This window comes from Cetorhinus maximus, chromosome 21, assembly GCF_964194155.1.
Source record: "Cetorhinus maximus chromosome 21, sCetMax3.hap1.1, whole genome shotgun sequence".
Taxonomy (NCBI): Eukaryota; Metazoa; Chordata; class Chondrichthyes; order Lamniformes; family Cetorhinidae; genus Cetorhinus; species Cetorhinus maximus.
In genome coordinates this window covers 78,538,880-78,683,058 of record NC_135899.1, presented here as the reverse complement: position 1 = coordinate 78,683,058, position 144,179 = coordinate 78,538,880, and the positions used below count along the sequence as shown (strand labels likewise).

The window sequence follows — 144,179 nt, the reverse complement described above, 5'->3', positions numbered from 1 at the left end:
CAGCAGTGAAATGGCAGCTACCGTAATGGCTGCTGTAGTGAATTTAAATCAGGCCCACCTTTGTTCCTGCTGCGGCCGTTAATTGCCCTCCAAGCCTATCTACATATCAATTGGTTGGGCCCATTTCTGTTTCCCCTTGCAGGTTTAGGAACCAGAAATGGTCCCTTCTTCTGTTTCTCACCCTCGCAGCAAAAATCCAGCACCAAGAGTTTCCTCAGTGGCCCAAACCTGCGGGTGCCACAGGTATTATGGCTGTAGGCTGTTCAACATTACCCCATGCCCAACTCAAGGTTTGTGCAGGCACAGGTTCTGTTCGAACAATCTTCTGTTGGCTGAGCATGTCAGCTGGAATGGAACCATGCTCCCCATCCCCTACAACCCTCGGTTTCCATGGCATTCTCTGTGTCCATGACCCATGATCATCCTCAGTATTGCAGAATCATAGAATGATGCAGCACAGTAGGAGGCCTATGGACTCATTATGTCTATGGACGAGCTGTACAATTAGGCCTCCTCCCCCGCTCTTTCATGAAAAGCAAAATTTCCTTCACATGTATATACAATTCCCTTTTGAAAGTTAATATTGAATCTGCTTCCACCGCCCTTTCAGGCAGTGCATTCCAGATCACAGCAACTCACTGTGTAGATTTTTTTCCTCATTGTGCCTCTACGTTATTTGCCAATCAGCTTGAACCTGGGTCTTCTATTTACTGACCCACCTGCCAGTGGAAACAGTTTCTCCTTATTTTCTCTAACAAAACATTTGACAATGTTTGATTGCTTCTATTAAATCTGCTCTTAATCTTCTCTGCTCCAAGGAGAACAACCTTAGCTGTTCCATGGAGATCCTCTGTGTCTATGAACATTGTTTGTGTCCATGGTCATGGGAACTCTCTGTTCAAGTTCCCTCAATCATTGGAAATTAGAAGGCAGGTACGAAAGATACACAGCTGATGGTCAGAGAAAGACCAGCCTGTGTCTGTGACATTCAGCGGCAACCAGCAACCCCTTTCCCCCCCTCACCTCACTACCGCCCCCACAGCAGATGCTCCAGTCAATTGGTAATCAGTATTCAGTATTGAAGAGTTGAGCTGGAATCCACATCTGGCAAGGCAGGACTACATCAACCATCAATGTTCTGAATGAACAATTAAACTAAGTAGTTGAGGATAGACCGAAGCATGACCCAGACCTCCCTGTCGCTTGCCATTTCAACACTCCACCCTGCTCTCATGCCCATATGTCCGTCCTTGGCCTGCTGCAATGTTCCAGTGAAGCTCAATGCAAACTGGAGGAAAAGCACCTCATCTTCCGATTAGGCACTTTACAGCCTTCCGGATTGAATATTGAATTCAACAATTTTAGATCATGAACTCTCTCCTCCATCCCCACCCCCTTTCCGATCCCCCTTTTTTCCAATAATTTATATAGATTTTTCTTTTCCCACCTATTTCCATTATTTTTAAATGTATTTCCATCCATCGTTTTATCACTACCTTTTAGCCCATTTTGATCCCTTCCCCCCACCCCACCCCTACTAGGGCTATCTGTACCTTGCTCGTCCTGCTTTCTACCCTTAATGTCACCTATTAGCACATTCCTTAGATAATATCACCACCTTCAACGTCTCTTTGTTCTTTTGTCTATGACATCTTTTGGCTCCCTCCACCTATCACTGGCTCTCTATCCAGCTCTACTTGTCTCACCACCCCCTTAAACCAGTTTATATTTCACAACAAAAACAGAAATACCTGGAAAAACTCAGCAAGTCTGGCAGCATCGGTGGTGAAGAACATATATTTCACCTCTTTTCTATTTTTCCTTAGTTCTGTGGAAGAGTCATACGGACTCGAAACGTTAACTGTGTTCCTCTCCGCAGATGCTGTCAGACCTGCTGAGTTTTTCCAGGTATTTTTATTCTTATTTTGGATTTCCAGCATCAGCAGTTTTTTGTTTTTATTAAACCAAATAGAGGCCTGTTCAGCACTGTTGATCATTAACTTGTGAAGCATCAGCCAACCTATAAAACCCATAAAAGTTCCACACAGCAGCCTGTGGAGTAGCACAAGAGCCACAGTCAGCAACCAGCATCGTGCACGGAGTAAACTTAAGGATGAAGCCTGGCCTTAGCCTCTTTTGCCTCATTGCCATCCTGGTGTTGAAGGATATGGTATGTATCTACCGCTCAGTCTCCAATTTCACAAATCTTTTCTCAATTTTCTTTTGTTTTTTTTCTCCGTATCTCCTCTCCTTAGTTCCATTGCAAATGGTAACTCTGGTAACTCAGTCACGTAGCCATTCTTTGTGAGAGTCGGGTGAGGGACACGAAGCGTTTGTTGTTATTTGGCCATGGAGAGAATCACACCAGGCTCCACTTTCTCTCCCTTAGTTTAGTACAGCAACAGTGAGGGTGAGAGAGTGCCCCATCTTGGAGCAATTACATTGGCACAGAATGGGGGTTAAACTCTGGGCTCTTCAGGTCCAAATTGTTAAGTACCTTTCCCTTCCTACGTCCTTCTTACAGTGCTATGTGGTAGTATGATATTTAATGCTCGATGCTATGGGTAAAATACTGCACCCACTTATGCGGCAAGGATGGTTCTGTGGCTGAGGAATGCAAAGGGCTAGATTTCTGCTTGAGGGGTATTAAACATTCTAGATTTTCTATAAATTATACAAATGATATATATAGTTTTATTCCGGGGCGGTGAATTGAAAATCTATCCCAGAAGGTCTTAACACATTGAGGCACTTAATGTGTATTGGAAATGTCCATGTTTTGGCAGCATTTTCAGAGATGCCACCTCTGGAATCTCACTGTGGGTTACTCAGATACAATCACTTAACACTGTTCCTCCTATCTACTGTTTTAACTCATTTAAGATAAAGGAATTTCTGCTGCAATACCTCAGGGCTCTGATGAACCATGTGTGAGTTCTTGTTTTGCAACGATGCCTCAGGAAGAGGAGAGTCTGTGCAAACACCCATCACTTTTGGAGTAATTTTAACCTAACTCGTTCATCGGGGACTGGGGCGGGGTGGTGCAACACGGGTAGTCAATCAGATCCCATGAGTTCCTGGTAAGATTAAAATGACACTTTGCCAATTGCTGGATAATGAGTACTAATCCCTTCAAATGCAGTTGTGAATGCGCCAGTTCTGTATTGTTTACTTCCTTCCATCCTTACATTTCAGAATATCACTCCGGTATCAGGTGCCTTCGAGCGAAGCAAAGTAACAGGAGGCCAAAACGCCAAAAACATCAGTTCAACAGAAAGCCAGCTCTCCAATTCAACAGGAGGCCAAAACACCAAACCAACAGAAAGCCAGCCCTCCAAATCAACAGGAGACCAAAAAACCAAACCAACAGAAAGCCAGCCCTCCAAATCAACAGGAGACCAAAAAACCAAACCAACAGAAAGCAAGCCCTCCAAATCAACAGGAGACCAAAAAACCAAACCAACAGAAAGCAAGCCCTCCAAGTCAACAGAAGACCATTCTTCGGCAGTAACATCAGTTTCAAAGACCACAAGTTCCAGTCCGTTGTTCACATCGACCATGAGCCTGGTTCTGGGATCCATGCTGGTTTTCTGTAACATTCAGCTCTTGTAGACTTTCTCATCAATAAACGGGTCTAAGGGTCAAACTGAGGCTGCTTCACTCAAACGTGACAGAAGTTAAACATGAATGATGGGAATGTCGAGTCTTTCCATTAATTGGCCTGGGGATTTTGCTGCGAATAAAATCTAATTGGGATTAGTTTATTGTGTATCTGATCTGCACCACACGAGTTAGAGATCTTCCTATGATAAATCATTGGGTACATTTTAACACACATTGGTGAGGATTTTCTGATCTAAATAAATTGCTATTTTGAAGGAAGTCTATTCCTAACATTCAGATGAAGAGTGGCTTTTAAATTATTGCTTTATAGGTGACATCCCTCTCCGTTGATAAATAAATGCAAGTTATTGCTTGCAAGTAATCATTTCAATAGTTATTGATTTATTTACCACATTAACAAAATTAGGGTTCAGCTTAAGATAAATGGATCAGTGACTTCGCTCACAGTGCTGGAGAAGTCACCTGATTGTATCAGCCAATTCATTGCCTGTGATACACCTTCCTTTGTTGGTGTCTCTTCCAGATGTCAGGCACTGTGTTACTAGCTGAACATACATTTGAAATTCGTTTTAGTGAACATCTTTATATCAAATGAGTTGCTGCATCTCCCAGGAGCTGATGTGAGAGATATTACTATGTGTCTGTGTAACTGCACATTGATTGTTACAAATTGTTGTAATGTGTTGACATGTATTTGTCTCACTTTGATTCTATCACCTTTAGATTCTTCAACTAATAAATTTGAATCATGAATCACTTCAATTATGGGTAATATGTAATATGGGTTGTATTACGTGTCGAATAAAATGGCCTCCTTCTGTGTCATGCATCTATTCCCTGTGTGCTTTTAGAATCTGTTTTATTGTACTTCATCACACAATCACTCACTTCACCACACAATCACTTGTGAATTGCTGCAGATCTTTAACTCAATATGTTCAGTATTGCTGAAAAAAGGGACATTATGTCAAAGCTTTTCACCTTGCACTCATCAGGACAATTTACAAAAATACAAAATGTAAAGGGAACAACAATTTATACTGTATGAGAAGAAAGTGTTGATTGGTTGGCAAGTTGACTCTGATTGGTAGATGCTTTGCCATGGTGAATGCACTAGTTGATGGTGACTGACAGTTAACTGCCAAGCATTGTTTGAAATTTAACCCAGGAAGCTTGATTTTGATTGGTCAAGGCATTGCCCTGAGGAATGAACCAGCAAATGGCTGCCACTTATTTTGTTTAGCTGAAACACGACGTTCTGTCTATCACACAAATGAGCAATGTGGTATATGAATTTCAGTGTCAGTGTAATGTTAAGTATGTAGGCCATAAGTCCCATAGCCTGGTGGATCATATCAAACAGCATGTCCATTCTCCTGTTTGCAACGGGCAAGGCAAAGACCTTGCGCAACTAGCCCGTGCTTCCAAAACTCAAAACACAGAGTCTAGCATTGGATGTGATTCCGCGATTGGTCATATGCTAAATAATTCTCAGTGTGCTAAGAATTATGCTGACAACCAATTTACAATTGTCAATCATGCTCGCAGTGTGATGTACTCGTGTGTACTGGAAGCTATGTATATTAATACACAGGGCCCTGTTCTTTGCAGACAGAAAGAACATGTACACACATTGTGCCTGTTTCTGCTAAACATTCTGCATAGTGTTGAAGAGTGATGAGGAAGTAATTTCCAAGGAAGGGAGTGCAACAGAAACCTGCAATCATTGCGGAGACAATTGGACAGAGTGACTGTGGGAAAATGGAGGAGGGTGGAACGGGGAGGGGCGGAAGGGGTAGTGGCTGGTGATGTGGGGACTAAGACTCTTGTTTAAAAGGGAGATTAGGAAATGCTAGCAGATAATTTAAAAGGAAATGACTAGTACTCGTATAAGAAAATAAAAATTAAAAGAATCGTTAAAGAAAGGGTAAAAGTGCTCCAACATGAAGGCTGGCACAAAGTTATGAAGGATCATGGTGTCGGCCTTGGCTTAGTGAGGGAGTAGCACTCTTGCCTCAAGTCAGAAAGTCATGGTTTCAGACCAGACATTAAATTAAGGCCGTTTCTGTCCTCAGGTGGATGTGAAAGATCCCGGGGTACTTATTGAAGAAGAACAGTGGAGTTCTCCCTGGGGTGCTGACCAGTATTATTCCCTTAACTAAAAACAGATTATCTGGTCATCAGCACATTGCTGTACGTGGGAGCTTGCTGTGCACAATTTGGCTGCTAAATATCCCTATATTACATCAATGACTATATAGCAAATGGTACCTCATTGTTATAAAGTGCTTTGGGAGGTCACGTACTCATGACAGGTGCTATATAAATGCAAATTCATCCTTTCCTTATCTTCTAAGGATGGGGAGGTTTCCATTATGATTGAGAGAAACAAGGTTCCACTCTAACAGTGAGGGTGGCGGAGATCACACCCTTTTCAACAGCAGGTTGCAAATGTTCCTGTGCTTGCAGATTGTGAGCCGCCACATTTATTTCAGCGATGAATAAAAATTGAACAAAGAACCATTGAAGTGAATTCTGTTTTATTCAAATCTGGGATACTTTACAATGAGGAAGCTGTTGAAAGTGCAGGTGTGATCAGTTAATCATTAACTCTGATTCAATATAAGTGCCCAACATGGACCTACTCAGTTACGTGTGATGCCCAGTCATTGTATCGATGGAACACCGTCTTGGAGAGATTCTGCTTAGAACAGAGAAAATTTTCAGGGAACCAAGGGAAAACGATTGGGAAAGATGATGAGATAAATCAAGAGGAGTTAATGCCAAAGTTGCATCTCAAGTCCAAATTAGTGTTAGGTCAGTGGCCACACTCTCAGTCCCCCATTTTAATAGGAAGAAGGTTTGGCCAGGAATTGGAGCCTGAATGGAGCTTCATAGTGAGGGGCCCGACCAGCACATAACTGAAAGACTGCCTAATCCCAGAGGATCTGCTACCTGGAAGGCAAACTGGAGCAGGAATATATTGGTTCGAGGCTGCAGCGGTGGACACACAGCAACTCTCTCCAGCTGGCAGGTCAGTGGTAATGGCAGGGAGATTGCAGAAGAGATATCTGGAGTTTTCCCTGAGAAACCTGTAGGAGGCACTACTGCACATGGCCGCACCCTGGTGGGTCATCAAAGACACTGATTGAAATGAGGCCTCGGACTCCTGGGTCATTCTGCCACCCACACCTCCTCTAGACACATATTTTGATTTTTACTTGTCCCATTACCAATCCCTTTGGCCTTGCATCACCAACTCTTTTGTCATTTAACCACTCCTGCCTTCCCTTTATTCTTTTTCCACCCTCCCCTCCTTCACTTGCTTAAAATTTATTACAGGCTTGAGGGGCCAAATGGCCTACACCTGATCCTAATTCGTATGTTCGTGTGTTCTAACTTTTCTCAATTCTGTTAAAAGATCATTGGTCTGAAACGTTAACTCTGTTTCTCTCTCCACAGATGCTGCCTGACCTGCTGAGTGTTTCCAGCAATTTTTGTTTCAGTTTCAGATTTCCAGCATCTGCAGTATTTTGCTTCTTGTATCCATAGTAAAACCTCATGCTGACCCATTCCCTACAACCAATTGGAAAATGAGCAGTATCTTCATTACCTGATTGGATGATTCTTGACTGTCAGCCAAATTGTCCTTTTTCTTAACTCCAATATTTTCATAATTCATAACAAAAACATTAAAAGAAAATGAAAAAAATGTTTTTTTATGGTTCTATGATTTCTCTCCTAGGTTTTTTTGCAGCTGCATTCTGGAGATTCATCTTCAATTCCTGGAGATTCCAGGACAAGCCTGGAGGGTTGGAAACCCTAGAATATACTTAAAGTCTGTGGAATTAAAGGGACAATGACTGCATGAATAAAAAATTGGCTCTGGGACAGAAAGAAGAGAGTAGAGAGTAGGAGAGATATACTGAAGCAGTCTGTGTCCAGATGCACCAATACCTGGACAGTATTCAGACTTGTGTTGATAAGTGTCAAGTAATATTTGCGCCACACAATTGCCTGGCCATGACCATCTTCAACAAGAGGGAACCTAATCATCTCTCTTTGATTTTCAATGGCATTGCCATCACTGAATCCCCTGCCATCAACAGCCTGGAGGTTACAATTGACCAGAAACTGAACTGGACCAGTCATGTAAATGTTCGAGCGACATAATCAGGTTACAGGCTGAGAATTCTGTAGCGATGAACTCACCTCCTGACCCATCAAGCTTGTCCACCATCTAAAAGGCATAAGTTAGGAATGTGGAATATTCCCCACTTGCCTGAATGAGTGCAGCTCCAACAACACTCAAGAGGCTTGACACCATCCAAGACAAAGCAGTCCGCTTGATTGGCGCCACATCCCTCACCTTAAATGTGCATTCCCACCACCATGGGTGCACAGTGGCAGCAGTGTGTACCATCTACAAGATGCACTGCAGGAACTTGCAAAGCCACCTTTTGACAGCACCTTCCAAACACCTGACCTCCATTGCCTAGAAGAACAAAGGCAAATGGGAACACAACCACATTCTAGTTGCCCTCCAAGCCACACACCCCTCTGACTTGAAACTATATCACTGTTTTTTCCCTTGTTGCTTGGTCAAAAACCTGAAACTCCTAAAAACACTGTGGGTGTACCTACACCAGGTGGACTGCAGTGGTTCAAGAAGGCAGCTCACCACCGCCTTCTAAAGGGCAATTAGGGATGGGCAATAAATGCTGGCCTTGCCAGCGATGCTCACATCCCATGAAGGAGTAAAAAAAAGAATGGTTGTTTATCAGACTGGAGGGTGCATTACCGACAAGATTTGTGTGGTCCCTTCCATTCTGTAATCAGGATGTTTGTGTGTAAGGTGTGTATTTCCTTAACTCTAAGTGATTTTTCCTATTTTAAAATAAATTACAGCAACAGGCTTTTTACTGATTTTTAGAAGTAAAGAAGGTTATTTATTTTCACACACTTGCCCCAGATGTTTGAACACAATGTCCCAATCATTCATCTCACTCACACTATTGCACATACAAAAATTAGGTATGGATGAAGTTAAAGCTGTAATTAAAAAAATGGAATGTTTAACTCAGTCTTTACATTGATGCAGACCTGATGACTTCTTGGTTGAGTTGATACTTTAGTTGGAGTGAAGGTCTTTTAGAAACAAAAGATTCTCATGAATCTGCGAGGTCTCTTGTAGATGACTAGCCAGGATATTGGTTCTCAGGTGGACTTGGAAGCTGGAACAGATGTAATACTTTGGGTGCATTCAGCGATGAAAGTCATCTAATGATGGTTCACTCTTATCTCTGTCCCAACTTGAGCTCAAATAGTCTCCTTTGTTCAACATGGCACTCTGAGGCCAACATTCTATAGATCTCATATCCTCAAACGCTAGTTCATCCTTAGACAATGAAATGTTTAAACTTCACAGGTGGTTGCAAAGTACCCTCATTAAGGTCCCTGTTTAACTATTAGCTGCAGAATTTTACTGCCCGCAGTTTAAATGCCCCATAGTCATATGTTAAGTTGCAGCCATCTTGACAGAGTTTGCGAGCACTTTCACAAAGTACGACCTTACAGTCTGTAATATCCAGTCTCCTCATGCTTATACTGAGTTTGACAGGCAGTATACAGTGGGTATTAGGAACATAGTTCTTTTTGATATGCAGTAACGACTTGGACTTGGGTATGCAGGGATGTAATTTCAAAGTTTGTAGATGACATGAAACGTGGAGTGTAGTAAACAGTGAGGAGGATAATAACAGACTTTAGGAGGACATAGACAGACTGGTGAAATGGGCAAGCATGTGGCAGATGAAATTTAATACAGAGGGTACATTTTGGTAGGAAGAATGAGGAGAAGCAACGTGAATTAAATTGCACAATTTTAAGGAGAGTGCAGAAACAATGAAACCTGGGAGTGTACATCCACTAGTCTTTGATGGTGACAGGACAAGTTTAAAAAGCATGTGCAGACAGGGAGCAGAGTTTTGGGGTGACAGAGAGTGGAGCATTGGAGTGGGAGTGACACTGAAGCAACAGTGCGAAGCATTTGGAAGATACTCCATCATTAATGAAGGGGAAGGAATCCTGGAGCTGAGGAACAGGAAATAAGGGCGGAATCGTCCCAGATTTGCACTAAGTGCGGTGGCGGACGTGAAAATGGATGTTTCACCCGGTGGTTGCAATGGCGGCGTTTCGCCCCGTATCATCACATTCCCCGCATGTCCTGCCTCATTAATAATGCATTCCCGGGAAGCATGTCGGGTTTCTGGCAGGGTGAATTCTGATTCGCCCACCCCGCTGTGACCTCAGGCCTTCAGTAATCCGGGCGCCATGTTTAAAGGGCGCCCCTGCACAGAGCTAGCTCTCTTTAAGGCATTGGAAGCTGCTGGAAAGTCATGGCTGCAAAAGGGAGGAGACATGCAGCCCCCAAAGTTAGCAACACCTCCCTTGAGTACCTACTGGCCGCAGTGGAGGCCTGCCACAAAGTCCTCTACCTCTAGTCTGGGCAAAGACCAGCAAGCAAGGCAACTAATGCAGCATGGGAAGCAGTGGCGCTCAATGCCAGTGCCCTGCAAAAGAGGACAGCCACCCAGTGCTGAAAGAAGATGAATGATCTCCTTCGTTCCGCCAGGGTAAGTCACCCTTCTCATTGCTCTCAATTCACACACTCGCAAGCCCATCACACATCCACAGGGATCTCACTCACTGCCAGTTCAAAGGGCATCACCATTCAATCTCTCACACAGACCTTCATCTGCCCTGTGGATTGTGTCCTCATCCCATCCATGGCGCCACTCAGCACCCGCACATCAGGCATCCTTATCATCTGCCCTGGCAGGTGTCCTGCTTACACTCTCTCCATCTGTATTCATGCAGGACAAGCTGGCACACAATAACAGGGAGAGGTCGCAGACTGGTGGAGGAATGTTGACTATTGTAAATAAACTTCCAACAATGTCACCCTATCTATGGCTCCTTGTTATGATGAGCAATGTTTGTGTCAGTCTGAAGTGAAAGCTTAGTACCTGCACAAGATAAGGGCAGGTTTCTCAGTCTAGTGCCTCTTCCCTGTGCTTTGTGCAACCTTCCCAGCACACTGATGGTGCGCCTTCACTGTCACTGGACACATCAGTCATGCCTGCACCTCAATGGGGCTTATCATTGCTGCCAGAATGTCCTGGGCCGGCAGCACAGGATCCTGTCATTTTCTTTGTGTGCCCTCAGCATCTTTAAGGTGCAGCTGGCCCCCCCATTTTATCAGCACCTGTGTCCGGTGACAGTGTGGTCCTGAAGGGTTCAGCCTATGAAGGATGCCATAGGATCAGGAGAAGTTAAAGTTTCCCTTCTGCAACTCTATGATATGACCCTGTTTACAGAGCACAAGCGATCTGCCAGCTGGACAGGAGTCAGATATTCACATAAGCTTTGTGAGGATCTATGAAGTGCCAGTGCTACATGTCATCATCATCTTCCTGGAATGTAGGGACGATGGGCATCTGCTGTGTCTCCATGACAGGAGCCTTATCACAGAGGGTATGCATGCTGTCATCAGCCAGACAGGAGTCAAACGTTCACAGGTGCAATGTGAGGATCTATGGAGCCTCCTCACTGCATGTTGAGATCATTCTCCACAAACCTAGTGGCTATGAGGGCCTCCTGAGTGCACCTGTCTCATCTGGACAATGCAATGGCCTCATTGGTGTCATCCTTGCCTTCGAAGACCTCATCACCCTCGTCACTATCGACATCCTGCTCATTAGAGGAGACGTACAGCTCCCCCAATTCCTCCTCAGGCAGCTCCTCCTCCCTTTGCAGCGCCAGTTTGTGAATGGCGATGCGTGACACTTTCTGTGGGCTGTATTGCAGGGCTCCACCAGATCGATCCAAGCACTGGAACCTCATTTTCAACATCCCAATGGTTTGCTCCACCAAAGTACGAGTGGCAGCATGAATCTCATTGTACCTTCTCTCTGCTGCAGTCTGAGGCCACCGCAAGGGCATCATCAGCCATGACCTCTGCGGGTAGCTCTCGTTCCCAAGGAGCCATCCCTGCAGCCTCTGTGGACCCTGGAAGATGTCAGGGGACTGAGGCCTACTGAGAATGTAGGAGTCATGGACACTTCTTGGCAATCGTGCGCAGACCTGCAGGATGTGTTTGCTGTGGTTGCAGATCAGCTGATCATTCAGCGAGTGGAAGCCCTTGTGGCTCACGTAGTTAACTGTTTGTTGCCATGGAGATCTAAGTGCCACGTGAGTGCAGTCGATGGCATCCTGACCTGTGGAGATCTGCGCAAATCCCAGTGCTCTTGCTTCCTGGTTTGCCTGATCCCAGGTGAAATGCACAAAGTTGTGTGCCTTCACAAAGATGGCGTCCGTAACCTCCTGGATGCACTTGTGTGTGGAGGCTTGCGAGATCTCGCAGAGGTCACCCATGGAGCCCTGGAAGGAGCCACTGGTTGTTAGGACACAGCAGATGGTAAATGCTGAGCTGTTCAAATCCCAGAGGGAAACTTGAAACAACTGCCACAACTATTTTACAATTTTTATTTATTTCAGGATGCATGCCTTGAATTCAGTAGTAATAAGACCACTGAGTCTTATAGGTTTCTTACAAAACTAAATTAAACCTTTATTAATAAAACAAATGATTTTAAGCACATACTTAGGTTTACAAACTCCTAGCTCCCCTTGCTAAACTAACTCCCAGTTACACCTCCGTTAAGGCAACAGTAAAACACACAGATGTTAAAAGACCCAGGCAAAACAACACAATACCCTGAACAGTCAAATTCAAAGTGAGTTTTCTTAACCTCAGTTCTTGCAGCTTGAGGCTTAGAGGGTGGAGGCTTTTCACACTTGTTAGATCTTAGAGTTCCATCTTTTACACACAACCTCATCTCCTTTATACAGGTTTCTCCCATTGTCCCAATATATCTTTTCAATTCTTTTCTAATAATAAAAATCTTTCATAGTACCAATTTTATCAGTAAGCTTTAGAAAAAATAAACACACAGTTTGGCTTCTTCTGGCTAAGTGTAACATTTCACTAGGAAGAGTGTCCTGCAGTTAGTTCTTGTTGAAAATAACAAGAGTGACATCACAAGACAATGTGAGGGAGCGGCGGAGAGATCAGAACCAGCGCAAGTGCGGGGAAGCTTCAAAAAGTGACGTCAGCACAAAGGTGAGAGCTGATTGGTGAGTAGTGGGTAAGTGTTTTTCTCCAGTTTTTTCTCCAGTTTAAAATAGATTAAGCCAAGGAAAGGTAAGAGTTCTAGTTTTTATTTAAACTCCATAAACAATTTAACTTTTTTTTTACTGTTTTTAACTTAAAGTAAGGGTTTTTTTTCAACAAGAGGCATGGCAGGGCAGCTCAGTTCCGTGTTATGTACCACCTGCAACATGTGGGAAGTCCTAGATGCTCCTTGTGCTCTGACCGACCATGTGCAGGAAGTGCCACCAGCTGCAGCTACTTGAGCTCCGGGTTTCGGAGCTTGAGCGGCAGCTGGAGGCACTGTGGTGCATCTGCGAGGCTGAGAGTTTCGTGGATAGCACGTTTTTAGATGTGGTCACCCCACAGCTTAAGGAAGTGCAGACAGAGAGGGAATGGGTGACCATCAGTCAGAAGAAAGGTGTCAGGCAGGCAGTCAGGAAATCCCCAGGGTGCGTCTCACTCGAGAACCGTTTTTCTGTGTTGGAAAACGGTGAGAGTGACGGTTCCTCTGGACAGTGCAGCCACGCTCATGGCACTGTGAGTGGCTCAGCTGCACAGCGGGGGAGGATAAAGAGGGGAAGAGCAATAGTGGTAGAAGACTTGAGAGTAAGGGGAACAGACAGGCGTTTCTGTGGCTAAAGATTTGAGTCCAGGATGGTGTGTTACCTCCCTGGTGCCAGGGTCAAGGATGTCACTGAATGGCTGCAGGGCATTCTAAAGGGGGAGGGCAAACAGACAGAGATCATGGTACATATTGGTACCAACGACATAGGTAGAAAGAGGGATGAGGTCCTGCAAGCAGAATTTAGGGAGCTAGGAAGCAGATTAAGAAACAGGGCCTCAAAGGTAGTAATCTCTGGAATTACTTCTGGTGCCAGTTAATGAGTATAGAAATAGGAGGTTAGTCCAGATGAACGCATGGCTGGAGAGATGGTGCAGGAGAGAGGGCTTTAGATTTCTGGGACATTGGGACCTTTTCAGGTGGGATCTGTACAAGGCGGATGGGTTGCACCTGAACCAGAATGGGACCAACATCCTTGTGGGGAGGTTTGCTAGTGCTGTTGGGGAGGGTTTAAACTAACTTGGCAAAGGGGTGGGATCCTGAGAAGAGGTTCAGCAGGGGGATATACACAGCCAAAATTATAAGAGAGAGCAAGTGAGTCTGGAAGGCAGAGAAATTATAGGCCAGTTAAGGCACAAGGGAGTTTGGCAAGGTTGGATGGTATTTATTTTGATGCAAAGAGTCTGACGAATAAGGCAGATGAGTTGAGGGCACAAATTAATATATGGAAGTATGATGTCATTGCTGTCACAGAGATATGGTTGAGAGAGGGGCAGGATTGGCAGCTCAATATTCCAGGATATAAGGTCTTCAGGCAAGACAGGGAAGGAGGTAAAAGAGGAGGGGGTATCGCAATATTGATCAAGGAATCAATTACAGCAGTAAGGAGGGATGACATCTTAGAAGGCTCCTCAAATGAAACCATATGTGTAGAACTTAAAAACAAAAAAGGAGCAATCACATTGCTGGGACTGTACTGTAGCCCCCCCAAACAAACAGTCAGAAAGAAATAGAAGAGCAGATATGTAAGCAAATTTCAGAGAAGTGTAAAAATAATAGGGTAGTAATAGTGGGAGATTTCAACTTCTCCAACATTAACTGGGTTAGTCATAATGTGATAGGTTTAGGGGGAGTGGAATTCTTAAAATACATCCAGGAGAGCTTTTTAAGCCAGTACGTAGAAGATCCTACAAGAAAGGGGGTGGTCCTAGGTGGGACATTGGGACTGTTTCAGGTGGGACCTGTACAAGGCGGATGGGTTGCACCTGAACCGGAATGGGACCAACATCCTTGCGGGGAGGTTTGCTAGTGCTGTTGGGGAGGGTTTAAACTAACTTGGCAGAGGGATGGGATCCTGAGAAGAGGATTATAAAGGGATATATATAAAGGGATATGCACAGCCAAAATCCGCAGATAATTTTAGGGAATGCAGCCAGGCAAGAGATAGAGGTATCAGTGGGGGAGCATTTTGCAGATAGTGGTCATAACTCCGTTAGATTCAAGGTTGTTATGGAAAAGGACAAGAATGGGCCAGAAATCAGAGTTCTAAATTAGGGGAAGGCCAATTTTAATAAGATCAGATATGATTTGGTCAGAGTGGACTGGGAGCAGCTACTTTTAGATAAATCTGCGTCAGAGCAGTGGGACTCATTCCAGAAGGAAATAGGCAAAGTACAGGGTCAACATATTCCAGTAAAGATAAAGGGTGGGACCAATAAATCCAGGGAACCCTGGATGTCGAGGGATATACAGGATTGGATAAAGAGGAAAAGGGAGGTTCCTGGCAGATACCGAGGGCTCAAAACAGCGGAAGCCCTAGAGGAGTATAGAATGTGTAAGGGGGAACTTAAAAAGGAAATTAGGAGAGCAAAAAGGGGGCATGAAAAAACATTGGCAGGTAAAATAAAGGAAAATCCAAAGTTACTTTCCAAGTATATTAAGAGTAAGAGGATAACTGGGGAAAGAGTAGGGCCCATTAAGGACCATAGTGGTAATTTTTTTGGGGGGCTGGAAGACGTAGGTAGGGTTCTAAATGAATACTTTGTGTTGGTGTTCACAAGTGAGAGGGACGACGTGGGTATGGAAATCAGGCAGAAGGATTGTAATATAATTAAAGAAACTAGCATCGAAAGGGAGGAGGTTCTAAGTGGTCTTGGCAGGCTTAAAAGTAGATAAATCTCCAGGCCTGGATGAAATGTATCCCAGGCTGTTGAGTGAGTCAAGGGAGGAGATAGCAGGGGCGCTGGCAATAATTTTCAATACCTCTCTGGCCACAGGAGAGGTGCCAGAGGACGGGAGGACAGCCAATGTGGTACCATTATTCAAGAAGGGAGGAGGGGATAAACCAGGGAACTACAAGCCAATCAGTCTAACCTCAGTGGTGGGGAAACAATTGGAAGCAATTCTGAGGGACAGAATTAATCTACACTCGGAGAGGCAGGGATTAATCAAGGATAGTCAGCATTGGTTTTGTTAAGGGGAGGTCATGTCTGACCAATTTGATTGAATTTTTCGAAGAGGTGACCAGGTGTGTAGATGAGGGCAATGCATTTGACGTAGTCTACTTGGGCTTCAGCAAGGCTTTTGATAAGGTCCCACATGGGAGACTGATAATGAAGATAAGAGCCCATGGGATCCAAGGCAATTTGGCAAATTGGATCCAGAATTGGCTGAGTGGCAGGAAGCAGAGGGTGATGGTCGAGGGGTGTTTTTGTGACTGGATGCCTGTGTCCAATGGGGTTCCACAGGGATCGGTGTTGGGTCCCTTGCTGTTTGTGGTACATATTTAGACTTGAATGTAGGAGGGTTGATCAGTAAGTTCGCAGATGACACGAAAATTGGTGGGGAGCTAAATAATGAGCAGGATAGCCTTAGATTACAGGAGGATATGGACAGGCTGGTCAGATGGGCTGATCAGTGACAAATGGAATTTAATCCAGATAAGTGTGAGGTGATGCACTTGGGCAGGACAAACAAGGCATTGGAATACATGATGAATGGTAGGAACCTGGGAAGTACCGAGGATCAGAGGGACCTTGGTGTGCATGTCCACCGGTCCCTTAAGGTAGCGGGACAGGTAGATAAGGTGGTTAAGAATGCATATGGGATTATGCCTTTATTAGCTGAGGCATAGAATATAAGAGCAGGGAGGTTATGCTGGAACTGTATAAAACGCTGGTTAGGCCACACTAGAGTATTGCGTGCAGTTCTGGAATCTGCATTCTCAGAAGGATGCGATTGCACTAGAGAGAGTGCAGAGGAGATTTACCAGGATGTTGCCTGGGCTGGAGAGTTTTAGCTATGAGGAGAGATTGGATAGACTGGGGTCATTTTCCCTGGTGCAGAGGAGATTGAGGGGGACATGATTGAGATGTATAAAATAATGAGGGGCATAGATAGGGTAGACAGGAAGGAACTTTACCTCTTGGTGGAGAGGTCAATAACCAGGGGGCATAGATTGAAGGTAAGGTTCAGGAGGTTTAAAGCGGATGTGAGGAAGAATTTTTTCACCAAGAGTGGTGGGAATCTAGAACTCACTGCCTGAAAGGACAGTTGAGGCAGGACCCCTCATTACATTTAAGAAGTATTTGGATGTGCACTTGTGATACCATGGCATACAAGGCTAAGGGCCTAGTGCTGGAAAATGGGATTAGAATAGTTAGGTACTTGTTTGACTGGCACATACTTGAAGGGCCGAAGGGCCTTTTTCTGTGCTGTAGACCTCTATGACTCTATTCACCTCTTTTGAAATTCAAATTATTCTGGTTTATCTAAAAATGCTAACGGTCCCTTTACGCCTCACATTCTAAAACTCCAGCCATGTTTACCTAGTTAACATTTGATGCATCAAAGCCTTCAGATCAGCTGTCTTTAATGCAATTAAGTCACACGTACACACACAACATTCCTACTTTACAATAAAATCTAATAGCATTACGAAAATTATTTTATTTTCCTGTCACTGGTGTAAAAATTGAGTGCTGCGGCTACTTACATGGCCACTGGCAGTGGATGACCTCCAAGTCCCCATGGAGATAAATCCTGCAGCAGGTGGCCCATGTAACTGACCAGTTCCCTGGATATGTGCAGTCTTTGGTGAAACTGGTTCTCAGTTATCTGCAGGAATGACAAGTGTCGTCTGTCGACACTGGGTCTAGCAAAATGCCGACCTGCAATGGCTCTTTGTGGCTCTTCAGTGGCATGTGCAGGGGCCCTAGCTGCCCCTTCTTCTTGAGGCTGCTCCTCTCTCTGCCCACCCAGGCACCTTCGTCATCCTCTTCTCCTTCACCTCGGCTCCCTGTAAGCCGTGAGGCATACAGCTAGGTCACCAGGCTCCATGCTCCTGATGTACTCCTCCGGCAGGATAAAAGAGAGAGATGCGTGGTTTAGCATTGATCTCTGAAGGACCTCCTAGGGTTACATGTGCGGCTCTGGCTCTGTCTCGAGGCCCCCTTAACGCATGCCGGAGAGTGCTGGCGACCACTTGGATGGCCAGAGTTTAGTGCACTGTATGACTGCCCGAAACCCCACTCCACCTGACTGATTGGTGGTAGCTTCGCCCACTGGACTGCATGCTGTGCTCTCAGCTCAGGCGCAGGCATTCTCCTAACCCACGCTGCAAGGCAGTGCTGTTAGCTTGAACCATTGAGGAGACTGGTGCAAACCTGAATGAAGACATTGCAAGGGGCTGTGAGCGCCTCCATTAGAGACTGCTCCATGGCCGGCTTTAGCAAGGAGATTGTAGAACTTGCTGGGTTGTTCAATTGTTCTGCAGTCCTCTAAAACGCTCATTCATTTAAAGTCTGCACCCGTGGGGTGCAAAGCTCAGGAGCATTTGGTGGCACTTTCATGCCTCTGTGTTGCTTGAGTGGCAGGTAAGCTTGAGGCCCGACTCCAAACATGTCAATGTGGCTGCGCCTGAACTGTCTCAGCCGTGGAAGAATGCTCACTTTATACAAGGTTTCCCTAATGCGTGGCAGTTTCCCTCCCCCCCCTCCCATCGCATGTGCTTGTGCGCTATCGTCAGACCGTGCTGCCTTGCCCTGCCCACCTCGCCCCAACCGTAGCGCATCCCTTGTCCCGGCACCGCACTGCCAGCCAGCCGGCAAAAAGTGACTTGCCTGTGCCCTTGCCTGGATGTGTGGCACATCTTCCTTGAGGTCGAACGGGTGACCCTCGCGAGCCCTGCGCAACGTTACTGTGCACTCACGTCCGAGTTCCCCTTCAAGTTCAGCTCGCCAGGTGCACGCCTTTTAAATGATGTTGTGATTCATATCGTTCTGAAGTCACGCTGACCTGGGAGGTAAACTCAGCGCGTGGAGGGGGGGGATGATGCCGGTGGACAGGCAAGATGATGAGATGGAAATGCATTGAAATTAGGTTCCCAACGTTGGGCGGCAGGAAACCATTGACGAGTGGAGTGGTCGATCACAAACTGGTTTCACAATGATTTTTGGCCTTCTCGCCATATTGTTCACTCATGCTGGCCATGATGCCTGATGCCAAATGGGGTGGAAAATTCTGGCCTAAATGTTCAATGATTTCTTCATGCTTTAAAACCTAATTTATTAATCAATCAGTGGGCTGCTACTAAACTCATAGAGTTAATTCATAAGTGGCAATGTTCAAGGGCCACCTTCGTTTTACATAATTTACTGCAATAGGCTAAATATATTAAATGGAATAGAATTAAGTTATAGAAACATAATTGAATCCATGTGAAACTCTTAATTTAGTATTGATAGTGAATCAGAGACTATTGATAACTAAATAACGACTGTAAAGTAAGTTAAAATATAAACATCAAGTAGGTAATCGCAGCACAGCCAGTTTGTCGGGGCTGGAAAATGTGAGAGGTTGTGGATGACAAGACTGTCCAGATGACGACACCTGTGGTAAACATTTCTGCCTTGAGATACACTGTCTTCTAAGGAAAGATTGGACAGGCTAGGCTTGTATCCACTGGAGCTTAGAAGTGTAAGAGGTGACTTGATTGAAACCTTTAAGACCCTGAGGGGTCTTGACAGGGTGGATGTGGAGAGGATATTTCCTCTTGTGGGGAATCTAGAACTGGGGGAGGATTTTCTCCCCGTCGGAGGGGAGGGGGAGGGGTGGGGGTGGTTGGACGGGAGCGGCTGCGTGACGCGATTTTACACGGGCGGGCCTTCAGCGTGATGTGCATCCGGAAGCGCTGAGCACTCCCTGTGCGGGCGGGGGGAGTAGGCTGGGTCGGGGCCTGCGCTCTTTCGCGGGTGCGCGTGAAAGAACGAAGAAATCTCCCTGAGCACAGAGCTACCTCAGGGAGATTAGTTTGATTTTTGAAGAAGGAAACAAAAATTTTTTAAGACATGTCCCCTCACGTGACAGTGCTACATGGGCTGGGATATGTCAATGAATTGGTCAAATGTCGGAGACAGAGGTAATATAAATATTCCAGAAGCAGACAAGATTACAAGGAGTAATAATAAAATACCAGTCAATTAAAAGTAGGTGTGGGTGAAATTTAAAACCTTAATAGATTACATATCAGAAACCAAAGGTGATATATCACCGTTCCTTCATTGTTCTTGGATCAAAATCCTGAAACTCCTTTCCTAACAGCACTGTGGGTGCACCTACACCACATGGACTGCAGCAGTTCAAGGAGGCAGCTCCCCACCACCACCTCAAGGGCAATTAGGGATGGGCAATAAATGCTGTCCTAGCCAGCGAAGCCCACACCCTGTGAACAATTTTTAAAAATTCACATCATCAGTGGTGTGTTCTTGTTGTCCTTTGGTTCCCAGATGTTGTTAATAATCACACTTTAAGCTTGGAAAGATCAGAAACTCTTTGGGCAGAATTTTCCCCCCATCGGAGGGCAAATTGATGGGCGGGTGCGGGCGGGTGCACTTCCGATTGGCGCCCCCGATCGGAGGCGCAGCGCCATTTTATGTGGATGGGCCAATTAAGGCCCGCCCAGCGTGACGTCCGCAGGGAAGCGCTATGCGCTCCCTGTGCAGGCTGGGGGGAATCCCTAAAATCGAGAGTGTGCCCTTTTGCACATGCGCACGAAAGAGCGCACTCATCTCCCTGAGGCTAAGTGCTGCCTCAGGGAGAACGGCTCTACTTTCAAAAATATTAAAAATAGAAAAAAAAATTCCATTACATGTCCCCTCATGCGACAACGTCACACGAGTTGGGACATGTTCATAATTTCCGTAACAACTTTATTAAAATTGTGGATGAGGTTTCATGTTTTTTCTAGTTGCCGCCGGGGCTCCTGGCCTGCCCGCCAAGCTTAAGGTTGGACGGGCAGGTCTTTTAATTGCTTAATTGATCCTGTCAATGGCCTCAATTGGCCATTGACAGGTTGGCGGGCGCGCAGCTGATTTTGCTGCGCCCCCCCGCCTTCCTGAAAATTTAAATGGGGCGGGATGATGTTGGGAGTTCCGCCATTTTACGCGTTGGTGAGCTGGCCCCGCCCCCGCTTGCCGACGGTAAAATCCTGCCCTTTATGTTTAATTCTGCCATGCTGTCTGGTACAATAGAAGAACCAGACTGGACTGGTTCTGTACGCAGCACTTCAGTTCCTAGTGCACCTGTCAAATGTTGGCTCCTTGGAACAATCACACATAACACATTGGCTTCTAGCTAATTACTTCCCAGCTATTTACAGACATTTACAGATGATACAACAATATGTAACATCCCTCTTTCTTTAAAAAGTAATGCCCCCATCAATGTAGCTGTTCCAGCCATTATTTTTTATGTACTACAGAAGACTATCAATCGACTTTTGGAGATAAACTGAACCCTTTCTTACAGTCTTTTATAGTGTGTATTCTTTTCTAGATTTTAATCACAGTATTGCTTAGGTGGTCAGATGTTGTGCCTCCATCTTGTAGATTTGACTTTCGGTGCTCTTTGTGGTGAGTTGGCACACCGCACAGGTGATGTTGTGCATGTTGTCCCTGGAGTTGCAGGAATCATGCTTGCTGTTGCTAATGTTGTGTCATTTTCTGGTGATGTTATCAATGTTGTCTCCCTGGATGTTGATGTTTCCGGTGTTGTTGATGGTGTTTTCTGTTTTTCCAGCTCTGGTGTAGATCGAATATGGACTTTGTTTCTTCTCATTTGCTTACTGGTTTTGGTCTCGATTATGTATGGCCTTGGCGTCTCAGCTTCAGCAACAACTTTTGCTGGGCTCCAGGTTTTAGTGACTGGATCCTGTACATGTATGCTTTGTCCTTTCAGCAGCTCAGGTAAGGGTTTAGCATGTTTGCTGAAGTGCTGACCTCCTCTTTCCTGTGCTTCAGTGAGTTCTTGTCTCACTTCCTCCTGGTCATTTGAAGGATGTGGTACAGCAGTTTTATATCTTCTTCCTTCAGCATCTCTGCAGGTGATTCCGTGTCCGCTTTGAGAGGTGTGGATCAGAGTGACGACAAGGTAAGGTTTGGGTCTTCTTTTGTCTCGGCTTTTTGCAAGGGTTCTTTTGATCGTCTGGACGTGTCTTTCTATAAACCAATGTCCTCAAGGGTAATGTGGCGATGAGGTGATGATGTTGAACCCATACTGTTCAGCGAATTCCTTAACTTCCCTGGATGTGAACTGGGTGCCATTGTCACATATTAATCTTTCAGGAATCCTCACCCAGCAAACAGAACCCCTACTGCTGAGATGATTGTTGTGGCTCTCAAGTCTTTCATCTTTCAGATCAAAAAAAAACTTTGAGTAGTAGTCAGCGACTATGAGATACTATTCTTGATTGTGTGTGAATAAATCAGCTTTCACAGTATGTCATGGTCTGGGTGGTACTTCAGTCACTATCACCTCCTCTTTCTGCTGTGTGTTTCTGTACTTTTGGCATATATTGCATGTAGATACCATATTTTCAATGTCTTTGTATGTGCCTATCCAGTACACAGTTGATTTGGCTCTCAGCTTACAGTTCTCCATTCCCATGTGACCTTCATGTATCTTCTGGAAAAGTTCTTCCTGCATTATTTTGGGTATGATTATTCTGGTTCCAGCTAGCAGAACACCATCTTCCAGTAAGATGTCATCTCTGATAGATCAGTACTGCTGTGTTGCTGGCTGCATTTGCTGTATCTTATTGGGCTATTCCTTGATCACTTGCTGAGAGAACACTTGTAACTCTTGTCTTTGCGAGTCTCATCTCTAACTTGGCTCAGTTTTGGTGGTGTTACATTTACTAGGTGATGGATCTTTCTACCTAGATCTTCAATCTCATGTTTCTCCAGTGACAACAACTGAGATCGGGTATCTGCCAGCACCATTTCTCTTTCTGGCTTGTATTTCAGAGTGAAATTGTATCTCTGAAGCCTCAAGAGTAACCTCTGTAGTCTTGCTGATGCTTTACACAGATTCTTCTGATAGATCTGCTCCAGTGGAAGATGATCATTCTCCACTATGAGCTTTCTCTCATAGAGATATGTATAAAACTTCTCACATCCATACACAACTGCCAAAAGTTCTCTCTCTATGTTGGCATATCTGATCCCAGCTGAAGTTAGAGCTTTGGATATGAATGCTGTTTGGATTTCCTTCTTGTACTATGGCTGCCCCCAGTTCTTCTGTAGAAGCATCCAAAGCGTCCACTTGCAGAGTGCCAGGTTTCTTTCTGTTGTAATATGACAGACTTGTCTCCTGGCATATTACCTTTTTGGGTTTGTTGAAATTCCTGTTGTGTGACTCTGACCACTGATACTCTACATCTCCTTTCATCAGCTCAAGCAGGTTTGCTGTGTGTTCTGACATTTGTGGTATGAAGGACCTCACGTATTGGATCAAACCAAAGAAACTTCTCAACTCTCTCTTATCTCATGAGCCATGATTCTTTCAGTGCTCAGCTTGGCTCTGTCAGGTGTGTACTTTATTCCGAAGAACTAGCATTCCATCATCTTCACAATGCATTTGTCTGTGTTTAACTTGATCCCAGCTCTCCTGGTTCTCTCCATGGCTTCATGTAGATGGTGGTCATGATCCTTCTTGTCTACATCGTATATCTGGATATCATCTGCTATGCAGACAGCTCCTTTACATCTCCTGTATGCCTCATCTACTTTCTGCTGGAACGCATCTTGGCTCGCTTTAAGGACAAAAGGTAGCCATAGGAATTTGTACCATCCAAAGGGTGTGTTGAATGTTGTCAATAGTGAAGCTTCCATGTCTAGTTACACATTCCAGTAGCCATTTCTGGCATTGAGCTTGGTGAAAACCTTTTCCCCTGCCAGTGCTGGTGTGATCTCTTCCAGTATTGGAATGGGGGAGTGATCCCTCTTAATGATCTTTGGGATCCAGGAAAATTCTTAGTCATCCATTTGGCTTCTCTCTCAGCATGATGGAATTTACCCAATCTGAAGGCTCTGTGACTCTGGAAATTACCTTCTTTTCTCCCATCTCTGATGCTTACTTTCAAGCTTTCGTTTTTGTTCTGTTGGTACCTTACGTGGGGGATGAATGACTGGTTTCATCACTGGGTCAATAGTGATGTGACACTCAAAATCTTCAAAGCATCCAACCATCTTATTGAAACACTCTGGGTACATTTGCACCAGATCGTCTTTGCATCTGATCGGAGGGTGTTTTCAGTGGGTGTACTCTCTTCAATCCTTAGTGTCGCCTCCATTACCTCATGATATACTGAGATATTCTGCAGCTTTTCATAACTGCTCAACCCCAGGATAGCAGGACCATCTGTTTCAGTGACGTAGAGCATACAGTTAACATCTTTCCCTTTGTGTTACTCTCTGATTTGGGTTGTTCCTAGCCATGAAATCTCAGTTCCCCCATATACTGTTAGCCTGACATTGCTCCATTTCAGAACACCTTTCTTTGGATAACCATTTTCTTCCAAATTATCAAGAAAGATCTTCTGGTATAGCCTGAGCGGAATGTTGTCACTCTGTGCCCTGGTATCAATCTTCATCTTCAGTTTTATTGTTGTGGGTTTTTCTTTAACTCTCTTCCTGATCTGAATAGTTGTGTGAATCTCTTTTCTCTGGGAACTGCTGCGCCCAGCCATTTCATGCAGTCATATGGTTCCTATGTCTATTGTGTTCTCAGACTCTCCATCATCTTCCAGGGTTTAGCTGTTTTGATTTCTTTTCCAATCCATTCATCTTGTTGCTCTGGCTCTGACACTTCATCTACTGCCTTCTACCTTTGTTCTGCACATCTTTACATCAATGATTGGCCTTCCCATAAGCTCTGCAGATTGATCTAGGTGCAGGACATTTCCTCCTGTCTGTGAATTCATGTGGTCGTCCACTGCTCCTGTATGTCTTTTTCTCCGGTTGTTGTTCTTTTTTTCCTACTGTACTGCATCGACCCTGCTGCCTTTTTCTTGGATTAGCTGTTTGGGTAGTCAGTGTCTCCACCTGCCTGTTCACAGCTTTATGTGCTCTGGCAGTGTCTACAGCCTACGGTGCTGTGAGCTTGTCCTTCCTGATTAACTCTTTCTGTACTTCAGGGTGTGCAGAACCCCAAATTAGTTGAGCTATCAGCCTTTCATCTGTGTCCTTAAACTTACATTTCCTAGCTGCATTTTAAAATTTTGTCACAAAGTTATCAATCGGCTTGCCTAATTCCTACCTGAGACCTTGAAATTCATACCGGTAGATCCGATCATTTGATTTTGGCTGGAGATGGGTGCTGAATTTTTCAAAACCTTTGTCTAGGTCATTGCAGACCTCTCCCAGCTGTTAAATAAACGTACTCCTATATCTCCTGCCCACATGGCTGACCCTCTCTTCGTTGCTAGTGCCTTTTAGGAAACGACTGAATGTCAGCCGGCACTTTTGTTTAAACTTCGTAAATGCCTCTTTGACATCATCAGTTTCCCATTTCGTTGTGGGCTGTAACTGTGCATTCACTGCTGTGCCAGCTGACATTTTGATTTCGTTTCGCATGATTCTCAAAGTTTCTCTTCTGGCACTAATGTGGGTCCATTTTCCAAATCAGCACTAAATTAATTCAAAATGCTTTAGTTTACTCAGAGGCACTTGCTGCTACCATGGTTTGCATTCCTTTTGTCCTTTGGTTCCCAGATGCTGTTAATAATCACACTTTAAGCGTGGAAAGATCAGAAACTCTTTATGTTTAATATTGCCATGCTGACTGGTACAATAGAAGGACCAGATTGAACTGGTTCTGTACACATTGCTTCGGTCTCTAGTGCAGCTGTGAAATGTGGCCCCCGGAACACTTACACATAACACATTAGTTCCCGAGCTAAGTAGTTCCCAGCTATTTACACATATTTACAGATAATACAACAATATATAACAATCAGGGTATTTGGTCAGGTTGGGGACAGTTATCCAAATAAAAGTTCTGTACACAAATAAATGTAGCATTAGAAATAAAACAAGTGAACGAGAAACACAGGGCAGTATTTATTGGAGGCACGGGGCATCTTGCCCGCCATCTGGAGAACTGGTGAGAACCCGGTGTCACCTCTTTTGGGGAAGGCCCACTGCATTATGTGCTTGTCAGGCAATTAACTGGGCATGGTCAGGCCTTCCCTGGGATCAAGGGACCCCGGGAGTTGAATTCCTGCCCGCCGAGAGCTGCTGGCCAATCAGAGGCTGGCATCTCTTCATTGATTAGCAGTAACCCTGGGAGGTGGCACTGTTGCCAGTACTTCACCCACCTGAGGCCTAGGATCGCCATGGACCCAGGCACAGGTGAATGATAGAAGGAGTGGATCACAGGGGAGGGTTTGCAGCAAGATCTGGCGTATGGCTCTCAGGAGGAGAATCTTCTCGATGTTGGGTCCCCTGATCTTTTGAACCTTTGAACGAGGGACACCGCCTTCCTGATACCCAACCGGGAGCCTGCAAGCCAACATGCCAGGTTTTGCTTTTTGGGCTTCCTGCATGGCAAGTTCCCCACCTGCTGCAGGATTAATACTAATAGTGGTGGGTTGAAGCCCTTAAGTGGGTATTAATTGCCACTTAAGGGCCTCAATTGGCAGCAGGGCAGGAAGACTGTCCACAGACCTCCTCTCCAAGGACTTAATTGGGGCACAGGCAGCGACGTGGCGGTGCCTCTACCCGCCACCCTCCCACCTGATTAAATGCCCCACCAGCCACCTAACTACCCAAGGGGAAGAGCATTAAATTCCACCGATAAATTCCGATTAAAGGATATCATGTTGTAGCCATTACAGAGACTTGGCTACAAGCAGGACATGAATGGGAGCTAATTATTTAATAGAAGCACAACAGCAGAGTAATGGCAATGAATTTCTGGAATATAACAGGTCAGTTTCCAGGAGCAATGGCCCAAAAATTGCTGTCAAAATAATGGTGAAGCTAAGCTTTAGAAATATCAATAGGCGTGGTGGCTGTTAAAGCCAGAATGGTTTGTTAAAACACCAATTAATGATCTGCAGGTATCTGAATATTGTAATGGCTTACCCGATAGCCCCAAGGGAATCCTAATTGTCCACCCATGGTCCTGCAGCCCAGTTAAAGATGGTGCGGGGGTTGTGGGTGTGGGGGCCTCCTGATGCTGCTGGCCTTATCCCACAGGGCCAGCAACTCAGGAGCCTCAGTAGTGACACTGGCAGAGTCGGGCACTGCAGAGGAATGCAGGCACTTGGAGGCTCCAAGCGGTACACTAAAAAAGATAAAAACATCTTGGCGTTGAGAGTTGGCAGGCAAACCCCTCTGGGGAATTCACTGGGTCTGCAGCGGCTGCCTTCCCTGTCTCTTTGTTCCGTAAAATCTTCCACCCCAAGCGGGCAGCCACTGGGAGGCTGCCTCCATTTAGCTGGTGGCCTCCCCACACGGTGGTAGGCCTTGCCACTGTCAGTGAGATGCTGACAGCAACATAAAATAGCCCTGAGTCAGGCCTATGTTAACCGCCTGTCCACCTCCTTGGGGAGGGCAGTCTCTCCGCATCCAGGCCCGGTAAAATTCTGGGCTGAACCTCAGGTAGGATAGAATGGCCTCTGTGGGGCGTGTGAAGCACAGCTGCACCCCATTTGGGCTTTGAAAATGCAATCTTACAAAGTCATAGTCATGTGATTCCGTCATGAGGCAAGCACTGTAATGAACAAACCTGAACTGATAAGAATAGCCACACTGTTAACACTGCTTACAAGGGACTGCTACAAAGTGTACATCACCCTCAACCTAACAGATGAACAAAGAAAAAAGACAACAGAGATTTTGAACATCTTGAATGCACATTTTGAACCTCAAGTGAATGTTGCATATGAACATTATGTATTCAACACTAGAGTTCAGAGTGAAAACGTGGTGACAATGCCAGTATTGAAGCACTATGATGTCAATGATAAAGTCACCTTGCAACGTGATGCCAGACAGGTCTGGGAACAACTCTGATGCAGCAAGGACAACCAGTTGCATTAACTCAAACGGAAAGATGCAATGCTCAGATTGAGAAAGAGTGCCTGGCTTTGTTTTTGCCTGTGAGCATTTTCATCAGTACCTGCTAGGCAGAGGCGAAGCAACAGTGGAGTCTGACCACAAGCCCCTCAAAGCATTTTTCGCAAACCACTACAATCTGCTCCAAAGCGACTGTAAAGAATGTTACTTTGTTTACAAAGGTATCATCTGGACATGACATACAAGCAAGGGAAACAGTTGTACATCGCAGACATGCTGTCGAGAGAAGTACTCCTCATGAAGAAAGTTGAGGAGGCTCCCACAGAACGCGACATCTTCCAGATTCAACATGAAGCAGCAGCTAGACATAAGCTGGAAACCATCAACCCAGCAGAGATATTGAAAGTGACAGACAAGTGCCTTGCTCAAATCAAGCAAACTACTCAACAAGATGCAACTCTACAAGCGCTACAAGAAGTAGTGATGAAATGATGGCTTGAGAGCACCAAGGACACACCTGTGGTCACAATAGCATATTGGGCACGCCAAGATGAATTGACAGCCCAAGATGGCATCTCATAAAAAGGAAATAGAGTCAGCATCCCGAAGATGAGAGGAGGATGCCAAAGCATACCCATGCAAGTCATCAAGGAATTGAATCGACTCTGAGAAAGTTGAAAGATGTGCTTCACTGGTCAAACATGAGCAATGAAATGAAAGACCACATTGGCCCATGTGGTGCGTGTAATGAGAACCAAGCTAAACAAGTTAGAGAGGCATTGATGACACATGACATTCCAGACAGACCATGAAAAAGCAGGAACTGATTACCTTGTCACTGTAGACTACTATTCTGGCTACTGAGAGTCAGACCCGCTGTGTTTAGCGATGACGAGAGAAATAGTAGAATGCCTGAAATCTCACTTCAGTCGGTACAGCATTCCAGACATTGTGGTGAGTGACACTGGCCCACAGTTCACAAGTGAAGAATTCAGCCGATTCACAAAGGACTGGGAAATTCAGCATTACACATCATCTCTGCACTATCCCCAGTTGAATGGAAAGGCTGAGGCAGCAGTGAAAATCGCCAAAGGACTCGTCAAGAAATCGAGCAAATCCAGCACTGACGTATACAAAGCAATCCTTGAGTGGAAAAACACATTGACTGATGGCATGGAAAGTAGTCCTGTCCAGAGACTGATGTCACACCACATGCAAGCTACTCTTCCAACTACAATAAAACTAGCAAAACTAGAAGTAGTGACAGGCGTGAGTGAAAATATCTAGGTGAAATGACAGCCAAATTTCAGGTTGACAAGAATGCCAAACCATTACCAGAGCTAAGCATTGGAGAGCCAGTCAGGGTACAAACCTTCAAAGCTTTCTACAGGAGTCAGCCCACGTGGAAACTTGGCACATGCGTAGAGAAATTGTCACAAAACAGTTGTGGCAGCTGTTTCAAGTTTCCCTCTGTGTTATGGCAGGCGGATGGTAAATGCCAAGCTGCCCAAATCCCAGAGGGAAGCTTGAAGCCGCTGCCACCCAGCCACTTGCACTTTGTACTTATTTCGAGATGCAGGCTTTGAATTCATTAAAAAGAAGGCCACCAAGTCTAATAGGTTTCTTACAAAACTAAATTAAACCTTTATTAATAGAAGAAATTATTTTAAGCATGTACATAGATCTACAAATTACTACTATGATAACTTCTAAACCTCCATATTAATCTAAACCCTAGTTACACCTCTGTTAAAGCAACAGAGAGACACAGATTTTAAAAGACCCAGGCAAAGTAACATACAATACCCTGAACAGTCAAATTCAAAGTGAGTTTTTCTCAGCTTCAATTCCTTGTAGACACCAGCTTGAGGTTTAGGTGCTGGAGGCTTTTCATACTTGTGATAGATCTCAGAATTCCTTCCCTTGTACACAGCCTTCTCTCCTTTATACATATTTTCCCATTCGAATGCAAATTCCCATTGTTTCACTATGTCTTTGGAATTTACCTCTCTAATAATAAAAATCCATCAAAGTACCAATTTTACCAGTCTTTGGGAAAAATAAACACTGTTTCTTAACTTCTCCTGGCTAGATGAAACATTTTACTCCCCTCTTTGAATTCAAGCTAGTCTGGTTTATTCAAAAATCAAATGTTCCCTTTACACCCATGTTTACCGATTTAACATTTCAAACCTAACTTATCTTCTAATACATCAAAGTCTTCAGACCAACTGCCTTTAATTCAATTAAGCCACACACACACACACACACCCCCCAATATTACTATACTTTTACAATAAATTCCGATAACATTATGAAAATTATTATATCTTCCTGACACTCTGGGGTTTGAGCAGCTCAGCTTTTACCGTCCACAGTGCCATAACACTGACACTCTCTACTCTCCAGACAAGGAACATCACCCAGATGAACAGCCAATGTCAATTTGTATGTGTTCCATTAAGAGACCCAGACATTTTAAAGGCTATGTGTGCAATGTATGTGCAGTGTCTGACTAGTAGAAGAAACAGTTGTTAATGCAGTGAGAACAATGGGTTTATAGTGGGTAACTTGAGTAACTCACAGGCACACAGGACCATGCACACAAATGTGTCTTTTGTTTGTTAGGAAAAGGGGGATGTTTGTATCTTTTGTTTGGCATGAAAAGTGTAATGTTTGGGTTTTGAAAATGCAATTTTACTAAATGTACTCCCTAGTTTGCCATGGTCATGTGACTTTGCCATGAGTCAAGCATTGTAGGCTGCCATTTCTCCCCAATTCAATAAAGCCTGCCACAGAGACAGATACTGAAAAAGACTGCTACCTTTATACATGAAACAAACCCAAATCATACTGGGACCTTTTTAGGACTCTAAAATGGAAAGCACAACTCTTGGCCGTCTTTGAGAGTGATTCACGGGCATTTGTTTCATAAATACAGTGATTGGGGCATGCCCACTGTTGAAAGGACAAAAGCTAGACTTTTACTTAAATACTTAATTGTTTTGTTCTACCCTTTGTTTCGAGTTAACTCCAAGAGCGGAACCGAAATAACATCAGCCATTAAATAGAAGGAGCAAAAAATGTTTATTTGAATTCAGCATAAGCTTTTCCCTTGGAAACACAGGATTTAGAGACTAATTTGATTACTTGCTGGTAAGTAATTTGTCTTGGCGGAAGCACTATAGAAAATTATGTCTATAATCTGCACCTTATCTTTAGGATACTTTACAACACATGTAAAGAGTAGATGTGAAACTAGAAGCAGTTATTCTGAGAATGTTTAATTTTTTATGAGATCAAAAAAGGACCAATAAAAATAAGATTGAAGCCTGATCGCAAAAACACTTAGGCAGAAAGTGCTCATAATAACCTCATAAGTGATTTCAGGAATGTATAGATTATTCCAACTTGTGCAACAAATAATATTACTGTGGTTCCTTGTGAACAATATCAAATCTCAGGTCCTTTTGCACTAATCTGGCTGACTTTTCATTCTGGGGTTCTGATCCTGCCATTGGGATGAAATGCAGGTCAGAAACTTCCAAATGCCAATGGCGGGACCCAGAGGATGATTTTGAAAGAGGCAGCCAATAACTGGTTGCGTCCAGAAGCCCTGTCCAAATAAGGACAGAGACCAAACTCCTGAGTCCAGAGGGCCAATAGGACGCCTACCCGCAGACAAAGATTGGCAGCTCCACTGTCAGAGGTGGCCACTGCCGATGCAGACTGGTAGGCACTTCAAGATGCAGATAACCTTTGAAGGATTTTTGTAAGTTTAAAAATAAAAAGTGGTCAAAGCTGCCAGACTGTCATTGTGGAGGTGGAATCTCTCCACTGGATGGCCCTTGGCCCTCTGGCGAAGGGTTAAATGCTCTGAGGCATTAATGCCCCTTGTCTGCCGCTGAGAGGCCATCTCAATTCATCATCTGAGCTTCAGCCTCAGCAGGTGACCTGCCTGCCACCTGAAAAATTCCAGGTATCTTTAGGCAAGTACCCTCAATAGGTGATTTAATTGGACTAACTGGCTACCCACTGCTGATGGGTGCAAAGACATCAATCCCACCACATCTCCCCACCATGATGCAGTCTTTATGAATATTGCCTGGAGGCAATATGGTGTTCACCTCAGGTCCTGCCTTTGTATCTCAGTGAAAATTAAGCTCCTTTTATCAGAGGATAACTCTGGCAATGTGGTAACATATCAACAGTGATACTGTAATATTAATGACCAACTTCTCAAGATAGGCTGGCCAATCTTTTAGCATGCAGGGCTACGTTTCAATTCCCTTTCTCATTCAAGGGGTTGAAATACAAATTTTGGAAAGATAAGATTTGGCACAACATTGAACATGAAACTCAAACAAACAGTTGAGGTATGAAGAAAATAAACAACTTGCCGAGCAATAAAAAAACAATGCCAATAGCAATAAATTGATAATTTAAAAAAATTAATAATGCATAAATGGCCATGAGAGGGTGAGAGTGTGTGTGTCCAACTCACTCCCAGTTTCACTCTGCTCACTCACTCACCCTCACCCACAGTCATGTGCGAGTGGGTGTGAAGGTGAGAGACAACCCTGGGCCTGGAAATGAGCTAGACACACACTCACTCACGCATCCACTCGCTCACACTCTCTCATTCACACTCTCACTCACAAATCACTCACTCACTGGGCAGAATCTTCCTGTTCCACCAGCAACGTGAATCGAGGTGGGTAGGGGCACTTAATTTGGCGGGAGGCAAAAAATCTGTCTCCCAATGGCAGGATAAACTGTTGGAATTTTGTTCTCCCGACGGGAGTTTACCTGTGAGGGAGACAGTTCTCACCCAGACACTCGGTGGTGCTGGAATTCGAAAGGAATGATGTCAGGGACAAGGGAGAGAGCTGAGTGGTAGGTAGTGGGTAAGTTGTTTTTTTTCCACTTTAAAACAACATTACAGGAGGTAAGGTAAGAGTCTCGGCATTTGTTTTTTTAAAAGAAAAACTAAATAATTTTCTACTTGGCTTAAATTTAAGGAAATAGCCTTTTAATTAAAAACAAACAAAAAGTACGGCCAGGAAGCTCAGTCCTGTGTGTTGTACGGCCTGCAGGGAACCCTAGATGCCAAGGGATATAGAGGACTGGATAAGGTAAAAAAGGAGGCTTATGGCAGATGCAGAGGGCTGAAAACAGTGGAAGCCCTAGAAGACTATAGAAAGTGTAGGGGGTACTTAAAAAAGTACTTAGGAGAGCGAAGAGGGGGCATGAAAAAACGCTGGTGGGCAGGATAAAGGTTTTCCTCCATCTCCAATCCAGCAGTAGGCCAGTGCTAAGCCTTTGGCCTGGCCTGGCCTCTGTCTGGACAGGTCATTCACAGGAGACTGGGGCATGTTTAAGAGACTGTCTGAGGGACATGTTAGAGGTTTCAGCCTGGCATGCATGACTTGGTCCCGAGCAAGCCACTCAATTCAAGGGCAACTAGGGATGGGCAATAAATGCGGGCTTTGCCAAAACATCTGAAATCCTACACTCAAACCCCTCTTGCAGTCAAGGCTAATGTGCCCATTGTATCCTTACTTGTCCCGTTCAGCTGCATAATCGCTGAAATTGACAAGTCACCAAGGAAGGACATTCATCATTGAATGTGCCACCACATCTTCCTCCAGACAGTTAGGGTAGCCTCTGGATTTCCATTGTTACGAATACAGTCTCCAACTACAGTCTCCAACTACAGTCTCTCACCCCTGAAACTGCATTCACAATGAACTTTGGCACGCACGTAGTTGACTTAAGTCCCCACGAGTAATCATGCCATCCAGGCACAGCTGAAATCAGTGCAACAGCAGCAGGAGATGCTATGAGCTCAATTAACACATCTCCCAAGACCACAGCATGATGAGCAGTGAGAACTGGCTGACATGAGGAGTGGCCAGGCAGCACACTGACAACTGAGGGTCAGTGCCTAAACTTGCACATGTGGGATTATTGACAGGTGATAATGTGGGAGAACTGAATCAATAGAAGTTCGTGATCGGACTTGGATGGGGTTCAACATTCTGGAGCCTGAACTGACTGTGAGAACAACTATTAAAAAAATGGAATCCATGAGACATGCAAAGGGTTAAATTCAAAATACATTGGATATAGTCTTCACATTTGTCAACGAGTGAACACCCATGCCACCAGTGTGCATTCAATACTTCTTAATTTTTCCAACTCTACCGCCAGGTCTAGGTGTAGCTCCAACATCTGCGGCTGAGGTGGAGGCAGCCTGCTGACTGCTTTGCCCGCCTTGTTGACTGAGATGACTTTGGCAGGCATCCACCAGCAGTTGGAGGCCTAGAGGCCCCCGGCCTGCTAAGAGTCTCCTGCTCAGGTACATTAGCACCATGCTCGACCTGACCTGCTGGAGGTGATGGAGTCACTGGCAGAGGGAAGGTGGAGCAGCAGGGCGCCCTTGGAGTGCCCTGGGTGGATGCCCGCGGGGTGGCTGGCTGGTGGTCCTCCTCCCTGTGAGTGCCCGCTGGCACCTCCCTGACCCCTTGAAGAGAAGGGCCACCTGGAGGGAGGTTGAGGATGCTCCGCCCCTCTTGCCCAGCCACTGCTGTCCTGCATCCATGGCTAGAGCTCGCATGCCAGAGCCACGACATCATACAGAACATGAGCGGACTCTTCCAGCCTTCAGCCCAGTCTGCTTACGGCCTCTGGCAACTCTGATTGACATTCCTCTGCTTGCCTCTGCATCTCCAAACGGTCTCTCGGGGCCAAGTCCGGGCTCGTCATCTGATTCGGGCTCGGCAGGGGCCTGGCCTCCAGCAGTCCTCCGAGTACCAGAGCCTTCGGCTGTCACTGCCTCTGCCAGCTGTGGACCCGTGTTAGTGATGTGCCCACCAGATTGTGGCCCCGAGCCTACTCTAGAACAAGGACCCACCGGTGTGCATGTATCTGCGCTGGTGGAGGGGGCAGGTGAACACCATGACGGTGCCTCCTCTGAGGAAATTCAGGCTCCCTCCTCAGAGATGGGCTGGGGGCTGCGGGGCTGGGGTGTGTCTTGGTGGATGTCCTCCCCCTTTTCTTGCTGGAGCCAGAATAGAGAGAAGAGCGATTTAGTGATTGACTAAGCAGGTTCATACATAAAAGATCACTCACAGTCAACGCGCGCATATTGAAGCTGGACTGCATGCATCTTCACTTAGTTCCTGCGGCGCCCGATCTGGCCTTCCATGCAGGCACACTCCTCACCGGCAATCCCTGCGCCCTGCTCCTCAAAGCTGCTGAGCAGACGGATTTCTGCCCTTCCGCTTCCAGTCTTGGCTCCCTCTCTCTCGTTGTGAGTCCTGTAGAAAGACAGGAGCATTGATTGTGAGGCCATTGGCGAATGAGTAGTTCAGGAACATGCGTACCTCCTGCTGCTGCAGCTGAGACCTCCCCAGCGAGCGATTAAGAAGCCGTTTGTCCTGCAACAGGAGTGAGATTAAGAGTTTAAAGTAGCTGACACACATTCAATGCTGATGTCCTATCTGCCGGTCCTGTGTTACATCCCTGTGCACTCTTAACCCTTAGGCTACCTGATGCCCTTATGAGAGTGTGAGTTTGTAGTGAGTAGACAGTGCGCTTACCCTGGCGCAGTGTAGCAGGTCATTCATCCTTTTCCTGAACTGCAGGCCAGTTCTTTTTTGTGCAAACCACCCTGGCAACCTTTTCCCAAGCCACTGCCGTCAGATGGGAGGGTCTCCTGCCCCCACCTCGCGGAAACAGAGCTCCTGCCATTCTAGGGCAGCTTGAAGGAGAGTCTGCAGGGAGGTATTGCTGCATGGTGGGGCTGAAGGTTGCTTTCTTCTCCCAGACATTTTGGTTGGCACAGGTCCTGGCCTACAGTGAGTGAATGTCTGGCTGGCTGCCCTTTAAATATGGTACCTGGGCCATGGACCCCATGAGGTATTGGCTTGGCAGGCGACTTCCTGCCTGCTCCTGCCATGGGATTCACCGAGCTCCTCACAGATACATAATTAATCAGCTGAACAGTGCAAAATCGCACTTATTCAGCCCAGCAGGAATCACCATAAGACCATAAGACGTAGGAGCAGAAGTAGGCCATTCGGCCCATCAGTGAGATCATGGCCACTCAATGAGATCATGGCTGATCTGATAATCCTCAACTCCACTTTCCTGCCTTTTCCCCATAACCCTTGAATATCTCCGCCTTGAATATACTTAAGCTTCCTCTCCCACCACCAGAATTAGACTCCAGAAATAAGATTCGGCCCACTCTCTCCCACATACTCACTCATACACAGACACATGCACACACACTCTCTCTCTCGCTTTCTCTCGCACGCATGCATGCACACACACACACTCTCTCACACACTCACTCGCACACACACACACTCTCTCTCTCTCACACACTCACTCGCACACACATTTGCTCTCAATCACTCAGACACACACTCACTCACTCACACACACTTTCACTCACTCACTCACACACGTACACACACTCTGTCCCTCTCACACACACACTCTCTCTCTCTCTCACCCCCTCACTCTCAGAGTCACTCATTCACTGATACCGGCCGGGCCGGTATTGAGATTAAAATAGCGAGGAGAGGTTTAGGATGGACCTCTTTCTCTCCACCCTCCCACTGACCACCCCGGCAGGTAGTCTCTCTCTCGCTCTCTCCCTCTCTCTCTTTCTATCTCTCTCTTCTCCTCCCGCCCACCACCAGCTGCACTCTACCACCCTGGGCTGGTAGCGCCTCTCTCTCTCTCCCTCTCTCTCCACCACTCCTCCCTCCTCAGCAATGCTCACCACCGGTGTTGAGGCCTCAGGCTGAATATGAAGCACACTGTGCCCTGCAAATCCTCTCAAAGACTGTTTCCCTCCCACATTTGCTGCTGACAGGCGGGAGAGAAGCGGCCTGTGAATGGAGGAGCCTCTCCTTGCAGAATCTTCCACTTCACTTGTCGGTATTTTGAACACGGGCTCCGTGGGCCAGGTAAGAAGGCATGGCAGGCCAGGTCACAGTGGGCGGGAGGTTTGTTGGACAAGACTGTCTTAACAGTTTCATGTGAAATAATCACTCAGCTCCAGACCTTCCCACTGCCTTGATCCAAAAATGGGTGAAAGAGACTAAATGGGAAAGGAGAAAGTAGCTGTCCTGAACATCAAGACAGCATTTACTTGGGCGAGACACCAAGGGGCCCAGGAAAAACAGAGATCAGCGAAGACAATGGGAACACCTTTAATGGAGCCACACTCCACATGAAGAAAGATGGTTGAGGGTATTGTATGCCAATCAGCTTCACTCCAGAACATTACTGCAGGAGATCCTCAGGGCTGTGTCCTAGGTCTGAGCATCTTCAATTGCTTCGATCATCTCCACTCCATCATAAAGTTCGTGTCAAGGGAATGGAGAAAACCTGGGGTAAGAACAGGCCTGAGGTTTGGTTATGGAGTTCAGAGGAACCATTCCTTCTCCTCATGGCCCACAAGAAAACCAGTGAAAAATAAAGTAAACCTACCTTTCTGAGTCTCTTAGGGCCCCGGCTCCTGTTCCTGACAGGATTGGGCCTGGCAGGGATTAAGATGTCTGAGGGGAGACGGGACCATTAGCCATCAGATCCTGCAGCCTCAAACACCATCCTCTCCAACTGCTAGTAATGTTAACTGTGGGGAGGCAAAAACCACATAGAGAAACATGCAATCCATTTCAAATATCTCTAGAAAGCTCTCCCTGAATTTCAGGGAAACTCAAGCAAGCTCAGTTACTCATGATGCCATATTAGACAACAACAACTTGCATTCATAGGATGTGGGTGTCTCTGGCTAGGCCCATCCCTAATTGCCCTTAAGAACCAACCACATTGCTGTGGGTCTGGAGTGATATGTAGACCAGACTAGGTCACAGATTTCCTTCCCTAAAGGGCGTTAGTGAACTGGATGGGTTTTTATGACAGTGGTTTCATTGTCATCATTAGACTTTTTGATCCAGATTTTTTTTGTTTTTTTGCTGAATTTACATCCCACCATCTGCTGTGGTGGAATCCAAACCCAGTTCCCCAGAGCATTACCCTGGGTCTCTAGATTACCAGTCCAGTGACAATACCACTCCACCACCGCCTCACCACCTCTAACACAATACAATACTCCAAATGTTTCACAGAAGCATTATCAAACAAAGTTTGACACCAAGCCACATAAGGAGATACTAGGACATGAGCCTAGGGGGTAACAAACACAGGGTTGAGGGTTTCACCAGCAGATGGGCTGAGACAGAGGCAGGGATATAGTCAGCCTATCCTGATTAAACAGATTACTGGAAACACAGAGCTATGGATCTAGCACTCACTGGGCAATGAGGAGAAATGGCATAGGATGACCAGGTGAGTTGGCTCCATTGAGTACATTGTGGTGGCACTAAGCAAACACATGGTTCCACCAACACAAGGGCTCTGTAGGGCAAAACCACTAACATACTGGCCCCACAGTGCAGATTGACAGTCTGGTATCATCGAGAACTGTGCCAACTCTAGTTCAACCAGAACCGCACAACCCTGGAGGACTTGCTTTAATAAAAAGATTGGAGGCCAAGCTGGGTGGATTATGAAATCCACACATTGGCCATTAGAATAATCGCCATCTCTTAAAGCTGCACCATTGGGAACTTTTCCCCCTTCTTCTTTTGTTTTCCCTACAAGTCACTGTTAGCTACCCATGCCAGCGCATCAGGCCTCTGCTGACAAGTGGCTGTAGGCAAATTACTGTCCCTCGCAGGCAATAATATCCCAAGAGACTGGTTTTATATCATCATAAGCACAGAAACCAGTCAGCTATTTACTTGTATGAGTCTTCCTGCTTTTGTGAGTGGTGGCCATGTTGGTACTATTGATAGAGTTGATCCATAGGCACTTCTTAGGTGGAAACATTAAGTTTATTTACCAGGTACTCAGCAGCAACTACACGTGTGCTTTCAACTCAAATCCTACCTCTACACAACCAACTACTGACTACTGAGATAGCCCGCACTACTCTCCTATTGTGTACTAAACATCATGTGATCTTCCTTAACAAGCATTATTTTTAAAGGTATATTACACACTATATAAAACCATAATTACCACACCTGCCTTCTCCAACTTCTGCTGGTAAAGGAGTGAGACTGTATATGTGAGAGATTGGAACGCTGGGACTCCTAGAATCCTTGCCAGCAAATTGGTGTCACCACTAAAAATGCACTATATTTCTCAAATTCCAACTCATATCCTGAAGATGCACAAACTCACAGAAAAAACAAATCTTCTCATTCGCTTATTTGTTGCCCTGCCCAATGATGTAATTCCGTGTTTTATTGGCACCAGTTAGATTGTATAATCTCAAATCATATTTCATGCTTGTACCTGAAAAATTTTACAACCTGCTGTATTTGTGCTAATGCAAATAATGTAATAATTGTAATGTGCCAGAGATACTATGTTATGGGAAAACAGATTAATGATTTTCCAGGGCAAGGCTACACAAGGTGAACTTGAATTAAATGGGCTCCACCTTGGCTGTGACACTCCCTGCAGCTCAGTGGGAGTGCTGGCACCTGCAGTTGTGCTGACCAAGATGCACAGTCACATACATGTTGATGCAGATGCATGGGCACAGGCACACAGAGATGCCGTCACTATTGATAGAGTTGATCCATAGGCACATCTTAGGTGGAAACATGTATATGGGGAAATCATGGTGTAGTGGTAATGTCACTGGACTAATAACCCAAAAGCCCAGGCTATAATGCTTTGGGGATAAGGGTTCAAATCCCACCATGGCAGCTGGTTGAATTTGAATTCCATTAAAAAGTTAAAACTAGCCTCAGTAATGGAGGCCATGAAACCATCATTGCTGGTTGTAAAAACCCATCTGGTTCACTAATAACCTGTAGGGAAGGAAATCTGTCATCCTTACCCAGTCTGCCCTGCCCTACATGTGACTCCAGAACCACAGTAATGTGGTTGGCTCTTAACTGCCCTCTGACATGAGTCACTCAGTTCAAGGACAATAAATGTTGGCTTTGCCACCCACATCCCATGAAAGAAAAACAAACATACTTACCTGGCAGGGGAGAGACCATGATCATGGTTCTGCCAAGGCAAGGTCGGGAAGCAAAGGCTATAACCAATCGAAATCCATACCATGGGGTATCTAACACCGTCTGAGTCACGGTGAAGGACAGCGAAGGAGGATCACCTATGGATCGGGCCTTCTTCGCCAGGAGGATCCTGTTGAAGGCGTGCGGTTTTGAAGCTCCGGAGATCTTCACCCTGCAGGACTTCCCCAGCGCTGGATTTTTCGACGTGATGTTCAAGCGGGTGGCAGACTGCGTCCAGCTCCTGAGGGTGTTCGAGGAGAAGAGAGACCTGCCGGAGATGAAGATCCTGATGGCGGAGCTGCTCTTTGCTCTGCCGTTGCAACGGGACCGGGTGGTGACGGTGCATCTCTACAACCCCTACGTCCCTGTCGCCGACGTGGTCACCTTCCTCACCAGGTACTTCGATAAGGTGGGGAGCGGCACCGAGATTCGAGATGACTTGGGGATGTGGACAGGCAAACGCCAGTTTAAAACAAAAAGCTAAAAGCCAGCTTAAACGCCAGTTTAAGATCACGCTAAAGACCGATGGTAAGGGAGCCATTTTCCACCCTCCTTCCAGATTCGCTATCGGGGAAAACCGTGGCTACCTGGTCTACGCTGGGCAACCCAAGCATTGTCGCTCGTGCGGCAAGGCTTGTCATGTGGCGGCCAACTGCAGCGCCTCCCTCTGCAAGATCTGCAAACAGGAAGGGCACCAGACAAAAGACTGCAAACAGGCCAAGTGCTGCAACCTGTGTGGCGAGGCAGGTCACCTCTACAGGACCTGCCCCAAACGCTGCCTCACTTATGCACAGGCAGCCAAAGCCAACGAGGGGGAAGCAGAAGAAATGCTTCATGTCACTCCAACCACCAAGGCCCCCAGGGAGCTCAACGGGACAAAGGAGGACACAGAGAGAGACAAGGTGGAGGAAGAGATTGAGGCAACAGATAGCAAATCAACAGCACTACCCCCTGAACCTCCCAGTCCTCAGGACAGCGAATCAATGGAGGAGGAGGCAGCAGTGGAAAAGCAGCAGGGGGAGTGGCAGACGGTGAGGAGAGCCAAAAGGAAGAAGGAGCGAAGAAGAAGCAAAGCCACTTCCCAGACAAGAGGCAAGAGGCGTCTCCCATCCGACATGGATGACAAAGGCAGCAGCTCTTCGGATGAAGAAGTGCCAGGGCGGCACCGACAGAAGAAGCGGCAAAGCTCCAGGGCGTTGGAGGACGAGACACCCGAGCTCCAGAACATTGGAGACAACAAGGAGACCAGCGCACCCCAACTTTGCCTGCAACCTGAGGAGGCCAGTGCACCACAGCCCCAGGAATCTGGGAGCAGTGAGGCAATCATCGCAGCCCAGCTCCGGGAAGCCGGGAACAGCAACGCCCCAGAGGGGGTGAGTTTTGGAGAAGCTTCTCCAGCAAAGGTCATCTCAAAACCCGCTCTCTACGCGAACCCCCAGATGCCACCTGAGCAGAACACTGCCAAGGAGATCTACCTCAGCCCATCCAAAGTGAAGCAATTTGAGCTCACTACGGGTATGAAGGAGCAGACTAAAGGTCTGGGACTTTCAGAGACAACGGGTTTGGTAGGAGAATAAATGCTTTAAAATGGGTTTAAAGATTGTATCCATAAATGTGCGTAGCATTAAATCTACTACGCAATGTGTTGCGACCTTGGACTACCTTGCCAAGGTCAAAGCTGACCTGTTGTTTCTGCAGGAGTGTGCGATACCGCACCTCAGCTCCTACAGGCAATGGTCACGATGATGGTCCCATGGGCCATCGATCTGGTCGGGCGGAAACGACTCTCGTTCCTCCGGCTTGGGTATTCTGCTGTGGGGAGGCAACTTCACCATTTCCGAGGTTAAGGAGGTGGTGGGCGGGCGCCTCCTCGTAGCAGACGTAATGTACAAGAACGCTCCACTCCGGTTAATTAACGTGTATGGCCCGTCACAAGGGGCCGAGCGGCTGGAGGTTTTTCAGCAGCTCCCACTGCTGCTGGCGACCGCCAGGCCGGTCATTCTGGGCGGTGACTTCAACTGCATCATCGATGCGGCTGGACGATCCAGCAGGGCCGACAGCAGATTGGACGCTACGTCCAGATCCCTGATGGAAACAGTTAAGGTTGCCAAGCTGCACGACGTCTTCAGCAACCCTGCAGACGGCGCGCAGCATAGATACACCTGGTCGCGGCCAGACGGGTCCATCCGTTCCAGGATAGACTTCCTGTTTGTGTCCCGTGCATTCACAGTCAGATCCACCGACGTCAAGCCGGTGTTTTTCTCTGACCACTGCCTCCTACTGGCGGACTGCCACTTAGAGAAGGACCTGAGGGTGGGCAGGGGGGCATGGAAGCTAAATGTGCAACTGCTGACCCCAGAGAACATTGAGGAGCTCAAGAGGGATTACAAAGGTTGGAGAACCATGAAACCCCTCTTTGAGTCCCTGACACACTGGTGGGAAGCGATCAAGGGAAACATCAAGAGGTTTTTCATCCTCAAAGGCACCCAGAAAGCTAGAAAGGAACAGAGGGAAATGTCTCGACTCCAGAAAAACATGCAGAATCTGCTCCGGCTGCGGTCGATGGGGGTCGATGTCAAGTAGGAACTCCAAGAGGTGAAGAGCCAGCAAGCCTCGCACTTTGCCTCGGAGGCCTCCAAGATCATTTTCCGTTCCAGAGTCCGCTCCGTGGAGCAGGATGAGACGTGCTCACGTTTCTTCTTCCAAAAGGTACACAGAGAGAGCTCTGTGATCAGCAGCCTGAAGCTCAGTAAAGTCATTGCAGTCCGACATTTTGAGGATCAGCAAATCCTTTTATGCCGGATTGTATGACGTGAAGCCCACGGACAGCACGGCCTCCCAGTCCTTCTTGTCCATTACGGAGGTCTTAGACGACAGTACGCGGGAGAACCTGGAAAAACCGCTAACTCCTGATGAACTGACTAAGGCCCTTGAGTCCTTCGAGAAGAGTAAAACTCCCGGAAGCGACGGCTTGCCGGCAGAGTTGTATTCGGCTCTGTGGGACTTGATCGGCCCAGACCTGCTAGAAGTGTACGAGAGTATGCTCCTGGCCGGCAGCATGTCAGAATCCACGAGGAAAGGCATTATCACCCTCATCTACAAGCACAAGGGGGGAAGGAAGGAAATTAGAAATTGGCGACCCATTTCACTGTTGAATGTGGACTATAAGATTCTGTCCAAGGTCATCGCCAGTCGGGTCAAATCCGCTCTGGAATTGGTGATCCACCCTGACCAGACCTGCACTGTGCCAGGCAGGAAGATCTCTGACAGCCTCGCGCTGCTCAGGGATACGATTGCCTATGTACAGGACAGGGGTGTGGATACCTGCCTCATCAGCTTGGATCAGGAGAAGGCCTTTGACAGAATATCGCACACCTACATGGTGGATGTGCTCTCCAAATTGGGGTTGGGGAGGGAATTCGAAATTGGACCCAACTGCTCTACACTAACATCAGTAGCGCAGTCTCAATCATTGGGTGGGAAACAGATAGCTTTCCTATTAAATCTGGAGTCAGGCAGGGCTGTCCTCTCTCGCCTGTTCTTTTCGTGTGTTGCATAGAACCCTTTGCCGAGTCCATCAGGAAGGATCCGGGTATAAGAGGAGTGACGATTCCAGGCAGTGGAGGCACTCAGGTAAAAGCCTCCCTATACATGGATGATGTCGCCGTCTTCTGCTCAGATCCCCTGTCGGTGCGCAGACTGATCCACATCTGCGACCAGTTTGAACTGGCCTCGGGAGCCAAGGTAAATCGTGGGAAGAGCGAGGCCATGTTCTTTGGGAACTGGGCTGACCGATCCCTTGTCCCCTTCACTGTCAGGGCTGACGGCCTGAAGGTGCTGGGGATATGGTTCGGAGGGACCAGGGCATGCGTTAGAAACTGGAAGGAGCAAGTGTCTATGGTGAAAAGGAAACTGGGCATGTGGGAGTGACGCTCCCTCTCCATTGCGGGTAAGAACCTGGTCATCAGGTGTGAGGCACTCTCGCTGTTGCTGTACGTGGCGCAGGTCTGGCCCATTCCACACTCCTGCGCGATGGTGATCACTCGAGCCATCTTCCGCTTTATCTGGAGGTCAAAAATGGATCGTGTCCGCAGGGACGCGATGTACAAGCCTCTAGATAAAGGGGGAAAAAACGTGCCCAACATCGCCCTCATACTGATGGCCACCTTTGTGTGTGGCTGCATCAAGCGGTGCGTAGACCCTCAGTACACAAACACCAAGTGTCACTACGTGCTGAGGTTCTACCTGTCCCCGGTGTTGCGAAGGATGGGTCTGGCCACGCTGCCGCGGAACGCTCCAAGTAGTTGGACCGTGCCGTACCACCTGTCCCTCGTGGAAAAATTTATGCAGAAAAACACCTTTGACCACAAGTCCATCAGGCAGTGGTCGGCACGTAATGTCTTAGAGGCCCTGAGGGAAAAGGAGAGGATGGATCCTGTGGGATGGTTCCCCGAGCAGACTGTCAAAGTCATTTGGCAGAATGCCTCATCGCCAGAACTTTCCAACAAGCACCAAGACGTAGCTTGGCTGGTGGTGAGAAAGGCCCTCCCCGTCAGATCCTTCCTACACGCCAGGAGTCTCACCCCCTCGGCACGTTGCCCTCGAGGTGGCTGTGGTGGGGACGAGACCGTTGTTCACCTCCTTGTGGATTGTGCCTTTGCAAAGAAGGTTTGGAGAGAGATGCAGTGGTTGCTGTCGAGGTTCATCCCGAGCAGTTCTGTGACACAGGACTCTGTGCTCTACGGGCTGTTCCCAGGGACACACACCGAGACAAACATCAATTGCAGCTGGAGGATCATCAACTCGGTGAAAGGCGCGCTTTGGTCTGCCCGAAACTTGTTGGTCTTCCAGCACAACACAATGCCCCATCTCCAGTTTAGTATCATCAGTATCATTGAGTTATCCATTCCTAAGTCTAGATCATTAAAGCGAGTGATGAATATTAAACCCCATGACTGCCTCACTGTGCATGTACTTTAAACTATTGCAGACTGGCACAATCCAAAGTCCAGGACTACGTGCTGAGGGACGCACTAAAGCTTGGGGCAGCTGCCGCAAAGGCGCAATGGGGAAGGGTCGCTGTCTAAGTCCTTTCTGCCACAGCGCACCGAGGGGCTGGGAACTGTTTAAACCCCCTCGGGCTGTACAGCTCAAAATGAAAGGCTGTAAATGATTGTAATATTGTTTGTACTGATGCACCTGGTGATACATTTTGTAAAAGTTGAACGGGATTGTACCCCTGTAATGGTGTTTTTGAAATGGTTTGGAATGTGGTTGAAGATATTTTATGAATAAAGTATATTTTTGCAAAAAAAAAAGAAAAACATACATGCTGCCACTGATGTAGATACATAGACACGTTGTTATGTTATACTATGGGGTCACTTTGCTCACACACTTATCTGTCAGCAGGTGAGTCAACTACAATATACTGCAGATGCAGAGACCAATATGAAGCGAAGCACAAACTATTTATTTATGCAAACAACAGAGCGCTAACATGACGTGTGCTTTTCTAGTCAAGCCCTAGGCTAACATTTACACAGTAGCCTGCGCTACACAACTATTGGCTCTTACGGTCACGTGTCGATCTGCTTGCGTTCTCTTAAATTACACCTCAGATTACCACACACTTGGCGTGTGGCACACGGACAGCGGCAGAGAAATAACGGAGAAAGAAATAGGCCGGGGTTTCCCGGCCCTGTCGCGGGTGGGACCTGCCGCTGCGGGCGAGGCGGTGACCCAGCCAGAAGCCCATTGACCTGGGGCGGGGCTGGGAGATCCCAGCGGCCGGCGGGTGCAGAAAATCCCGCCCATAGGGTCAAATCAGAATCAGAGAAGTTTAAATATCTTTATTTAGAGAATGAAACCATTCACTTGCCAAAGGTAATAATACAAGGCAGGTCCTTTCAGTATGCAGTTTATGTGGTGAGAGCGGCATATAATTCTAATCAAGGCCATTGTGCATCATGAGTGTAATGAGAGGAAAAATACATTGCAAGCCTGAAAGAGAAAGGTTAAAGTCCCTGGTGGAATTGTTTATTTTAAATATAATTACTTTTGATTGTGCACACACATCTGCAGATAACTTTCCCTTCTGTCCTGGTCAATTTCCTTGTTTTCTATGGCATTGCAAGTACCAAACTTCATCACTTCACATTTATCGATGTTAAAGTTCACCTGGCACTTAACTGTGCAGTCTGCAAGTTTCCTAATGCCTTTTAGTCTTATATTGCTCTTCTCCTCAATGTTAGCTGCCCCATCTCCAGTTTAGTATCATCAGTATCATTGAGTTATCTATTCCTAAGTCTAGATCATTAAAGCGAGTGATGAATATTAAACCCCATGACTGCCTCACTGTGCATGTACTTTAAACTCTTCTTCTCTGCTTATAGTTCTTTTTGTCTATGTATTGTGCAGTCCTATAAGGGCACTTCTCTACTGTACCAAAGTCTGATGATAGTTCTCTCTCTCAAACTATAGTATGGAATTACATAAAATGTTCAGCACAGAAACAGGCTACTAGGCCTAACTAGATGTTGCTAGCGTTTGTACTCCACTTGAGTCTCCACTCATTCCATCTACCTCATTTCAGCCTGTCAGCATCTCTATTCCCTTTTCTCATGTCCATGTCAAGTTTCCTTTTGAAATCATCAAAGCTATTTTCTAACCTGCTTCCTTTGGTGGTGAGTTCTAACCGCTCTCTGAGTAAAGAAATTACTGCTTATTTCCCTATTGGATTTAAAAGTAAATATCTTGTTATTTAAGGCCCCCAATTTTGGGTTCTTGCACAAGTGGAAACTTACTATCCATATCGTCCCTCTCCAACCCATTCATAATTTTAAAGACCTCTATCAGGTCACCTCGAAGCCTTCTCCTCTTTAGAGGAAGAAAGCCCCAGCCTGTTCAATCTTTCAGATAGCTGTAATCACCTTGATCTGGCATCATCATCCTCGTAAATCTTTCTCAAATTTTTTCTTGTACTTCTACACCTTTTTAATAGAGTGGAAACCAGAACAGTGCACAGCTCTCTAAACATGGCCCGACTAGGGTCCGATACAAGTCAACAATTTCACTCATTTTTAATCCCAGCGTTTTTTTTTGTTTTGTTTTTAATTTCTTTGCTGTCCTGTTTGTGATGATTGTTCGCCTGTGGCCTGGTGCCTCTAAAACTTTCACCGAGGTTCCAGGAGCCATTCCAGAAGGTGTGCCACTGACTGTCAACTGTTATCACAATTTTCTAACTTCAATAGACATCAGTCCAATTGCTAAAAGATAGCTAATAAAAGTGGGAGCTTTATGTTTTATACACTTCCTTATATCGATGCCTTATCAAAGGAGTCTGTGTATTCAGGTGAGTGACGTCAGTCGAATGTGTTAATAATGTGAGGTTTTAACCTGGATATGGATTGAGTCAGAAATTGCAAGACACGTAGGTAAAGGATTTATGCACAGCATGATCCCACAAATAGCAATGAAATAATGACCTGATAATCTGCTTGAGTGATGTTGGTTGAGGTATAAACATGGACTCCAGATAGAACTCACCCGCGCTCGCTTTTTCAAAATCATTGGCATCCTTTCAACTACGTAAGATGATGGACATGAAGCAAATCTATTGGGGATGAGGTAGTTTCATAGCTTCTTTGAAATAGTGCAGCGGGATCTTTTACAGCCACCTGAGAGGGCAGACAGGAACTTGGTTTAACTTCTCATCCAAAAGACAGCGCCTCTGACAGTGCAGCACTTCCTCAGTACTGCTACTGGGAGTGTCAGCCTGAACTATGCGCTCAAGTCTCAGGAATGGGAGCTACTGCTGTATTTTAAGTGTGTTAATTTCCTCTTCTCTCTCACACACAATTTCTTTCTTAGCTGGAGGGCAATGTAAAATTGTCAAAAATCATTCCTCTTTCTACAAAGACATATGTCGTCCTCTGGTGGTGCAAATGGAGTATTACAGGAACGGTGGTCCCGATGGAGAATTGAGGTCAAGTTGGAATTGGAGTGGCTCTGAGATGACAAGTCATGCCATGGAGGTTCTGACCCATGCTAACCTGCCATGACAGACTTGGTAACACGATGGCTGAGCCAGGCTGGTCCATGGTGCTCTAGGGCACTGTTTCCTGGCAGCTTAATAGTGACTTGAAGCAGGCAAGGTGTTCAATCTTTGGATTTGAGGCGAGGTGTTGTCTTTGTCTAACTCAGTAGCACAGAGGAGGGGAACAGGAGGAGCTGAACGGTCAGGCACTGGCCAGGAAGGTGGGGACAGGGTGGTGGTGGTGGTGGGCTCTTCAAACGGCTTTGCAGCAATTAAGCACTGGCATGTTTGCGGGCAGGGTGGGAGAAGGTGTCCGAAGAGAGCCATGCTCCAGCCTATTGCAGAGTATGGTCCTGTGTGTCTGAGCGAGACAGGTCAGCAGTCAGAGAAGGGATATAAAGTTTGAAGCAGGGCAGGTCCACCTGGAGGGTGGGCAGGTCAATGGTCACTGAGGGAGGGTCAAGGTATACTGAGGGCAGGTCAAAGATGATGGAGGGTCCAGGATGACAGCAGAAAGGTTGAGTGTGGGCGGGGGTTTTGAGAGTGAGAGATGGAAGGCGGAAGGTCAAGGGCAATGGGCAATTGTTGGAGGCTGCTGGGTGATTGGAGGAAGGAACAGGGTGATGTTGGGAGGGTCAAGAGACTTGGGAGGAAGCTTGTGGGTGACAGAGGGAGAGTGGAATTTGATTGGCTGCAGCTTCAGGGTCACAGTGTTAGTGTCCATCGACATGGCTGCTGAGAGCGTTTGAGCTTGCGGGAGATTAGGTTGTTGTGGGAGAAGGGCACTGTGAGATGGGAGGAGTTCTGGGTGAGGCCTATGAGAGGGTCATGCATTCCAGATTGGTCAAGTGCAGCAGCTCTAGGAATGGAGGCCACGGTTCACTTTGTGAACTCCCAATGCGTCACATACACCCAATGTTTTTGCAACTCAGGCAGTGGAGGAGCAGATTCCCCAGAGGAAGGCCATGGTTGCACAACAACATAGGCCACAGGGCCATCAGCAGGCACCAGCTGAGGGGGAGGGAGGTTAGGAGGAAGGCAACCAGGGCCATCATTGTCACCGAAGAGCATCAGCACCTCGGCACATGTTCAGAACACACACCAACCACCTCCAGATATCTGAGAGGCAATGCCAGAGATGACTAAGGCTTTCCTGGGAGGCAGTCATTGAACTGTGCACACTTCTTCAAAAAGGCCTACAGCCCCTTGGCTTTCGAGGGAACCCCATGCCAATCGCCCCAAGATATGTGTGGCCCTAAACTTTTATGCCAGCAGCTCATTTCAGGGCTCCACAGGGGACATGTGTGGCATTTCCCAGACCGTAACACATAAGTGCACATGGGAGGTGACCAATGCCCTATTCAGAAGGGCCAACAAATTCATTCGATTCACAACAGATGCTGATAGCCAGGTCATTAGAGCAGTTGGCTTCTGGGCCATTTTGTGGCTCCCGCATGTACAGGGTATAGTTGGCTGCACTCGTGTGGTCATTCGAGCTCCCTGGGTACAGCCAGCTGCTTATATCAAATCAAATGGGTTTCACTCCCTTAACGTTCAAGTTGTCCGTGACCACTGCAAAAGGTTTATGCAGATGGTGTGCTCATTTCCCAGGGAGCCCTCATGATTCACACATTTTATGGAACACCCAGCTGCCAAAGCTATTTGAGACCCCTGCCTAAGTGCAGGGTTGGATCCTGGATAACAAGGGTTATCTCTGAAATATCATTGCAAACGGTCCCAGTGTGTGTTTAACTTGGGCGGCTGGAAACAAGGCCTCCAGGAACTCTCAAACATTTATTAACCATTTACAACTATCCACATGGTTAGATAAGCACGACGCTCCTTCCAGAAGCATCTCTCTTTGAGCTCCAAGCACACGTGATCGGACATCGCTGATGGTGTACATTAGCTATTAGCATAACAGTTATTAACCCTTTACACTACACCGCCCCCCCCCCAAGTCTTTCACTCTACTCATTAAATATGTACACATCCTACTTCCCCCAGCCCTTCACAGTCACTTGCACTGGTGGCATCAATCTCTAGCTGTGTCCTCGGTGCTCGTGGAGGACGTGTAGGATGTATATTCTCCATATTCTTCCTGGAATGCACTTCAATCAGTAGACAGCGATTCCTGTTTCTGGTGTACAATATAAAGGTGACGAATGGACATTCTCTTTTTCTTCTATCTTTTCGTACACCCATTATAGGTCATGCAGCTGGCTGCTCTTTCTCGAAGGTGTTATGACAAAGCAGACGGTAAACGCCGAACTGTTCAAATCCCAGGGGGATCCTTGAAACAACTGTCACAACTAATTTTCAATTTGTATAAATTTCAAGATGCTTGCCTTGAATTCAGCAGTAATAAGACCACAGAGTCTAGTAGGTTTTTTTATAAAACTAGACTAAACATTTATTAATAAGAGAAATGATTTTAAATACATAAAGAGATCTACAAATTACTACTGTGATAACTTCTAAATCCCCTAATCAATCTAACTTCTGGTCACACTTTTGTTAAGACAACAGTAAGACACATAGATTTTAAATAACCAAAGTTTAAAATAAAGAAAGTTAAAAATCATTTACACATGTCCCCTCATTTGACAGCGTCACACAGAGGGCAGAATTTTCTGCCTACCGGGCGGGCGGGCCCGACCCAATCTCCGGCGGGCGGGGAGCCGATCCCCACCGGAGAAGTGGGCACAGCCGTCATTTTAAGTGGGCGGGCCAATTAAGGCCCGCTCAGTGTGACGTCCGGCGGGAAGCGCTATGTGCTTCCTGTGCGGGAGGGGATTCCCCAAAAGTGAGACTGCGCTCTTTTGCGCGTGCGCACGAAAGAGTGCACATCTCCCTGAGGATAAGTGCTGCCTCAGGGAGATCGCTGAAAGTTGTACAAACATTAAAAATAGAAAAAAAAATCCTTAACATGTCCCCCTCATGTGACAATGTCACACGAGATGGGACACGTTAATAAATTTCACAAAAACTTTATTACACTTTTTTAAACCCTACATGAAACCTCATCCCGCCGGTGGATGAGGTTTCATGTTTTTTCTATTTGCCGCCGGGGCTCCTGGCCGACCCGCTAACCTTAAGGTTGGACGGGCAGGTTGTTTTAATTGTTTTAATGATCCTATTAATAGCCTCAATTGGCCGTTGACAGGTCAGTGGGCCTGCAGCTGACTTCGCTGTGCCCCCGCCTTCCTGAAGATTTAAATGGACTGGGTTCCCCCCAACGTCATCCTGTGTCATTTTGTGCGTCTGTGAGCGGGCCCCGCCCTCTGCTCGCCGACGGCAAAATTCAGCCCATGAGCTGGGACATGTTTATGAAATGTTTAAAAATATTTATTATTTTAATAAACACTTCATGAAACCTTATCCCGCCCGTGGATGATGTTTCATGAAAAATGCGAAGGCCGCCTGGGCTGTTTACCTGCCCGTCGAACCTTAAGGTTGGACGGGCATCCCTGTCAAATTGGTTAAGTGGTTAATTAATGGCCTTAACAGGCCTTTGACAGTTTCGCGGGCGCGCAGCTGACTCTGGTGCATGCTCGCCAAACGAAAGATCAGAATGACTCATGGTGACTTCGGGACGCACGCCCGACGACACTGCGCGTCATTTAATGCATCAGCTTGCAGGGCCCACCCCCGCACGCCGAACAGAAAACGCTGCCCACTGTTTCTAAACTTCACCTGGCTAGGTGACACATTTCTCCCCTCCTTTGAAAACAATCTAGTCTGGTTTATTTCAAAAATGCAAATACTCCATTGACACCTGTGTTTCTAAACTTCCCCATGTTTATCTAATTAACATTTCAAACCTAACCTCTCTTAGATCAAAGCGCCCGGGCTAATTCAATTAAATCTCACGCAGACACACACGTCCCACTATTACTCTATTTTACAATAAAGTTCAATAACATTATGAGAATTATTATATCTACTTGACAAAGGAATGAAACTCGGTCAGCTTCTGTTAAGGTTCGTATTGCTGTAGTGGGTCTGCGAGCTTCTGATTCAGCAATTGCATTGCCTGGCAAAAGTATCCATTGTTTAAATACACTCAGTGATTCCTGTGCCCGGGATGAAGTGCTGTGTAATCCCAATCTCACATTCAAGACTGAATCTGATGGACAAACAGAAGAACGAAGATTATTCTCAAGTGGAGTTGATGGTACTTTTGTTAATACTGTGGATTTTATCTTTCTGCTTGTGGTTGTTTGGCATGCACACTCTCTGCTTTCACATTGGTGTGGGTTTGCTGTTCACCAGGTATTGGCATCTCGAGAGCTTCAGCAATAGAGGCAACACACCTGGAACAGAACTGAATGTCACCTTGAGTTCTGTTACTATACAGTGTTTTACTGGGTTAGTTTGTTCTGCTGCCTCTACTATATTCAGAGAAGTTACACTTCCTGTTACAGCTGAAGTGTGTGAGAGAGATCAATAGCTTGTGTGTCAGCAGTTTCAAACATTTCCTCTTTGACTTTGACATCAGGGTTAGGGAAAATCAGCTTTGTGTTCAGCAGTTGTCTCACTGGTCATTATTGGAGCTTTGGTTCCTGGTTTCCCTTCCTGAAAAAAACTGCGCCAGTAGTTAGTGGTGGTCCAGTTTCCTTCTTCATCCACCTTCTCCTCAAAGAGCAGGGATATTTACAGAATATCTTCCTGGGGCTGCTGGTGTGGAGCTACCCCTAGGGAGACTAGTTCAAATTGTTATTGGTCAACTTGGGTTTCTGCAGCAACTGGTGTATAAAGATGTTGCAAAGTTACACAAACTTCTCCGCTTCATAAAGAGCAATCCCGATTACAAATAACGTACAGAGTGTCGGTAAACTCTCTTCCATTATAACCAAGTGCAGTAGTCATCTGCACTTGGACCTTCAGTGGAACACCCCCTAGAGTTGAATGGTAGGTGACGGGAGAAACTCAGACTGCAGCCATTGTACTGTCAGGAAAAACTGACACTCCTGCTCCCGTGTCTAATTTAGAATTCGTTTTGTGGCCAATGACTATGAAATCCGCACTCCAAAAGGTCACCTTGGATTTTGCAACTTTGCCCAAGAAAGGTGCTTTATGTTATGGTTTAAAATGGCCCACCTCCTGCAGGGATGACACTCTGCATATCTGGCAGGACAGTCTTCGCAACGAAGGGGTTTTCCACGCCACAGTGGGAACACTGGATAATAGCGGTGACCACCACTTAATTCTGGGTCTGCTTTTTAGTGGGTGGGCTGGCAACTCTATGGATCACAAACTGGATGGAGTCAATGGTCTGACTCCACAAAGGTTCTCTATCCCCCGGGATTAAAACTCAGTTCTGCTTCCGTAGCTCAGCATGTCTCACTCGTTGCACTGCCTTGGACAATGTTAGATCTTGCCTGGACTGCAGATAATCAGCTGGGCTCCATCAAGGACGCCCAGCACAATGCGGTCTCAGATGTGTGAATCCTTTAGAGCCTCATACTCACAACTATCAGCCAAACGATACAGGCCATTAACGACAAAGTCAGTACTTTCCCTGGACTCCTGAATGCGTCTGTTAACTGGTTTATAATAATGTCCCTTTGAAGGCTGAAATACAAATCAAAGGCCTTAATAACCTCTCCATTAAATGAGCTGCATCCTCATTAAAATACTGCCTTTCACAGAAGCAGAAGCAGGAGCAGAAACAAAATGGGGGTGAAGTTGAAGGTCGTCATAAGATCCAGGAGTGGTGGGGAAATGTATTTCGGCTGAAGTGGACCTCCAGCTGGGAGTTTGGGTCACAGATTTGATTCCAGCTCCACAGCAGGTGGCTGGCATTAACATACATTACTATTCAAAATCATGAGGGGTTACCATAGTGTAAATTGGATAATTGTTTCCCATTGGTAGGAGGGTCAGTGAGCAGAGGAGACAAGTTTAAGGTAATTGGCAAAAGAACAAGTGGGGAGGGGCGATGAGGATTAGTTTTATGCAGCAAGTTGTTACAATCTGGAATGCACTGCATAAAAGGGTGGCGGAAGCAGATTGAATTGTGATTTTCAACAGGGAATTGGATAAATACTTGAAAAAGAAAAAAACAAATGCAAGGCCATGGGGAGAAAGCACATTATCCCTGATGTAGGGAGAAACAGAGAGTATCCTGCCAAAAGAGCGAGCTTGGATTTATATTTGCCTTTCAGAACCTTCACAGCCGTGAAGTCATCTTCCTTTAACTTTTCTTTGTCCTCTGCTCTTTTCCCCTCCCACCAACCACACCACCCCTTCACTAATTACAAGAAGGCTCTGAGCTGAACTCAATCATCCCATTGCTGTCTTTAGGAGCTTGCTGCCTGTGAATTTCTGCTCTATTTCCTTACAACAGTGATCACATTGGCACTGTACTCCATCGGCTGTGAAGCACTTGGGGACATGCTGAGTTCTGAAAGGTGCTATGTAAATGCAAGGCTGCTCGTTTGGTAATAAGCTCTCCAGTTCTTGCTACATTGTGGACCCTGCAAGCCTAACTATAGAGAAACTATAAAATGCTGAAGTAGGCTGAGTGGGGAGGGGAGATTTGGAGTTATATATCAGGACAGTGGAGCTTGTCCATTGGTTTTATTTAGCTACCTGTGAGCAACAACATTGTACCATCCTTGATAATACTGGAACTAATTAATTATCCAGACCTATTGACATCAGGACAATGAGTTTACCATAGTGTAAATTGGATAATTGTTTCCCATTGGTAGGAAGGGGCTGTTCTAGTTTGTGGGATAGATTTAGGAAAAGTTATACGTCAACGCAAGGGAAGTAGACCCAAGGCAATCCAGGCACATCTCCCTTAATCACACATCACAGAAAAGGGGCGGCCCGGCTCGGTGGTTGAAAGGGGAGCAGACTCTTCTCCTCCTCGCCATGGTGGGGGTGGGGGTGGGGGGGGCGCTATAGAATTAGATCCCAACCAATCCCCGATGAGCTAAGTGGCCGGCATCCTGTGGGAACAGCCAATGAGAGTGGCCTGGGTCAGCATTACACACCCTCTGCTGGCGCCGGGCTTGGAGATCAGGTTCAATGATGGAGAATAGACAGTCTGTGCTCACTTTCGCCGCTAGTTGCTCTAGGCTTCCCCTGTCGGTGAATGAGCGGGTTTTGTAAATTGTTGGGACGGAATTTTACGGCCCCGTTCTGGCGGGGTCGGGGGCGGAAAATGCAGCGAGCCGTTCACAACAAGTGCATTGTCTTCGGCGGAACCGTAAAATCCCACCCCTGGTGTTTTTTGTCTATCTCTCTCTGTGGGCGCTGTTTGCAATCCCCACCTGCCCAAGTGTAGCACCTTGTTACCCTGTAGGGGACTGCACTGGAGCCTCAGAAATGCAGCATTAGTGCCTAAACTGCCTGTTTTGAGTTCTAAATGTAACCAATTAAACCTGAGACCCCGGGACTCAGCGGGATATTCAAACTGAAGGAACTGGACACAATTGTGTTTGATTCCAATTTGAAATAAGTGAAGGATTTATGTCAGCTGAAGTCCCCCCCCCACCTTTCCTTGGCTTTGGGGTGGGTGGGGGGATTGTCTGGTCGCAGGGGTCTGGGGTGAGAGTGTGCAGTAACATTAAAAGTGGAATGTGATCCTCGAGTTGGGGGTTAATCCCTGGAACAGCCCCAGGTCTGTGCTAACCGGGTGTGATGTATTTCCGCAGGTGTTGCTTCAAGCTCAGGAGGACCTGCTAGATTACCGTGGAATCGGGGTTGGTGTTCTGGGTCAGTCTCTTGTCATTGGCGTACGTCAATCTTTACCGGTTGCATGTGTCTCTGTCTAACCCCCCCACCGTGTGTGTTATTGTTGAACAGAAATGAATCACAGATCTCCAGAGTTCACTGAAATCCTTCATGCGGCCAAAGCCAGTTTGAGCGAACTGTTGTGAGTAATCTATCCAGCTCAGACTGTTTGATAGAATAATTTAACGTACGCCAATCCAGGTCAAAACAACACCTCCCCACCTCCCCAGAAACTCGCCATCCTGCCCCTGATAATAGGCCCCATTCAATTAAATGGACTTCATGGCAAACGAAAAGATTTGATTGTGGTCACCTTGCGTTGTTAATGGTGAAATTACTTGGAATCCCATTTGTGGTAACCTGATGTGTAATATACCTTTTTAAGAAGAATGTTATAATAGATCACACAATCTTATTATCCAATGACAGAGTAGCGCGGGATACCTTAGTCGTCTGTCAGTAGTGAGTAGTCTAGAGTAATAGTCTGTAATGTGGAGACAGGGTTTGAGTTCTAAGCACACAAGTGTAGCTGCTGAGTTCCTTTGTAAATAAATAGAATGTGTTCCACGTAAGAACTGTCTGCTGATCTCTGTTTATGTTATCAACTCTGTCATCACGAAACAAGTGTGCAACGTGGATCCATTAGTCCAACTAAACTGGTGACCAAGGATCCAACACCACTCTAATGCAGTGTAATGGGAGACCTTCCTCTTTCTACCCCAATGATTACATGTATAAACTGCCAATGATTTGCAGTTGTTGCTGTGGTTTGAACAGAACCCTTAGGTTTGCTCAACGTCATCTAACCAATGTAACTCTTTTTTTAGGAAGTGCACAACTAAAAATGCAATTCACAAAAACTAGAAACTTGATTTAAGTATTATTCCCAGTGTGGACCACACTCCAGCCACTGGTTGTAGAACCCTTCCAGTGCACTGGCAAGTGCCATCCTAGACCTGGACTGTAATGCTTTGGTTGATGGGGATGTTGCAGTTGAGCTCTTTGCCATTGGCCTGCACAAGGGGAAACTACCCAAGGCTCCTGACCATTATCCAGTGCCCCTCTACTTTGAGAGAGGTTACTCAACCCTCTCTTTGCCATCGCCTGCTAGTCATAGTAATCAGTGGACATAGGTTTAGATACTCTCACTTTGGGTGAGCTGGGAACACAGTGTGGAAAGGAGGGCTGAGAGCTCACCTTCTCACTTAATGTCTTGAAGTTTGGGTGGAAAAAGTGGAATTTCTTTTAGTGAAAGCACTCAAACACCCAGTGGTGTGGGCGAGAATCTGGCTCGTGGGTCGTGTTTTGGTTTTCTCCAAGTCTGACACAAATCCTATTTAGGGGATTGAAAGCTAGTGTGCTGCAGTCATCTTGCTGAACACTGTCACTCTTGATGATCTAACTGTCTTTACAGGCAGATCCCAGAGAACTACAAGATACTATTCTTGCAAGGTGGTGGGAGTGGCCAGTTCAGTGCTGTCCCCTTCAACCTAATTGGACTAAAAGAAGCCAAATGTGTGGACTTTGTGGTCACCGGAGCCTGGTCGACTGAGGCAGCCGAGGAGGCGGAGAAGTTTGGGAAAGTGAGAATTGTCAACCCTATTCAGGACATGTACACAAGTAAGGTTTTTCAACAGGATTGTTATTGAGCCCTGAAGCAGGTGGTTTGAATCCCAGTTTTGGTTGGGCGGGGTGATGGGAGGTGGCTACTGAAAAACTACTCCTGATGCAACATTGAGGCTGAGCTAGCTGCTTACAGATTTTGGGTTTCCCAGGGACTGGATCGGTCCATCCTCTGTCGGTGTGGATACTGCGCTCCAATCTAACGGAGCAACTAAAGGAAGTACGTTTGGTGCCAAAAGATCTCAACACCCTATAATTATTAGCAAAACCTTCCCTCTCACCAACTGCTTCAGATTCTAGGACCCAATGTTCGCAGTTGGGTAAAGTCTGATTTTAAGCAATTCTAGGGAGGTTGGGTGTTGCTGGCATAGCCAGCATTTATCGCCATTCTTATTTTCCCTTGACAAGGTGATGGTGAGTTGCTGGCTTCAGCTGCTGCAGTTTGTGTAGCAAGGGTGGTCCCTCAGTGCTGTTAAATGAAAATGCCAGGATTTTGACCCAGTGGTGAAAGAATGGTGACTTATTTTGAAGCTGGCATGTTGTGAGACTTGGAGGTGAAACTGTTCCCATTTGCATGCTGCCCTTGTCCTTTTTTAGGAGTTGGATAGTATGCATTTGTGTGGTGCTATCAAAGAATTCTAAAGTTCATCCTGTCTTTCTCTTGTAGAGATACCTGATCCCAGCAGTTGGGATGTTAGTCCTGACTCCTCCTACCTTTATTACTGTGCCAATGATTCCATCAATGGGATGGAGTTTCATTTCATCCCAGACTACAAGGAAGCTGTTTTGATCACTGACATGTCATCTAACTTCCTTTCCAAGCCCTTGGATGTCTCCAGGGTAAGTCTATGTATAAAACAGGAGAGCCCACTGAGAGCTTTTTAGTGTAGATCCTATAACAGCAGTGCTGAAAGATGAAGATTCAATGTAAATTGTCCTTTACTTTTACAATAGTTGGAATAAAATTGGGACATAGCAAAGTGTTACACTAACTTTGTTTCTTTTTTCCCTCCTCTGAAGTTTGGTGTGATATTTGCTGCTGCCCAGAAAAACCTCGGTTGTGCAGGATTGACTGTAGTGTTAGTCCGAGAAGATCTCCTGGGATTTGCACTCAATGGGTGTCCACTAGTGTTTGACTATAAACTGCAAGCAGAAAGCCTTTACAATACTCCCCCATGTTACAGGTTGGTATGATGCTCCAGTTGTTTTGAGGAATTGGATTTTGAATTCTTGAGCTCTTTGAAACCTCAAATTTATAAGGTCCTATCCATGTAGCATCATCATGTGGAAAGTATAGTGGAATTTTGGTTTGGCCATATAGTTGATGAATATCTTCATAATGGAATGTGCTTGTTGTTTTGAACCTGGTCTCCCAGGTATTTGTGCAGAAACCCATCTTGTTTCAGGGCCTCCAAGCTAAGCTACTGATCTCTGGATGTAGGTTGATGAGGCTTGGTAACCACCCAAGTGTTGTACAACCGCTGGCTGAAATTTCAAATTACAAGTGCAAAAATTTCAACCTTCTCTTTGACAAGCTTCAGAATGACACAGTAAAATTTTGTTAATGAATTATAGTATAATCTGTGGGGCTGTCCAGTTAATGAAATAATGAAGTGGGTTACTAATATACAAACTGAAGACCCCTGTTAGCAGAGGTGTTAACCCATATACAAGAATTGGATTGTTTCTAAGCCCACTACAAACATTGCATGTTCCCTGCCCAGTGATGGAGAAATCTGTGTTTGGAAACTTCAGTTATGTGTAATGCCCAGTTATAGTTTGTAACTTGCAATCAGGTGTGTATAACTTTTCTTTCAGTATTTATATCATGCGCTTGGTCTTGGATTGGATAAAGAGCAATGGGGGTCTTGAAGCAATGGAACAAAACAATGTTGCTAAATCGAAGCAGCTCTATAATGTGATTGAGGATTCCAATAAATTCTATGTGTGAGTTGATTCATTTTAAAGCTGTTGCCAGCTGATAATAGTTTAATGTTTGACTTGAATGCACAGCATTGAATAACTTCAAACAATGACAGGTACTGCTTCCTTGTAGATGCCCTGTTGATGTGAAGTGCAGAAGCAGAATGAATGTAGTTTTCCGGATTGGTGGCACTAATGGGAATGATGTCCTTGAACAGACTTTCCTTGATCAAGCAGCTAAAATGGGAATGAATTCATTGAAGGGCCACAGGTAAACTGGAGCATAGGAGAATGCCCAACAATCCTAAGGGAAAGGTGGGAGTGTCATTTATACATTTGTCATTTATAAATCACTATTCCTGATTTAAATCTTCTCCCTCACAACTCTTGCCCCCTTTCTCCTTCCAATCTTTCTCATCTCCTGCTTAGATTTGCTTCTGCTTCACCCTGCCCACCCCCACCCCCCAAACCAAATAGTCAATGGCACCATATAACTTGTCCACTTTGTCCAGTAACATACTTCTAAATTATCTAAAGTCCAAGTGTAGGAAAGATTGAACCAACCACCTTTCTTCCTTCTAAAAAAAAAAGATTGAGGGATGACTTGATGGAAGTCTTCAAAATCCATGAAGGGATTTGATAGAGTGAGACCAAAACCAAGAGCCATCTTTATAAGGTAGGCACTAATAAATTCAATAAGGAATACAAGAGAAATTTCTTTACCCACAGTGGTGAGAATGCAAAATTCACTACCATGAGTAGTTGGGATTAATAGTGTAAATTCATTTAGAGGGAAGCTAGATAAGTACAAGAGGGAAAAGGGGATAGAAGGATGAGCAGGAGGAGTGGGACAAGACTAGTGTGGAGAATAGAACAATTGGACTGAATAACCTGTTTTGTGTTGTACATGCTGTATAGCTATTGGGAAAAGAGAGAGGAACAACAAGTTTGGGTTGGAGGGGGATAGTGAAAGACTGACCTCTACTTGTAGATCTTTACCTATGGATTCTTGTACACTTCTATTTCTCTTTAAAGTATGCTGCTTTAACACCTTTGTCAAATGCCCTTTCAATGACAGCTGACTCCTTCATGTACAAGTAGTCATATCAGCCAATTAGAACCTAATGTCACAAATAGGACGCTGGTTGCATGGTTAGTTTAATGCCCTGTCCCACCAGCAAGTTAGATCTAAAGTTAGCAGCACACTGGTATATTGTCAGGAGGGAGTGTGGCCCTGGGAGTCCTCAACATTGATACCAGATCCAATAAGTCTCATGGCATCTGATCAGACATTGGCAAGGAAACTTCATGCTGATTACCAACCACCATCTCCCTTCACCTGATGAATCAGTGCTTCTCTCTGTTGAACACCACTTGGAAGAAAAGCTGAGTGGGGACCCGCCCCCTCCTTCCTTGGGATTCAAGATGGATCTTCCAGTTTTCAATCTCCTATTTCTCTTCTTTCCCTCACCTGCCCCTGCGCCCGAATGGGGAGATTGTGGCAAAGTAGTAATGTCGCTGGACTAGTCATCCAGACATCCACATGGGTTCACAGCTGGTGGAATTTGAATTCCATTAAAAAATCTGGACTAGAAAACTAGTGTCAGTAATGGTGATCTTAAAACTATCATCAACTGTCCCATCTGGTTTACTCATGTCATTGAGAAGGAAATCTGCTGTCCTTACCTGTTCTGGCCTACATGTGACTCTAGACCCAAAGCAACGTGGCTGACTCTTAACTGCCCTCTGAAATGGCCTAGCAAGTCACTCAGTTCAAGGGAAATTAGGGATGGGCAACAAATGCTGGTCTTACCAGCAGCACCCACATCCCCATGAAAGAATTAAGAAGTGGGCAAGGGAGATAGGATCACCCTGGCTAAAACTGGCCATCTGTTATCCAGCTCAGCAAAATTCTGGGGGCAAGGCAGCAGAGGGCATTTAAAAAGCTGGGGGAGAAAGGCAAACAACCTCCCCTGTGCTTGCTTAACACATTTCCATGTATAATGTCTCTCCAAAGATTAACTGCCGTTCGTACTGTAACTGACTTTGTACAAAATATCTACATAAATCGGGATTTGTGGACTTGGTCTCTTTTTGAAAGTCAGTAGTTCTGTAACTTACCTAAACTCTGCTTATTTCTAGATTGGTTGGTGGGATCTGTGCCTCTCTTTACAATGCTGTGACACTGGAAGAAACACAGAAATTGGCAAAATTCATGACTTCCTTCATGAAGGACCATCGCTCAGGAGCTAGTCATTGACTGTAATGCAGCTGAGTTGTATTGTAAGGCATTAAAACGCTACTGAATGTGATCCTTTGGATTTTTGGGTTTTATTTTTATTGGATGACCTGAAGACCATTAACCCCAGGTCTTGGACAATTTTCATGATCTTCAGTGCATTCTGAGCATATGCTTTCCACAAACACTTCATTACACACACTGTTTGTGCACAATTTGGAGTAGCAGTTTTTAGTATTGGAAACTAAACCTCCCTGTTACAAGGATCTGTTACTATTGGTGTCAACCATGGCATAACTCTTGCCTGAGTTGGGAGGTTGTGGGTTCAAGCCCCACTCTCCAGTGACTTGAGTACATAATCCAGTACTGAGGAAGTGCTGCACTGTTGATGGTGCTATCTCAGATAGTATACTAAGCCAAGATCCTGTTCACCCTTTGGGTGGATATGTCATCCAATGGCAATATTTCAAAGAGCAGGTTAGTTCCAGTGTCCTGGTCATTATTTATCCCTCAATCAACATCACAAACTGATAAATGGTAAGTTAATCATATTTCTGTTTTTGGGACCTTGCTGTGTGCAAATTCACTGCATTTTCCTATAGTATTCCAGCGGGGACTGAAGCACTTTGGGAAGTCCTCTTGAGCATGAAAGGAACAATATGAATGCAAGTCTTTGGAAAGAATTTTGAGCTACATTTTAACAAATCCGTAGCTCGGCTTAGTATTGTTTACTATACAAGAGAGTTTTTGTGCATGCTTATTTTATAGCATTATGATTTTAAGGCATTTATAGCCTATACGTTGTTCCTGGCAGAAGTCACTTTCCTGTACCATGCTTCTGCTTCTGCATGCCCTCTTTACTTTTCAACTTTTGATAGTCTCTCACTATTTCCAGAAAAATCTAATATTGGGAATGTCTCCTTCCAGGCAGTTATGGATAATTTAACACAACGTGGAATTAGTGGAAATTTGTCAGCTCACTACCCAAGTTAAATAGTCCTACGACATAATGGGGTTAAAGCACTAAATTGTTTGACAGTGCTAGCTTTGCTGAACTTTTTAGTTTGCTAAACAAAAACAGAATTACCTGGAAAAACTCAGCAGGTCTGGCAGCATCGGCGGAGAAGAATATTCTTCTCCGCCGATGCTGCCAGACCTACTGAGTTTCCGCCGATGCTGCCAGACCTGCTGAGTTTTTCCAGGTAATTCTGTTTCTGTTTTGGATTTCCAGCATCTGCAGTTTTTTGTTTTTATTTTTAGTTTGCTAGTTAGATAATCAATGTGTATGGTAGTGTAGTAATGTTACTACACTAGTAATACAAAAGCCAAGACTATTGAGTTCAATCTCACCATGATAGCTGGGAATTTAAACTCAGTTAATTAAATAAATCTGGAATTAAAAATAAACTAGTGTCAATAATGGTGACCATTTAATTTACTAGATTTGTCATCAAATGCCACTTGCAGGAAGCACTGAGGGTAGTAAGGTGCAGAATGAATTCTGGATGGGGTTCTTCCATATCTATCACTAAGAATGGCTCAGTAATACCACTACTGACTGAACTAGCTAAGTCTTGAAAGACATAGCTGCTAGATATGACTGGAAGCAGGCAATAAGAAGCAATACAAAGGGAAAAACCTATTTAACCTTTATCCTCACCAATCTATCTGCCACACATGGCATTGTACATGACGGTAATGGTCGGAATGACCACTATATGGCCCTTCTTGGAGATGAAGTCCAGCCTCCACATTGAGGGGACCCCCCATTGCTGTTGTATGGCACTACCGTCATGCTAATTAGGATAGGTTCAGAACAGACCTAGCTGCTCAGCATGAGGTGCTGTGGGACATCATCAACTGAGCTGCATTCCATCACAATTTGTAACCACATGGCCTGGAATATTTCTCAGTTATGATTACCATCAATCCTAGTTTAATGAGGTGCAGAAACCCATGCCAGGGCAGCACAAGGTATACCTAAAAATAAAGTGCTGACCTGATGAACAGGAGCAACTACATAATATAGACGGAGCTAAGTGATCCCAGAATGAACTGAGCAAATTAAAGTGCCACAGTCCTTCCCCATCCAGTCATGAATGGTGGTGACAATTAAACAATTATCCGGAGGAAAAGGCTCCATGAACATCCCCAACATCCGTGTTGATGAACCCTGCACATGAGAACAAAGACAAGACTGAAACGTTGGCCTTTCTGGCTCAAGTTGGTTGCAGAGTGGATTTAAGACCATAAGACATAGGAGTAGAAATTTGGCCATTCGGCCCATCGAGTCTGCTCTGCCATTCAATCATAGGTGATAAGTTTCTCAACCCCATTCTCCCGCCTTCTCCCTGTAACCTTTGATCCCCTTACCAATCAAGAACCTATCTATCTCGGTCCTAAATACACTCAATGACCTGGCCTCCACAGCCTTCTGTGGCAATGAATTCCATAGATTCACCACTCTCTGGCTAAAGAAGTTTCTCCTCATCTCTGTTCTAAAAAGTCTTCCCTTTACTCTGAGGCTGTGCCCTCAGGTCCTAGTCTCTCCTACTAATGGAAACATCTTCCCCACGTCCACTCTATCCAGGCCTTTCAGTATTCTGTAAGTTTCAATCAGATTCCCCCACATCATTCTAAACTCCATCGAGTATAGACCCAGAGTCCTCAAATGTTCCTCATATGTTAAGCCTTTCATTCCTGGGATCATTCTCGTGAACCTCCTCTGGACCCTCTCCAGGGCCAGCACATCCTTCCTGAGATACGGGGCCCAAAATTGCTCACAATATTCTAAATGTGGTCTGACCAGAGCCTTATAAAGCCTCAGCAGCACATCCCTGCTTTTATATTCTAGTCCTCTCAAAATAAATGCCAACATTGCTTTTGCCTTCCTAACTACCAACTCAACCTGCAAGTTAACCTTAAGAGAATCCTGGACTAGGACTCCCAAGTCCCTTTGCACTCCAGATTTCTGAATTCTCTCCCTATTTAGAAAATATTCTATGCCTCTATTCTTCCTACCAAAGTGCATGACCTCACACTTCTCCACGTTGTATTCCATCTGCAAACTTAGCCAGAATGCCCTCAGTTCCTTCATCTAGATCATTAATGTATAAAGTGAAAAGTTGTGGTCCCAACACTGACCCTTGTGGAACTCCACTAGTCACCGGCCGCCATCCTGAGAAGGACCCACTTATCCCCAATCTCTGCCTTCTGCATTCTCCTGATGACCTCACCATCACAGCCAGCCTTCAGCTAATTCACTTCATGTGATATCAAAAGAACAGCTGAGCACATTGGATACAGCAAAGGTTATGGGCCCTGACAGCATCCTGCCGGCAGTGCTGAAGACTTGTGCTCCATATCTAGCCGCACCCCTAGCCGAGCTGTTCCAGTACATGCATGTCTATAGACATCAGAACAATGGATCAATCCATTTAAAGGAACACTATTCTCCTTTGTGGAATAGGTTTGGGAATTGTTGCATTTCCAAGGAGGTCTAAAGCAATAATAAAACAAAAAGCTAAAAGCAGCCGAAGGGTTATGAGGACTCGAAACGTCAACTGTTTTCTTCTCCACCGATGCTGCCAGACCTGCTGAGTTTTTCCAGGTAATTCTGTTTTTGTTTTGAGGTCTAAAGCAATCCAGGCACAGTCCCTCAAGTACCAAAATCAATGAATCCCACAGCACAGGAGGAAGTCATTCAGCCCGTTATACCACCACCAGCTCTTTGAAAGAGCAATCTGTCACCTAGGGGGACAAGGGCCGCAGATGCACGGGGACACCACCACATGCAAATTCCTCTCCAAGTCACACACTGCCCTGACTTGGAACTCTATTGCCGTTCCTTCACTGTCGCTGTGTCAAAAATCCTGGAACTCCCCTCCCTAACAGCGCTGTGTACCTACACTACATGAACTGCTTCAGTTCATGAAGGTGATTTAACACCGCGTCCTCAAAGGCAATTAGGGATGGTCAATAAATGATGAACTTGCTAGCAATGCCCACATCCCATGAATGAATTAGAAAAACAATTAGTTGCAGTCCCTGCTCTTTTCCCATGCCCTTGCTTTTGAAGTATAAATCCAATTGCCTTTTCAAAGTTACTATTGAACTTGCTTCCATCACCCATTCAGGAAGTGCATTCCAGATCACAGCAATTCGCTGCTTTAAAAACATTCTCATCTCTTTGTTAGTTCCATGGACAATTATTTTAATTCTGTGTCCTATGGTTACCGACCCAGCTACCAGTTGAAGTAGTTTCTCTCTATTTGCTCTTATCAAAATTCCTCATTCTGGATAGATATGCAGGTTAGTGGCGATCGTGTACTGTGAATGCTGGAAGAAAGCCTGTGACCAGTGTGTGAATCAAGTGAATGTAACCTGATCTCTGTAGAGACCCATGCAAATATCAACATCTAAAGGGCCGAAGCAATTATAAAATAACAAAATAAATAGCTAGAGCCCTGTTCCAGCATGGAATGTTCCATTTGCAGTCTGTAGCTGCGTTCACCTTTAACAAATATTGCCTGCTTTCTTTGCATTGAGCACACAAACAGCACTGCTGCCTGTTTACCTATCAGACATGCACATGCTTACCATCAAAAACTTGTCAATTCTTATACAAATTCTGAAATTAGTTACAATAAATGCCAACAAACCCATCGACATATACAATGCAATAGGGAATCAAACCTCACCTCCTTGACTGAGACACGGCCCAGCTCACAAACCTGCCACCCCCTCTAATCACCCCAAGTCACCGTTTATCAGACTCTGTCTTTTCTGTAACCCCTCCCACATTTTGTTCCATCATTGCCGGCCATGCCTTCATCCACCTTGGCTCCATGTTCGCCAAATCTGGAATGACTTTGGGGCCTGTGCAGGAAGCAGGACAGGTGGCGTCTCAAGAACAACAGCAACTTGCATTTCTGTTGCACCTTTCACATAGTTAAATGTCCCAAAGCGTTTTGCAGGAGCACGATCAAATAAAAAATGACACCGATCTACATAAGGAGGTTTTAGAATAGATGACCAAAAACCTGATCAGACAGATAGGTGTTAAAGAGGTGTTCTCGAGCTGGAGAGGTTTGGCCAGGGAATTCTATAGTTTGGGGCCTAGGCAACTGAAGGTGCAGCAACCAATGTTGGAGTAATTAAAACTGGGGGGTGCTCAGGAGGCCAAAGTTAGTTGAGTGCAGAGGTTCAGAGGGTTCGTTGAATGAAGTTAGAGAATTAGGGAGGGGGTGTGGCCATGGAAGGATTTTAACACAAGGATAAGAATTATAAAATTGAGGCTTTGCTGGACCGTGAGCCATTGTAGCTCAGGGAGCCTGAAGGTGCTGGGTGAACATGTGGAAGCCCATCCATTAAACAGGTGTTAAAGGGGGTGCATTGGAATAGCTGAGCCATGGGCAGCCAGTGCCTCATGGATTCCACTCCCACGGCCTGTCACACTCCCAGGACCGTGATGCTGAAGGGGCAGCTCATAATATTTCTTGTATATTCACCTGAGTATAGAAAATTAAGCGCTGATCTAATTGAAGTCTTTAAGATGATTAAGGGTGTGACAGAGTAGATGGAAAGTATTTCCTCTGGTTTGAGGAGTTCAGAACAAGTGGGTTTAACCTTAAAATTAGAACCACGTTGTTGAGGGGAAATGTCAGTTTTATGTTTTTGGTTATCAGGTTCGCTTTGTCTGGTAAACACTTGCTGCGCCCTTGATATTAATACACTAGTTGGTGCTTGAAACAGTATAGGCAGAGAGACCGATAAACTGGAACTAAGAATAGAGCACTAACACCATGTGTGCTTCTTCAATCACCTCCAGCTCCGGACTTACAGTTACCAAAAGTAGCCCGCGCTGTGTAGCGATTGGTCAATACAGTTAACTACATTTTCTTAAAGGTACCTGGCACTCCACTTTACCACAGTCAGGTAGCATTTTTCATTCAAAAGGTAGGGGAAGTTTGGAACCCCCTCCCCCAAAAAAGCTGTTGAGGCTAGTGGGCCAATAATATCAAAGCTGAGACTCAGATTTTTGTTAGACAAGGACATTAAGGGAAACGTATGCATGGCGGATAGATGAAATTTAGAGACAGATCAATTGCAATGCGATTGAATGGTGGAATAGGTACGAGGATTTCAATGGCCTCCTCCTGTTCCCAAGTTCCTTCCTTGTGATTTCACTATGTCTTTAGTTTAGTTACAAAGCTACTGTTTTTTGGAACCTATGCCTATTATGCCTGTTAGCAAAATCTAGCTGAGTAACAGCTGAGCCAAGTTGTTAGCTCTGGAACTTCCACCTTTAATGACTCCTGTCCCCAACTTTCCCGTGAGGAACAGGTTGAACTTTACACTCAAAATGTAGCAGGGTTGTGGAATGGGGAAGGCCATTGAAAGAGGCAGTGTGAATGGGCTCAAGGGAATTACATATCCTTCTGGACAGAGAAAGGGTTGATGGGTGACGTGTACAAGTGGGTGAGATGAAGTTGGTCTTGGGGAGTTAGAGTTGGCTTCAGGTAGTTCCCTGACTGTAGTTCACAGGAAATTTGCAAGTCCATTAATAAACAGGAGTTTATTTTCTTTATGCCCATCATCAAGTTCATGTTAATATCAGAACATGAGTGAATGGTTTCTACTGATTAACAATGCTGCTCTTTGTGTTACTTATTGTGTCAGCTTATTCATCGGGACACTCTGGGACTGATGGAGGAGACTTGGACAGTCTTTGGCCAGAGTTTGAGTTGCCTGGGGATTACATTACTGGTGGCTTGTTTCAAATTCATAGCGATGTACAATATCATCCAGACATGCCTGAAACTCCAAGATGTGTAAAGTTAGAAGTTTTATTCTCCTATCCTCAGAAAGCCGCCATTTATAGTCTATTGTTAGTTTCTCTGTGGCGATGACAGTGGTGGTGTAGCAGTTTAGTACAACTGAATGGTGTGCTTGGTCAGCTAAGAGTCAACCATGTTGATATGGGACTGGAATCACATATGGACCAGTCTGGGTAGGGACAGTAGATTTCCTTCCCTACAGGACATTAGTGAACCAGTTGATTTTTCTTAGGACAATCTAAAAACTTCATGGTCACTCTTACTAATGCCAGACTTTCAAAACTTAATGTCATGGTGAGATTTGAACTCACACCCATTAGGTTAATAGTCCAGTAATAAAACCATTAAACTACAGGACCTTAGACTGTGAGCCTGGGCAGTGACTGTCAGTAGGATACTTGTTAATAGAGAAATGAATGAACCAATTGGGTTTTCACGAAAAACTGACAACATTATTGTCACTCTTACTGATTCCAGCATTTTATTTCCTGCTTTACATATGAGCAAATGAACATACAAATTAGGATCATTCAGTAAGATCATGGCTGATCTGAATGTAACCTCAACCCACATTCCTGCCTACCCCTGATAACCTTTCACCCCCTAGTTAATCAAGAATCTATCTAGCTCTGCCTTAAAAATATTCAAAGGCTCTGCTTCCATTGCCTTTTGAGGAATCTCTGTTTTAAACTGCCATGGAACACGTATCCTCTGGATTTTTTGTCCCATAAAATAACTATTACATGACCAGACCTTTTGAGAAAACTTGTTTGCTTTAGCATGATTCTAACCAGAAAGCCATAGGTTCAATCCCTAAACTGTGTTGTGATCGAGCAGTACAAATAAACCCTCATAGGTCTGAGTAGATGCTAGGAGCTGTGTGTCTTTACTAAGGTTTAGGGCTGCAAGTACAGAAATCACTAAAAGCTAGTGGACAGGTGCAAAAAAACCCATAAAATAATGAGATGTTGGTCTTTACTTCAAGGAGGCATGAATACAAAGAGTTGAGAGTTACGTTGCAGATATGTAAAGTTCTGTTTGGACACCATTTAGAGTTCTGCATTCAGTTCTGGACATCACAACAAAGGAAGGAGATATTGCCCTTGGAGGGAGTGCAACACAGTTTCATTAGAATGATACCAGGGTTAGCAGCATTAAACAGTGAAGACTTGTTACATAGATTTGGCTTCTATCCCCCTAAGTGTAACAAGTTAAAAGATGATCTAATTTAGCTGTTTAAGATGATTAAATATTTTGTTATGGCTGATAGAGATAAACTAGTTTCCTTGGTGTGTAAATATAAATCAAAAGACGTAAATTAAATTTAGGGTGAGGCCATTCAGGCTGATGTTAGAGGTGAGGTTAGGATGACTGCCCTTGACATCAAGGCCACATTTGACCGAGTGTGGCATCAAGGAACCCTAGCAAAACTGGAGTCAATGAGAATCAGGGAGAAAACTCTCCACTGGTTGGAGTCATACCCAGCACAAAGGAAGATGGTTGTGGTTGTTGGAGGTCAGTCATCTTGGCTCCAGGACATCACTGCAGGAGTTCCTCGGGGTAGTGTCCTCGGCCCAACCATCTTCAGCTGCTTCATCAATGACCCTCCTTCCATCATAAGGCTAGAAGTGGGGATGTTTGCTGATGATTACACAATGTTCACCATTGAGATACTGAAGTAGTCCATGTCCAAATGCAGCAAGACCTGGACAACATCCAAGCTTGGGCTGACAAGTGGCAAATAATATTCATGCCACACAAGTGCCAGGCAATGACCATCTCCGACAAGAAAGAATCTAACCATCAACCCTTGACATTCAATGGCATTATCGTCACTGAATCCCCCACAATAAACATCCTGTGGTTACCATTGACCAGAAACTGAACTGGACTAGCCATATAAATACTGTGGCTACAAGAGCAGGTCAGAGGCTAGGAATCCTGTGGCGAGTAACTCACCTCCTGACTCCCCAAAGCCTGTCCACAATCTACAAGGCACAAATCAGGAGTGTGATGGAGTACTCCTCACTTGCCTGGATGAGTGCAGCTTCCATAACACTCAAGAAGCTTGACACCATCCAGGACAAAGCAGCCCACTTGATTGGCACCTTGGGGCTCAGATTAGGAAAATGCCCTATGCCTGAGATGAGAGTGTCAACAATTGTCTCCTAAGGACCACACTTGGTCAAGTCACCCCCTGCGGCTGCCTCTCAAGGCCCCATAACACATGCCGGAGAGTCCAGGCCACCATATGGATGGCCACTGTTTAGTGTGCATGATGGCTCACCATTCCCACACCCAGCACTTGTCCACACCACATGACTGAGTGGCGATAGCTTTGGCCACTCAGCTGCATCCTGAACTCTCATCTCATTTTCCTAACCTGGACTCCAAGGCTTCCCAGTTTGCTTGTACTATGAGGGCGACCTTTCAATGTCAACGGAAACATAATGCAAGGGACCAGGAGTGCACCCCTCCATCAGTGTTCGATGGCCACCTTTCCCAACAGGGTCCTCAGGATCGCCCAGCTGCACAATGGTTCTGCAGCACCATAGCACTCATTCGAGTTTGAACTGTGCATGTGAGGGGTTAAAAATAGAGGAGGAATCATTGGCACTGTGAGGAATTAGTGCTGCTTGAGTGGGCACAATTGCTTGACTAGGCTGACTCCAAGCATGTCACTTGAGCTAGAGGCTCTCAGCTGTGTTGGAGTGCTCATCTTTGAAATATTTTGCCATTAGCCCAGCTGTTTTGTTCCCCACCGCCACATGTGTTTGTGCTCAAACTTCAGTCGATGCTGCCATGACATCCCCCCCCACTTTGCACTGTCATCCTTGCCCCGAGGTTACCTTCTCCCGCTTCCCCCTTTGCACTACTGCCCTTGCCCCGGCACCACAAGCCAGCCACGAAGAAACTGCTGCAGAGACTTGCCTGTTACCCCAGCGAATCTGCAGAGCTGCTGGGATCATCGCGAGCGCTGCACAAAGTTGGGTGCACTCACCTCTGAGTTCCCCTCAAAGTTGAGGTCACCAGGTTCACACCTTTTAAAGGCAGTCGGAAACAACGCCGTTGTGAAATCATACGGACGTGGGATTTAAATTTGACGTGGGGGTATGATTCTGGCGTGCGGCCACGATAATTAGATGCAAATTTATTACAATGAAGTTCCCGATGTTCAACGGTGTGAAACGCGTCCCACCATTTTCAGGGGAGGGGAAATCACGTCTTGGATTTACGTTGCCAGGGAACACGACCAGGGCCTTCTCGTGAAAGTCTCTGATATTGCCACCAAATACCTCCACCGCGGACGGGGTGGAAAATCCTGGCCTATGTCATTGATATATATCAAGAAAAGCTTTGGGAATCTTATTATATACCTCCCTCCAGTCTGAAAAACAATTGTTCACTCCTTCTTCCATTTAGCCAACTTTGTATCCATGCTGCCACTATCCCTTTTATTTCATGGGCTTTGACTTTGCTGGCAAGCCTTTTCTGTGGCACTTTATCAAATGCCTTTTGGAAGTCCATGTGCAACACAACAACTGCATTGCCCTCATCAATCCTCACCGTTACCTCATCAAAAAACACAGTCAAGTCAGTTGAACATGATTTGACTCTATCAAATCTGTGCTGGCTTTCTTTGATTAATCCACTTGTCCAAGTTACTGTTAATTTTGTCCCAGGTTATTGCTTCCAAATCCGCTGAGGTTAAACTGACTGGCCTGTAGCTGCTGGGTTTATTTTCACACCATTTTTTGAACAAGGGTGTAATATTTCCAATCTCCTGTCCTCTGGCACCACCCCTCCCCACCCCCTGTATCAAAGGAAAATTGAAAGATTATGGCCAGTCCCCCCACAATTTCCACCCTTAATTCCCTCAGTACCCTCGGATGCATCCCATGCAGTCCTGGTGACTTATTAACTTTAAGTAACCAGCCTTCAAATATCTCCTCTTTCTCAATCTTTAGCCTATCCAGTGTCTCAAGTGTCTTTTTATTCACCATGACTGTGCCAGCAGCTAGCCACCAAAATGTTGTGCAGCCTCCATAGTCAACAATAGTGGACATTCTAATCGTCAATTAGCCACCTAACAGGCTTCCGGGCGGCCATCCTGGTGTGTTTTATTTCCTTTACCAAGGTGGAGTCTTACATTATGCACAGGTCATGTTGGTGTTTCAGCGCAAGACCCAATCTCGGCCGACAGACCATCAGCAAATCTCTAAACAAATGGAATTCTGCAGCAGGGATGGTAACGTATCCTTTTAATCTTGGCATTCTTGGATTCCAGTGAGCGTACTCTTCTATCTCCAACCCAAAACTTCAAGCATTGCATTCTACAATTCACAACAATTAATTTCTGCTTTTACCTCATCTTATTGCCGGTTATCATGCTAGCCTCCGCCCGCGTCCCTTTGCATTAAGGCCTGGGTAGGGGCAAGTCTCAGACCGCTCCATAACCGAGTCATTTGTGTAATGAAAGCTTCCTAGCAGCATTTGGAGCAAATGATGAATGTTGAGCAGGAAGTAGGAGAGATGCTACTCATGGTCAGATGGTGTTGAGCTAACTGCTGAAGGAGGTGAGCAAGGTAACAAGGTGAAATGTGCAGTGTTGGAATGGCTGAAAGCTGGGCCAACAGCAAGCGCAGAAGAGGACATGCAGTGAAGAAGGACATGATAAACCCAAGCCATAAAAGAAGCAGAGGGCTGAAGGAGATGAGCTGATTAGGAATGAGAATTGTCCTGGAGTCTTGCAGGAATTGAAGATTAATCTTCAGGGACTCTGCTGCAACCAACACTGGAAGGAAAATCATAGTGACATTCAAAATGAATTGCCTTTTTACATTTTCTTTGAACGTCTTTGTTTATTCGTTGAAAAAGTACTGGTGATGGGGAAAAGGCCATTTGACAATCAGGGAACTTCCAATTGGGTAATGGAGAGATATTTAACTTGCCAATTGCCCATGGAAAGATGGGGATCTGTGAGGACGGACATGTGAGGTGGCCAATGGTGTGAGTCTGGGGGCAGGGCTTGTGGAGACAATGGATCATGTGATGAAACCTCCAGGAATAGGTCCAACCAGAGTTGGCAACCCTAGACCGGATGCCAAACATGCAGATGGCACCAAGTATACTGTGTCCTTCCTCCTGGATCAGCATAGGAACCAAATTGGCAGTGACTGAGTGAGTGAGGAATGCTAAGCCTTGGGCTGAATCCCACCATCCTGCGAGGTGACACTGAAATAAAACAATTCGCCAATCTACATACATCTTAGACATTGATCTACACCCATGTGAGAGATTGATTACTTGTCAATTTGTTTAAACAGGTCTCGATGTCAAATTGGTCCAGTGAATTTGATCCAGGCCAGTGGGGAAAGCGGGACAGGTTTCACTGCTCTTGCTTTGTGCGCGAAGACTGTCCTGTGGGAACCTTCGAAATCCCACAGCTTCATAATTCTACCGAGAGCTGAAGATTGTTTCAGGAAAAGGCAATTCCATCTTGAAGTAGCAGTGTCATGTCAGCATGTATTAAGCTAATGGCAAGGGGAAGAATTGCACCAGTCACTGTGGACAGCCAGATCCTGACGACTCCCTGTGGTTGGCTGGGCAAGCTTGGTTCAGCTGGTCATACCCTTGCCTGAGTCAGAAAGTTGTCTATAGAGTAACATAGAAAAGATGGAGTGCTGTACTCTGAGGCACTGTTTCTGCTGACTTATTGAACATGGCGTCATCCGCCTTTTCCAGCCATTTGGGTGGGGGCTAAAGATCCCATGGCACTATTTCAAGAAAAGCAAGGCGTTTTCCCTGTATTATGGCCAACAACATATCAGGAAAATCCTTGGATTTATTCCCAGGCTTTACTGAGTTGGCTAATTTCAGCTAATTCACTGTACTCTTCCTTGACTGGGTGAGTGAGGGTGTGTGTATGGTGCCGCGGTGGGGATGAGGGGGGATTGCAGCAGGATTCTGACTCCTGATTGTTGTCCATTAGCTGCTACCTTATCGAGGCTGGTAAGGAATGAATTTCATTGCCCAATCTCGATGTCTTGTTTCCCTGTCAAAGAATTGACATTTGAATTTTTACATTTTTTTTCACGGGATGTGGGTGTCGCTGGCTAGGCCAGTATTCGTTATCCATCCCTTATTGCCCTCAAGAAAGTGGTGGTGAGCTGCCTCCTTGAACTGCTGCAGTCCATGTGGTGTAGGTACACCCACAGTGCTGTTAGGGAGGGAGTTCCAGGATTTTGACCCAACGACAGTGATATCATTCCAAGTAAGGATGTTATGTGACTTGGAGGGGAACTTGTGGGTGGTGGTGTTCCCATGCATCTGCTGCCCTTGTCCTTCTAGGTGGTAGAGGTTACGGGTTAGGAAAGTGCTGTCTAAGGAGCCTTGGTGAGTTGCTGCAGTGCATCTTGTAGATGGTACACACTGCTCCCAATGTGCGTTGGTGGTGGAAGGAGTGAATGTTTAAGGTAGTGGGTGTAGTGAATCAAGTAGGCTGCATTGTCCTGGATGCTGTTGAGCTTCTTGAGTGTTGTTAGAGCTGCACTCATCCAGGCATTTTGACTGAGGCACTGCAGACTGTACCCCAACAGGAATCAGTACTCTAGGGCTTTACCCCAACAGGAATCAGTACAGGAATCAATACTCTAGGTCTTTACCCAAACAGGAATCAGTACTCTAGGCCTTTGCCCCAACAGGAATCAGTACTCTAGGGCTTTACCTCAATAGGAATCATTACTCTAGGGCTTTACCTCAATAGGAATTAGTACTCTACGGCTTTACCTCAATAGGAATCATTACTCTAGAGCTTTACCTCAATAAGAATCAGTAATCTGCAGCTTTATCTCAATAGGAATCAGTACTCTAGGGCTTTACCTCAATAGGAATCAGTACTCTAAGGTTTTGCCCCAACAGGAATCAGTAGTCTAGGGCTTTACCCCAACTTGCCTGCACTGTAGGGTTGCAATCCAACAGGAGTCCATGTGGTAGGGCTGCACCCAAAAGGTACCCATGCTTTAGGGCTGTACCCCAACAGGTGCCCAAGATGTACAACCTGGCCAGGTAGTGGAGGAACAGAAAGAAGACAGTGATGATGAAGATGTGCCATTATTTAATATCATACTCGCAGCCACTAGCCCAGATACTGACACTGATTGTAATTTAGAGGATAGCATAGAGATGGACTCTGAATGTGGTGAGACACCAGGCAAGAGTGGCCTGCAGCCAGGCAGCGGGCAAGGATAACGCAGGTGCCTGTGTGAGACGACTTGGACAAGCATTTTGATGGGGCAGGCTACAGAAGAACACTGTTGGTTATGTACAATGGAAATCCTGCTAGGAAATTTAAATCAATATCAAGGAACGTAGAGGAATCCAGCACTAACTTGACACAGGGCTTTGTGCAGAACTTAGAGCCCACCCCCTCCAGCATGGAACTCCCTTTGCACACTTATGGACCCAATCGTAATGCAGCAGCTGAAGGCCGAGGTAGCAGTTTCAGTTGCTGTACCCGTAGGAGCCGCCCAATGTCTGAGTGCGATGGTGGATGCTCAGCCTGCTGCCGTCATTACGCATGCACGGGTTTGTGCATTGGAGTCATAGGCCATGCCATCTGCTCTAGTTGCCCAAAAGCTACCCTTTAGTTTGCTGTGGTGACTCAAATGCAGCTGGCAGCATGGATTGCCACAGAATGAAGGTATCGTGACTGCTGCTAGCGTACCGACATGGACCTACATGATTGGCAGCCCATGGTCGCAGATCGTGGAATCTGTCATGGCTGTGGATGGCAATATGCAAAGTGCTTGGCAAGGTGCCACAGCAGGTCCAGCAATCTGTCCTCCAGCAGATTACTGGGATTGTTGTGGCCCTGCTCTGGGGGCCTGGCAATGACTCCATGGAACATAAACCTGCTCTCCACTCTTATGATGGCAGTGTTCATCCTCCTATCCCCGCAACCCTGCCGGAACCCCCTTGCTGTTGCCGCCTAAGTCTGGTCTGATGCTTGTCGCAGAGCTGGTGGCAAGGGCTGTGCCCTCATGATGGCAAGGTTATGCAGGATGCAACAGAACAACGAGCTTGGGCACCTACTCTGCCGAGTACCGCAGGGCACCTCCAGAGCGGTCCAGGCAGTGGAAGCATTGCTGCAGCATGTAACAAAGGTCTGCTCTGCCACATTTTATGTGGCTGCATGGATTTCATCTTTTCTATGTTACGCATGCATGTGTTGTGCATTGGAGTCATCGGCCATGCCATCTGCTCTAGTCGCCCAAAAGCTACCCTTTAGTTTGCTGTGGTGACTCAAATGCAGCTGGCAGCATGGATTGCCACAGAATGAAGGTATCGTGGCTGCGGCTAGCGTACCGACATGGACCTACATGATTGGCAGCCCATGGTCACAGATCGTGGTATCTGTTTTGTTTCTTTATTGGACAGAGTTGACATGTGGTGCCTGTAAAACAACATAAATGTAGTCAGTGGCTGCCTGAATCATGAGGGAGCCTGCAATCCTAGTGAAGCCATGTGCCTATTCCACCTATTGGCAATAGGGAATGAAATGTGGGTATGTCAGAGCCTCAGTGACCTCCCTTATGCAACAGTGGATGGAAACTATGAGATGTTTGCAAATATTTCTAGCTCCAGCTTGGAAGGAGCCTGACACATAAAGCTTCATTGCCTCAGCCAGCTTCACAGCCACTGACAATACAACCCCTTCCCTCGTCTGAGGTTGCAGTTGTGGCTGCAACAGGTGACAGATTTCAGTGAGGATGTCCTCACTGCAGTGCACACATTGCATACCCTATTTCTCAAATTCAGGTAGGAGGATTGCTCCCTAAACGCACTGGGTATATATCCCCTTGTGCTGAGAGCTCTTCTCCCCCTCTCCCTTATTGTCCTGCACTGCATGGCTTCTGTTCATTCTCAAAGTCATTCTGTATTCCAACAGGAATGCCTATTAGTGCAACAAATGTCTGGGAGCAATGGATTTGTGCAGAAGCTATGAAGTCAGCAAGATCTCCTTCAGCACCTGCTGCACCACCTTGTATAGACTTTTGCAACTTGAAACAACTATAGAAAGCGCCAGTTGTAAGGATCTAAGCAACAGCCAGAAGAAATCAAGCAACAACTAACCTTTAAGTAGTCTAATGTGTTTAATTAGCACTGGCGGAGGTGCCTTTCGGGGAGAAGGCAGGAGAATGGGGTTGAGAAGCTTATCAGCCATGACTGAATGGCGGAGCAGACTCGATGGGCCGAATGGCCTAATTTCTGCTCCTATGTCTTATGGTCTTATGGTCTTTCTGCTGGTGAACACGTGTTCAGTCGTGTGATGTTAAGAGTGGGCATTAGCTGGAGTGCTGCACACGGATTGGCAGCATGATCCACCTGCTCTGCGGACCTCTAGTGGATGTTAACTGTGCGCGTGCTATCGCCCCCATCAGTATGGCATCTGGCACCATTCTCCCCAAAAGCGTTTGTGTGCACGGTGGACACTTTTTGGATGTCTAAGGGCTGTGGCAGCGCCCAAGACAATGGGCACAAACGATCTCAGTTGCAACAGATGCCTTCACAGCCACTGGAATGCAGTCCTTTCCCTGACCTGAAATTGCAGTTGTGGCTGCAGCAGGTGAGAGATTTCAGGGAGGATGTCCTCACTGCAGTGCACGCATCGCATACGCTCTTTCTTGAGTTCAATAAACAATACACTGAACTGCTGAGCATACCATGTGTAGTGAGCGTAAGTGATTTGATTTAAAATAACACCCAACAGCTTTTTAAAATTGCAGGAGCAATCCTGGTGCTATTAATCAAATTCAGATCACTATAATGTAGCACAAATGAGATTAAGGGTTTATTAAGCAAACTGTTTCATCTACTGAATGCAGCTAGCACAATCACATAGACGTCCAGCAGACCATCAAATGTTGCAACAGTTTTTCACCCCAGACCCTTGAATGAAGTAAAAAACGTGTGAGAATTCTAAAGTCAGGTGTTTGCCCATTCTAACGCTCTGCGGGCTGTCAGTGAACAGGTTACAGGATAGGAGAATACTTTGAAGTGTGGGATGTTCTTCTCCGGGAGCATTAAAGTGGAGTCCATTTGAAATAACAATTCATGATTGTTTGAAGCAAAAACAGAAACAGAAATACCTGGAAAAACTCAGCAGGTCTGGCAGCATCGGTGGAGAAGAGCACAGTTGACGTTTCGAGTCCCCATGTCCCTTCAATAGAACATCTGTTCTGTTGAAGGGTCATGAGGACTCGAAACATCAACTGTGCTCTTCTCCGCCGATACTGCCAGACCTGTTGAGTTTTTCCAGGTATTTCTGTTTCTGTTTTTGTTTTGGATTTCCAGCATCCGCAGTTCTTTGCTTTTATCTCATGATCGTTTGAAGCTGGGGAAGATACAGGCCCCTGGTGACAGAGCTGGAAAATAGCAAACTGCTGGCACAGTCACAATGGCCTGAAGTTCCTCTTTTGCAAAGCAAGCTTGTTGTTAAACCTGGCATGTTTCAGGGAGAGGGACTGCGCCACAAGAGGCAAACAGTGGATGTTGTAGCTGTAACCTGTTGCTCTGGTACAGGATTTGTGAGCTGTTTCTCGCTTGCTCTCTCTTTCTCGCCACAGGAAAAAGCTTGACCTGCGACGTCAGGGCTGAGATTTACCTGCGCTGGGGCAGCAATATTTCCATTGCATTGTCAGTGATGTCAAGTGCTGGGCTTTTAGTAATGGCCAGGGCTACCCTGATCTTTGTCATTCACCTCACCACCACCTTCTCAAGGGGCATTTAGGAATGGGCAATAAATGCTGGCTGAATAAAAAAAAAATCTCCGTTTGTCAAGGCAGCAGTGGGGAGGCGGAGTTGTGCTTCCTCATGCTGTTCACCTTGGCATCGGATGCAGTAGCGTGTCTTCCTTCATTGGAAGGCCAAACGATGTGATCTGCAGAGCGAGGTGGCCCCTCTTTACTGTGATCTTCATGGCCTGTCTGCCATTTATATGCGTCAGATTCTTTCAAATAGTCTGTATATTTAAAATGGCCACCAAGTTGCCTAAAGCCTATGATTGATTACTGGGTTAAATATAATGGGAAGTATTGGTTTGTGTTTGCAAGCTCACCCCTTTCAGTCTTCCATTGTTCAGTATGGATGGTCCAAGAACCCACAGTGATGGTGATTAACTGTAATCTTTCTCAAATGGAAATATTCTCATTCTGCACTACTGACGATGACCTCACGATGTTCCTGTCCGGTTTTCTTTACACCAGGGTCCTGAATTTGCTGTGCTTTGCCTTTGCTTTCTTTGGAAAAGATTGCTGAAGAATCACAATGAAGCAAAGTGTATCTCCTTCAGCATGGTGTGTTCATCAACTCCTGGTCCTGCTACATGTTTGTGTTACACTCAGGCTTCAGGTAGCACCTCTCCTTGGCCCAGGCCCTGGCTGCTCTGCACAGCTTGTTCACAATCCTCCCTAAGTGTTCCTTTATTCTGTTCAAACCCCAGTGCAGCACAACTGCAATTTTCCAAAGTTGTATCCAGGACTACACAGAAAACAGAGCTGCTTAACATCCTGACGGTGGGATGGTTATGGGTGGTGGTGTGACAGAGGGTGGTGGCTGGAATGGTGGACTTTTCATTTTGACTTTAAGTTCATGCAACAACTTTCTTAACTCTCCAATCTCTTTCTCCTCCTCTCCCAAAGGTACAGTTCCATGGGCCCTTACTCTCACTAGGTTACACTTCCTTCATTTTCTCACTCTCTTTCTCACCACTCCCTTTCTCTCTCTTACCTTCTCCCACCCCTTCCTTTAAATTATCTCTTGCTCTTTCTCTCCCTCGCTCTCTCTCTCTTTCTCATATTTCCCTTCTCTATTTCCATTGAGCATAATAATTTCCATTCTTAGCACGGGCCCAGCATCAAGCAAGTTCAGCCATTACTGGGGATACCACTGTCTCTTGGTCTTTCACTGTCTATCCCAGTTCACTTGGTGCCCAGTCACTGTCAAGTGCCAATTTAATAGGCTATTTGGGAACAGAATTGAAGGTATCATTAGAAGATGACACAGGGGCAATTAGGGATGGGCAATAAACGCTGGCCTATGTCAGGAATGTCCACATCCCATAAATTAATTTTAAAGTCATAGCAGTCTGGGTGACTCTGGAACCAGTTTACAAGAAAATATATCGGTGGATTTAAAGCATCGCCATGTACCAAGGGCCATCTTTGTGAGCCTTTAGTTACAATTCCAGGACCAGCTAATCTGTAGAATACTTGGTAGTTTTTTTCGTAATTTTTATGTCGTTTTATTTTTTGAAATTGTATAAAAGCTGTTTGTGCGATGATTGATTGTCAGATTGAACCTCTCAGTTCCTTACGTTCTGATTCTGGTTAGATGTCCACTCTTTTACCTCTTGTTCTGTAGATTAATCTGAATGCCCTAGTGTTAAATCAAAGTGCCTCAACACAGCTAGTTGTGTGATTCAAAACTGGCTCTGCAAAACTTTGTACAGGCATAAGGTCTGCCTGAAGTAAAGTTTAAAGCAGCCTCATTACAGAAAGCCTCAAAACTGCAGAGTCAGATTTGGTCCTGGAGAGATTCTACAAGACTTGATATTTAATCTCACTGTAATCCTCACTGTAAATGTGGCATAGTATTTTTCACTGTACAATGTCAAAGCACAACTTCCTATACTGGACAGCGTCTGGGTGCGATATAATATCCCGCCACAAGGTGGTGCTGGACAACAACACGCCCATTTCTCTAGTTCTGTAGAACTGTTCTTGGTATTTTTTTTTTAACCTGGTTCTCCTTATTGTTTGGGATGCAATTCTGAGCCCAGTCTGCATTTTCAATGCGCAATACTTTGCATTTTGACTCTATGTGACTGTGCAAAAGGATTATAGTGAATCGACAAAATAAAAACAGAATTACCTGGAAAAACTCAGCAAGTCTGGCAGCATCGGCGGAGAAGAAATCAGTCAACGTTTCGAGCCCTCATGGCCCTTCAGCAGAACTGAAGCATAGTTTCAACAAGGGAGAAATATAAATTGGTTTAAGGTGGGTGGGGGGGAAGAGACACATTGAGGGTGTGGTGTGAGCAGATAATCAAAAGATGTCAGAGACAAAAGGGTCAAAGAGGTGTTGAAGGTGGTGGTCTTTGTCAAAGACCACCACCTTCAACACCTCTTTGACCCTTTTGTCTCTGACATCTTTTGATTATCTGCTCACACCACACCCTCAATGTGTCTCTTCCCCCCCAACCACCTTAAACCAATTTATATTTCTCCCTTGTTGAAACTATGCTTCAGTTCTGCTGAAGGGCCATGAGGGCTCGAAACGTTGACTGATTTCTTCTCCGCCGATGCTGCCAGACTTGCTGAGTTTTTCCAGGTAATTCTGTTTTTATTTTGTTTTGGATTTCCAGCATCCGCAGTAGCTTTTAGCTTTTTGTTTTTATCATAGTGAATCGACAGCCTATTTTACATCCCTGTCCATTTACCTTTACCTCGTGCTATTTGCAATAGGAATCATGGGCCAATGACTAAAGATTGGAAACAATGGATTATTTTCTGTTCCTCCAGTTCTGAGCAAATATTCACATTTAAACAGTTATAAAAATTCTAAAGACACAGATGTGATAAAAAAAATTTAATTTACAAAATTAATTAGATCTTAATAAATACAAAATGAATACAGTTAAGGCTTCTTAATTATAAATTAATATGTAAATATACAGAATAGAGACCAACAATCCTCAGCTGATAAGATGCTACCAGCCACATGCTTTGCACATACTACAGGTCCACAACTGTGTTAAATAATAGTGTCCTTGCACAGTGGATCCTGCCTTGGGTTAATTGCTATCGTCACTCTCTGATTCGCTGTCACTCTCCTGATAAAACGAGATTGTTGCCTGCACCGGGAAATTCGCCAACAGATAAGCTGCATCTTCGTATAAGAAATCAAAACATTTGGATTTGGGCCAGAGAAGTCTGTGAAGAAGGAGAGAGAATATTGTTTAAGTGTTTCACATGCTCCGTCAGATCTGCCAACATTTTAATTTCCACTGATAGCAGGTGGTAAACCGGGGGAGTTACTTCACTGGCTGTCTCTGCTGTAAACCCTCAGATCCCTTCAATTTAAAACACTCATCCTCGTATCACCACTCTCCCTCGCTTCCTCCTTCGATTCCTCTATCCCTTCTTCCGGCCTCCTCCCTCTCTCTGTCCTTCCCACCTTCTCCCTCTGTCCTTCCCTGAACCTCTTTCCCTCTTCTCCCTCCCTCTCTCCTTCCCTCCCTCCATCCATCCCTCTCTGTACCTTTTTCCTCACCGTCACTCTCTCTGTTATATTGTTATGTTATTCATAAAGAGATAGGAACGAAATATTATGAGCGTGTACACCCTGGGTCCCACGTTCACTGTCATAGGAACATAGGAGCAGGAATAGGCCATCTGGCACTTTGAGCTTTCTCCACCATTTGATAAGACCATGGCTGATCTGATTGTGGCCTTAAAACTCCACATACCTGCCTCCCCTCCACCCTGCCCTTAACCCCTTGTCAATCAAAAATCTATCCCACTCAGCCTTGAATAAATTCAAAGAGCCAGCCTCCACTGCTTTCTGGGGAACAGGATTCCACAGACTAACGACCCTCTGAGGAGAAAAAATTTCTCCTCATCTCCATTTTAAAGGGAAGACCTATTATCTTTGTGTCCCCTAGTTCTAGTGTCTGTCACACTGCAGCCATGTGACAAGTACCAATGCATCAGTCTACCAGCCAACCAGCCAAAAGGGGTGCTGAAAGAAATACACTCGATGAAGCCCCAAGGTCTTGAGTCTAAAGCGTGATTAATTCTAACTTATGGGAGCCAGAAGATGTAACAGCCTCTCTCCATTCCTCCCGCCTTCCCCCTAATCCTTCCCTCCCTCACTCCCACTTTCCTTTCTTCTCATCTTCACCCCCTCCCCTTGACTCCTCACTCCCTTTTTCCTTCCCTCTTCCTCTCCTCCTCTGTCTCTGCTTCCCTCCCTCCAACCCCACCATTGGTGGCATTCTCTGGAATTCCCTCCCTCAATCTCTCTGTCTGTCTCTCCTACTTTAAGATTCTCCTTAAAACCTGGCTCTTAGACCAAGTTTTCAGTCACCTGTCCTAACATCTTCTTTGGTTCACTGTCCATTTTACCCCTTGCTCTGCGGGAAGCTCCTTGGGGTATTTTTCCACATTAAAGGGTGCTCGACAAATACAAGTAATTTTTGAAAAATGAAAGGTCAAAAATCTAGGTGATTACAATTTGCTTAAAAGCGTTCTTTTTTGCCTGAAAGAAGATGAAGTATGTCAACGGTGGGGAATTGTTCATTTTGCATTTCAGACCCCTAGTGTCAAACTCCCCACATAAAAAAACTTGAAAAGAACTTGCATTTATATAGCACCTTTCAAAACTCTGGATCATCCCAAAGTGCTTTAGAGCCAATGATGTACCTTTTGAAGTGTAGTCACTGTTGACATGTAGGAAATGCGGCAGCCTATTTATGCATAGCAAGATTCCACAAACAATGTGATTAAGAGCATCAAATGCAGAAAAAAGCTTCCCCTTCCCCACACTCCCAGCCTCAGAGTTAACTGTCCCACTGCAGAAATTGTCCCATATAACCATCCTCAGGTCTGCTGGAGTGACATTGCCAATAGTGGGGGCACCCAGACTGTGATTCTCGGGGAAATTCCCCATGACCCTTCATCACAAGCTTCAACTGGCACAGCCAGTCAGGTCGCTGGGGGTGGGGTACTCCGAACATGCCCTCCTCTCCCACCAAAGCCGTATGACTGGTGGGACTGCCTCACCGCCCCCCCCCCACGATGCTGAAAATTTTGATGGGGGCCAATGGCGGAGGCCAAGGCTGGGTGCAACTCGGCAATTCCACTGGCATGGGCTTCGACAAGCGGATACCCAAAGTTTCAGTGTCTTAGATCAGGCAGGAAGAGCGGCCGATTGGGTGAGTGGTAGAGGATGGGCATCTGTGGGCTTCGTACAGTTAGAGTCAGTGTATTTGGGTAAGGAGGCCGAGAATGCAAGGGTTCGGAATAACAAGGTTCCCTGATCACTGATGCCCTGTCATGTTTAAATTGGGCACCAAATGTATGTGCCAATCAGTTATTTGTTCTTCGCAGTTCTCTGCTCCTGAAAATCAGCAGCATAAATGATTTCCCATCGGACACTTACTTGACGGGGTGTCGGAATGCTGAGACTTTGCCTCCGGTGGGTGTTTGCTGATGCTGTTTGATGTCTGACGGAGTCAGCTGCAACAGAAAGGTTAGAATGTTGGGGCTGGAATAAACAAAACATTCTGCATAATAAAAAGAGTGCTAAAAATACTCAACAGGTCTGACAGCATCTGGGGAGAGAGAAACAGAGTTAACGTTTCGAGTTGAATATGACTTCTTCAGAGCCACATTCTTTAACTTTGCTTCACAGTCACACAGACACCCAAGTTCTGGTGCTGTAAAGGTATCAATATGGGGCATCACACATCCATACTGGGCACTGCAACACTCATACAGGTCATCACACATCCATACTGGGCACTGCAACACTCATACAAGGGCATCGCACATCCATACTGGGCACTGCAACACTCATACAGGGCATCGCACATCCATACTGGGCATTGCAACACTCATACAGGGCATCACACATCCATACTGGGCACTGCAACACTCATACAGGGCATCACACATCCATGCTGGGCATTGCAACACTCATACAGGACATCACACATCCAGTCAGAGCATTCCCCCTAAGTTTTATGAGCTATGTTGTAAGGGATGTATACAGCAGAGTCCCTGTGTGATCCCAAGATGGGTTGGGGTCTGGGGTGATGCAGAGGTGGTACTGAACGAGGACTTTCTCTCAGCCATTCCTTACTGAGTAGCAGCCGAGCCAAGTCTCCTGATCCGTGCTGTTCACTGTGGACTGATGTGTGAACAACATATGAAGATTCCCATTCCTCATCACCACCCAGTCAGGCCCATTGGCTAACAGCAGGCTCTGACTCATCTGTGAGGCCTGCTCTGGTCAAATATGTTCACCACATAGTTCATCACTCACACGCACATCTGAAGAACGGTCACTTTGATGTGAGGTGAGCCGAAGGTGGAACTGAACAAGAGGCAGAAGGAGACAACACTGGAACAGGCCATTAACTCTGGAGCTGTCATTGTGACAAACAAGTGAATGGGGAGAGAGAAACATATTGTTGAGCCAAACTTACTGTTGCCATCTTTCTTTGTTGTTCCTCTTCAATATCTTTGGGCGTGATTAGCCACGGTCTCCAAATACCATCAGCACTGTCAATAATAACACAACAGACAGGGTTAGCAAAGGTTGGGACAGGGGGTAGAGCAGGTTTCGAGGACTCCGTACTATCAGAAGCCTGGAAACTCTACTGCAGTATTGTCTTATTAACTGCTAGAGAAGATGTGTATAACTAAGATCCTGAGTCATTAACATGTTCTGTGTCTGAGCTGCTCCTAACCTTTGCCTGTGGGTCGGAGGGTTGCACGCTAGCCTTTGAGTTGAAAGATCATGGGTGCAAGTTCCATTCCAGAGAGCCAAGACCCATAAGCCCGGTTGGCTCACCAAGTGCAAGTACCAAGGGAGTGCTGCATTGTCAGAGAGGTGTTGCCTTTTGGGTGAGACGTTAAACCGAGGTGGGTGTTAAAGATCCCATGGCACCATTTTGCAGAAGAGCAGAGGAGTTCTCACCAGTGACCTGAATATTTATCCCTCAATCTGCATCATTGCAGCTGATTATCTGGGGATTATCACATTTCTATTTGTGGGAACTTGCTGTGCACAAATTAATTGTCAGGTTTCCTACATTACAGCAGTGACTACACTCCAAAAGTATTTCATTAGTTTTAAAGTGCTCAGGGTCAGCCTGAGGTTGTGGAAGGTGATATATAAGTGCAAGTCTTTCTTTCCTATCCATCGGCCGCACAGGTCAACAGGGTAGGTGCGACACTTACTCCCAGGCAACTATCTCCGTAGCACAGAAAGAAGTTAGAGATTGGCTCCTCAGGTGAACAAGGGCTTATTCCTGCTCCCCAATGGACATGATCCTGTTTACTGGGACTTTAATGTGTCACCAAGTTGGCAAACAGCAATGGCCCATGATGCACTGTGCTCTACTTTATATCACTGGCTGCAAACTGATTCATAACTTATTGACTAAACTCACTGATGGCTCAGTTAGTCAGGGCAGAGACAGATAATAAGGGCATTCACAGGTTAAACCCCCAGCCTGGGTTGGAATGACTGATTGTACGCCAGGCAACAGTCGGATGTATTACCACTGGATTCGGTACCCGCGGGATAGGGAGCTGGAAATCAGTCAGGTTTCCTGCTCATTGCTATCAATTGATCCCTGTTGGATGCGTCCCTGGATGTACTTTGTGTAATGACAGGCATAGGGCCAAAGGAACATTAGTGATGCCATTCAGCCCCCACTGAACTTGTCCTGCTAATCAAATAGCTCATGGCTGTCTAAACCTCAACCCCATTTACCTGAATTTATTCCCTTGATGACGTGGCCTTACCTAACAATCTCAATCATGGAAGCTCCACTCAATCCCCAGCTTCCAAAAGCCTTTTGTGGGCGAGTGTTCCAGATTTCCACCACTCTGTGGAAAGTGCCTCCTGCTTTCACTCATGAACAACTTGGCTCTGGTTTTCAGATTGGCTCCTCTTGTTCTGAACTCTCCACCCTTTGTCTTTTTAAAAATTATTTCATGGGGATGTGATAATTGCCCTCGAACTGAATGGTTTGCTAGGCCATTTCCAAGGGCCTTTAAGAGTCAATTGCTGTGGGTGTGGGTCTGGAGTCACATGTAGGCCAGAGCAGGCAGATTTCCTTCCCTAAAGGGCATTAACTGAGCCAAAATGGGATTTTACAACAATTGATGATAGTTACATAGTTACTGAGACCAGTTTAACATCCCAGATTTTACTAACTGAATTCAAACTCCAAGCAATGGTGGGATTTGAACCCACATCCCTGGAGTGTTATTCTGGGCCTCTGGATCACTAGCTTGTGATATTATTGCACCACCGTCTCCGCGCAAATGCCTCAATCAGTTCACCCCTCAATCTTCTAAACTAAAGGCAATACAAAGACTGTGCAACCTGCCCTCATAACGCAATACTTGAAACCCTGGTATAATTCTGGTCAATCTGTGGAGTCTTCCCTTTGAAGACAAATATACTGTTCCTGAGGCGCTGCACCCAAAACTGAACACATTATTAAATAGATAAAAGCAAAATACTACGGATACTGTGGAAATCTGAAATGAAAACAAAAAATGCTGGAAAAACTCAGCAGGTCTAACAGCAGCTGTGGAGAAGGGTCATACAAACTCGAAACCTTAACTCTGTTTCTCTCTCCACAGATGCTGTCAGACCTGCTGAGTTTTTCCAGCATTTTCTGTTTTTATTACATTATTAAATAGACTCAGACTCAGGTTCCATAAAACTGCAGCTTAATTTCCTGGCTTTTGTATTTCAGCCCTTTGAGATCAAGATCAACATTGCATTAGGCTTTTTGATAACTTTTGTACCTGTGCACTAGTTTATACTGATTTGTGTACATTGACACCCTCTCTCTCTCTCTGCTCCTCCACAGCTGCCAGCCTCTCACCAGTAAGAAAATGTTCTGGTTTGTCTGTTTTATCACGTTTCCCTGTTTTGAACGCCATCTGCCAGTTTCCTCCGCTCGTTGAACCTCTCTACGTTCCTGTGTAACTTCCTGCTGCCATCCGCGTAACTCAGTGTGCCTCCTAACCTGGTGTCATTAGCAAAATGGAATATCCAGCTCTCTTCTATTCCTTCTTCCAAGTCACTGACAGATCTGGTGAAAAGCTGAGGCCCTGAGGGAACTCCACTTGTCACACTTTACCCTCTTACTCATCGGGTCAGCACTGCCCACCGCCACCCAGCAGAGTTAGACAAGGCGAGGGGGCTTCTTAAAGGGGGGCACTACCAACGCAACTTTTTTGAGGTCGCGGGTTGAGTATCAAAACCCACCCACCCGTTCGCAGTGGGGACACAGGCGAACGCACCGAAACTTCTCGACAGAAATTAAATTTGATCATTATCCAGCACAGGGTTTTTTTTTTGCCAAAACGAAAATTCTGGAGACGAGAATCTAACCTTTCTCCAAGTGATGGGTGACCGGCACCCGGCCCATGTGGATACTGCGGGCAGGGGCAGGATTGGCTTCTGGCTCCTGCCTGTGGGATACGGTCCATCTCAGGCGGGTTCTTGTTATCTCTCCTTGTTGTTATGTGGAATGGTTCTGCTGATTCGCGGGAGCCGGCAGCCGCTCAGTCAAATCGCAGTGACTCTGTCCCCCTGCTCTGCCTCTCACTCTTTTTAACCTCTGTTGCATCCCCCCCACCCCCAGCACCAGGCTCTGTTTTTGCCCCTGCTTCTCCCTGGAAGCGGATAGGCTGGAAGCTCGGGACTTGCCCGGCCCCTAATCTGATGGGGTCGACTTGACTTGCGTCAACAACGGGATGGACCAAATGCCGTCTGCGGGCTCCCAACACCTCCCGCCAGCAAATACCACAGCAAGAGGCAGAGTGTCAGGCCAAACAGTCCGCGCAGGGGATGCCTGACTCCAGACACACGCACACACTTTCACACCCCTCCCATCGCCAAGGTACAAGCAGCAATGAAAGCCGCCAATCTCAACACCTCGCCGCTTGCAGGGACCCTGGCCCCAAGCACAAGGTTCAGGCTGTGCATGTGGAACATTCATTCGCCGCTGGGAGGGAAAGGTTCCTGCAGATTCCGAAGTCGCCTCTGAAAACATGAGGTGACAATTGTCAACCCGAGGGGTGTAGTGTAGGGGGGTGGGATGGGGATATGGGGGGGGGGAGGGGGGAAGAGTTTCTGCTTTGGGCGCAATTGTGCTGGTCTGGTTACCGCTTCAAGTTTTAGCTAAACTGTATTTACATAATCGTAACCATGAAATCCCGACTCAACCACGGGCAAGTATAATGTGCGCAATTGTTGTATCCATTAAAATGTATTGTTGATGAATTTTGAGTGGTGACCGACTGCAGCTGAAATGAATTCATCACCCACCCACCCCACCAAAAAAATGCATTTGAGTGAGGGTGTCCCGTCCTCTGTGAGTAACCTGTTTTTTTTTGAGTTTAACGAAGAAAGAGGTTAGCTTCATTATACTTAAATGTAAATAATAAAATTTGCACCAACTTTTGCATGCAGGCACATAATCAAAGCTTACACAAACACACACACACACACACATACACACACAAATAGAGATTACAAAGTAGGGAAGGATAAATTGGTCAAATTAGAGTCCGTAAATGTTAAAAGGAATTCACAATCTGTAGTTTGGTGACTCGGTTGGCTTCAAGCTGAATCCACTGGTCCTACTGCTTTCTCTTGGTGGTCTTCTGCTTTCATCATCATGGCAGGTGTCCCAGAAGGTTGGAAAACTGCCAATGTAACACCTCGGACTCCATCACACTCTGGCGTAGTTGCCGGCGTCCTCAGTGACCATGTGGATTGAAAAGTCTGTCTCAACCATGCTCAACTATCCAGTCATTTAATTGGTGCTAACTAACATCATCAACTCGGTGAAAGACGCTCTTTGGTCTGCCCGAAACTTGTTGGTCTTTCAGCGCAAAGAGTTGTCCCCGACCGAGTGTGGCAGACTGGCACATTCCAAAGTCCAGGACTACGTGCTGAGGGACGCACTAAAGCTTGGGGCAGCCACCGCAAAGGCGCAATGGGGAAAGGTCGCTGTCTAAGACCTTTCTGCCACAGTGCACCGAGGGGCTGGGAACTGTTGAGAGCCCCTTGGGCTGTACAGCTCAAAATGAATGTATGCATTGACTACTAATTGTATTATAATTGTATTGAAGCACCTCAGAGTGCAACATGATGTTTGTTGATAACTCCAATATCATTGTCTGATTGTCTGCATTGACCATATTGAAATGATTGTAATATTCATTGATTGTATTGATGCACCTTGTGATGCATGTGTAAAAGTTGAATCTGATTGTACTTTTGTGATTGTGATTTTGAAATGGTTTGTAATGTTCTTCCAGATATTTTATGAATAAAGTATATTTTTCAAAAAAAAGTTAAATAATTTTTACCACTTTGCAAACATGTCTTCTGGTGTCTGGGCACCTCCAAAATTGAGCGCAGTTTGAACCTGCACAATGGACCTGGGGCACCGTTCAGTTTTGTGAGTCTGACCTTGGAGAATTGAAGCTTGAGACACAGTAAAAGTTGGCGAATTGCACGAACCTAAGTGACAATGTAAGTCACTCACATCTCAGGTGCCCTCACCTTTAGGGCTGGTTCGGCTGATTTTCCGTCTGGGTTGATTGCGCGAATATGACCACATACTGAGCGGACACTCGGCCCATTAGGATGTAGAAACTGGAAACTGTGGGGTCCAAAGGGGACCCACTATGTTAAAATCGTGCTGTGATTTAGAGGTTTTAGGACGTGCTGTGCTGAAGGTGTCGACTCTCTGGGTTAGAATCCGCGGAGGTGAATTTGGTGAATCTTTGCCTCTTACACACCCACTTCCCCGATTTCTCTCTGCCATTGAACATTTTGGTCCTCGGTTGCTCGGTTGCTGAGCACCCTCTGCTTCCCATGCGTGAACTATGATAGTGAATGGGAACCCAGATTCGAAGCCACTCTTGTCTGTACCTAGTGTCCGTGCGCACACTCAGGAATATTAATCGCAAATCAGCAGTGGGAATCACTGCTCCCAATGCGGTTTCCTCTACATTGGAGAGACCAAACGCAGACTGGGTGACCGCTTTGCGGAACACCTTTGGTCTGTCTGCAAGCATGACCCAGACCTTCCTGTCACTTGCCATTTCAACATTCCACCCTGCTCTCATGCCCACATGTCCGTCCTTGGTCTGCTGCAATGTGGAGGAACAACACCTCATCTTCCGACTAGGCACTTTACAGCTTTCCGGACTGAACATTGAGCTCGACAACTTTAGATCATGAACTCTCTCCTCCATCCCCACCCCCTTTCCGATCGCCCTTTTTCCAATAATTTTTATATATTTTTCTTTTCCCACCTATTTCCATTATTTTTAAATGTATTTCCATCCATTGGTTTATCTCTACCTTTTAGCCTATTTCAATCCCTTCCCCCCACCCCACCCCACCCCCACTAGGGCTATCTGTACCTTGCTCGTCCTGCTTTCTACCCTTAATGTCACCATTAGCACATTTCTTAACTAATATCACCACCGTCAACACCTCTTTGTCCTTTTGTCTATGACATCTTTTGGCAATCTCCACCTATCGCTGGCCCTCTATCCAGCTCTACCTGTCCCACACCCCTTAAACCAGCTTCACCTCTCTTCTATTTTTCCTTAGTTCTGTTGAAGAGTCATACGGACTTGAAACGTTAACTGTTCCTTTCCGCAGATGCTGCCAGACCTGCTGAGTTTTTCCAGGTATTTTTGTTTTTGTGTTGAGTGGGAATCCTTGCTGGGTTCTGTTTTTGCAGAGCCTGAGAGTCCCGCAGACAGCTGACCTCACAGCTCTGCCTGTACATCATGTACACATTCCGAGTCCTGCTTTTCCTGATGCACAGAAACACAAACTGGCATTTGTCCTAAAGCACCTTACAGCCAATGAAGCACTTAGTGAAATGTAGCCACTGTTGTAATGTAGGAAATGTGACAGTCAAATTATGCACAGTAACACTACACAAACAGAAATGTGATAATGACTAGATAATGGGCCTTAATTTCCGGGCTCCAGGACAATGTATCTGGGGCGGGAGCACTCCATAAGTACATTGGAGAATTCCCCCCCCACCCCCCCATTGACGTTCCCAGGTAAGGATTGCACGGCCATTGCCCGGGAAGTCCAAGCTTCTGATGGGCAGTTGCCCTGCACTGGGAATATGTGATTTAAATCACAAACTTCGGATGGTTCTGGCTGTGCTGCTCCAGGAAAAATTAGAAAAATTAAAACTGCTTCTAGCTTCAGGGTAACTATCGTACAAACCCACACTGATGCCCCAGGGGATTTCCCCCATTCCTGACTACCCCCCCACCCCCATAGGACTCCCACCCTCCACACTGGACTCCCCCACCCCGAGACTAAGGTCATGGCAGCAGTGATCCCCAAGCTCCTAAATGCTTCACAGATTCGGATAAACAACAGCAGGCACCTCAAAGCACTAGGGAAGTACCACCAGAGGCGCCTTTGCAAGATCCTCCAAATCCAGTGGCTAGAAAGGTGGTCCCAACAGCAGCGTCCTCTCCCAAGCCAACTTGCCAGGTAAACCATGACCTTAGTCTTGGGTTTGAAATCCTGGTCCTCAAATATTCTTCTCCTCAGTCGGCTGAAGGCTGACCTGGCACATTGGAAGAGATGATGAATTTTGTTGTCTTTATCTGCCATCGTTGAGAAGAGGCTCACAAGACATGGAAAATAGTCCACAGTATTGCAGTGAGGAAAATGGAGAAGAGTGTTGATGCAGTGACACAGCCTTGCTTGACCCCAGTTTTCATGGAGATAGGGTTTGTGGTGGTTCTGTTGGTGAGGATCGCAGCTTACATGTCATTATAAAGTAGGCGGAGGATGGTGATAAATTTCTGAGGCCAGCCTCAAGACATTAATCATTCAAAACCAGCTCCACAGGGCAGAACATGTTGTTCGTACACCTGACACCAGACCACCGAAGCAACTGCCCTACTCAGAACATGGCTGTGGCTGGAGACTGCCAGGAGGGCAGTGGCAACTCTTTAAGGATGTCCTCTAAGCATCCCTGAAGAGGTCAAACCTACCCACCAACTCATGGAAGATCCTGGCTTGTGACCAACCAAATTGGAAAGGACTCACTTGAGGTCGGGAGACTTTGTCCGGAATGTGCAGACTTGAAGTCAAGGCATTGGAGGAAGCACACAAACCTCCAAACACCTCATCTGCCCCACATGTGGCAGAGTCCGCAGATCGCATATTGGACTTAGCCGCTATTTCAGAACCCATTGTACTGGAGTGGAAGCAAATCATCCTCGATCCCAAGGGACTGCCTAAGAAGAGTGGAGAAGAATACAATCAATAGCTCATTCATGGTTACATCAGTTGACTATTACAACAATCCTGGCCATATCCTGGACTATAATAGATGAAAGTAAGACATGCAGATGACTCAATAAGCTTACATTGTTCTTTATGCTTCAGAACTCTTAGCAATACAATCAGAAATATGAGAAATATACAGACAGCCTAATCATTTCAAATTGTCCTTTTCTGTGGAATGTACAGTTTAACAATAAGAGACAGGAAAAGGATAATTTGAAATGACTAGGCTGTTAACATATTTTTGATTGTATTGCTAAACTCTGATTGTAATTGTGTTACCAAAGAACAATTTAGGCTCCAAATTTTCTGCATGCTTTAGACTTTGTTAATTGTAGTTCAGGATGTAGCTACTGATTCTATATCGATGCTTTATTGGTGTCACTGTGAATGGTGTATTGCTGGTCTATTGATGTCACTGTGAATGGTGTATTGATGGTCTATTGATGTAACTGTGAATGGTGTATCGATGGTCTGTGGGTGTAACTCTGAATAGTGTATCGATGGTCTGTGGGTGTAACTGTGAATAGTGTATCGATAGTCTGTTGATATAACTGTGAATGATGTATTGCTGGTCTATGGATGTAACTGTGAACGGTGTATCAATCATTTTGTGTTATGGATGGTGTGAGTCAATTGCTTTTACCAAATATGATAGGAGAAATCCTGGATACAAGAGCTAGGGAGGGATAAATGGGGCTCTCTGAAAGGGTCCTGTACAAGTTGTACAGGTTCAAAGAAGAAAGAAAATAGAAAAGTGAACAAAAGAGACCGAACAAAGAAATCAGACCAGACCTCTGTCCGAATTACACTGGAGACTAAAGGCCCTGTGTGACTCGTAAACTACCACCTGGTTGTTAAGTATTGTTTTATTACTTAATAAATCCTTTTAATTTGTTACACTGAAACTACTGCCTACCAACTTTATGTCTTGCCAAGAACCCGAATAAAGGTTAAAGTAATTTACCAAACCTTAAAACGCAAAGGACCAAGGTTCGAGACCCAAAACATTAACTGGTCTTTCCGTATTGTCACAATGATGTGGCTTGTGCATGAGAGATATCAATCTGTAATTTCATTGGCTGATCAAACATATATTGAACTGTTTATAAAGGACTTTTAAAAAACAAGCTGACTTAAAATGGCTGCCACAAGTCACCTGATGTCTGGTATTACAAGTTAACCAATTTTCTGGAAGGTTCCCTGGTGGAATACAATGGAGACATGCCGAGACATTCTCATGGAATTTCACATCTGCTGATGTCAAGAACTACTTCAAAAGATTTAGTGAAACTGCACCGGACCTCACATTTGTATTTCTATAAGGCTACCTCTCAAGCAGAGACAGAAAGTCTACTAAAACAATAGATATATGGAAAGGTGTTCTTCTCATCAAGATGAGATAATGGATCATTCAGAAGTTAATGACTGGTTATTATAGGCCATGGGGCAGTAGCCACAGTCTGTTCAAACATCAGCTAAGCAAATACCTTCTGAAATCATAATGGGGAGAGAGGTCATGTGACCGGAGTAACTATTTTTCTGAAAGTCTTTTAATACAGCACACAAGCTGCTAAAACAGGAGTAGTCTGGAATGGGGCAGTAATACACCCCTTCCCCTTCTCTCCCAAGTTATGACCCTATCCCTGTTACAGTTTAAAAATCTAGCGCAGAGATAGTGAATTTCCATCTAAAGGAACCTCAGGTGCAAACATCGTCAACTCCTGGAGAAGACGGATTTTAAAAAGAAATTGTCTCCGACAATTGCAGTTTTACATGGGCTTCAACTCCTGAAATTTCAAGACCACCATGGGAAAAAATCTGCCACAATCACAGATACCAGCAAAGGACTCATAAACAGTGAATTCTCAACTTTTTTTCTTACCTTTCAGCGTTGAACTTTAATTTGACTAAGAAAGTAACTGCCTACTGTATAGCTTGTAATTCTGCATGCTTGTATGTATGTATGTGTGAGTGAGTGGGTTGTGAAGGGTGGCATGGATTTACCTTTTAAATATTTTTATCTCTTTACCTAGGTGGGTTTTTAAGTCAACAAAAACGAACCCCTTTTTGTTTTAAACTCAGAAAGCCTGCAAGATTAGCTTTTTTGCAATCAGCACGTAAGTGGGCTAAGCACAGACATTGAGACCTTCACCCTCGCTAAATTCATTACGGTCAGACTTGGAGCGGTATAATAGGGGAGTAATTTTTACCCCTCCTTTACATGGTCATAACAGTATTTCAACAACAGTGGCAGCTATATTTATATAGCACCTTTAACTTAATAAAATGCCCCAAGATACTTCACAGGAAAGCTATAAAACAAAATGCAACACAGAGCCACGTAAGGGTATATTAGGTCAGATGACTAAAATCTTGGTGAAAGAGGTAGGTTTTAAGGAGGGTCTTAAAGGAGGAAAGGGAGGTAGAGAGGCAGAGAGGTGTAGGGAGGGAATTCCAGGTGGTGCTGAATGTACTGTGCTTCTGCAGAGCTTTCTTTTTGGTTTTGCCTGATGAACTCGAGGTCAGAGGATGGACGGGAACTGGGAGGTTGAACTGCCCAATGAGCAATGGCCCCGAATAACACTCTTCTCTAGAGATTTCCTGAATGGCTGTGTAACTGTGAAGGAAATACAAATTTGAGAGAAGTGTAACAACACCAACAACAACTTACATTTATACAGTGCCTTTAACATCGGAAGAGGTCCCAGGGCATTTCACCGGAGCGTTATTGAAAAAAAAAAGTGCCAAACCAAAGAAATAAATATTAGGACAAGACACCTTCTGATCCAGCAACACCTCGATTTCAAAATTCTTATTCTCCTGTTCAAATCTTTCCTTGGCCCTCATCCCTCAATACCTCTGTAAGCTCTTCCAGCCCTAAAACCTTCTGAGAAACCGGCATTACTCCAACTCTGGCTTTCTGTGCATCCCCGGTTTTAATCACTCAAACATTGCCGGCCTTGCTTTCAGCTGCTTAGGCTTTGCTCTGGGATTTCTTCTTTAAACTTCTCCAACCTCTCTTTCCTTCTTCAAATTGTCCCTCAAAACCTCTTGGATCAAGCTTTTGGTTATTAGTCATTATGATTAATTATAATAATAATAATTATTATTGGTGAATCTGTGGCATTCTCTACCACAGAGGGTTGTGGAGGCCTAGTCACTGAATATACTTAAGAAGGAAACAGATAGATCTCTAGACTCCAAAGGCATCAAGGGGTATGGGGAGAGTGTGGGAGTATGGCGTTGAGATAGAGTATCAGCCCTGATCATATTGAATGGTGGAGCAGGCTCAAAGGGGCACATGGCCTACTCCTGCTGCTAGTTTTCTATGTTTCTCGTCCTAAAATCTCCATACGTGACCGAGTGTCAAGTTTTGTTTGATTGCCTCCGGACGTTAAAGGCGATACATGAATGCAGTGGGCCCATGTAGAAAAACATGGGGGGAAATCATTCAGATTGTCAGACACAGCAACATGTGAGAGGGAGAGAGGTTGGGCAGCCAGAATGTGGGGTACCTGAGGCAATTACTCCCTCTCCCTAACAGACTCCTTCACTCGGGTTAGAGCAGGACCGTTTGGGGAAGGACACAAACTGGGAATGTGTGGTACGTGACAGTCAGGTCCCTCACACTCGCTAACACCTCCCTGAACAATTTGGCTGCCAGTGGACACGTGTTAATGTGTTAATATCTCCCTTGGGGAGTTAGGAAACTCCCAAAGCGGAGTGTGTGTTTGTTTTAAAATCTCTTCTGCACACACACACGCACACGGTCCGCTCGACCCCAGTGCCATTTACTAACCCGAGTGAATGGCCTCTTGGATACGTGTAAGATACGGCTCTCTCCTGGTCAGTCCAATAACTCAGACTTCCGGGCGTCTCTAAGTGATAGAGAGTTGGAGAAACTTACAACCAAACTTTGAAACATCACAAAACACTCATCTGAAGCTCCCGAGGTACAGGGTCTGTCTCAACGCTCTCCTGGTCGGAACAGTTACAATTAACAAACAGAACGACTCTCGTCCACCAGAGCTTAGGAGCGAGAGAAAAATCGCCAGCTCTGGGCCGCGAAAGGGTTAAATCACCCACCCACCCTGCCCCATAATCTTGCATTGTTACCTTTTAACCGCAAATATGGTGTTAAATAATTGCTCAGTTTAGATTTGTTGAAAAAATGAGCGAACAACCAAGGCTTTGGCTGCTTCTGTTTGTAACCGTAATGTTGCCATGTTGACTGATGCAGTTTCACACCGAATTGCTACCAGTGTAGCCACCGGAGTCTAAGGGGGAGGGGAAGGGGGAGAGAGAGAGAGAGACATTTGAGAGCCCGTTTTCTGGATGGAAAAGCCCTTGGAACAAACGTGGGGACAGGAACACCTCCCCTACTAGTTAGCAAGTGGAATGATAAAAGGGCTCTTTTTACAATTTGTGACCATCCATCGTGGTGGGTGTTAGCCCCGGCTACCCAGTGTTCCATCAAACACTCCCATGACAGGTTCGCCATGGGTTAGGTACACAGTAAAACTTTCTTTCATAATAAAAAAAGCACAAAGTTCTGGCAGCATCTGTGGAGGTGGCGTTAATGTTTCGAGTCTAGCATTTAAAAAAATCGTTCATGGGATGTGGGCTTCGCTGGCCAGGCCAGCATTTACTGCCCATCCCTAATTGCCCTTGTTCAGAGGGCATTTAAGAGTCAACCATATTGCTGTGGGTCTGGAGTCGCATGTAGGCCAGACCAGGTAAGGACGGCAGATTTCCTTCCCTAAAGGACATTAGTGAACCAGATGGGTTTTTCACAACAATTGACAATGGTTTTGTCGTCCTCATTAGACTTGTAACTCCAGATTTTTGTTGGATTCAAATTTCACCATCTGCCACAGTGGGATTTGAGCCCTGGTCCCCAGAGGATTACCCTGGGTCTCTGGAGTACTGGTGACAATATCACTATGTTACTATCAAGAACCATATTGGAGTCCAAACTGTTTCTCTCTCCACAGACCTGCTGAGCTTTTCCAGCACTTTCGGTTTTTATTTCAGATCTCCGGCATCTGCAGTATTTTGCTTTTATTTAAGCTTTCTTTACGCTGTCTCATCAAATATTCCCAGCAACAATTTGCATTTATATAGTGCCTTTAATGAAGTACTTACATTGGGTTCGAGTTAGGGAACAGGCAGCAGCAGGATGAGTTTACAGAGTGCAGGATGGGGGGAAGGGGGCGATCAAGAGAGCATTGGAATCGTGGAGTTGAGAAGTAACAAGGGCGGACTTGAGGGTTTCAGCAGCAGATGAGCTGGACAGGGTGGAGTTGGGTGATGCTATGGGTGTGGAAGTAGGCAGGCTTGGAGGGGGTATGGGTTGGGAAGCTCAGCTCCAGGTCAGTTATGACAGAAAGATTACAAACAATTGGCTTCTGCCTCAGACAGTTGTCAGGGAGAGGGATGGAGTCCGTGGCTCATGAGTGGAGTTTGTGGTGGGAACCAAAGGCAATGGCTTTGGTTTTCCCAATATTTAATTGGAGGAGATTTCTGCTCATCCAGCACTGGGTGTCAGACAAGCAGGCTGCCATTTAGAGAAGTCGAGAGAGGTGGCGAGGAGGTAAAGCTGGGTGTCATCAGCAAGCATGTGGAACCTAACATGCTTTTGGGTGAACTTGTTGAGGGGCAGCATACAGATGAGAAATAGAAGGGGCTCATGGATAGATCCAGAGGTAATAGCGTGTGAACTGGAAAAGAAGCCACTGCAGGTGATTCCCTGGCTGTGAGCAGAAGATAATACTGGAAGCTACTGAAGGCAAACCCATCCAACTGGGCAATAGAGGGGAGACTTTGGAAAGGCTGCAGACAGGGCAGAAAAGACGATGAATCAGGAGTGTGATAGAATATTCTCCACATACCTGACAAAGTGCAGCTCCAACAATAAGAAACCCAACAGCATTCAGGACAAAGCGGGCCACTTGATTGGCACCCACCTTAAATATTTACCCAACCCCCCGCTCCCCATCACCACCTGCATATCCTGGTCGCAGTGTGTATGATCTACAAGATGACTTGAGCAACTTGCCAAGTCTCCTTCGACAGCACCTTCCAAACTAGTGAACTTTACCACCTGGAAGGACAAGGGCAGAAAACTCATGTAAACAGCATCACCCACAAGGACATCTCTATTCCATGCACCATACTGATTGGAACTATATTGCTGTTCCTTCATTATTGCTGGTTCAAAATTCTGGAACTCTCTCCTTTCAGGACTGTGGATATACCTTCACCACATGGACGGCATAAGTTCAAGAAGGCAGGCCAACACCGCCTTCTCAAAGGCAATTAGGGATGGACAATAAATGCTGGCTTTGCCAGTTAAACCCACATCCCTTGAAGCAAAAAATAAGCTTACCACAGTCACATGGTGATAGGCTGTCATTCATGAATTTGGTGAGGGTCATTTCAGTGCTGTGTAAGGGAGTGGAAATTTGATTGGAGGAGTTCTGACATGGAATTGCAGAAAAATTGGACATTGGGATGGGAAGTGAAACACATTCATTGAGTTCAAAGAGGAAAGGGGTGATGGAGATAATCTGGTTATTTATCTTATCTGCTCTAGTTCTGCTGTGTGTAAAATGGTTTGTTGTGATCACACTTCAGAAGTGACTAATTGTATGTGAAATGCCCAAGGATGCGATAAAGCTATGTAGAAAAGTAAGAACTTTTTCAGATCTTTCTTTGCTCTTTGCTGCTTTTCAACAATCCATTGTGTATGAAGCACTCTGAGATATTTCCCTGCAGGGAGAGGGCGGATAGTGAAGGTTTTACAAGTGTAAGGCTTTCCTAAATTGCTGTAAATAACTATCATTGCAAAGCTGTGTAATCATTGATCCAGCTGTACTGTTAATTAGATGGGATTTCCCCTCTTGGAGTCAAAAATCTTATCTTTAAATTGGAATGTACATACAATGGAATTGCTTAGGATATGGCTTTTGTGCAGAAGTCTCTGTATGGATCATGATTAATGAGGTCTAATTCAATATAAATTTAACCGGAGTCAGTGGGCAGTGGTCTGTGCATGCACTGTTGGTTCCTGTACTTATAGAACAAATCTAATAATCACAGAATTACCTGGAAAAACTCAGCAGGTCTGGCAGCATCGGTGGAGAAGAAAAGAGTCGACGTTTCGAGTCCACATGACCCTTCAACAGAACAGAACAGGGTCGTGTGGGCTCAAAACGTTGACTCTTTTCTTCTCCACCGATGCTGCCAGACCTGCTGAGTTTTTCCAGGTAATTCTGTTTTTGTTTTGGATTTCCAGCATCCGCAGTAGTTTTTTGTTTTTAAATCTAATAATCACTTCACTAAGCTGAGGTGCTTACAAAGAACCCATTTATAGCCATTTACCTTTTAATTCAGTGATTGGAGTCAATAGAATCCTATGGCACATTCAGCCCATTGTGCCCGAAGCCGGCTTTTGAGAATGAATTTAGAAAAAAGAAGCTGGTCATGGATCTTAAAGAGATGCGTGAAACCGTAAGAGCTTTCAGAAAGGCAAATCCTGGACCTCACAATGGCTACAGGTTCAGACTGGCTCTGGTCTGACTGGAGGTATACTTTCTGGAGTCATTTGAGGAACAGCTGGAAGGTGTGACTTGAGGGACTTTCCATCCCCTAATCTTCCTATCTTGTAACCCGTCCTATCCTCATTTCCCCATATCCCTCTCTCTCCCCATTCATTGCTGACCTTCTTTGCCCTGAATCCTAATTATTGCTGACAACATACTGTTGTAAAGACAGAAGAAAGACTTATGTTTATGTAGTGCCTTTCATGATCTCGGCTTTACAGCTAATGAAGTACTATAAAACGTAGCCACTGTTGTGATATAGGGAAACATGGCAGTAAATTTATACACAGCAAGCATCCACAGACAGCAATGAGACATGTGATCAGTTTGTTTTTTTGGGATGTTGGTTGAGGGATTAATATTGGCCAGGACATTGGGGAGAACTCCCCTACCCTTCTTCAAAATAATGACATGAAATCTCTTACTGCAACCTAAGAGGACAGACTCGGGTTAGCGCCTCATCTGAAAGATGGCAAACACTGACAGTGTAGCATTCCCTCAGTACTGCACTAGGGTTTCAACCTAGGTTATGTGCTCAAGTCTCTGGAGTGGCACATGAAGCCTCAGCCTTCTGACTCAGAGGCTAGAGTGCTCCCCAAGCCTGACGCTGAAATATGGGATATGTCAGTGCTTCCATTAGAGTCTGCGAAGGACATTGACAAGTAAATGTTTCCAATGTAATTCTGCATCTGAATTGGGAAAGTAAAAAATGAATTGCATTTAAATAAGAACAGAACAGGGGTAGAACACACACACACATACGCACACACAGACACACACACATGCACCATGATGGACTTAAAAGGGAAACTAGACATGGCTAAGTGTCTGCAGTGATAATTACATGGGACAAGGGAAGAAGGTAATAAAGAGATGAAGGACGTGTGAATAACTGGGTTGGTTGGGGATGGCTGAAGTTAGCCCAAACTGTAACAGGAGAGGGAGAACAGGTTCCAACACCTTGAAGACAACAAAGCTCCATCTAATGTCGAAAGAAAGAAAAACTTGCATTTTCATAGCACCTGGTCTGATCCCTGCTCTTCCTTGCTTTCAATTTGCTCATTGTAACCCTTGTTTGTTTCTTGAGATTTGCAAAACATCCTTTTACAGGAAGGGCTCCCATTTTACCCAGTGAATGGCTAAACTATTCAGATCAGAAAGGTTCCAAGTTGGATTCCTGCTCTGTTCTGATTTATCTCATCTTAGCCTTGGCAACATGGGGCTAGGAGGAAACTCTTGAGTTGTTCTGCTGTTCAATCAAATTGTGATTGATCCCCAGCTCAATTTACCCAACTTTGTCCCATATCCCTTGAAACCCTCACCTAACAAAAGTCTACAGATCTCAATCTTGAAAGCTCAATTATCCTCTATTTTGAGTGGATAGTTGTGGGTTCGGGTCCCACTCCAAAGACATGGGCCAGGATTTTACGGCTCTTCCTTCCCGGCGGGATATTATGGTCCCGCTGAACTGAATGGAGATTTAAATGTGTGGCTGTATCCACCGGGGGGGAGACACGCTGTGGCAGGGCCTTAAAATCCTGGCCATGAGCACAAAATGATACGCCAGGGCCAGGATGATACGGAGTGCAGCACTGTTGGTCTTTCAAACCAAGTGGACATAAAAAAAAGTCCATGACACTATTTTGCAGAGGAATTATCCCTGATGTCCTGGCCAATATTTATTCCTTAAACAAACATCACTAAAACTTGATCATTATCACATTTCTGTTTCTGGGAGCTTATTATGCACAAATTGATGGTTGTTTTAACTTCATTACAACAGTGACTAGACATCAAAGACATTTCATTGGTTGCAAAGTTCATTGGAATATCCTGAGGTTGTTGGAGACACTATAGACATGCAAGTTCCTTCCTTCCTTCCTTCCCCTTCCCTTCCCTCCCCTCTCCTCCCCTCCCTTCTCTTCCCCTCCCCTTTCTTGCCCTTTCCCTCCTTCTTCCGATCATTACCCAATGACTCCTGTTAGGAAATGTGTGAGGTTAGTATCAAGCTTAACTGTGATGCCCTATGCCTCTGTGGTTAAGTGCCCATAAGGACAGGATTGTCTTTTTTTTGGATGGAGTATTAATGAGGTGGGAAATAGACTGGGGACCTGGATCTCACTGAAATTTACTGGTAGAGATTGGGAGACCCTGGCAGGTGTAGGTGGAAGTAGTGTTGCTAACACTCCAGGATTCAAAGCCATAGGGAATTCAAAGAAATGTATGTTTGTTTTATTTGAACACTTCTGTTTGTTAGGTATAAAAAGATTGACCATTGGAATAAAGGCTGTTTGACTGGCAGTCAAGAGATACCCAATCAGGTAATGAATGGTCTTAGCGTTTCCCAATTGGCCATGGGAAAGCGGGGTACTGTGAGACTGGACATATCGAGTGACCATTGTGGGGAGAGTGACAGCAGGACGCAATGAGGATTGACATGTTGACTGACCAATGGCAGGAGTGCATGAGGAAAGGACAGTTGGAGGCAGGAGGTCATGTGGTGAACTCTTAGGAATACATCCAACCGGAGTTGGCAACTCTGTGAGTAGGGAAATTAGGAATGGTGCAATGAAAAGGTTGTAGGTTTCACCATCAGGTTTTGCTCTGTTTTCTGTCACTATCCTTTCTCATTTTCGATGGGGTGACAATGGAGAATCCTATCCTGAGTGTCCAGGTTCATGGGGAAGTGCACTACTTACATTAAAAAATCTTGGGAATCCCATAGCCTCACAACTCTCTGTGAAAAGGTTTCTCTTGCCCTCTGATGTAAGTCTCTTTAATCTTGAGTCTATGGCACCTCGTTCTTAACCCTTCAATTGCTGGAAACAGTCTGCTTCTATCTACTCTGCCCTATCCTTTCATCATTTTTTACGTATTGCTCTGTTATCTATAAAAAAAATTAAGCCTTTCTTCATATTTGTGTTTCTTCATATCATTCAGTGTCCTACTGTATCTGTGATAATCTATTCTCTGAACCAAAAAGTAGATTAACTGGCCATTCATCTCAGCTAAGGTTATGAGGGGCATGGACAGTGTGGATAGGGAGCAGCTGTTCCCCTTAGTTGAAGGATCAATCACGAGGGGACATAAGTTCAATGTGAGGGGCAGGAGGTTTAGGGGGGATGTGAGGAAAAACTTTTTTACCCAGAGGGTGGTGATAGTCTGGAATGCACTGCCTGGGAGGGTGGTGGAGGCGGGTTGCCTCACATCCTTTAAAATGTACCTGGATGAGCACTTGGCATGTCATAACATTCAAGGCTATGGGCCAAGTGCTGGTAAATGGGATTAGGTAGGTAGGTCAGGTGTTTCTCACGTGTCGGTGCAGACTTGATGGGCCAAAGGGCCTCTTCTGCACTGTTTGATTCTGTGATTCTGTGAATTGTATTTTGTTAATGTTTAAGGGTGTCTATTGTACCCTGCCTAAAGCCTCAATATCCATTCTATAGTGTGGAGTCCAAAACTTCACACAGTGGTCTACTGGTGGCCTTACTCAGGTTTTATATTGATTCTCCATTACAGCTCAACTTTTATATTTGATACCCCTTGCTATGAAACCCAGTATTCCATTAGTTTCTTTAAGGCCATATCCATTTGAGTTGCTTGCTTTTAATGTCTTGTGAGCCTGAATCTTAAACCTTTCCTGCTCTTCCACATCACTCAGCCTACCCCCTTATCACCTGTAAAAAGCAGTATGGAACATAGTCACTGGGGGAGGGTGGGGTAAAGACTCCAGAGAGTGTCAGGCAGTGTCACTGCAGAGAGGGGTGGGTGAGCTTCTAGGCGACACTGGAAGTACAATTAGAGAGATCTCTGCAGCCTCTAACTCAGGCCTCTTGCATATCCCCGATTTTAATGGTGGCCGTGCCTTCAGCTGCTTAGCCCCTACATTCTGGAATTCCCTCCCTAAATCTTGGTGCTTCTCTACTTCTCTATCCTTTTTTAAGGCACTCCATAACATCTATCGCTCTTACCAAGCATTTGGTCACCTGTCTTAATATCTTTTTATGTGGCTCGATGTCAAATTTTGTTTGATGATACTCCTGTGAAGAGTCTTTGTTCTCTGAATGTATCCAGTGATAAATTTAAGGATTGAGATAAATTGATTTCAACTTTATCCAATGGTTTTGAACCCAATCTTTGCGCAAGACCTCAGATCACGGACGGTGCAAACTTGAGTTCTCAGTGCAAGGGAAGAACTGACTGTTGCTCCTAGCATCCCTGCCCCCCTCTAGTAACCGAGCATTGGGAGGGGCGAAAGGACTGGTGTCACCTACTGATGGATTTACACCTTTTCCCCACACTTCACCATCACCCACAGCTTAGACCCAGCCCCCTTCACACCCAGCCAGGCTCCATCCTGCAGTTGTCAGCCTTGCCCAGTACTCGCAGGGACCGACACATACACATACAAAGTTGGCTTCATGATACTGGATTCACGTGAGAATTGAATTAGATGGAAGGGATTTGTAACTGAGAATAGAGAGGGATAGATTTAACCTAGATTTAACCATGATCCATCCAACAGTCCTTGATTAAGGAGTCACCATGATTCCTGATGTTAGTTGTCCTGTGATCACATCAGCTCTGATTTTTATTTCGCATTACATTGAGTGATACAGAGGGGAGTTTGAAAATTCATTGTCTTTCCTATGTCAATTTCTGACCAATTATTCAAAGTAAATTACTTGTATGCGAGCTGTGTATTGTCTCTCCTTCGATTTTTCTTTCTCTGACAGTTTCTCTGCCTTTCTCCTTCTCTCGGTCTCTCTATCTCTTTCTTTCTCTCAGTTTCTGTCCATCAGCCCCTCTCTCTTGCTGCCATTGTCTCTTTCTCTTTTTCTGTATCTCTATCTTCTCCTTAGTGCCTCTCTCCGTCTTTCTGTCTTTCTGTGTCTCACTATATCTCGCTTTCTGTCTTTCTCTGTCTCTCACTGTTTATTCAGGGCACAAGTTCCGATGCATCATTTTAAACAGTGGCCCCCCACTCCCTGCCCCTCACACACTCCAACACTTACCCAGCAATTTGGCTCTGGCACAGCACAGGAAACTTGGAGCCAGTGACTCAGTAAACACTCAAATTCTCATATGTTTGTCGTGTTTAGAAGCCATTTGTCTTTTTGTTTTCAGTTACTGAGAAGATGGATTATATTTGGAATAAAATTAGAGACACAAGCTGCTACTTAATGTTGGATATATTAGTTCTAACTAAACAACAAGTTCTGAAGGCCAGCGCTCGATTCAAGCTCATTTGCCCCATTGGACTGTAGATTCACACTGACCCCAGCACCTCTGATAGTCCTTCAGTGCTCAAGTCTCCCGAAAGGGGCTTGAACCCGCAATCTTCTGACTCAGAACAACTAACAACTGGACCATGGCTGACATAGAATAGAAGAGAGTTGGAACAAAATACAACAGGACAACAACTGAGATGAATGGCCAGCTATTCCGTGTTTTTGGTTCAGAGAATTGTCTGCTCTTTTTCAGGGGTTGAATGGATTAAATTATAGGGACAGGTTGCATAGGCTAGACTTGTATTTCCTTGGTGTTTAGAACATTGCAGAGTGATCTAATCAAAGTGCTTAAAATGATAAAAGGATTCAAAAGGGTAGATACAGAGAACCTCTTCCCTATGGTGGAGGAATCCAGAACAAATGGGCCCAATCTTAACATTAAAGCCAGGCTGTTCAGTGGTGAAATGAGGAAACATTTCTTCACTCAAAGACTAGCAGAAATCTGGAGCTCTCTTCCCCAAAAGCTGTGGATGATGGGGTTGAACTGAAACTTTCAAGACTGCAATGGATAGATTTTTGTTGGTTAAGGGTTTAAATGGACATGGAACAAAGGCAGTAAAATGTACTTGTGGCATGAAGCACCCATGATCTAACTGAATGGTGGAACAAGTTCGGGAGCTAAATAGCCTTTTCCTGTTTCTAATGTTCCTATGTTCGAACAGACCCTTAACACTCACCTGAGCCAAAAGAAGGAAATAAGGCTTATCTGGTTCAAAGAACTGTGCAGTACATGGCACTGAAGTGTCAGCCTGAATTATGTCCTCAAATTTCTTGGGTGAGGTTTGAACCCATGATCTTTTAACCCAGAGTCTGAGGACTGAACCACGTTGCTCCTATAGAATTGTAATGCAACCTGCTCCATAATTTAACCCTTTCAGTGCCTGAAGAAGCATCGTAGAATGTTTACAGCACAGAAGGAGGCCATTCAGCCCATCATGTCTGTGGCGACTCGCTGCAAGAACAATCCACTCAGTCCCACTCATATGACTTTTCCCTTTAGCCCTGACAATTTTTTCTCTTCAGATAATTATCAAATTCTCTTTTGAAGGCCTCAGTTGAATCTGCTTCCACCTATCTTCCAGGTGATGCATTCCAGATCCTAACCACTCACTGCATAAAAAAAGTTTTTCCTTATATCACTGGTGTTCTTTTGCCAATCGCCTTAAATCAGTCTCCTCTGCTTCTCAACTCTTTCGCCAATGGGAACAGGTTCTCCCTATCTACTCTGTGCCAACCCCTCATGACCTTTATCAAATCTCCTCTCAACCTTCTCTTTGCTAAGGAAATAACCCCAGCTTCTCCAATCTAACCATGTAATTGAAGTTCCTCATCCCTGGAACCATTCTTGGAAATCATTTTTGCACCCTCTCTGATGTCTTCACATCCTTCCGAAACTTTGCCTATATTATCCCTCTGTTGTCAGTCTGGCTCATTTCCTAGCACTCTAATCACACCACCAGGTTTACCTGATGAACTAGTCTGAGACTGTTGTATCAGTCTATAGATCAGTCGATGCACATTCATGTAGTAGTGAAATGTTTTGAAGTGGTGACAAGACTCTTTATTAACATATCTATCTTTCTAAAAAGAAGCATGCAATTTTAATAAAAAAATATGGGGCTTGGGGACACAAGAAAAGTGACTAAATTTGTAGTTGATACAAAGCCAATAAAGGCAGTAAACTCCAAACTCAGTTTGCCACTGTGCATTGGTGGTGGAGGGAGTGAATGTTTGTGGATGTGGTGCCAATCAAGCGGGCTGCTTTGTCCTGGATGGTATCAAGCTTCTTGAGTGTTGTTGGAGCTGCACTCATCCAGGCAATGGAGAGTATTCTATCACACTCCTGGCTTGTTGCCTTTAGATGGTGGACAGGCTTTGAGGAGTCAGGAAGTGAGTTACTCATCACAGGATTACTAGCCTCTGACCTGCTCCTGTACCTACAGTATTTATATGGCTAGTTCAGTTCAATTTCTGGTCAATAGTGGGGGATTCAGTGATGGTAATGCCATTGAATGAGTTAAACTGAATAAGCTACAGGAGGATTTGAATGTACTTGGGAATTGGGCAGGCAGGTGGCAGGTAGAACTCAAATGTACAGAAAGCAAAGTGCCTCATTGGGGGACTAAAATAATTCAGGAAGGGACTATTACTTACATGGAAAGAAAATAATGTGCGCGAATAATGAACGAGATCTGGAAGCCCTGGTTGAGAATAAACTGAAACAATTCTTGGTGGCATTGAGTAAAGCAAATCAGATCCAGGAATTGGAATGTATTAAAAGGTCAATATTGAACTGAAATAGGGGAGTAATCCTGTCACTCTGTAAATCACTTTATAAACGTGCACAGACTTTGATGTATTCATGTCTGGTTGCTGCAACTGAGAAAGGATATTGCAGCGACTGAAGAAGGGAGCATTTGGAATGATTGAAAGGATTGGATTATAAGGAGTGACTATGCCTTGTTCTCACTTGAAAATCAAAGTTTGAGGATTGATATCCTTGTGGCTTTTAGGGTTCTAAAGGGACATCATGTCGACCATTACAAGCTATTTTGCCTTGTTACCAGAGAACACAGCCTGTGTGTGAAGCAATGGGGGCAGGGGGTGGAGGTGGAGGCTAAAGGAGGATAGCACTCTCACCTCTGAGTCAGAATATTGTGGATTCAAGGCCCAATCCATAGATTTGAGCACATAATCGAGGCTGACACTTCCGAGTGCTAGGACTGAGGGAGTGCTGCACTGTCGGAGGTGCCATCTTTCAGGAGAGAGGATAAATTGAAGCCCCATCTGCCTTCACAGGTGGAGGTAAAAGATTCCATAGCGGTATCTGAAAAAGAACAAGAGAGTTCTCCCTTCTTTCCTGGCCAATATGCATCCCTCAGCCAACATCATTAAAATAGATTACCTGGTCTTTTTATTACTTAACGCTGTTTATGGGACTTTGCTGTGCACCGATTGGCTGTTGTGCTTCTTATATCACAACAGTGACCGCACTTCAGTCCTTTCTCTCTCAGTCTTCCCTTCAATTTACAATCCACCAGCTTTTAAAAACCAAATTTGGTGTCAACGTATACTGTGGCTGCTAAATTCGGCTCCTGGATGCCACTGGTTTCTGCATAAAAGGAGCTGGAGTTAAGGAAAATGGTGTGGGTCAGCCTGATTGTCAAGTTATGAGAAAGATAAGGTGGGTAGGCCCATGTGAGTGCCAGAAGCATGCAGAGTGGGCAGATTGTGAGATTAGTCAGCCTCTAATGCTGATTTGGCACCAGACCTGGCATTTTGGATCTCTTAAATACACTGAGCTGAACATGCCATCCCCCAAACCCCAACTGGTGCTATTTAAAGGTATCACCATGGAACTTACAGGTTAAGTGCTTTTGATTTTGTTTTGTTGCTGCAGATTAGGGAAGCTCCTCCATGTTGGAGGATCTCACACAAATTCTGTTTTTTATTCATTCATGGGATGTGGGCTTCGCTGGCCAGGCCAGCATTTATTGCCCATCCCTAGTTGGCCTTGAGAAGGCGGGGGTGAGCTGCCTTCTTGAACCGTTGCAGTCCATGTGGTGTAGGTACACCCACAATGCTGTTAGGAAGGGAGTTCCAGGATTTTGACCCAGCGACAGTGAAGGAACGACGATATATTTCCAAGTCTGGATGGTGAGTGACTTGGAGGGGAACTTCCAGGTGGTGGTATTCCCATGTGTCTGCTTCCCTTGTCCTTCTAGATGGTAGCAGTTGTGGGTTTGGAAGGTACTGGCTAAGGAGGCTTGGTGAGTTACCGAAGTGCATCTTGTAGATGGTACACACTGTTGCCACTGTGCATTGGTGGTGGAGGGAGTGAATGTTTGTAGATGTGGTGCCAATCAAGCGGGCTGCTTTGTCCTGGATGGTATCAAACTTCTTGAGTGTTGTTGGAGCTGCACTCATCCAGGCAATGGAGAGTATTCTATCACACTCCTTGCTTGTTACCTTTAGATGGCGGACAGGCTTTGAGGAGTCAGGAAGTGAGTTACTCATCACAGGATTACTAGCCTCTGACCTGCTCTTGTACCCACAGTATTTATATGGCTAGTTCAGTTCAATTTCTGGTTAATAGTGAGGATTCAGTGATGGTAATGCCATTGAATGTCAAGGGTGACGGCTAGATTCTCTCTTGTTGGAGATGGTCATTGCCTGGGTACTTGTGTGGCGCGAATGTTACTTGCCACTTGTCAGCCCAAGCCTGGATATTGTCCAGGTCTTGCTGCATTTGGACATGGACTGCTTCAGTACCTGAGGAGTCGCCAATGGTGCTGAACATTGTGCAATCATCAGCGAACATCCCACTTCTGACCTTATGATTGAAGGAAGGTCATTGATGAAGTAGCTGAAGATGGTTGCGCCGAGGACACTACCCCGAGGAACTCCGGCAGTGATGTCCTGGGACTGAGATAATTGACCTCCAACAAACGCAACCATCTCCCTTTGTGCTAGGCATGACCCCAACCAGCAGGGAGTTTTCCGTCTGATTCCCATTGACTCCAGTTTTGCTAGGGCTTCTTCATGCCACACTCAGCCAAATGTGGCCTTGATGTTAAGGGCAGTCACTCTCACCTCATCTCTGGAGTTCAGCTTTTTGTTCATGTTTGAACCAAGGCTATAATGAGGTCAGGAGCTGAGAGGCCCTGCCAGAACCCAAACTGAGCATCAGTGAACAGGTTATTGCTAAGCAAGTGCCGCTTGATAGCACTATTGATGACCTGTTCCATTACTTTACTGATGATGGAGAGTAGACTGATGGGGTGGCAATTGGCCGAGTTGGATTTGTCCTTTTTTGTGTACAGGACATTCTTGGGCAATTTTCCACATTGCCGGGTAGATGCCAGTGTTGTAACTGACTTGGAACAGCTTGGCTAGGGGTGCGGCAAGTTCTGGGACACAAGTCTTCAGTACTATTGCCGGAATATTGTCAGTGCCCATAGTCTTTGCAGTATCCAGTGCCTTCAGCCGTTTCTTGATATCATGCGGAGTGAATCGAGTTGGCTGAAGACTGGCATCTGTGATGCTGTGGTCTGGATACTTTGAGTCTGGAAAGAGTAATGCTGAACCTTTGCAAGATGTGGTGTGGATTTTAAAGGCCTCTGAGCAGAAAACTTGCTTTCAGTCCTACTACAGTAGTCCCTCTTGGGCATGAGATGATGAGGTAGCAGAAGGGAGAAGCTGTGCACAGAGGGAGGAGGAACAGAAGGCCATGCCCACAGAGAATCTTCAGAGAGAGTGGTCTTCATTGTGCTATCTCTAAGCAAAGAAAAGCAGGAGGAGATAGAAACATGGCTTTACCAGGGCGCCAGGTTTGCCAATAGTTCTGGGAGCAATCAGCTGCAAAATATGTGGGTGTACATCTCCCTCAGTGGGGAGATGTATTGCAGCCACAAAGGGACCAACTTCCTGAAGTGCAGTTGGTGTATAACCACACAAAGGCCATTCTGTTGGTGAATGCTCGTTATCCTGGCAGCAATCACAATGTTTTTATCCTGCACCAGTCAGCCATTGCCACCAGCTTCAAGCTACCACCCTGAACCAGAGGGAGGGAGTTCCTGGATTACTCACTCTACACGTGGCTAAGGATTCCCGTTTGCTGCCTGACCACATATGACCAGCGCTCCTACGATGTCAGCCATGCTACAACAGAACTTTGTGGAGCAGACCATCAGTGTCCTGATACAACTGTTCCCTTGCCTAGACTACACAGAAGGAGCCCCCTCACAGGGCCATGTATTGTGAACTGTGGTGGTCTGCTGTGCTCTCCACAATCTGGTGATCATGAGGACGTGGTCCTGATCGCAAGGCCTTTTCGAAAGCTGTTACCTACTGCCTGTATCACCTGGATCCAGCACCGGTCACTTACACATGGCTACCCCTGTGTTGACAAATGGGCCTTATCCAATTTTTAGCCCTATTTCCTATGTCTTCTCTATGGTCTTGTCAACTTGCCGACTCTCTCCAATGTTTGGTGTTCTCTTGCACTGTGGGCCCAAGTCCAGCATGAACAAGAGGAAGGCCCCAGATGTGGAGAATGCCAGTGGGTTAGGAACCTGCACAGAGTTAAGACCAAGGTTGGTGGAGGTAGGTGGACAAAGCTGTGCTGTTCCAATCTCAGACCAAGCACCAAGGCTCAGTGAATCACTGATTTTGCAGACATGAGCTCTCAGTACAAGAACTGACTGCTCCTTACACACCATCCACCCGCCCAGCAACCAGGCATCAGGAGGTGCAAAAAAGCTGGTGTCACCTACTGATGGGTTTACACCTTCTCCCCACACTTCACCATCACCCAGATCTCAAACCGAGCCCCCTTCACACCCAGCCAGGTCCCATCTGCTGTTAGTAGCCTTGCTCAGTACTCAAAGGAACAGACACACACACATTATCTTAGGCAGGGACACGAACACACTCACTATCAGAGATAGGGACGAGGACGCACACACTGACGCACAGAGATAGATGCAATCACACACATCCCTCACAGACACAGGAATGTACAACATACTCACAAATAAACACACTAACACATAGACACATAAAGAAACACTCAAAGAAATAGCACACACAAAGGGACAGACACAGTTACAGACACAAAGACATACACACACTCACTCACATAAACAGGGAAACACACTGGGGGCACATTCAAGTGCTAATAAACCTCTGAGGTGCCCAAGATGGGGCCTTGAACTGAAATACTGGTTTAGGACACACACACACACACACACATGCACACGTTTTCACCATCCAAAGGATGCCTTCTGAGATTTGATAATTGCTCTTTGAACCTAGGGGTTAATGCTCCCTGTCCTGTCCCTCTGTGTGCTGCCGGTTGCTAGGTACCCTGTTAGTACCAGCTTTGCCCCAGTTACATTCAATACAAGGACGCTCACTGCCCATTGTCCAGGGCATAGAAACCAGCCTACAGTGAAACTAATGATGAGATTAAGCAATATCACTGGATATCTTGGTACAATTATGCTTTAATAATCCCTGTTAGAACCAGTAGATATATTTTGCAGGAATTTCTCATGACTCAACTTTTCAATGGAATCCTTAAATTATTGTCTTATGACCACAGCTCTGTTCTGACCTATAACGGCCAATGTCTGTAGGATTCCCAATGAAATATTCCAGAACAGAGATTTTCTCAGTCTTACTCCTGCAGTTTTGCTCTGTGAAGCTAAATTCATTTGAGAATTGAATTAGATGAAAAGGATCTGTGACTGAAAATGGAGAGAGACAGATTTAACCGGCATTTAACCATGATCCATCCAGAGTCCATGGTTAAGGAGCCACCAGGAATCCTGATGTTAGTTCCAGTGTGATCACATCAGCTCTGAACTGTATTATATATTAAACTCTTGATACAGAGAGGAGATTGAAAATCCGTTGTCCATTATATGTGTCAATTTCTGACCAATCTTTTAAATTAAAGTTATTTGAATAGTTTAGTGTGTGTTTCTTCCTTGATCCCTGGGATTCACTAGTTATCTTGTTCACTGACTCTAAAGTAAACTCCAGTCCTTGAACAGATTATTCCTATTTTACGCAGGATCAGGCTGATAAAAAGTTTGCAAAACAGCTGCAACTGGGCCAATGTGAGCTGACCATCAAGGTCTGGTCTATATTTACATAATTTCTATCTGTCTACCCATGTTCACTTGTTCATCCAATTTTTGTCCCAGTAATGCTCCAAGCTGTGTATTGCCTCTCTCTCATTGTCTTTCTCACTCTCTGACTCTTATTCTCTCTCTGCCTCTATTACTCTCTTGCTTTCTTCTGTCTATTTATCTCACTCTCAGTTTCTCTCCACCCCTTCAGCACTCAGTCTCTACCTGTATTCCTTACACTGGGTCTCGCTCTGAGTCTGCCTCTCTTCGTCTCTCTTTCTCTGTCTCAGCTTCTGACTTTCAATCTCTCTTTCGTCCATTTCGGTCTTTCTCTGTCAAAGTATCTCCCTCCCTCATAACTCTCAATCTGTCTCTCCCCTTCTCTCACCTGCTCTGATACTAACTTTTTCAGTGACTGTCTTTCAGGTTCACACAGTTCCTCTGCCTCTTTCTCTCTCTCTCTGTCTTTCTGTCACTTCTGCCCATCTCAGTCTCTCAGTATATGGGATGTTCTTCAGTCTCTCTATCTTTGTCTCTCACTCTGTCTCTCTCACTATCTCTCTTTGTCGCTATCTCTCTCTCTCTCTCTCTCCCTCTCTATCTCACCCTTTGTCACTTTCTCTCTCTCACACTCTGTTTCTGCCTCTCTATCTCTCACTGTTTATTCTGGACACGAGTTGTGATGTGTCATTTCTAACAGCGATCCTCTCGCCTCCTCCCCTGCACACACTCCCAACACCTTCCCGACAATTTGGCTCCAACAACAGTGCTGGTGTTTGTGTTTCAGATTTGGAATGGGTTTATTCTGGGACAGCCCAGCCCAATTAAGGTTCCTTGTAAAAACAGTCACAGAACCTCTCTACCTCCTGGAGAACGAGTGCACTCGGTATTTTAATTCTGCTTCTGATTCTTTTTCTTTAGAAAATCATGTATTTTGAAGAAAAGTAGAAACGTGGGAATTGCGGGATGAGTATACACCAAGGCTGGACCGGTTTGCCTTCTGTCCTCTTGGGAGTTTCATGATGCAACAATAATAGAATTGTCGACTAATTATAACAATCAGTCTTCATTAATTAGTCTGCAGTGGAACCAGACATAAGGGGTTGAAAACCCCTAATGCTGGAGACATTTGGAAACCATAGCATTTATATAGCACCTTTCACCACCTCAGGACTCCACAAAGCACTTTACAGCCAATGAAGGACTTTTGAAATGAGGTCACTGTTGTAATTGCAGGAAATCCAGTAGTCAATTTTCATACAGCAAGATCCCACAAACAGCAATGCGATAATGACTAGATTATCTGGTTTTAGTGATATTGGCTGAGAGATAAATATTGGCCAGGATACTGGAGACAATTCTCATGTTCTTCTTTGAAATCGTGCCACGGAGTATTTTATATCCACCTGAGAATGTAGACAGGGGCTTCTGTTTAATTCTCATTCAGAAGATGGCACATCTGACAGTACTTTTGAAATATAATCACTGTGGTAATGTAGGAGTTTCAGAATCTTAGTTTGAACTTGTGTAATAATTGACACTACTTAAAATATCAGACACAAAATCCCATCAATCCTTCAACTAGAAACACCAGTTCTCCAAACTCCTTCCAGAGTGATCCCAAATAATCAATTTAACTCTACGTTACGAGGGAATATTTGTCCAAAAGTCACTCATTAGTTGGAGACTGTGTTTGATTCCAGAAACTCCTCCATATCCCATGTCTCTGTTTCTCCTGTAATTGGCCAAACTGTCCCTTTTTGATTCTAACAGACTGCAGACATCTAAGTGACAGACCTCAGCTTCCTGAGAATCTGCCTTTGTTGGCAGTAATGAAATATTAGTTTGCAATTTGTAGTGAAGCTACTATAACCACTCCCCCAATGCTCTCTCAGCACCTAACGAGCTACTTAATTGGTGTAAAGGTCAATGGCCATTTGCCCATTTAATTAAGTGCCTCATTATTCTGGTGACAATTGGATATAGCAGAGATCAGTGCTGCATTCAAACACATCTTGCACTGAACTGACTGTTGCTGAAAAAGGATCTCACCAAACCCATCCTCATGAAGGCAGGGAGACTTTAAAAGAGAAAGACTTGCATTTGTTTAATGCTTTTCACAACTATCTGACGTCTCGAAGCACTTTACCGCCAAAGAAGCACTTGAGAAGTGTAATCACTGCTGTAACATAAGAAACGCAGCAGCCAATATTGCTCACAACAAGCTGCCTCAAACAGCAATGTGACAAACACCAGCTAATTTCTTTTTAATGATGTTGATTGAGGTATAAATATTGGCCAGGACACTAGGGATAATTCCCTGACGCATCTTCAAAATAGTGCCATGGGATTTTGTACATCCACCTGAACAGGGAGAGAGAACCTCAATTTAACATTTCATCTGAAAGACAGCACCTCTGACAGTGCAGCACTCCCTCAGTACCACACTGAAGTGTCAGCCTTGATTTTTGTGATTAAGCCCTGGAACGGAACTCAAAGCCAGAGCCTTGTGACTCAGAGGCAAGAATTTTAACAACCTAGCCATGGCTGACACTTAAAGGGATAATTATCCACACTGAGCCTACAGACCCTGACCATTCCCTCCCGCTCCCTACCTTGATCTCTTTGCTTTCGTCCCAGCCACTTTCCTCTTTGTCCCTCTCCAGTTTGTGTGTGTGTGTGTGTAAGAGTGCATGAGTGTCTCTGTGCTTATATGCACAAGTAGATGCTAATGTTTTTGAGAATGTAAGTCCATCTACGTGTCTGTACATGTGTGTTGATGTTAGTGTGTATGCTTATATGCACTTGTTATTGTGTGTCTGTTAGTATGTATGGTTGAGAATGAATATATCAGCTTGTTTTTGTGTGTGTTTTTATGTGTGCGTGTTTGTACCTATGGCCTCTTTCTATTTTCCATCTACATAATGTCCCTCAGTGATATCATCCAAAAACTCTTAGGCTCTAAATGTATGCTGATGACATCCAGCTCCACCCCAGCAACATTTCTCTCAAACCCTTCACTGTCTCTGATTTGTTGCACTACTTGTGTGACCTCCGGTCCTGGACGAGCAGAAATTTCCTCCAATTAATTATCACCGTAACCCCCAACATCAATCGGCCCAGCGCCAGCAACAATTGTGCATGTGCATTCGCCTCACACTGCATCCCCCAGCCATGCGCGGTTCCTCACACTGCTGGCCAGTGTAGGTGATCAAGATTAGGGGCCGTTTCACGTCTGAATAATAATAGGTGCAGCTCTACTCAATTTCTATACGTCTGACTTCTGGCATGGCAGGATTTAAGCAATATCACATTGTCAGTTCTGCTGAAGGGTCATGAGGACTCGAAACGTCAACTCTTTTCTTCTCCGCCGATGCTGCCAGACCTGCTGAGTTTTTCCAGGTAATTCTGTTTTTGTTTCACATTGTTTTAACCCGTGTCTGATGTGTAGTTTAGAATGACCAGGTTTCCTACATTTTGGAGTGCTTGGGTGATTGCTTGAAGGTAGAAATGACCATTAAGGTACAGCTTATTTGTGTATTAAAGGCCATGCAGCGACTTTCTGTGTGCTACATCAGTGCACAATTAATTCTTACTTTTCATGGACAAAATATCTGAAGGTTTACTAACTGCGCTGTTGTACTTTGCTAATGTAGCTCCTTCCTAACAAATATTTATATGGTGCAGAGCAGCTGCACATGGTACAATGGTCTGTGCTGAGTTACACCCAGCCAGGGTGACAGCAGAGCCGCTGCAAATGGACAGTGTGCTATGAAGGAAAATGCTAGATTGAGATGTGCTCCTTCCCTCATCCTGCCTTTGTTAGATCTGTGCACTTTTGATACAGGCAGTGGGAAGTGCGCCCTCCACAGTTGCACCATCACCGAACTCAGCCACTTAATTCTGGGATAACCAAATCCGTTGTCTTCAGTCCTCACCACAAACTCCGTTTCCTAACCATGGACTCCATCCTCCAACTGACTGAGACTGTACTGGGCTCTTTGCACCTGCTCTGGGTTTTTTGATTGCACAATACATAGGGAACTTTACCCTGTACGTGCTCTGGGAGTATCTTATGGAATAATGTAGAGGGAACTTTACTCTGTATCTACTCTGTACATGTTCTGGGAGTATTTGATGGGATAATATAGAGCAGTGTTCTTCATTGCAAGGCCCGAAAACCAGTGGCAGCTGTCATCAATACTAAGTGCTGCTCCCTGGCATCGGTAGGCTAAAGGGGCCTGTAATCTCGTTGAGCATTGCAAGGTTCATTTTAACATCATTCCCCATGTGACTGGTGCCATTTTGGAGCAGCCTCTCACCGCTCCCCTGTCATAACCTATATTTTCAATTGGTATGTTTGAGATGCAGCCTTGAATTCAGGAATGAAACCACCAAGCCTCCAGAGGTTTTCAAATAAAATAAATTAAACATTTATTAATTTAACAACAAATTTAAACACATACACATGTCTACAAATTACTACCATAATAACTTTTAGACAAATCTCCAAATTAATCACTCCCAGGTCAATCTTCACCAAGGCAACAATAACCCATAGATGTAAACAGACACCAGGCAAAGAACATTTTATCTTATGAATTCAAAATGAGGTTCCTTTCAATTTGGTTCCTTTGCACAGTTGTAGGCTTATAGGCGGCATGACTGATGGGGTCAGACAGACTCAAAATGTTAACTCTATTTCTCGTTCTACAGATGCTGCTAGACCTGCTGAGTTTTTCCAGCACTTTCTGTTATTGTTGGTATGGAGCGAGCTTTTCCCTGTATCTAAACTGTGCTGTACCTACCCTTTGAGTGTTTGATGTTAAATGTGATACTTTACTTACTGATGCTGCCATCTTCGCTTTGAAAACCACTTCAATTAATTAATAAATAACAATCAAATTAATCACTATTTATTGAATCAAAGAATTTAAGCTGGAAAACAAGATTACATTGTATGTATACTGGAAATTACTTCACCACTATTGAACTAAGAATCTAAACTGTTTTCGTTGGTGAGAGAAGTATTTCGTTTTATTGAGAATCTGAGCTTCAAATAAGATGGTTGATTGATATAATGCAAGCTGGAGAAGGTGTTGAAGTAACAGGGGAGGGTGAGTGTTAGGAGCAAGTTAGGCCCTTGTGCAGACTTGGATTGAAGTACATGAGCTCCACCTGGTGAGCAATCAGCATAATTGAGGTCAGGAGGAGCCAGCAATACTTTGCTGAATTGTCAGTGACTGCAGGAAAAAAAAAGGGCTTTGTTTTAAACTGCTCCCTCCAAAACCTCTCAAAGTGCCTGTGAACTACGTCCTGAGGAGTAGTGCTTGACGTTTTGTATCAGGAAAGCAGTCGATTTGTGCACAGCATTGTCCCACAAATGGCAAATGAATAAGTGACCAGCCAATCTATTTTTGGTGGAATGGTTGATTTTGGGATGTTGGCTGAGACATGGGGAGAACAAGCTGATCTGAGGGACAAAACCTCAGACAAACCAGTGTCTGGAGGGTAAGGTGGTGAAATCCGGTGAAATTGCAATGAATCAAATTCGGATGACAGAAAATTCTTGTTATGTAGAAGTCGGCAACCATTCGCACCAGCAGAATAGCAAATCCCATAGAACGATGCCCGTGATAAGTCAAAATTCTGCACTGGTACCTGCAGATTAGCGGATCTTGTCTAAGCTTGTCATATGAACGCACCAACCAATCAGAGTGGAATTAGTCCACACAAGAGTGCGACATTATGGAGCACCGGGCAAGACATCGAGATCTCCCTGTGGAAGGACATGCAAAACCTGTGAGTGTGACTAACCCGGCGAGAAAGTTAAGTGTTGTCAGTCGGAGAGAAGGTGAAGTTGATACAGCAAGTGGAAAGCAGACATGACAAAGGAGTGGGAGATTCCACCATTGAGTTTGTCCATTATAAAACACAAGGCAAACGCCTTGGAACAGTTCAATCGGGCATTCTCTCCGGCAAGGAAGAGGATGAGAACTGCTGCCTGTCCCAACGCTGAAGACGTTCTGCTAATGTGGTTCACGGCAGCCCGAGCAGAAAACGTTCCCATCTCCGGTCCAGTCCTGCAGGAAAAGGGAGTCATCTTGGCAAAGAAGCTGGAGTTCATGTGCAGCGATGGATGGCTCGTTCAATTCAAGGCAAGGCACAGCGCCATCTTCCGCGCAGTGAGTGGTGAGGGAATGGCGGTTATAGCAGTAATGACGGACAATTCGCTCCAATATGGTCTCACCCACGTCTTGAACGAGACTGAACCACATGACGTTTTTGACGCAGATGAAAGCGGACTGTTTTACTGCGTTTTGCCAGATTGCGCTTTGACGTTCAAAGGTGAAACATGCAATGGTGGAAAGCGGAGCGCTATCACTGCTGTGGTCTGCACCAACGTGGATGCACCGAAAAGCTGCAGCTTCTTGTGAGAGGAAAGCCCCAGAATCCACGTTGCTTTGTGAATGTCAAGACACTGCTCCCGCAGTACGAGGATAACAAACCCGCCTGGATGACCTCCAACGTTTTCCTGGTGTGGATCAGGAAAGTGGACAAAACAATCAGCGAACGAAAAAGAAGATTGTCGTCATTACTAACAATGGCCCCGTGCACCCCGACATCACTGGCCTGAAGCGCACGGAACAGTTGTTTTTGTCTCCCAACAGCACGGTCAACTACAGGCAATCGATCAGGGAGTGAACAGAAACCTGAGAACACACTACTGACAGCAGCTGCTTTGACTGGAGTCATACATGGCACAAAGGAAGATGGCCGAGGTTGTTGGGGGTCAGTCATCTCAGCTCCAGGACATCACTGCAGGAGTTCCTCAGGGTAGTGTCCTCGGCCCAACCATCTTCAGCTACTTCATCAATGGCCTTCCCTCCATCATAAGATCAGAAGTGGGGATGTTTGCTGATGATTGCACAATGTTCAGCACCATTCGCGACTCCTCAGACTCTGAAGCAGTCCATGTCCAAATGCAGCAAGACCTGGACAATATCCAGGTTTGGGCTGACAAGTGGCAAGTAATATTCACACCACACAAGTGCCAGGAAATAACCATCTCTAATAAGAGAGAATTTAACCATTGCCTCTTGACATTCAACGGCATTACCATCATTGAATCCCCCACTATCAACACCCTGGAGGTTACCATTGACCAGATACTGAACTGGACTAGCCATATAAATACAATGGCTACAAGAGCAGGTCAGAGGCTAGGAATCCTGCTTTGAGTTACTCACCTCCTGACTCCCCAAAGCCTGTCCACCATCTACAAGGCACAAGTCAGGAGTGTGATGGAATACTCTCCTGGATGAGTGCAGCTCCCGCAACACTCAAGAAGCTTGACACCACAAAGCTGTCCGCTTGATTGGCACCTGATCCACAAACATTCACTCCCTCCATCACTGACGCACAGTAGCAGCAGTGTGTACCACCTACAAGATGCACTGCAGGAACTCACCAAGGCTCCTTAGATAGCACTGTCCAAACTATCATAACCACAAGGGCAGCAGACATATGGGAACACCACCAGCTGGAAGTTCCCCTCCAAGCCACACTCCATCCTGACTTGGAAATATATCGCCTGTTCCTTCACTGTCGCTGGATCAAAATCCTGGAACTCCCTCCCTAACGGCACTGTGGGCATACCTACACCACATGGACTGCAGCGGTTCAAGAAGACAGCTCACCACCACCTTCTCAAGGGCAATTAGGGATGGGCAATAAATGCTAGTCCAGCCAGCAAAGCCCACATCCTGTGAATGAATAAAAAAAAGCTAATCTCTCAGGTTATCGAGGCCATTGATAAGAAGCAGCAATACTGTACTAGAGGCCATGTTCATGATGAAAACGGCGTGGAAGGTGGTGACGGAAGCCACAGTTGCAAACTGCTTCCACCATTCTGGGTTCAAACGGGTCCCGAGTGCACAAGACGACGAGAATGAGGAGCAGCAGGGTGAGGTCAACCAATCCGATGATGAGGCACTTTCCACTCGGCTGCGGGAGGCTGGCACGGGATTTCCAGCAGAGACAACCGTGGATACTAACGCGGAGGTGGACGATGCCGTACGATGCACGATGGAACTGACAGACGCTGCTACCATAGATGCAGTACATTCCTCAACTGAGGGCCCAGGAAGGCCGATGACCCTGAAGAGCCTGATGAATGCCCGTCCATTTGCCTGCCTGTTTCGCTAGTTGATGCCACAAAGGCGGTAGAGACGCTCCGGGATTTCTCACTGCAGCACGAAAACACCAAAAGCATGTTGAACTGCATTAAGGAGATGGCGGACTGTATCACACACGTCCGAAAACAGCACGCTAAGCGGAAAACAATAACAGAGTTTTTCTGGAACCAACTCCCGACATATTTCAATGCAAAGCTCTGGCCTTTTACAGTGTCAGGCTTTTATAAAATGTGAACAAACTGAATAAAGACTTTTTCACACTTTTACTGTGTTTCAATTTGGCATTTGAACCTGTTGTTTTTGACGTGGACCGTGTTTGTAGGCAGGTTGAGTTACATAAAGGTGCATTCATGTGGGAATGGGGCCTCCCCACCAATCACGAAGCTCCGTCCATTACAAATTTGTGAGCGGATCCCCTGGGATTCGACTCATTGGGATTTTACTGTAGTTGAGGAGAAACATCTTTCCCCAGAGAGCGTTGGATCAAGGCGTCCCTGGTGTCCCTGCCTCCCTGAAGGATATAGAGGTCTGGCTCCATGCCTGCAGTGTTCTCCTCACCGTGCTCATCTTCTGACTCACTACTGGATTCACCCTCTGTGGCCTGTGGAGCTGCCTCAAGATCCTCTTCCTCCAGTGGGTCCCCCCTTGCCAGTGCCAGATTGTGGAGAGCGCAGCAATGCAACCACTATCAGTGATACCCGCTCTGGGGGTTATCATGGTGCTCCCCCCGAACGGTCCAGGCATTGGAAGAGCATCTTCACAAGACCTGTGGTCCTCTCTATCACCGCCCTTGTGGAGGCATGACTCTTATTATAACGCTGCTCTGCCTCTGTTCTTGGGTGGCGGAGAGGCGTTATGAGCCCCCTTTTCAACAGATAGCCCTTGTCACCCAGCAGCCATCAATCCAGTCGGGCTAGAGCATTGAAGATCCTCGGCACCTGGGAGTGTCTCAGGATATAAGCGTCACGGGAGCTGCCAGGGTGCCTTGCACAGACTTGCTGAATCTGCATCTTGTGGTCACAAACTATCTGGATGTTCATGGAGTGGAATCTCTTCCTGTTGACGAAGGCACCCGGCTGACCTGCTGGCGCCTTGATGGCTACATGTGTGTAGTCAATTGCACCCTGGATGCGGGGGAGCCCAGCAGTCTCTGCAAACCCTCTGGCTCGGTCAGCCTGGCTGGCCTTGTCCGTACAGGAATGAATAAATGTCATTACCTGCCTGAACAGAGCATCAGTCACCAGCTGCACATAACTGTGGACAGCTGATTGGCACACTCCACAAAGATCCTCTACTGACCCCTGGAAAGAGCCAGAGGCATAGAAGTCGAGGGCCACTGTGATCTTCAGAGCCACTGGCATGGGGTTGAAGGTGAGCACAGGCCCAATCATCTGACCAATGGAGGTTACTGCCTCCCTGGAGAGCCGGAGCCTCCTTAGGCATTACACCTCGGACATGTTGAGGTAGCTGCATCGCTACCTGCAAACCCTGGCAGCAAGATAGTGGTGTCTTCTGCAATCCCTTTCGCCTTGGACTACCTGCTGGCCCTGCTCCCCTTGTGCCTGCACTCTCCTCCCACAGGTCACTCTCCTGGAAGCTGCATTAGGATTCCTGGCCTCCTCTCCCTTCTGCCCCTCTCTCCCTCCTCAGGAGGAGGTGCCACCAGCAGAGAGCACAATGCCCGTTACAAAGGTAACAGAAGGCTGTCTGGTGCCTGGAAGGGTCCACATGATCAAAATCCTCTGGGGGGCCTTGGAGACACCAATAAAGCCTAGAAAACTGGAGTTCAGAACAGAGATGAAGCTATCAAGTTCAAATAAGCAACCAGCGGCAAACTATCTCCTAAACTCCTTACTACTCACAATGGCAATGCTGCAGACCCTTTTTATCCCTGCCCTCAGATGAGGTTTTGCAAAAAATAGGCTGCCCGCCTGCCCATTTTGCCTGTGAGATGAGTGCAAAATCGCACAGGCAACGTAAAATCGGGATCAATTGGGTTTTTAATGCCCTTAAGTGGCCTTTTAATTGATGGCAGGCATAGCTCTGACTCCTGCGCCTGCCCACTGACCTGAGGATTGCGCGCGAGCGGGATGACGTCGGGATGCTCGCCTGATGTCATCTCACGCAATTTTACGTCCGATCGTGTTGGGCACGCCCACCCGCGAGGTGTAAAATTCTGCCCTTACACTTCTAAAGCACCTTCCACAACTTCAAGATGCCCCAAAGTCTAACAGCCAACAATGTACTTTTGAAGGGTACCCACGATTGTGATGAAGGAAATGCAGTAGCCAATACTTTCACAGCAAGATCCCAAAAGCAGCAATGTGAGAATGACTAGATCATTTATTTTAGTTGTGTGGGTTGAGGGACATATTCTGGTCACTGAGACGAAACCGTACCATGGGATCTTTTCTATCCGCCTGAGAGAACAGATGGGGCCTCAATTTAGCATCTCATCTGAGGAGCCACACATCTGTCAATGCAGAATTCCCTCTTTCTCTGGAATGGGACTTGAACCCACAACCTTATTACTTAGGCTAAGATTGTTACCCACTGAGCCACAGGCTTAGTCCTCCAGCTGCCCCTGGTGAGGCTAACAGGCCAGTCCATTACAACGTGTACCCGGAAGTAGTGTGTGCTCCCTGGACTAGGCTCTGAATATTGAGTGTGCCACAGGATGAGTGTGAACTTCCACTACCAAGTATATCACCTCTCCCAGGATGGATGGTTTGGAAGAATAGGGCTAACTATTATTTAATCACTTAAAAGTTGAACATTCTCCCAAATGTGGGAAATTATATAGAACCTGGAAAGAAATCATTATATAACAATTGTAAGAGTCAATCACTAATCATCCATCAATATCTACTCCATGGGATGAGCAATGGGCTGTTCACAGAATAATCAATGCATTTATCAATAACTACCTCACTGATTACATTTTCAACACATCAGCTCTCCTGAGGATTACTGGCAGTGATACCTTTCAAACCTTTAAATTAATGAGATGTGTTTCCCCCAGGAGAGTTTGGGGGAAGGGAAGAAAGACCCTATTCAATGTGGGGATCTGAATCTATATTACAGGGGCCTTGAAGGCCTCTGGGATTTGGGGGAATTACCTATCTGTCCTTTGACTTTTGCTTTAATGTGCTGCCTCTCGGCGATGGGAAAGTCTGCAAATCTTTATTATTTACAAGATAGCAAGTCACCAAGAGTTCTTCAACAGCATCACCGAAGCACAGCCCCTGCACCACCAATACAATGGTAGCAGTGTGTGCTATTTAAAGGATGCACTGCAGGAAGCCATTGAGGCTCCTTCAGCAGCAGCATCTCCCAAACCTACAACCCCTACCACCTAGAAGGACAAAGGCAACAGTTGCAATGAGAACCATATCCAAGGTCCTCTCCAAATCAGAACGTTTTCCAGGTTGCTGTACAGACAATCCTCAGCTATCCTTCTCATTGTCAATTCCATTATTTCTCACAGAATGGGAGTAAGGCTATTTGGGTTTGTAGGTGCCTATATCTGTCTTGTTATCTGTTTTGAATAAGGATATCATCCCCTCCCAGTGTCCAATGATTGGCAATCATTATGAAACAATGTTTCACACATCTTTGCCTAGTTTCTCACCTGGTGGGGTTTATTGGTCTTGAGCCCTTCAAGGCTTGTCCAGGAATTCCATCTCCTTTATATCGAGTTTCTAAATTTTGCTGAGAGGGGATGAGGCGCGACTTCCCTGGTGAGTATTTGGAGAGAGTCACTATTCAGAATATTGACTATCTGTTTATCCTCAGTTTCATTTGCATCATTTAATATTCTCACAACCCACTTACTGTTGTAGTGCTGGGAAAAATTACATTCCTACATTTTGTTCTGCTGTTTTGCAGGTTGCTTGGTCTCTATCATCACCCTGTGTCAGTGTTTCTCCATGTTCCTATTCATCCTGGCCACCCTTGCATTTCTCCTTACAGGTTGCAAAGGTAATCTTTCCTCTTTGTTACACTTTTAATTTGTTTGTTAATCCATTTAGGGTCACTCTGGTTTAGTCTCAGCCTCCTGATCACAGATTGGTACTTGTCTAGCATGTCCTTATTTCTTTTAAAGTTGTTCCATTGCTACTGACAGGTTGACAAACATTCTCCTTTAATCTATCTCTCTCAATTCTTACCTCATCTCTTTGAATTTAGCCCATTTAGTTATTAACCTGGCCTTTGGTCTTTGTGAGAATTGGGTTCTGGTTCATGTTGACTTTGATCATTCTGTGCTGACTGCCTCGTGGGTTCCTATCACTTTCTTGTCCAGTGAATTTCTCATGCGTGCATTGTCACTCCTTAGCAGGAACTCAAAATGGGGAAATCTCCTCCCCTACCTCCTTCAATCTGCAAGGTGTTGGAGATGCTTAGGGAGGGAATTCTAGAGCGTGGGACCCAGGCAGCAGAAGGCATGGCTGCAATTGTGGGGTGATTAAACTTAAAGGTGCACAAGAGGCCAGAATTAGAGGAATGCAAAGATTTCAGAAGGTTGTAGGGCTGGAAGAGTTTTCAGAAATAGAGAGGGATGAAGTCACAGGGAGGATAATTGACACAAAGGCAATGTCGGTCAGCGAGCATGTCATTTCGTCGATTTGGTGCTGTCCTACACTATTGACTGGAACCTTTACCTTAAGTGTGTCAAAAATACCTGTTAATCTGGACAAGAGGTGAGTGAGCTTTGGTTCAGGGTTAGCATTCCTACCACTGAGTCAGAGGTTGTGGATTCAATTCCCACTCCAGACCGTTCCATTAGAGGAGGTGAGAATTCAAGTCTCCAGGTTGACATCCAGCGAGGTTGTCGTGTTCGATGGGAGCGTAGGGTCTCACCAGTTGTGTCTAGTCTATTCTCCTTGTTGTGAGTTTGAGAGTCAGGAAACCACCGGTTGCGTGAAATAGGACTACGTTACAGAAATGGGAAAGAGCGTGATCATTTGGAGATAAAAATCTGCGGAAGAAATAGGCTGCCTCTTGTGACACTAAAGGCATAGAAGGAAAGAAGACAGCTGATCCATAGACTCCCTGCTGACCCATCATTGACCAGTACTATCGTACAATCCTGCGCTGAGTGTTTCATTTTCTGAGTGGAAGAGGATTAGGCTGAATCTAGATCAAATAATGTGTCCCATTTCCTGAAGCATATCTACCCGCTTTGGTTGTCAGTTGGTTTTTTGCGACGCATTTCAATAAGACTTTTCCATCAAAATATAACACTGTCCCTTTAAGACGCTCACACCTTAGCAGTGAAATCTCCAGCTCCACATATTTTTATGTGTGTAGCCTCAATCCCATCCCCCTTCCTCTCTATCAATCACTGATGCTTATCATACAACACAGCACATCTGCAGTGCTGTCTGCGGGAGGTCAGTCACATTCAGCACAAACTGACCAGCGCCAACCCAGGTCCCATTTAATTTGTACGTATTTCTGAGATGCCGGCCCTGATTAGAGCCTCCTTTGTGGTTTTGGAACCTCTTAACGGTCTCTCGCTGGAGAATAAGGGAAATTGGCTTAACAAACCCTTCACCATTTCATACTGCACACATATGATCTAATAAACTTCAGCACACTGCCTCCTGACACTGCAGGCTAACAGAATCGCAGTCTCTCACACACTCAATTCTGCTTAACCCACCTTCCCCCCCCCCAACTCCCACCCCCCCTCCAGTTACCAACCCCCAACCACCCTTCCAAACCCCCCCCCCAAAACAAGTTACACACACAATTGCAAGGTGCTGGTGTAAAGCTAGCAGTGTCTGTGTCATTCTAAGTGAGTGTGACGATATTACTGACCACAGAGCTGGCTGCATCTGAACGGCCATATTGATTATTCCTCAGCGTTTCTCCTCCAAGTGCCGGGCATTCAGCTGGAATCGGAGGATCAGCAGTAAGGAATACCTTTCTGATTCTATTTTATTTTTAAGCCTGTTTGGCCACTGGGGTGGGGGGGGGGGGGGGGGGGGGGGTGGGGGTGGGGGGGCGTAAAAAGGGGTGAATTTCTTTTCTCAGCGAGAGTGCTGGAGGCGAGGGCAAACTTGCAGCCGCCTCTCACACTGCCTTCCCGAGGGCTGCAATCTGTGATCCTCGCTCACAGCAATCCCTCTCCAGCAGCTCATTCCTGTTTTCTTTTTTTATCAATTAGGATCTGGAATTGATGTGAATGAGGGCAGGCGATCGATCGTGGTGTTGAAATGCATGTATTGGACGATGAGTGAGAATTAATTATAGGAATCAACTAAATGGAAGAGCCTGCTGATGTCTTCGGGAAGTAAGCAAGTTAAATGTGGGACTACATGTAGCAAAATGAGACGATTCATTTTTTTTTCCGGAATCACAAAATTCCATTATCACAACCGATGACAGAAATTAGCAACATTCAAGGTGCCAATTCGAACAGGTACCAGAAACCATGGAGATTGGAAAAGTCAATGATGATTGATTTTTTATTTAACTGCTTCAATGGTGAGGCAGAAGGTGAATGAACAGAGTGTTGAGAGTGGTGAAAGCGAGGAGGGGGCTGTAATTCCTAAACCCTGGCATCACCCCATTGTTCTGGCTCATTTTCAGCCTTGTGCATATTGTTGTGGTCAGTGGGGAGCGGTCAGTGGGAATGAGCAGTGAGGAATGGTCAATGGGAGAGATCAGTGGGGTGTGGTCAGTGGGGAATGGTCAGTGGGGTCTGGTTAGTGAGGAGTGGTCAGTGGGAGTGCTCAGTTGGAGTGGTAAGTAGGGAGTAGTCAGTGGTCAGTGAGGAGAGGTCAGTGGTCGGGGGGCAGTGGTCGGTGGGGAGTGGTAAATGGAAGTGGTCAGTGGGATGTGATTAGTGAGGAATGGTCTGTAGGAGTACTCAGTGGGAATGGTCAGAGGGGAGTAGTCAGTAAGGAGTATTTAGAGAGGAGTGAGGATTGGTCAGTGGTCAGTGAGGAGTGGTCAGTGAGAATGGTCAATGGGGAGTAGTCAGTATTTAGAGAGGACTGGGAAGTGGTCAGTGGTCAGTGCAGGGTGGTCAGTGAGGAGTAGTCAGTGGGGAGTGGTTAGTGGCCAGTGAGGAGTGGTCAGTGGGAGTGGTCAGTGAGTGGTCAGTGGGGAGTGGTTAGTGAGGTTTTGTCTCTGGGAGTGCTCAGTGGATTGGTCAGTGGGGAGTGGTCAGTGAGGAGAGGTGAGTGGCAATGGATAGTGGTCAGTGAGAATGGCCACTGGGGAGTGGTCAGTTGGGAGTAGTCAGTAAGGAGTTTAGAGAGGAATGAGGAGTAGACAGTGGTCAGTGAGGAATGGCAGTGGGGAGTGGGAATGGTCAATGGGGAGACATCAGAGAGCAGTGGGGAGTAGTTAATTGTCAGTGGTCAGTGAGAGTGTTGAGTGGGGAGGGGTAGTGGTCAATGGGAAGTGGCCACTGGGAATGGCCAGTGAGGAGTGATCAGTGGGGAGTGGTCAGTGAAGAGTGCTCAGTGGGAATGGCTAGTGGGGAGTGGTCAGTGGAAATAGTCAGTGGGGAGTGGTCAGTGAGGAGAGATGAGTGGGAGTGATCAGTGGTCAATGAGAATGGTCACAGGGGAGTGGTCAGATGGGAATAGTCAGTAAGGAGTGTTTAGAGAGGAGTGAGGAGTAGTCAGTGGTCAGTGAGGAGTGGTCAGTAGGAATGGTCAGTGGGGAATGGGAATGGTCAATGGGGAGTCAGCAGAGAGCAGTGGGGAGTAGTCAATGGTCAGTGGGAGTGTTCAGTGGGGAGTAGTCAGTGGTCAGTGGGGAGTGGTCAGTGGGGAGTGGTCAGTGGGATGTGGTCAATGGAAGTGATCAGTGAGGAGTGGTCAATGGAGGAGATCAGTGGCAGTGGTCAGTGGGAGCAGTCAGTGGGGATGATCAGTGGTGAATGGGCAGTGAGGAGTGGGGAGTGGCCAGTGGTAGGAGTGGTCAGTGGGGAGTGTTCAGTGGGGAGTGGTCAGTGAGGAGTGGTCTGTGGGTGTGCTCAGTGGGAACGGTAAGTGCGGAGTATTCAGTGGTCAGTTAGGGGAGGTGAGTGGAAATGGTCCGTGGTCAGTGAGCATAGTCAGTGGGGTGTGGTCAGTGGGGTGTAGTCAGTAAGGAGTGTTTAGAAGGAGTGAGGATTAGTCAGGGGTCAGTGAGGAGTTGTCAGTGAGAATGGTCAGTGGGGAGTGGGAATGGTCAGTGGGGAGTAGTCAGTGGACGTAGTCAGTAAGGAGTAGTCAGTGGGAGTGGTCAGTGGGAAGTCAGTGGGAGTGGTAAGTGTGAAGTAGTCAGTGGGAGCTGTCAGTGGTGAGTGATGAGTAGGGATTGGCAGTGGTCATTAAGAAATGATCAGTGAAGAGTGGTCAGTGAGAGTGGTCAGTGGCAAGTGGCTTTTGGGAATGGTCAGTGGGGTGTGGTCAGTGGGATGTGGTCAGTGGGGTGTGGTCAGTGGGGTGTGGTCACTGAGGATGGGCCAGTGATGAGTGGTCAGTGGGGAAAGGTCAGTGGAAGCAGTCAGTTCAGGTTAGTCAGTGGGGAGTGGTTAATGGGGTGTGGTCAGTGGGGAGTGGTCCGTGGGAATGGTCAGTGGAAGTAGTCAGTGCAGGGTGGTCAGTGAGGAGTGGTCAGTGGGAGGCGGCCTTTGGGAATGGTCAGTGGGGTGTGGTCAGTGGGGAATGGTCAATGGGGATTGGTTAGTCGGGAGTGGTCAGTGGTCAGTGAGGAGAGGTGAGTGGGAATGGTCCGTGGTCAGTGAGAATGGTCACTGGGGAGTGGTCAGAGGGCAGTAGTCAGTAAGGAATGTTTCGAGATGAGTTAGGAGTAGCCAGTGGTCAGCAAGGAGTGGTCAATGGGATTGGTCAGTGGTGAGTGGGAATGGTCAATGGGGAGTCATCAGAGAGCAGTGGTGAGTAGTCAGTGGTCAGAGATGAGTAGTCAGTGGGATTGGTCAATGGGGAGTAGTCAGTGGTCGGTGGGAGCGGTCAGTGGGGATAATCAGTGGCGAATGATCAGTGAGCAGTGGAGAGTGGTCAGTAAGGAGTGGTCAGTGACAATAGTCAGTTGGAGTGCTCAATGGGAATGCTCATTGGGGAGTGGCCATTGGGAATGGTCAGTGAGGAGTGACCTGTGGGGTCTGGTCAATGGGGAGTGGTCAGTGGTCAGTGGGAGTGTTCACTGGGGAGTGGGCACTGGTCAATGTGTGTAGTCAGTGCAGGGTGGTCAGTGAGGAATAGTCAGTGTGAGTGGCCATTGGAGAGTAGCCAATGGGAGTGATCAGTGGGGAGTAGTCAGTGGTCAGTGGGAGCGGTCAGCGGGGGTGATCAGTGGTGAATGATCAGTGAGGAGTGGGGAATGGTCAGTGGGAGTGGTCAGAGGACTGGGACCTGGTCAATCGTCAGTGGTCAGTGTTCAGTGGGAGTGGTCAGTGAAGGGTAGTCAGTGGTCAGTGGGAGTGATCAGCGAGGTGTGGTCAGTGAGGTACAGTCAGTTGGGAGTGGTCACTGAGGATGGGCCAGTGAGGAGTGGTCAGTGGGGAATGGTCAATGGGAATAATCAGTGGGAGTTCTTAGTGAGACTGGTCAGTGGGGAGTGGTCAGTAGGGAGTAGTCATTGGGGTGCGGGAATGGTTGGTGGGGAGTGTTCGGTGGGGAGTGGTCAGTGGCTGGAGGATTGATTTTACAGACAATTGTTTAAAGGTAGCTGCAGCCACAGTTATGAAACAGCTCTTGTTAAAGTCACAGATGACATCCTATGTGACATTGGCGAAGCTGAACTATTCCTCCTCACCCTTCTCGATCTGTCTGCAGCCTTTGACATGGCTGACCACGTCATCCTCCTCCAACACCTCTCCACTGTCGTCCAGTTGGGTGGCACTGCACTCACCTAGTCCAATTCCTATCTAAATAATCATAGCCAGAGAATCACTTGCAATGATTTCTCTTCCTGTTCTTACGTTGTTACCTCTGGTGTCCTCCCAAGATCTGACCTTAGCCTCTTCTATCCCTTGGTGACATCATTCAAAAACACATTAGATTTGACATGTATGCTGATGACACCCAGCGCTACCTCACCACCACCTCTATCAATTCCTCCATTGTTGTTAAATATTCAGCCTGCATATCAGACATCCAGTGCTAAATGCGCAGAAATTTCCTCCAATTTAATATTAGAAATACAGAAGCCATTGTTTTTGGTCCCTGCTACAAACTCCATTCCCTAGCTACTGACTCCATTCCTTTCCTTGGCAACTGTCTGAGACTAAATCAGACTGCTCGCAACCTTAGTGTCATATTTGACCCCGAGATAGGCTTCTGTCCTCATATGGCTCCTAGTTCTGGTCTCCCCACAACTGGAAACATCTTTGTTATGTCTACCCTGTCAAATCCTTTCTCTTACAGACCTCAATGAGGTTATCCCTCAGTCTCCTCTTTTCTAGGGAAAGGGGCATTCCTTCTCTTGACTCCTTTGGAATTATCCAGAGCAGAGGGAGGGACAACCTGCTTACAGGTCTTATCCATTGTGTGTTTGAATAGGCCTTTGGACGTCTTGTGAATGTGGCCTCGGGTGTCCTCTTACGAGAGCACTGACCTCCACTTCATGTGAGAATCTAACTACCTCCCCTTGACAGTCAATGGCATTACCGTTGCCGAATCCACCTCCATTAACTTCTTGGCTGTTACCATTGAATAGAAACTTAACTGGACCAGCCATATAAATCCTGTGGCTACGCGAACAGGTCAGGGTCTGGGAATCCTGCTCACCTCCTGACTCCCCAAAGCCTGTCCACCATGTACGAGGCACAAGTCAGGAGTGTGATGGAATATTCCCACTTGCCTGGATGAGTGCAGCTCCAATAACATGCTAGAAACTCGACACCATTGAGGACAAAGAAGCCCGCTTAATTGACACCACCACCCTAAACATCACTCCCTCCACCACCGACGCACAGTAGCAGCAGTGTGTACAATCTACAAGATGCACTGCAGGAACTCACCAAGGCTCCTTCAACACATCTTCCAAACCTGCAACATCTACCACCTAGAAGGACAAGGGCAGCGGATGCATGGGAACTCCACCACCTGCAAGTTCCCCTCCAAGACACTCACCATCCTGACTTGGAAATATATCGTCGTTCCTTCACTGTCGCTGGGTCAAAATCCTGGAACTCCCTCCCTAACATTACTGTGGATGTGCCTACACCACATGGACTGCAGCGGTTCAAGAAGGCAGCTCACCACCACCTTCTCAAGGCTAACTAGGGATGGGGGGGAGAATGCTGGCCTTGCCAGTGACGTCAACAAACCAAGGACAGATTAAAAAAAGGTCAATAGGGCAGGACAGCACCAAAGTTGAAAGCAGTCAATGCCCACACCACAAGAACAAATAAAATACAAACCCAGCAATAGAGACTCCGCAATTCATTGTGACCATGACTAAGAGAATAACTTGAGATGCCACTTAGACTGGGATTGGATTTGGTTGTGATCAGCCCCTGATCCCCCGGCTCCCGTGGTCGAATACTCACTGTTTAGATTTACACATGAAGAATGACCACTTGGATAAAGTACTGGACCTGCTACTGGTACTTGTATTGGACCAAGGGTTACCTGGAAAAGGAGACAAGGAGCAAGATGGGAAGATTGGGTGAGTAATGGAAATATTCTAATGCTTTCCTCAGGCTTTTTCACTGCAGATCCTTGATTACAATGCAGCTCATCAAAGACCATCCAGAACCTTCTATTGTCTTACAGTGAGACACAGCTCCACCCCACCCCCCCCACCCACCTTGCCCTGCCAGCCGACTGACATGTTAACAAGCCCCAGGTTCAATCCCCAGGCCAGGATGATCTCTGCCAGGGTGAACGTAGGAGATTGACTATTAACCTCTGCAACCCTCAGCTGGGGAGGAGAGCCCGGGTTCCCCTTTCTGATTGGTGTGTATGCCACTGGAAAGACTGGGAGTTTGGATATCAGGTGAGACCAGAATTCCCCTCCTCCCCCAACAGCGACCAACACCTGTTGGTCCAAACTCACACAGGGTGCGTGGAGAGATGAGGTACAGTTGGACAGACACCAGCTTCTGAACTGTAACCCACCCTTCAGCCGATGAGAAAAGTGATCAGGTTTTAACAAAGGTGGAATGTACGTTAACCAGAATGGTATCAGGGACTCCCTAGTCGAGCCAATGAGGTTAAGGGGAAATTCAATAGAGGCATTCAAAACTATGAGGGGTTTTGATAAAGTAGTTCGGGAGAAACTGTTTCCACTGACAGGAAGGTTGGTAACCAGAGGACTCAGATTTAACATAATTGACAAAATAGAGGGGGAGATGAGAGAGATTTTTTTAAGCAGTGAACTATTATGATCTGGAACACGTGGCCTGAGTGGGTCGTGGAAGTAGATTCAAAAGTAACTTTTAAAAGGAAATTGGGTATAAGGAGACATTAAAAAGGGAAAGAGGAGCCGCAGACTGGGATTAATTGGAAAACTCTTTCAAAATGCTGGCACAGGCTCAATGGACCAAATGGCCACCTGGAAGATTCTATGAAATCGCCAGCTTCCAGACTATGAGCCAGTGCTAATCTTTATTACTCGGTGTACCTTAGTAACTCTCCAGTATCAGATTCCACCCCAGACCCTCAGTGCTTTCCGCCTGAGTGAATTTGTTACTAATGCTGGCATTTAAAAAAAAATCCCTAAAGGTCAAAGTTCACCCCTCACCCTGCCTCTGTAAACAGTGCAGTGGGATTTGCAGGATCATCAGCTCAAAGGTCAGAGGTGAGGAAGGTCAGAAAGCCCATTTTTGTCAGGACTGCTGGTTTCTCAGTTCTCCCCAGGCTAATGAAACCTTTAAAGATTCAGCTGCCTGTGCCTGGCTATGCTTGTGTCTGCCGCATGATGAATGTGCTGATTGAAAGGGCTCAGGAGGGACTGGCTGGTGTCTTCAAACTCATTTCCATTTAGATCCCTTGGTCTTCCCGCCTTGGCCTGCCTTACAGTAACGCCCCGCATCGACATACTATTTTATTATTCCTTGTTCCTCAATGAGCTTCTCCAGTGCTGCAAAACTCACACTTCCCTAGTCACTCCTCAGAGTTCACCCCCTTCACGCTGTAGTCAGTTGTGTTGAGCTATGTGTTGGAGAGGGATAGAGGAATGGATGGAGGGCGGAGTGGGGATGGTGGAGGGGGGCGGTGGAGGGAAGCGAAAGGATGCAGAGTGGGAGTGGGAAATGAAGGAATGAGGGAGGAGCTTAGGAAAAGCCCAAAGGGTATTGGGGGAATGGAAAGGACGGAGGATGCAAGTGGGATTGGGAAAGGTGTGAGAGTGCAGATAGGGAAAGGAACGGGTTGGGGGGAGGGTGAACGAGTGAAACTGTGTGTAGATCTGCATGAGACCACTAAGGGAATTCCTCATATTGGAAGGAAAACATCAATGTTTCCAGCCAAGGTCATTTCATGCAGGTCTGTATTTCAGCCACTAGGGGCAGGATTTTACATTTGTCGGGTGGAGGTGCGCCCGACCTGATTGGGCGAACATCCTGACGTTGTCGCGCACTCTCGTGACCTTTTGGTCGGCGGGCACGTGCAAGAGTCACATGGCGACAATTAAGAGGCCTAGTAAGGCCCTTAAGCAGCTCATTAATTTGTATTTTTCGCTGCCCGCTCAGCCCCCCCTGGGTGAATAGGCCAGGCGGCCTTTGCACTTTTTACGACACCTCATCCGTGGCTGGGCTGAGGCTTCCAACGGCAAATAAAAAAGCAGAAAAATGTTTTCAGTTTCATTTCAAACACGTCCCTCTCCTTGTGACTGAGTCACATGGCGGGGGGGGGGGGAACATGTTTATATCATTTATTAAATCTTTATTTTCCTTTATCCAAATCTACAGCCCCCCTGAGGCAGCTCTGTGCCTTCAGGGAGCTGTCAGCCCGCGCTCCCCCCACACACGTGCAGACTCCAGCACTCGCCCCCTCCCCCCGGCTCCTGCCCTGGCAGCGCTGAGTCTTGCAGCGGGCCGGTTAACGGCCGGCCAGTGTGAAACCTTGGCCAGGGCCCGATTGCGGGCGGAAGTCCATTTCATGGCAACTCCCAGGCCTACCTGCAGTGCCTGCCCGACGAAGGGCAAATCCTGCCCTAGGCGTAGCTAGTGTCTCCTAAACCATCCTTTGCTGGACTCGGAGATTCATATAGATTGGCACTGAGGTGCTGTCTATTGGGTGGGATGCTAAACCAATGCCCTGTCTGCTCTCTAAGTGAATGTAGAAGATTCCATGGTACTAATTTGGAGAAGAGCAGCTGTCTTATCCCTAGTGTCCTGGCCAATAGTTATCCCTCAAAAACACCACTAAAAAGATCACCTGGTCATTATCTGGTTGCTGTTTGTGGGAGCTTGCTGTGCACAAATTGGCTGCCACATTTCCTACAGCGACTACATTTCAAAAATGCTTCATTGGCTGTAAAGCACCTTGGGACATTCTGAGGTCAAAAAAGGTGCTGTATAAATGCAAGTTTTCCCGTGTTTAATAAATGGCGCAGGATCGAGGGCTGAATGGCCTAATCTTGTTCCTATCGGGCAGTCAGGAGTTAGTATAGGAGAAACAGGGCAGCCCAGATAATGCTTGTTCTGTGGCAGATTCACTACAACCTGGTGCATTAATGGGATCTAGAGAAAGGTTTGCAGTTATACCGCAGCTTCCACCACCTCAGGAAGTCACAAAACGCTTCACAGTCAATGAATGTCTTTTTTCTTGACATGTAATCCTAGCTGTAAGGTAGGAAATACAGCAGCCAAAAGTTCCCAAAATCAACAATATGATAATGAGCAGATAATATGTTTTAGTGATGTTGGCCGAGGGATAAATTTTGACCAGGACAACAGGGAGGACTCCCCTCTTCTTCCTTCGATAGTGCCATGGGGTCTATTTAAACCCACCTGAGAGGGCAGACTGGGGCTTGATTTAAGATCTCATCCAAAAGACAGTATCTTCAATAGGGCAGCATCCCTCAGTACTGCAATCGATGGTTACTGGGGCTGGAATTCCTCCTACCTGGCTCTGGTGAGCTTAGGAAACAGTGTCCTGGTAAACTTGTAGGGTTATCTGGTTAAACGCCAGCTGGACTCTTGTTCCTTCTCTAACCTTTGAGGAATGCGGCTGTGTTCAAGTCTTGAGCCATAAACTTGCCTGACCTTTAGGTGCAAAACTTCAGGGCTGCTCCATTGTCGGAGGGACTGTACTGAGGTTATGCTAAATTGATGAAGGTGTCGTCTATCCAAAAGATGTTAATATGAGGTTGCATCTGCCTGTTGAGGTGGACATATAATGTTGATGATGTTATTTGAAGAAGAGTGAGAAGTTCTTCAGGCTTAACCCTTTATCATTAAAGACATGGTACCTTGCCATTTATGTTGTGGCTGTTTGTGGATCCTTGCTATGCACAGATTGACTACAGCGTTTACCTACACAATAATAATGACTGTACTTCAAAACAAATTCCTTCTAAAGATGCCAAAGGCAATATATAGTGTAAATGTAAGTTCTATCTTTCTTTCTTTAATAATAGATGTCTCTCTTTCCAGTACTGGAGGTGATTATCTAGTTCTGGAGGAGATTTCCCATTGTCCACTATTAGCAGAGCTATTTCACTATCCAGTACTGAAGAGATATCCTACTGTCTAGTGCTGAAGGAGATGACCTACTGTCCACCAATGGAGGTGATATGCCATGGTCCAGTACTGGAGGTAATATCTGACTATCCAGCAAGGAAGTGATATTACTGTTCCTGGTTCCTTCATTGTGGCATCTGTCTGTTGAGAAATTGGAAGGCTGTAATAGTGTACTGTGCCTGGCCATGTGTCCGGTAGGGTGATTTGTTTTCTGTGGAGATCCCCAGTAACATTGCTATTGTTTTCGCCAGCAGGGGGCTCCACACCTTTCCTAGGTTCATGCTGGGCAGGATGACACACCTATGCAGAGTTTGGCTCTGTTCTCGAGGTAAGCGATGTCCTTTGCGCACACTCCCTGTCAGATATAATAAGACAGGTTTGTGTGGTGAATTGAATGCTGCAGTACAATTGGTGGGGAATTTCTGGCCCACTTTAATGACCAGAAGCAGTGACTCCAGCAAAAAAAAAAGCTTTACATTTGAGTCAGGCTTAACAGACAAGGGAACTAAGTTTTCCACAGTGTTTTGGTGATTATTAGGAAGTGTTACCTTTAAGAGGACCAGCAATGATGTCAATGGTATTATGCATCATCTCAAAGAAGAATGAAAAGAAACTTAGCAAATTGCTGTGGCAATGGTTGATGTCTGTTCAGGTACCAGTCCAACCTTCCAGTATAGAATGATACAGCACAGAAGGCCATTCAATCCAATGTGTTTGTGCCAGCTCTTCAAAAGAACTATCCAATTCGTCCCCTCCCCTTGTTCTTTCCCCACTAGTCTACCTCAGTATCTTTAAACAGAGAGGAAACCAGCCATTAGAGCACAGGCTCTTTCCACTAATTCCCTCACTAAGGAAGCTGGTTTGCCTGTACAGAGCAAACAAGCAGCGAAACAAAATAGGGTGTTACAAAATTCACTTGCTGTTCCTTACTGTTGATTCAAAAGAATGAATGTATTTTAATGCTCCGGTAGAGATCTTTCCCATCAGGTTTTAGCGATTGTAGTACTGACAACTCATCTTAAAATGAATTCAAGCCTTTCCAGTTTCTCCATTTTCTCGATGCCATTGCTGCACTGAACCTTCCCTCTTGTGTTCATCCACAATCACCCTCCATGACTTTCCTTCTCCCTGTTCCTCAGTGTGCTGAGTGCCAAAGATAGTTTCCACCAATCCTGCAGAGGAATGTTCTTGAAGGAGGGACTCACTGTAACATCTGCACCACAAGTGTTGTCACCCTGTACTGGCCCACACTCCTCTCAGGTCAACTCTGGTTGCCTGTATGCCTGGAGGTTTTATCAAATGACCACCAGCCTCCAATATCCTCACCGCCTCCCCCTCCACTCCCCACCATTCGTTGCCCAATACATCCGCCCAGGTGGTTTCCCACCTTCCTGTAACCAATCAGAAGCAAAAAGGCTTTTCCTTACCAGTGGATGACTCTTGACTGTCTGTTTAAAAGCCCTTGCTCCCTATGTCCGATATTTTTATCATTATTAAACAGGTGTTCAAAGAAAATGGAAAACATATTATTTTACTTTTTCCCATTATGATATTTCTTCCGAATTCTGCTTGCTGGAGAATTCCTGGAGACTCCAGGATAATTCTGGAAGGGGGCAACCCAACTTCAGGCCCAGCGCGTTGTTTGAGGTGCAAGATCAGTGAATCGTCCCAAATCTTTCTTGCACCATCAGCTGCTCTAACTCATTCTTTCCCAGTATTTCTAAGCTGTTCAATTCCTTATCTCCTCAGTTTTCTCCTCTTGCCTGTAGGACAGAAGAATCAACATGATGGCTCATTTGGTTCAATGGGGTAGCCCTCTCACTACAGAGGCAGGAAGTTGTGTGTTTAAGTCCTATTTGAACAAATAACCTAGGCTCATATTTCACCGAGGGAGCACAGCGCTGTTGCAGGCGCTATTCCTTCATCATCACTGGGTCGATATCCAGGAACTCTCTACCTAACACCACTGTGGGGGTTACAATCACAACAAGGACTGCAGTGGATCAAGAAGATGGCCCACCACTGCCTTCTTGGGGCAGCTAGGGATGAGCAATAAATGCCAGAAATGCCCATATCCTGAGAATAGTTATTTTTAAAGGATGAATGGTTGTGGCCTTTTTTGTGCACTTACTGGCCTCATATTAGTGACACAAAAGTCCAAGTTGGTGAAATAAAAGAAACAGGAAGAAGATACAATTCAACAGATCAAGGCCCGCACCCATGGTCAACCTCCAAACTTTTCACCTCTCTTACAGTAGGAATCTGACCATTTCATCTTTTAGGGATGCTTTTCAAACTGAAAGGGTATCAACAGTCCACCAGAGGTCAGTGTTGGGACAGGTCAGTGTTGGGATTCTTGCTCTTAATATACAGTATATAAATAATCTGCATTTGGGACGACACAAAATTTGAGAATGTGATTAATTATGAAGAGGACTGTAAATTAGTTCAGGAGGACGCCGGCAGGTTAGGAAAATGGGTGGGTCGATGTCGAATGAAGTCCAATGAGGAGAAATGTGAGGTGATAAATTCTGGAAGAAAGGGAAGGAATGAGAGTAAATTTTGAAAACGTTTTCCCTCCCTCTCTTGAGACCTAGAAAAAGAGATCACAGGTATTTAAAAGTGGGAAGACAAGTTATCAGGACTGTAGCAAAATAGGATCCGAGTTTTTATAAATGACACTTAAAGAGTACAAGAGCGAAGAGGTAATGCTTCTAGGTACAAATCATTGATTAGCTGCAGTTTGAATAATGTGTTCAGTTTTGGGTACCAAAGAATAGGAAAGATGTCAAGGCCATGGAGAGACCGTAGAAGACAGCAGAACTGGAATGAGAGGCTTCAGCTACGAGGAGAGACCTGAGGACTGGCCCCTTTTCATTAGAAAAAGGACTAAAAAGCAATCGATTGGAGATGTTCAAAATTGGGAGGGATTTTGATATGGTAAATTAAAGAAAGTTATTTATCCTGTTTGATGAGTCGGGAACTAGGGGACATAAATTTAAGATAATCACCAAATGGACAGGCGGAGCGGTTGAGGATTATTGGCACATGGAATGCCTGACCAGGAACAGTGGTAGATGCAGAATCATTACTAGCCTTTAAAAGGAACATTCAATTACTGAACGTACGAACTAGGAGCAGGAGTAAGCCAGTAGACAGGGGATGACAACCCCTTATACAATTGTATAGCCTCTTTAATGCAATAAAATGCTCCAAAGTGTTTCACAGGAGCATTGTAAAACAAAATATGACACCGATCTACACAAAGGGATATTAGGCTGGATGACCAAACGCTTGGTCAAAGAGATAGATTTTAAAGAGTGTTTTAAAGGAGGAAAGTGAGGTAGAAAGGTTTAGGGAGGGAATTCCAAAGCTTAAGGCTCAGGCAATTGAGGGCTCAGCCACCTATGGTGGATCAACTAAAATTGGGACACTCAAGCGGCCAGAATTAGGTGAGAGTACGTAACTCAGAGGGTTATGGGATTGGAGGAGATTACGGAGGTAGGAAGGGGCGAGGCCATGAAAGGATTTGAAAACAAGGGTGAGAATTTTAAGATTGCTTGACCGGGAGCCAGTGTAGGCCATCGTGCCTAGGGGTGATAGAGGAACTGGACATTGGGCAGGATTTTTCGGTCGGTGTGCGGGTGCGATCGGCGGGCGTGGGAACGGCCGGGAAATCAACTGCCGACCACGATCGGCCCCTGTCCGTGATTTCACGCCGACTGGCCAATTAACAGCATTGAAAGGCTCAGCGCTGCTGGGGTGGGCGGGAGGTGGGGGAGGAGGGTAAGTGCTGGAGTTGGTGCGGGAGCGGGCGAGCGCTCACAGAAAGCTCCCTGAGGGCGGAGGGCTGCCTCAAGGAGCTGAAGACCTGAACAACCTAAACTGAAGGTCACAGAAACCGGAAAAAAAGTGTCCAAACTTCATAATCAGCCCACCGGAAAATGTAGGAAACGAAATGCTGTCCACAGAAAATTATTTTTATTTTAATTTATCACAGAAGCCTCATTGTGCCCGTGGATGAGGTTTACCTGAAAAATGTTAAGGCTGCCTGGCTGATTCACCCACCCGCCAACCGTCACGTTGGACGGGTTTAGTGCGCGCCCGCTAACCGAAATATCACGCGAGTGCGCAGTGACGCTGGGACAACCCGCCCGACGTCATCACCCGCTACTCGCCCGCCTGATCAGCGAGAAACTCTTACCGTGGTGTGGGTTAAGACATAGGCAGCAGCGTTCTGGATGACCGGAAGTTTAGGGAGGGTCGAATGTGGGAGACCAGCCAGCAGGTGTGTTGAAATACTTGTGTCCAGAGGTAACAAAAGCATGAATGAGGGTAAACATTTGAAATAAAAAGGTGTGGGTAATGAGCAGGGGAATGGGATAGAGTGAATAGCTCTTTCAGAGATCCAGAACTTGGCAATGGAATGATTTGACGCCTGCTGCACTGTAAGATTGTAAGATGTATCCGAGCCACTAGTTTCAGCTGAATCACTATTCCCTATTTTCCTTTATGCTCCTATTACAGTTCGACTTTTCACATTAGGCACCCTTAGCCTCTAAGCAAGATGACCATGTTAGTCCCGGATGAGGGTGGTTTTGTACCATAGATTTCTACACAATGGAAAGCCGATTGAAGCTACCCTGTCATACTTAATTGGTCCTTAGACTTAGGTTGGTTCTTAACACTTCTCCTCAGTCTGTACAAACAATCTGTCCACATCCAGCTTTAATTCGTTTCATGATTTAGGAACTTGTATTGTGTTCCCTGTAGACGTTTTTCCAGTAATGACAGTTTTTTTCCCTCCCACTGTTGTTCCTTTGTGGCTCACCGATTTAAGGGCCAAGAACCCTTACCCAAGCCTCAATGAAAGAAGAAAGACTTGCATTGATATGGTGCCTATCACCACCTCAGAATGTCCCAAAGCACTTTGCAGCCAGTGAAGTTATTTTCTTTAGAAGTGTAGTCAGGGTTGTTATGTAGGAAATGCGGCAGCCGATTTACCCACAAATGGCAGTGAAATAATGACCAGGTAATTTATTTTTTGACAAGGTTTCAGGGATGAATGTTGGTCAGGACACAGGGGAAGAACTTAGAAAAAATAAATTGAGACATGAGCACCATTTTTTGGATCACAAGACTGAACTATTTTGAACACATATCCTATACATAAAGGGCAGAATTGTCCACTGCTGTCAGTGGCAGGAATCGAGCTGGGCAAAGGCACTTAATTGGACAGGAGGCAAAAAGTCTGCTTCCCGACGGTGGGATAAACTGTGGGAATTTTGTCCTCTCAACTTTCAAGGCGGGTTACAGGTGGGTCGTGCTTCCCGACAAACAATGCTGGGAACTCCGTTTCCATCCATTTGTGTCTCTTGCATGCTAATTAAAAGGCCTCTTCGTTGGAATTAAGCTCCTCCTCCAAATTAAGCTCCCCGCCAGTGAGGATTTAGAACGTTCAGTTTTACGGCTGTATGGAAGTGGTGTGCACCTGACAAGCTTCTCCTCTTCACAACCTTGAGGTCTGTAGATGCAGCTTTCCCTTTCTTGGGACTTTGCATAACTTCACTCAAGTGCCGTTAGCAAATGCTGCACCAAGGCTGGACAATGGAGGCAGGGGAAGTCTGGAAGGGGGTAGTAGGGTGGAGCGAAGGCTGGACAGGGGAGGCAGGCATACAAGGAAAGGGTGGGGAGAGTGTCGGGTGAAGTGGGGGGGAGGTGGAAATGTCAAGGGAAAGGTGGGGGAGAGTGTCTTAAGGGGTGCGGTCGCTGATGTCGATGGTGGGGTCCTGGGGGGGGTGGAGAAATCAGAATCATGGTTATAGGAGGGAATAGTCACAGTCGGAGGGGGGAGTGGGATGCGGGACTGGGATGCGGTAGGGTGGCAGGACCAGGGTGAGAGTCCGCGGTGAAGATCTCATTGGGTGGGCCATGGAGGGGGACCAGATACGTGGCTTGGATAAGGCGAGGGGTCAAGGTCAGGCTGGGCATGGGGACGGTAATGGGTGTTGAATCTGAGGGGAGGAAAGGCATGTAGAGGTGGATTGTGATAGGGTCCAGGGCAAAAAGGGGCGAGGTTCACGGGTGACAGAGGGGAAAGGAATGGTGATGTTGGGTGGGTCAAGATGGGGGTGAAGTTGGTGAGTGACAGGGGGAGGGAGGAAGGTGTTGGAGCGAGTTTGAAAAGTGACATGCATCATTTTTCCAAACTGACATTGACCACGCGGTTATCCACGGGCGGGATAAGGCTTCATGGAGGTTTTTAAACTTTAATAAAAATTTTCAATAAAATTCATAGACATGTCCCACCTCATGTGAC

General features: G+C 45.8%; 2 protein-coding genes across 2 annotated transcripts; one reads left to right on the top strand and one right to left on the bottom strand.

Moving 5' to 3' along the window:
* The first annotated feature begins 55,500 nt into the window (after positions 1 to 55,500).
* LOC144695410 (phosphoserine aminotransferase-like) lies at positions 55,501 to 61,526 on the top strand. The gene is made up of 8 exons (XM_078566304.1): positions 55,501 to 55,651; positions 55,742 to 55,811; positions 57,084 to 57,289; positions 57,960 to 58,132; positions 58,313 to 58,476; positions 59,111 to 59,239; positions 59,349 to 59,486; positions 61,358 to 61,526. Exons 2-8 carry the CDS (start codon positions 55,744 to 55,746, stop codon positions 61,473 to 61,475), a joined length of 996 nt encoding a protein of 331 aa, XP_078422430.1. The 5' UTR covers positions 55,501 to 55,651; positions 55,742 to 55,743; the 3' UTR covers positions 61,476 to 61,526.
* A 20,520-nt stretch (positions 61,527 to 82,046) lies between these two features.
* Positions 82,047 to 114,321, bottom strand: LOC144695186 (protein ripply2-like). Its single transcript, XM_078566070.1, has 4 exons — positions 114,227 to 114,321; positions 85,566 to 85,641; positions 84,518 to 84,594; positions 82,047 to 82,287 (listed from the first exon to the last, which is right to left on the bottom strand). The coding sequence occupies exons 1-4, from the start codon at positions 114,319 to 114,321 to the stop codon at positions 82,149 to 82,151; spliced, it is 387 nt and encodes a 128-aa protein (XP_078422196.1). The 3' UTR covers positions 82,047 to 82,148.
* Between the last annotated feature and the right edge of the window lie 29,858 nt (positions 114,322 to 144,179).

Coding starts and splice junctions, on each gene's coding strand:
- LOC144695410 (XM_078566304.1), top strand. CDS start 55,744: ATGAATCACAGATCTCCAGAGTTCACTGAAATCCTTCATGCGGCCAAA. Junction 57,290..57,959: donor TATTCAGGACATGTACACAA/GTAAGGTTTTTC, acceptor TTTCTCTTGTAG/AGATACCTGATCCCAGCAGT. Junction 58,133..58,312: donor AGCCCTTGGATGTCTCCAGG/GTAAGTCTATGT, acceptor CCTCCTCTGAAG/TTTGGTGTGATATTTGCTGC.
- LOC144695186 (XM_078566070.1), bottom strand. CDS start 114,321: ATGGACGAAAGAGAGATTGAAAGTCAGAAGCTGAGACAGAGAAAGAGA. Junction 85,642..114,226: donor ACCCAGTGTAAGGAATACAG/GTAGAGACTGAG, acceptor TATTATTGACAG/TGCTGATGGTATTTGGAGAC. Junction 82,288..84,517: donor GCATTCCGACACCCCGTCAA/GTAAGTGTCCGA, acceptor CCTTCTTCACAG/ACTTCTCTGGCCCAAATCCA.